General features: G+C 36.8%; 1 protein-coding gene across 2 annotated transcripts; it reads left to right on the plus strand.

Annotated features, from left to right (window-relative positions):
- The first annotated feature begins 38014 nt into the window (after positions 1-38014).
- Positions 38015-117593, plus strand: HTR4 (5-hydroxytryptamine receptor 4). 2 transcript variants are annotated; one of them, XM_051978952.1, is made up of 7 exons: positions 38015-38183; positions 55593-55674; positions 95934-96059; positions 97162-97362; positions 104835-104988; positions 109444-110015; positions 116711-117593. In XM_051978952.1, exons 2-7 carry the CDS (start codon positions 55649-55651, stop codon positions 116820-116822), a joined length of 1191 nt encoding a protein of 396 aa, XP_051834912.1. In that variant the 5' UTR covers positions 38015-38183; positions 55593-55648; the 3' UTR covers positions 116823-117593. The 2 variants fall into 2 exon arrangements, with proteins under 2 accessions (XP_051834912.1, XP_051834913.1); XM_051978953.1 differs by lacking the exon at positions 38015-38183 and having other exon boundaries at positions 55366-55674.
- Positions 117594-144179: the final 26586 nt, after the last annotated feature.

Here is a 144179-nt window from a genome sequence, read left to right on the forward strand (position 1 = left end):
TTCCGAGTTGTTTTTTACCTTCTGAATCCAATTCTCCCTGTGCAACAAGAGAACTGTTCGGTTCTGCAAACATATATTGTATCTAGGATATACTGCAACATATCTAACATATATAGGACTGCTTGCCATCTAGGGGAGGGGGTGGAGGGAGGGAGGGGAAAAATCGGAACAGAAGCGAGTGCAAGGGATAATGTTGTAAAAAAAAAATTACCCTGGCATGGATTCTGTCAATATAAAGTTATTATAAGATAAAATAAAATATTTAAAAAAAACATATGCATGGATAATTTGACAACATTGACCTTTGCATACCCTTCTGTTTCAGATTTTCTTCTCCTCCCCACCCCTTTCCCTAGATGGTAGGTAATTCAATATAGGCTAAACATGTTAAAATATATGTTAAATCCAATGTGTATAAACATATTTATACAATTCTCCTGTTGTATAAGAAAAATCAGATCAAAAAAAGAAATGAATAAGAAAACCAAATGCAAGCAACAACAAGAAAAAGAATAAAAATGCTATGTTGTAATCCACATTCAATTCCCACAGTCCTCTCTCTGGGTTGGAACTGGCATCAATCATTTCATTGTTGGAAAGAGTCGCATTCATCAGAATTGATCATCATATAATATTGATGTTGCTGTGTACAATGATCTGGTTGTGCTCACTTCCCTTAGCATCAGTTCACGTAAGTCTCTCCAGACCTCTCTGAAATCATCCTGTGGGTCATTTCTTACAGAACAATAATATTCCATAACAGTCATACACCATAACTTATTCAGCCATTCTCCAATTGATGAGCATCCACTCATTTTCCAGTTTCTTGCCACTACAAACAGGGCTGTCACAAACATTTTTGCACATGTGGGTCCCTTTCCCTCCCTTAAGATCTCTTTGGGATATAGGCCCAAGAGAAACCACTGCTGGATCAAAGGGTATGCACAGTTTGATAACTTTTTGAGTATAGTTTCAAATTGCTCTCCAGAATGGTTGGATCTGTTCACAGTTCTACCAACAATGTATTAGAGTCCCAGTAATAAAATAAATTTTTAAAAAATTTTAAGAAAGGAAAAAAAAAAGAAAAACACAGGATTGAAGTTTATTAGGGGAAAACTCACTATCCAGAATCTCTAGGTGACTAGTTGCTTATAAATGCTTTTAAATAGCTTATTAAATGGTTTTTCTTGCAATAATGCTATGAGGTAGAAAGGGCAAATGCTAGCTTCATTTTATAGATGAAGAAAACTGAGACTTAGAAAATAAAAAAACTTTGCCCATAATCAGATAGATAATGTCAAATTTTACAGTCTCTGAGTCTGGTTTATTGATCATTCCACTGCCTGCTCAATTTACTCAAGCTTTTCTTTCCATTCTGATTGTGTATTCACCCTTGACCTATATGTCAGCTTTATTGACTTGAATATTCAATTTCATATTATATATGAAATATATGAGATGTATGGAGTATTGAAGGAGGACTAGCTCCTCTGGCTTATGAAATTTTTTCAGGGCTGCTCATCCTTTGTCCACTTTTCAACCAGCTGTCACCTGTGTCACCTGTAGCAGAGGGCTACACCATGATAAAATCTTCTTGACAGATAGGTTAAATCAGGTTGAAGGTAACTATTTGTTGGAATCTTTACAAAGTGTTAACTCATTAGAATTGATAGAGACAATAATTATCTAATTTAGCATGGTACTTAGTAAATTCTCTAACTCACTAATGTATTTAAGTACTCATTGGAGTTAATAAGTACAAGTATGGGAGATTCACTTTGTGAAACATGGGGAAACATACATCATGATGGATCTTGTTATACCTTGTCTTTATAAATTGCTACACAGAATATTCACAGAAAACAAAAATAATTTCTGAGTTGGTGAAAATGTGGAACAGTTTTCAAGGATTGGAGGAAGAAGGGGTGGAGAACAGAGACAGAGAGACAAAAAGAAAATACTAAAGAGAAAAGACAAACCAGAGAAAAAGAAAAAGGGAAAGAGAGATAGGCAGAAAGAGTAAGAGAAGAAAGAGGAGAGAGAAAGGACAAAGAATCATGAGAGCAAGGGTCATAGACAAAGTCATAGAAAAAAAACAAAAAGGGTGTAGAGGAAAAAGGTGGAGGGAGAGAGAGAGGGGGAGGAAGAGGAGGAAGAACAGAAGGAAGAGAAGGAGAAGGAGAGAGAAAGAGATAGAGAGAGAGAAGAGAGGAAGAGAAAGAAGGAGGAAGAGTGTAAGAAAGGAAGAGAGAAAGGAGAGAGGGAGGGGAGAAAAGAGACAGAGAAAGAAGAGAGAGAGAGGGAAAGGGGGGAAGAGGGAAAGAGGGGAGAAAGAAAAAGAGGGGAGGGGAAGAAAAAAGAGAGAGAGAGAGAGAAAGAAAGATTATGACCCAAAGAAAGAAAATGTTTTCCTTAATTGGAAATAATGTCTTCTTTTTAAAGTGTTGCTCCTTAGTAAGTGACTCCAGACAGTATTCGTAAAGCCATCTGGAAGGAGGAGGATAAAAGTCACTCTTATAACCACCCCCACAAGCCCTGTTTACAAATTCCCTTTATGAGGAGGATTTATGTATCACTGGCTTTTGTGCAACATTACCCACTGAATGTGTACAAAAAGGCAGGAGCACTACTTTTTAAGTGTCATCACTATCATATGAGCAGACAGAAACTCAGAGTGAAAGGGATTCAGATTTTGGTCTAACCTTTCCTGAGTGGAAATCTCCTAAAAAAAAATAACACCCTTAACACTTGGTCCTCTCTTGAAAAGCCAATCAGGATACAGAAGTTAGAGGATCTGCATTTAAATTCCTGCTCTGCTCCTTATGATACCTGTGATATTGGGCACATTTTATCTGTGCATCCTATCTCTCATCTAATAAAATGAAAGGGTTAGGCTAGAGGAACTCTAAAGTTCCTTCCAGATCTAAATCTATGATTTCTGAGGCAGCTCCTTCCAGTCAAGGGCACTTCTCATTAATTGATTTTTCCCCCTTTAATTGAACTGAAATTTGCTTCTTTACAACTTGCATTCATTGCTTCTAGTTTTACTTTCTGAAGCCAAACAACACAAGTATAATTTCACTTTCCTGTAACTGTCCTTTTAGATACCTGCAGACAGTAATCATGTCCTGCTGTGTCTTCTCTTGTCTGGACAACATCACTACTTTCTAGTACAGCATTATTTAAGACCTCATGACAATAAGTTCTGTTTTCAAATAGATGGAAGATTGTGGGAAATTACAGAATCCAGAGTTTGAAAAGAATTTAGAGTTCATTTAGTCTAATCCCTTCATTTTACAGAAAAAATAAAACAAAACAAAACTGAGGCCAGAGAAGTCAAGTGACCTGAGCTGGTCATGCAGTTAATAAGTAACAGAATAATTATTTGAAACAAATTTTATGACTCCAAATTCATATTCTTTCCATCAGTCCACTCATCCTGTTTTCAGGTGAAGAAAATGAAGTAGAGATAGATTAAAACTTTGAATAATTTCACAAAATTTACAGTAAGTAACAGGCCTAGGAATTTTGGGATTCCAAATTCAGTAATCCTTGTTCTGTACAATGAGTGGGTACCTTTTGCTAACTAATTACATGATATCTTATGGGGAGATCCTCCTACTCATGAATAAGATGAGTTCCCATAATCACCTTTTCTGTAGGAAAAATTTTATGCTTAGATATAGAAATACCATCTAGAGGTATGCCTGAGGAAAAGTCTTCTCTTCTCTGGTGTGCCTTAGTCAACCACTCTCCCTCTCTCTTTCTTTGATTTCAAATGTCACTCCCATCTCACCTGGGCTAGTGACAAGGCAAGAACATAGACCACAAATAGAATCCTGGAGAAGTCATAAATCTCCAGCCACCATCACCACTGACTCCGTTTTAAGAAAACAAGATCCTTAAGCCAGTGGTTTTTTATTCCTAAGAGATCTATTAATGGAGGAATTTCCATAGACATGGCCTAGTTATAGAATCCTAGAGCTAGAAGAGGCCTGGCTATCCTGGAATCCCTTTCCTTAAAGTCCATTACAGTAATGTACAATACAATGACTAAGATATAACCCAAGGATTTTTAGGAAGTTATTAATTAAGTGACATTAAGTTTTCACTTAATTTCCTAAAGAGTCCTTGGGTTTTTCCTTTTACTGACCTGAAATCTCTCTTTCTATTTTCTGGCATCAACCAGAACAAATCTAATTCTTCTCCCATGTGGTAGAATTTCATATACTTAAAGGCAGTTATTATATCCCAGACAATCTTTCTTCTGTTCTCCAGGAAGAGCATTTCTTATTCCTTCAGATGCCCCTCACATGTATACCCAGCATCCTGGTCATGCCCTCTGAACACATCCCATTTTATCAATGACTTCCTTAAATGAGCAAACGTGATCTCCTAGGTTTAGTCTCATCAGAACATAATAAGTGGGACTATCACCTCCCTCATTTAGGACATTGCACTTCTCTCTCTCTCTCTCTCTCTCTCTCTCTCGTGCTCTATCCACTGTATCACTTAGCTCTTATATTTTTCTGTTAATGCAGGTGAAGACATTGTTGACACATCATGCTTGTTGTTGTTCATTCATTTCAATTGTGTTAACTCTTGTGACCCAAAGATTTGGGATTTTTTTGGCAAAGATACTGAAGTAGTTTGTCATTCCTTCTTCAGCTCATTTTATGGGAAATTGAGGCATAATAATAATTGCTTTCATATACTGTCATTTGGTTAGCCACTCCATCAAAATAATGGATATTAACTGTGTTTCCAGTTCTTTGCTACCATAAAAAATACTGTTATCAATATTGTATTATATATGAAGTTTTTTCTTTTTCTCAATAACCTGCTTGGGGTTCTTTACTTAATGTTAAGATCCATTGGACAAAAGGCATGGAAAATTTGGTTGCTAGATTCTCCTGGGATTCTCATGGTGTAGTGAATAGTATTGGGCTTGCAGTCAGCAAGACCCATCCTAAAGTCAAATCTGCCCTCAGACACTTACTATAGTTGTGTGACTCTGGGTAAGTTCCTTAACCCTGTTTGTCTCAGCTTCCTCATCTGTAAAATGAGCTGATGAATAGCAAACCATTCCAAGGAATGGAAGGAAACCCCAAATGGGGTCACAAAATGTCAGACATGACTGAAAAGTGACTGAAAAACAGAACAACTATTTACACAATCCAAATTGCTTTACATAATGATTGAACAAATTAATAAATCTACCAACAATGCATTAGAGTGCTTGTCTTTCCAAAACTCCATCAACACTGATTATTCCTATCTTTTGCCAATTTGTTGAGTGTGAGGAAAAATTTCAGAGTGGTTTTAATATGTATTTCTCTTATTATTTGTGCTTTGGAGCATTCTTTCTTGAAGCTATTAATCATTTTCAATTCTTCTTTTCAGGGCTATTTATTTACTCATATCCTTTGTCCACAAAGCGTTAGAGGATACAAAGCTAAAATTCTAACAGATTCACTGACCCAAAATCTAGCACTCTATTCAATATACACATTGCATTCTACAGTACAATATAAAGTCTCTAGCTTAGGAAATATTAACTTAGGAAAAGCCCATGCCTTTTTTCTTTGTAATTCCAGCATCTATTAAAAGTATCTTACATAAATTATAAGTTTAGGAATGTTTGAATTTAAATGAATATAAACTACAAATTTGATAGTCACCTATACCATCACCTGAATAACTAATAATAATATTGAACAAAACAAAGCCAAAGACACATTCCTGACAAATTCCTCTAAAGACCTCTTTTTAAGTTGGCCTTGATCATTAATAACTATTTTTTGGATATACTTATTATCTCCATGTTCTATCTTCTTCTAAATTATAATCATTCCAAAGAAAAGAATCTTCCTTCATTCATTTTTTTGTATCTCCCAAATAGCTCAGAAGGAGATCATTTACGTTGCATTCACTCAATAAATGTCTATTTGAATAAGTGAAGTGTGAGCCTCAAAACTGTAAGATTTAGAATTAGAAGGGATCTTAGATATCATGGAATCACTCTGATGTAAAGGTAAAAAGTTCATCAGAGGTTATCCAGTCCAAATTTTTCACTTTACAAAAGAGGAAGTAGAAGCTCTGAGGGATTAGATGGCTTGTCTCATGATCCTCAGGAGAAAGAGATTTGAATTCTTGATCTTTTGACTGAAGAGCCAATGGTCTTTTTGCTGTATCTTGCTACTATTCATCTAGTCCAATTCCTTTGGTATATAGAGAAGGAAAGAGACCAGAAATGGCTTGTCAAAGTCACCTGTATGAACAGAGTCTAAAATAGAACCCAGGTATCTCAAGTCTCAAAGCAAGGCACTTTATATTATAAACCTCTCTTCTCTTAACACTTCTTTGACTTTTGCTTTCTACCTTCCACTTCATGTCGAAAACATTAAAGGCTCATGCCATTGATCATGAGCAGACACATATTATAATGATTTCAAAGAAAGCTCTTCAGATAACAAAGAAATGTCTTTTTATGGATTTCTCCATTTATTTCCCTACTTGAGACAGAGGGCAGCAGATGCAACCTGACTTGTTTTCAGCTGTGACATTCATTGACTTTGTAAAATGATATTTTTAGTGTATTCATTTTTCCTCTAATTGCTATGGCATTTATTTCCGTTCCCATGGGAACCTGGAGAGGGACTTCCCTTCCCTCTTCTTGGGGATCAGCACATAAAAATGGGGAACAAGGCAGTCTCTAGGCATGCATTGAGACTTTTCTTTCAGATTCTGTTTCCATTTGCTGGAGCCAGCAAAAATTACAGGATATTAGAGCTGGAAGAAATTGTAAATAAAAAATCATAGGATTTTAAGGTTGAAAAGAACTTTGGGGCTCAGAACATAGAAAATCCAAGCTGGGAGCAATCTTTGAACATACAATGTTAGGAGATAGAATATAGAATGTTAGAACTGGAAGGAGCCTCAGGACATAAAATGTTGGAATAACAATAACAGCAATAGCAACAACAGCAAAAAAAACACGAGAATGTCAGAACCAGGGAGAAAATATACGGCACAAAATGTTGGAGTCAGCAAGGGTCTTGGAAAACAGAACATAGGATGTCAGAACTTGTAGAGACTTCAAGACATAGAATCCAAATCCAAATTCCAGTGCAGTGAGGAAAAAGATCCATGAATTATTATGGGAAGAGAAATTAATATTATGGGGAAAGAAAATAAGAAGGTAACAACAAAGGAGTTAAATTAGGGCGTTACAAAGACTAACAGGATTATTTTGTGAGATTTAGTCTGTTCAATTTAAAAGAAGGAACATGGATACAATATGTCAAATATTATACTGTATACAAAACTGAGAGAGAAAAGCTAGACAATAATAATGTTAGGTGGATTCAGAACGGTCAGAATGAAGAAATCTGGATACAAAGAATAATCACCCATGGATCAACACCAGTGTCAAGCAAGATCACTAGAATCAATCCTAGGCTGTGCTGTTTAATGTTTTCATCTATTATATTGCAAAAGATCTTAGTGATATACTTGACACATTTACATATGAAACAAAACTATTTGGGATAGTTAACATTTGGGGCATCAGAATCTTTAAAAAAAGAAAGAAAGAAAAGCTCAGTAGACTAGAGCATTGACTCTCTGTCACTCCCCAGAAACCACTTCATTTTAGATCATTCTAGTGATGTAATTCACACCTTGGAAGTAACGCCCACCCTCAGTCCTCTCAGATTGACTGGATCTGACTAGAATATCCTTTTAAGGAAGGTGCTTAAATCAACCTGTCTCTGTTTCTTACCAAGTTGCACTCCAGATTTCTCTACTAAGCCTCCATAAGTGAAGTACATTCCTTCTTTCCCCTACACTTTCCTCCATGCTTCCCTTCCCTCCTTCAGATTCCTTTCGTGTGTGTGTGTGTGTGTGTGTGTGTGTGTGTGTGTGTGTGTGTGTTTTATCAAACTGCCCTTTTCTGGTTTTTCTTTGTATTCCTAGCAGTTACCATTGTATAATAGTTTAATAAATGTTTTTTGACTTGTTGATACTGGGCTAAAAGTGAAAAATGTAAAATCTAACATAGGTCCAAAAATCCTCTCCCCAAGTTTAAGATCAAAAAAGCATGACTAAATGGAAATTTATCTGAAAAAGATTTGGGATTAGTTGGACTGCAAGCTCCATATTCACTCATCCAACAACTATTTATTAAGTATTTATTATGTGCCAGGATCTGAAAAACACACACAAGCTCATACCTACATATTCCCATCCCTTGAAGCTCATTTATATTTGTGTGTGTGTGTTTGTATGCATATATATGAATATGAAACTGTTAATACATAAATATTATATTATAATAAAACATATATTATATTATAATAAAATACATTAATGTAGCTAAATATATGTGTATATATGTATATGTGAGTTGGTATGTATATACATATGAATATGAAATAGTCCCTACCTTCAAGGTATGGGAATTATAGAATCTCAGTGTTGAAAGGGAGCTTCAAAATCCTGTGGTCCAACCGTAATCTTAGTAACAACCCTACTACAAATACCTAACAAGTCTTTACCAATCCTTACTTGAAGACCTGCAGTAGGAGAGGCTCATAATATCTCCTGAGGTATATCATTCCATTTTGAATAAGCTAGAATTACCAGGAGACCTTTTTCCTTAAATCAAGTCTAGTTTTATCTAATGTGATTTTTGCTACATTAACATACTTAATTTCTGAGAACTAGGAAGATAAGAGAAAATCTGGACCTGATCATATCATCCCAATATAATAAACTCCAATGGTTCCTGATTAACTCTAGAATCATATAAAGTCCTTCCACAACCAGACCCCTTCCTACTTTTCCAGTCTCTTTATACTTTACTCTTTTCCAAATACTCTTTTATTTAGTTATCGGCCTCACAAGTGTCATTCCATCTCCAGATTCTGTCCTTTTTTACTACTGACTGTCCTTCATACTTGGAATATTTTTCTCATTATTTTTAACTTTTGAATTCCCCGGCTTCCTTCAAAATGCAACTCTAATTCTATCTTCTGTAAGAGACTTTTAATGCTCTACTTCCTATTCCAATCCCTTCCCACCAAGATTTCCTTCAATGTTCATTATATGTACATAGTCATTTGTGTATTGTCTCCCTCATTAGAGCATACGCTCTTTGAAAAAAGAGACTTTTAAGTTTTTTATAATATACTTTCTTTTTATCTGTATTGTCCATCACCTAGTAAGCAATTAAAATATGCCTACTGATTTGTGCATACCCTAGCCAGATCATATCTGGAATATTATGTTCAGTTGTGGTTGCCATGTTTTAGGAAAGATAAAGACAATTTGAAGAACATATCATAGGACTATAAATCTGAAGCTGCAAGGAACTTAAGAAGACATTTAATCCAAATTCCTCTTTTTACAGAAAAGGAAGCTAAAGCCAAGGGAATCTTGCCCAAGATCCCATAAGTAGCAAGTCTCAGAATCAGAATCTGAACCCAAATCATTAGACCTAGTGGTAGAACAATGCATACAGTTTGTAATTCTATGTGTCTATTCATTTGCCAAAGAATAGCTGAAGATACATCTGTATTGATCTATGAAGAAGATCTCCATTCACTTAAAGATTACTGGGAATCCTTTGTCTTTTATGACCATCTTAACCATACCAGGCTGAAAGGAATAGCATTTCTAAGGGACATGAAACCACCTGGCCTTCTTTCTGAATTGAAAGATTGGAAACTAGCTCTCAGAACTATAGTATAGAACCTCCAGAGTTATAGAGTCTTCAAGGGAATGTTTATGTTTTCCATGTTATAATCCTTATTCCTGGAGAGACATTTCATGAAGTTTATGAGCTCAAAGGGTGATTTTACAGGGTTTCAGAGGATCATAGAATCATAAATCTAGAAAAGGGAGGAACCTTATCTTGTTCAAGTATCTCATTTTACAGATGAGTTAACTGAGAATGAGGAAAGTTAAGAGAGTTTTCTAAAATATACTTTAAGTATTAGAGGTGGAACCAGACATGAACCAACTGGTTTAAGATCAGAAAAGGAGTACAACAAGGCTGTATAGTACCATTTTATTTATTTAAGTTATATGCAGAGTACATCACATAAAATGCCAGGTTGGATAAATCAAAAGCTAAAATCAAGGTTGTGGTGAGAAATATCAACAATTTCAGATACATAAATGATAGTCCTCTAAAGACAGAAAGTAAAGAGGAATTAAGAAGCCTTTTAATAAGGATGAAAGAGGAGAGTATAAAAGCTAGCTTGAAACTTGATATAAAAACACAAACACACACATTTCTTGGCAAATGGTTCCTTCACTTCCTAGAAAAGAGAGGAAGAAGAAATGGAATCAATGTCAGGTTTTATATTCTTAAGCTCAAAGAACACTGCAGACAGAGACTACAGCCATGAAAACCAAAGATGCTCCTTGGAAGGAAAACTGTGGCAAATTTGGACAGCATACTAAAAAATAGAGACATTGTTTTGCCAACAGTAGTCTATATAGCCAAAACTATGGTGGTGGTGGTGGTGGTGGTGGTTGTTTTTTCCGGTAGCAATGTATGGTCATGAGAATTGGACTATGAGAGAAGCTGAATGCCACAGAACTGATGCCTTCAAATTGTGCTGCTGGAGAAGACTTTTAAGAATCCCTTAGACATGAAGTAGGTCAAATGAGTCAATATAGAAATTAATTGAGGTTATTCTTTTTTCTCAATTGTATTTTATTTTTTCCAAATACATGTAAAGATAGTCTTCAATGTCCAATTTTGTAATATTTTGTGTTCCAAATTTTTTCTCCCTCCTTTTCCCTCCTTCCTCCCCAAGATAGCAAGCAATCTGGTATAGGTTGTACATGTACAATCCTTTAAACATATTTTCATATTTTTCACATTATGCAAAAAAAGATCAAACCAAAAGGGGGAAAACCATATGAAAGAAAAAGCAAACAAACAAAACAAAACAAGCAAAAAAAAAAGGTGAAAATAGTATGCTTCAATCCACATTCAGTCTCCATAGTTCTCTCTGTATGAGGATGACATTTTTCATCCCAGGACTACTGGAATTGTCTTAAACCACCACAGTGCTGAAAAGAACTAATATTCATCATTACAAAGTCTTGATGCTACTGTGTATAATGTTCTTCTGATTCTTCTCATTTCATTCAGCATCAGTTCATGTATGTCTTTCCAGGCTTTTCTGAAATCCCCCACTCCTCTTAATTCAGGTCATTCACCAGAAGATAAATTACTAATGGTGAAGCTTAAATACTTTAGCCACATAATGAGAAGATGGGACTCAATTGAAAAGATTCTGGTGCTGGGAAAAATTTAAGACAGAAGGAAAGGGGATGGCAGAGAATGTGATAAATAGATAATATCATGGAAACAATAACCATGAACTTGTACAGACTTTGACAGATAGTAGAGGATAGATGGGTTTGCTATGCTATGGTCCGTGGAATCATGAGGAATTGAACTCAAGTGAGCAACAATGAATTAGGAGTAGAATTTGAACCCGTGTCTTCTGACTCCAGAGTCATGCTCTTATAAATATAACAATGTATTTAATAATAAATCATATAACCATGGTACTTTAAGCTTTACAAAGAGCTTCCCCCATAGTTTAAGAGGTAGGTGATGACAGAGGGTATTATCCCATTATAATAGTAGGAAATCAAAGTTTAGGAAAGTTAAACAAGTGGTACCATGTGACAAACCCAGATTTCCTTACGGCAAGTTCATCATCGTCTATATTTCACTCCACTGCCTCCTTTTTTGAGTGTCAGGCTCCCACTGCTGTCAGTGTCTCAGCTGAACTTTCTCCCATCCCCACCAATCGGTACAAGCAACCTGAATGGAATCACAGACATACTCAAATCAAAACTATTTTATTCCTGATTCATTAAAAATGTCTCATATGTCAGAATATTTGAATTATTTTCTTTCTCCTGAAAATTATTCAACCTAAACTAGATAGGTTAGTGTCAAGTACAGCAATAGTCATTCCACCAGTCTTAAGCCCTCTCCATCCTAAGTTTAATTCAATTAATATTTATAACAACCTACCAATTTCAAGTTCTTGCCCTCAAGGATTTCACAACCTAATTGGAGTTGATGAGGAAAGGATAGAGATATAAATAACTATGATACATTAGAGGGAAATAAAGACAAAAGTTAGTTTAGGCAAAACAATAAGAGAAATTAAAGAGGAGATGAGTTTCCTCAATGAGTGGGGAGAGATGGGAGGAAAGGTAAAGAAAAGCTTCATAGAGGAAACTAAAAAATTAGTTCTTGAAAGATGGAAGAAAATTCAAAGGACGCAGGTAGTGAGGAATGAGAAATCCATTTCAGGAAAGGAGATCATTTTAACAAAAGCACAACTTTGTTAACACAAGTTAGTAAAATTAACAAAATGAGAGAATGCAGAATAAGAACATAGGGCATATAATAATTAGCTTGCCCTAGTTTTTGGGATAAAAACTATTTGACAAAAACTGCTAGGAAATTGGAAATTAATAGGCATTGATCCATATCTAATACTGTATACCAAGATAAGGTAGAAATGGATTCATGATCGAGATATAAAGAGTGATATTATAAGCAAATTAGAAGAACAAAGGATAATTTACCTCTCAGATTTGTGGAGAAAGAAGGAATTCATGGTCAAAGAAGAATTGGAGTACATTATTGAACACAAGATAGATAATTTTAATTACATTAAGTTTAAAAGTTTATATACAAACAATTGGAACTCTTTGATCCAATAATGTTTCCATTGGGCTTATATCTCAAAGAGATCATAAAGGAGAGAAAGGGACCTATATGTGCAAAAATGTTTGTGGCAGCATTTTTTGTAGTGGCAAGGAACTGGAAACTGAGTGGATGCTCATCAGTTGGAAAATGGCTAAATAAGTTATGGTATGTGAATGTTATGAAATATTATTGTTTTATAACAAATGATCAGCAGGATGATGTCAGAGAGGCCTGAAGAGACTTACATGAATTGATGCTAAGTGAAATGAGCAGAACCAGGACATCACTGTACATGGCAACAAGAAGATTATACAATGATCAATTCTGATAGCCATGGCTCTTTTTAATAATGAGATGATTCAGGCCAGTTCCAATGATTTTATGATGAAGAGAGCCATCTACACCCAGAGGACTGTGGGAATTGAGTGTGGATCACAACATAGCATTTTCACTCTTTTTGTTGTTTGCTTGCATTTTATTTTCTTTCTCATCTTTTTTTTTTCTTTTTGATCTGATTCTTTTTGTGCAGCATGATAATTGTATAAATAGGTATACATATTTTGTATTTAATTGTATTTTAACATGTTCAACATATATTAGATAACTTACCACCTGGGGTGGGGGATAATGTTGAAAAATTATCCATTCATGTTTTGAAAATAAAAAAACTGCAATAAAAATAATAATAAGTTTGATGAGATCATATAATGATGAGGGGTGGAATATGAGATGAGCTTCCAGGATAGTTTGGAACCAGACTGAGGATAACATTGATGGATAGTTAATACATTCCCAGAAGTACATGATTTTAAAATTGGAAATTACCCAGTCCAAAATATATCCACACAAATTCTCACATACCCCCCAAAAAGAGTAATTACCTTCTGCTTAAAGACCTCCAGTGTTAGATAGCTCCTACCCTCCTATGGCTACTCATCTCACTTTTAAACGCTATAGTCTCTCTACTCTATTCTACTCTACTCTAGATTGGAAAGTCACTACTTTTTCATGATCTCACTGGTTTTTGCTGGACAATACTAAACCAATGAATAAGGGTTTTTGAATCAGAAAGGGATGTGGTCACAGAGTGCACTGGGATGATTAATTGGGTAACAGATATGGGATGAAATGAAGAAGAAATTGGAAGTAGAAAAATTAGGAGAAATTATAAGGTCTAGGTGAGAAGAGATGCGAGTCCAAAATGGGGGAAAGAAAGAGGGCATGGTTTGCAGTGGAAGTTTAAAAGAGGGGGTGGATTCAAGAAATATTGTAATAGCAGAATTAACAGAATGAGTTCTTTACATAATGCCTAGTTCTTTCACCAGTTTGATTATCCTTTCCCATCGGGATCAATTGAATTTCATTTACCCTTCATGATCATAAAAGAACTCATCCACTCTTGTGGCTATAAATATTGTCTTAAAGCTGATGATTGTCACTTTACACCATCAGAAAGTAAGAGAAAATAAGCTCCTTGAGGGGTGTATACAGTTTCATTTTTGGCTGTGTCCTCTCCCCAAACCTATTGTATCCAGTCATATTTTCATATATAAATACCCCAAGTCTTAGCCTTCTGCCTGTCACAAAGTAGACCAAAGATAACCTGTTGATTTATCAATTGATTGATAATACCTCCTTCTTGGGGAATACAACAGCACTTTTTTTTTTGTACCTCTTTCATGGTTTCAATTAAATTCTACTTTACGTCACACATTTGTAGATTTGTCTTATCATGCAAAAGTTCTTTAAGGCCAAACCTTTGCAGAGTCCAGCATAGGCATAGAGTATAGATCATAGAGCAGGTACTTCAAAAATATTTATCCAATGAATGAAAGTATAAAGAAAGCATGTTGCTGGAGCCACAAATACATTTTAAAGGTGGAAATGCAACTAGTTGAGGGGAAAACAAGGATTGTCTTTTGGGATTAGCTCCTGTGCTTGATCAGATTATTTGTAGGGCAAACTCAAAGCATTTGGGAGCCTCTTAAAAATTCTTAACAATAACAGACCCAAATGACTTCTTGACAGGGAGTTTATAAAGGATTTCTAATTCTAAAATACATTGAGGTTTTGTTGGAGACCTTATATCTGGTGAGCAGGAAATCATGATTGAAAAATAAACAAGCTTTTCAGTATCAGTTAACTCAAGATGAGCTGGGAGCAACCCTCAGCACAGAACACACCCTCCAGTCAGAGAATGAGGTACCAAATATGAAAGTATGAAAGTAAATAGCCATCCCAAAGAGACTAAACACTATATGGACTCAAACTCAGTAGAAATATTAAAATGACTTCACCAGAAGAAATAGGCAGCCCTATAACACTCAGTAGAAATATTAAAATGACTTCACCAGAAGAAATAGGCAGCCCTATAACATCAAAGGCATTGTGACCCTTTGTTAAATGCATGAGTTGATCTTTTATGTCTGTCCATAAATGTTCCCTATACATGTGTTCCTTCATGCTTGTTTCCTATGTTTGTCCACTCTTGCCACTGATGGTGTGTGCATTGTTGTATAGAATGTAGAGATTTGATGGGAAAATGTTTTATTTCTGTTTTTCTTATTTTTCTATTTTACTAAATGTCTGCTTTTAATTAACAGAATTCTCTGGTCCACATCCATGCTTTGTTTCTGAGCAGATGCAAATATCTAGATGCTACTATCTACTCACCAACTATCTGGAACCTAGAAAAGTCTAGTCTGGGGGCCAAATATGAGTTTTAAATGATGTGTCCGGGTGCTATAAATGAATGAATAAAAGAAGTCATGAATCTCTATCTCTAGCTCTGATCATTCTGAGCTTTAAGTATCACTGACTACTGCCTCAAAGTCATTACAACAATTGCCAAGCTTATCATTTTTCCTCCAAACTCTCTTTCCTCTTCACTTTGAGTCATAGAATCAAAAAATCCACATCTAAAAGAAACCTAAAAGACATATAGTCCAAACTCTTCATTATACAGATAAAAATAATTGCTATTCATGTAGCAATTACATTATAGGGTCACACATATTTATAAAGCATTTACTATTTGTAATGTCACTTGATCTTCACAATATGTTTAAGATTTATATATGACAAGTATTATTATTATTATCAAGTAATTGAGTCCTCTCAAGGTTGTGACTTGCCACAACCTTATCACACAAGCAAGGCATCTTAGTAGTGTGATTTAACTCCAGATGTTCTAATTCTGAATTTTTCACTCTTTCCAAAACAATTTCTACCATCTTCTTCTACTCTTTTCTTTCACCTTCTTTCTCTTCTTCCTTAATATTTCCTCCCACCTCCTTCTCTTTTATTCTCATTCTGTCTCACTCCTCTCCATATTATTATTCTTTGCGCCTCTTATATTGGCTGATCTAAAATTTGGTTGTCTTGATCCAATTGATGTCAAATCAGTTATTCAGTCACACAAAAATCAAAAGTAAAAATATGTTTCAGCTTGAATTATCCAATTTGATCCCAAAACATAGTTTCTATCAGTTTATTGTAAACATCTCTGCTTAATAATTATTTTTAGTTGCATACTATTTCTTCCATCATTGGGAAACAAGCTGTCAGATAAAATGTATCAGAAATATTTGGAATAAAATGTTCAGTTTTTTGTTAGATTTTTTTCTTTTAAAAATTCACATTTTAAAAATCACATATTTCTTCCATTCTTGCTATCATCTGGTATCTTTTCTGCCCTTTATAATTAAACTTAAAAAAAACCATCTACAATAGGGATCCCCACTTTATCTCCCCTCACTCCCTACTTAACCATTATAATCTGGCTTCTGACCCTATCATTTTCCCAAAACTACTAATGATTTCTTACTTGTCAAATCCAATCTCTTAGCTGCCTTTTCACACTCCTCATTCTCTTTGATCTCTCTGCAACCTTTGACACTATTGACCATTCTCCTCCCTGATACTCTCCTCTCTCTAGGTCCTACAGCACATCACTCTCTCCTAGGTTTCATCCTACCATCTGACTACTCCTCAGTGTCTGTCGCTGGATCTTTTTTCAGATCACCCCCACTATTCACAGATGTTCTTCAAAGTTCTTCCCTGGGCCCTCTTCTCTTTTCCCTCTGTACTACTTGGTGATCTCATTGGCTCCCATGAATTTAATTATCATCTCTGTCATAATGATTCTCAAAACTACATGTCCTACCCAAACTCTCTTCTTACCTTCAATCTTGCATCTCTATCTTTTAGACACCTTAAGTTGGATGTTCAGTAATGACTAAAGTCACCATATTCAAAAGAGAGCTCGTATCTTTCCCTTCAATTCCCTCCTCACACTTGCCCTATACAACCCCCCACACTCACACACATATTGCTTCTTTATTACTAAAGAGAGCAACAACATCCTCCCAGGTTTCAGGCTTGCAACCTGGAAGATATCCTGAAATCCTCCTTATCATTCTCACTCTAATGCACTATAATATAAGCTTCTGCCACCTCCCATCTAGGCTATTGTAACAGCTTGCTAATGGAGCTGCCTGCCTCGAGTCTCTCTTCTCTAATACATCCTCCATTCACCCACCAAAGTGCAAATCTGATCATGTCACACACACTCCCTACTCCTTCCAATAAACTCCAGTAAGTCCTAATGTCTCAAGGATCAAACACAAAATCCTTTTGACAAGGGGAACCCCCAAACTCTTTCTCTTTCTCTCTCTCTGACTTTGGGAATGAGCCATAAGATAAAGCACTTGAAGCTCCTTGAAGGAGAGATTCTCCTTGAGCCCTGCCTCTGGGAGAGATCGCCCCAGGGAATCAGATAAAGTGGTTTATCTAGGTGGGGCTATTTGAGTCTGGAGCTGGAGAATTCCAACCCTATTGAATTGAAGAAAGACTCATTCAATTCTATTCAATTCCAGCTCAAACTCCACCCACCAGCCCCATCATGAGCAAAAACCCCAGCTTGTAACTAAGGCTTCTATTACAAAAAGAGCCAATTTTAAACTCACCCCTTGCAGAGGACCTAATATGCCATCCCTGGCATAGCAGTAAACCTCTACCGGCTGGAATGACATTCTCTTTCAGCGTTGCCCTCTCTTTATCTTTCTCACCTATTTCCCTAAGGAGACTTTATACCTCTCTGTCGGGATTTCTCTACTAGAAACTTTACTTCTCTGTCAGGACCTTGCCACTAAGGAATTCAGCCTTTTTATTCATGCATAGCAAAGGCTGACTTCCCAATGTCAATAATAAACTTCTTTTTATCAATCTAGCTTTTCGGGTTCATAAATTCCTTTACAAAGGACCTCTGTGCCTTCAGAAGGGGGTTCTAACAACTCCCTATCCTATGACAAATTTCAGGGGATTTAGGGAAGCTGAACCTCTTTCTTTGGTACCCTAAACCCTAAACCTGCCACTAATCTCATCATTTAACTCCCCAACCACCAGGAACCCTAATCTCATCATTTTGGTTCCCTGAATCTAATCTCATCAATGAGATCTTATATCTAGAGCTGGAAGGAATTTCAGAGATCATCTAGTCCAACCTCCTCATTTTATAGATGAATGAAAAGATCCTTAGAAAAGTTAATTTGACTTGTCCAAAGTCACACAGGTAGTAACTGAGAGTTGGCATTTGATCTCAGGTTCTTCGGTAACTAAACATGACACTTGCCTCAGATTCCCAATTGTAAAATGGGGATTGGATTGGACACACCCTAAAGTCCTTTCCCTTTTTCCATCTCTAAATAAGATCATTCATCTAGGCATTCTTCCAACCTATTTGCTTCTATTTATATATTTATCAGCACTACTCATTCAACACCCAAAGGTTTCAAGTATCATTTCTTTTCTTTAAAAAAAAATTCTATTGATATTTTTATGTCCCCTATATTTTTCAATGTAACATTACACACTAATACATGTGCTGGCATGCAAAAAAAAAAAAAAAAAAAAAGACATACTTTCTCTGAGTTGCAAACCTTCTAACAAAGAACAAAAAAAAAAAAAAAGGAGAAAAAACAGTTCAGCAAAATTAGCCAACATATCAGAAACTTGTGACCTTATTTGTAGTGTTCCACACCCACAAATCCCTACTTCTGAAGAAAAGGTCTGAGAGGGGACAAGATTTCTTATAAATCTCTCTGTAGGGATCAAATATTGACATAGAATTTAGATTTTATTTAGTGTGTTGAAGTTGCTGTTATTGACATTGTATATATTGTTTTTCTGAGTATGCTTACTTTATTTTGTATCAGTTCATGTGCCTTCTTTTCCATGCTTCTCTAGATTCATCACAGTCATCATTTCTCAGAGCATTGTAAAATATTCCATTGTGCCAATTGCCATAATTTGCTTAGTCAGTTCCCCATCAGTGGTCATCTACTTTTTTTCTTCCTTGTTTTTTGCTAGTGGAAGAAGTACTACTATAAATATTTTAGTCTATCTGGGGCTTTATTTTTATCTTTAGCCACTATGGAATATATTCCTAACAGTTGTATCTCTCTGTGTGAAAGGACAAAGAGATTTTAGTCACTTTCTCAACATAATTACAAATTGCTTTTCAGAATGTTTAGTCTAATTCACAGCTGTATCACTAGTGTACTCATCTTTCCACAAGCATAGACTCTTTCCTACTTTTGTTATCTTTGCCAATTTACTGGGTGTGATGCAATCAAATATGATTTCTACACAGGTGATTCAATTCTATTTCTCCAGTCTTATTCTTTCTCCTGAGGTGCAAACCCAAATTTTCAACTGCCTATGAGAATCAGAGAGAATAAAAGTGGCCTGCTCCAAATTATATAATAGGTGGCAAGTATGTGACGATTAAAACCCAAGGATTCTGATTTCAAATCCCTTGCTATTTTTACTGCATCACATGGTCCAGGGTAGCCCTCAGTACAAACATCTGAGTCTCTCTACTTCATTTGTCCCATGAGCACCTCAAACTCAGCACACTCCAAACCAAAGTCATATAATTTTTCCTTACTCCAAACCAAAGTCATATAATTTTTCCTTAAACCTATTCTTCTATCTAACTTCCCTGTTTCTTTTAAGTCACTCAATTTTCTCCCCTTCCTGTGCTCAATATTTCAGTCATCTTTGACTCATTCTCTGCCTGGACAGAGTAGGCTGGTATAGATCTGGAAGAGACTGGCAGCTGTGTACAACTGGACATATTCCAACCATTATTGCCCAATCCACATCAGTTATCTTCATATAGTCTCAGAGGCAATATAAAGGAAATAAATTGCTCAGGACTATGAGGAATTGAAAAAAGCAAAGGAAGGATTTTGTAGCTCCTATATGCACCTCATGGATATAACAAAGGGAATATGTGTTATTTGATTCTTAGATTAGGCTTGTAGGATACCAGAGGAAGAAGAAATCCTAATCTTTAGAATTCAGAATGTCAGAGCTTCAAAGGACCCTTAGAATACAGACCATAGCATATCAGAGCTGAAAGGGACCCCATAATATGACCCCATAAAATGTCAGAGCTGGAAACGAAGGAAAATCCTTTCTTATTTAGCCTAACCCTCTCATTTATTCTGAAAATAATAGATACTCTGAGATTCAGTCATTTTTCAATCACATCTGACCTTTTGTGACCCCATTTGAGATTTTCTTGGAAGATATACTAAAGGGGTTTGCCATTTCTTTCTCCAACTCATTTTAACATGAGGAAACTGAGGCAAATAGAGTTAAGTGATGTAAGTGACAGGGTTACACAAATATTGAATGTCTGAGGCCAGATTCGAATCCATGAAGATGAGTTTTCCTGACCCAGGCCAGCATTCTATCTACTATGTCACCTAGTCATTCATAATAGGTGCTTACTGTAGTTTTACTGAGTTGAAACAGTGAAGTCAAATAAATTAACCACAGTCATACAGCAAATCAGTAGAAAGCAAAGGGAAAGACATTTTATGAATAAGGAAATTCAAGATCATAAAGTAGTAAGCAGTAGATCTAAGTTCTGCCCTTTGATTTTCTTACTCAAATTAGATCCCAGATCTGACACATCCTCCTTTTCTCCCCCTTGCTTCTGACCTCAGGCTTTGTGTTTTCCCCTTCACACCTTCTTCCTTCTCCCCTTGTCCTCCTGGACATTTTTATAGCCCTTTCTGCCTGCTGACAGGAGATCAAAGAGAGACCAGAGGTTGTAAAATTGCACACAGTTTATGGTTTTATTATTAGGGAGGCCAGAAGATCACAGGGCCTATATTCCCACCTTGATCTGTTCTACTTCCTCTTCCTTTCTGGGAATATGGCTAGGATGAAAAGGAAGAAGCAGAATGAGCAGCTGCAGCCTCAGCCTCCTGTTCAGAAAAGACCAAGAGGAACAGGTGATGGAGCCACAAGCAAGTAAGTTCTTCCTCTGATGAGACAGCCATCCAGAGCAAAGTGACAGTCAGTCCTATCCTTCCCAGCCTAAAGATATTCTCTATTTTCTCTTTTCTCCCTACCTCCTTCCCTGCCTCTATTGTGCAGGGCCAAAATTCAAGGTTTACAGATTCTTAGATCTTTCGGAACTAGGAGGGATTTTGGAAGAGAAACAAATGTCAGATCTGGAAGAATCCTCAGAGGTTATTTAGTCCAGAGGAATTCAAACATAACTATCAAGCAACTCCAAACCAGATGGAAATGTAATTGGGAAGGATTTAATAAAATAAAAACACAATAAAATATAATTTTAATATGTGGTTATCTAAGACAATATGTATTCAGAGGCATACTTATATAGTTTACTGGCTTTACCCTAACTTTTTACTGAGGAAGAACCTGATGTCCAGAGTGGGAAAGGAACTTATACAAACTCATATAACTCTTTTAAAAGACAAAGCTGGAATTTAAAATCAAGCCTTCTTCTGATTCCTAGCCCAGCGTTCCATCACACCATTCTTATTTAGCCAACTTTGTATTTGGTGCCCTCAACTTCCCTTTTGTAGCCCTGAATTGACCTTCTTTCCACTGACCCCACCCCTCTCCTCTAAAGGGAAAGGGAGTGACCCAATCAAGGCTTTTCCCAGGGTGGGTGCATTTTGAGAGGATTAGAATGCTATGTGAGAGTTAGAAGGAACAATCTGAGGTTCTTAGATAGTTCCTCCTTGCCCCCTCCCTTTCTCATTTGAGTAACTGGATGCTTTCCTCCTTCAGGCAGGGTTGGTGATTGGGGAAACCTTTGATTGAGGAGGGAAAAGTCTGAGAGAGGCTGATGATAATACCTTGAGAGAAGATTTCAAAGGTGTGCTTGTCTTGCTCAGAGGGAGATGGCACTGAAGGACTAGAGAAGCCTAGGGTCTCATTCCCCAGTCTGAGAAACTGGAATGAGGGGGCAGAGAGAGGAACTACAATATGGAACTGCACAACACTAGGGAAAGAGGAAAGAGAAAGCTCCCCCACTTTCATCCACCAGAATAGAGGCACCATAGAAAAGGACAGGTATTATTAGTATTGTGGTTGCCTCTGCCTGGTAGGACTGTAAGTTATTTGTGGGGATTTGTATTCGGGGATATTTGTGACTAAGCTTGCTTATTTATGGGTTTCTATTTTGTGTTCTTCCTCCTTTTAAAACAACTTTCCTCCTCCAGTGAATGTATGATTGTGTAAGAGGCGTGTGAGCCCATATAAGATGTGTATATCCACATGGGTCATCTAAATGGAGCTTGCAGACAGTTGGATGGATAGCAACAGATTGTGGACTACTCTCCTCCAGTGAAGACTGCTATCACTTGCAAGTAGGGAGTTTGTGTCAGTATGCTGATGGGTGGCAGGTGCATAAGCTTCTAGTATTCCTTGGAGAGAAAGAGAGAGAGAGAGAGAGAGAGAGACAGAGACAGAGACAGAGAGACAGAGAGAGAGAGAGACAGAGACAGAGACAGAGAGAGAGAGAGAGAGAGAGAGAGAGAGAGAGAGAGAGAGAGAGAGAGAGAGACAGAGAGAGAGAGAGAGAGAGAGAGAGAGAGAGATGAACTGGGATAAATAAGGAAATTCCTTGAATTAGACCCCCTATGTCATGAAAGTTACTGACAACAAGAGTTGTAAGATCTCAGCATACAGAATGTTAGCACTAAAAAGATTTTTTTGATATAGCATGTCAGAGCTGGAAGGGACTTTAAAACACGTGCTAGACAGAGGATTCTGGGAAGATGGTGGAGTAGGTAAAAAAATTCCAAACTCTCCAAATTTTCCCTACAAACAAGACACAATAATACCTCAGGTTGAATGTAGAGTAGTTAAGAATAAATAAAAGTTGGACAAAACAGTGGTGCTCCTGCAACCACAGGACATCTGAAGAAAGACACCAGGAAGTTTTTTCCCATGTGAAGTTTAAACACCTCCAGTCTATCTGTGCTGAAACAGCAAGGAGAATTTTCACCTCCCAGACAATATAGAGTTGGGTGTAGGAGCTGATGAAGATTGAGGTAATCTCTGCTAAAAAGGGACACAAGGCCCACCTGTGCTACTGAGACAAGCTTGAACTAAAAGGAACCAGCACATACCTGGTGAGTGCAGATGCTATAGGGCAGGGACACTGATGGCTAGGGGGAATTTGGGGGGAAAATAATTGAAGGAGGACCTGAAGCCAGAGGGATGTGCAGAGCACACAAGAATGGGCGCGCGCACACACACACACACACACACACACACACAGGACTAGAAGTCATTATAATAATAATTTGCTATGCTATAAATTAAAGGGGAAAAAATGAGCAGGCAAAAGAGAAAGAACACAACCATAGAAAGCTATAATGAGAATAGAGAAGATTGGAATTCATTTTCAGAGGAGGATACCGAAACAAAAAAAAAGCTTTCCTACTCCAAACATCAACTGTCACCTGTCCAAAAAAATTCATAAAAGAACTCAAAAAAGACTTTAGAAATAAAATGAGTAAGATTGAGAAAATATTTTTAATAAGAACAATCAAAGAAAAACAAAAAAATGATGAAAAGAAAATCAGCCAACTGGAAAAGGAGATCCAGAATCTTAAGGAAGAAAATGACTCCTTTGTGTGTGTGTGTGTGTTTCAAGGGATCTATTTTTTAATAAAAATATTTTTTCAATTCTGAACATAGCAACCACAAACATAAAACAAAAAGTGATTAAAATGATCTTATGTGAAAAAAAAATTTTATAGCTTTTTATTTACAAGATATATGCATGGGTAATTTTTCAGCATTGACAGTTATAAAACCTCTTGTTCCAACTTTTCCCCTCCTTCCCCCCACTCCCTCCCCAAGATGGCAGGTTGACCAATACATGTTTAATATGTTAAAGCATAAGTTAAGTACAATATATGTATACATGTCCATACAGTTATTTTGCTGTATAAAAAGAATCGGACTTTGAAATAGTGTACAATTAGCCTGTGAAGGAAATCAAAAATGCAGGCGGACACAAATAGAGGGATTGGGAATTCTGTGTAGTGGCTCATAATCATCTCCCAGAGTTCTTTTACTGGGTGTAGCTGGTTCAATTCATAACTGCTCTAGGAATTGGAACTGATTTGGTTCATGTCATTGTTGAATCGGGCCACGTCCATCAGAATTGATCAATCATAGTATTGTTGTTGAAATATATAATGATCTCCTGGTCCTGCTCTTTCACTCAGCATCAGTTCATGTAAGTCACTCCAAGCCTACGAAAATGACTCTTTGAAAATCAGAACTGAGCAAGAAGAAGCCAACAAAATTATGAGACCAAGTAATAATAAAACAAAATGACAATAATACAAGCAATAATTAAAGAAAATTGTCATGAAGTGTTAAAACAAGAGGAGAAAATAGAAATGGGGGGAAAAAATCTACCAATTACCACCTGAAAGAGATATTACAAGGAAAACCTACTGGAATATAAGAGAAAAGTCTGAAACCCCCAGGTCAAGGAGAATATATTGTGAGCAGCAAGGAAAAAAATTTTAAATATGGCAGAATCACAACTAGAATGACACAAAGACCTAGCAGCAAAAATATTTAAAGACTGCAGATTTTGGAACAGTACATATCAAAGAGCAAAAGAACTGGTGTTGAGGCTAAAAATATAATATCCAGAAAAATTAAGCATTATCCTGAACAACAACAAAAAAAAGGTACATTCAATTAATCACCAATCTTTCAGGATTTTGTTGCAAAAAGGCCTGAACTTAAGAGAAATATAAGGCAAACATCAAAGATTAATTATAAAGGGCTCAAACTTTGTTTTTTATGTGTGGAAATGCAATTCTAGAAGGTCTAAAACTGTAATTAGTAATTGGGTAATTCAAAAGAAAGACTGGGGTAGAACTGAGTATAATGTGATTCTAAAAAATAAAATTATTTAGGAAAAGGTTAAAAAAAGTAATTATATTATGCAAATGACATGTAAGAGTAAAAACTGACGTGGAAGAATTAGATAGGGAATGAGGCATGGTAGTTCTGGAACCCTATTCTCATCGGGAATGGGTTTAAGATGGAACAGCATATAAAATGGTATAAAAATCTTCTATATTCAAAAAAACCAAGAAGGTATTTGAAAAAACAAAGTAGAAGCATCAGGACAGATAGGAAATAAGAGAAACATATAAACATAAAGACCAGGAATAAAATTTATTATGAAAAAAAAATAGAAGTAGTACTCATGATTTCAGACAAAGTTAAAGCTAAAGTAGATCTAATGAAAAGAGAAAAATAGGAAAACTAGACTATGTCAGCCATATTGATCAATATTGTTTTAGACTGTTTAAAGTAACTTGACAATATAAAGTTATAGTTGTGGTATAGGAAATGATGAATTGGTGGAATTAGAAAACTATGGAAAGACTTAGGACTTATGAAGGAAGATATCTATCCACCGTCAGAGAAACAATGAATAAGCAATCATAATATGGTCTTACATATGATATGATTATAGCTATCTATGTATGTGATTATATGTATTTATATGTATATGTGTGTATGTACATATGTACATAGGCATGTGAGTGTGTAGACAGACAGATGGACAGATAGATAGATAGATATTCACACTTAATTGTGTCCTGGCCGGGGGAGTGAGTAGAAAAAAATAAAGAGAAAAGTGCACAGCAGAGAACAAAAGAAAACTTACAAGGAAGCAAAGAAAAGCTCAGAACACAATGTGTAGTATTTATTATAAAGGCTTTTTTGAAATAGAAATGTATTGCTTTACATTTTGAATCCTCTCTTATGCATTGCTGTGCACAAGGCAATTTTTTTCATTTGCTATTTTGTATTTAAATTTTAAATAAATTACGAAAAAAATACACAATGTTGGAAATAGGGATTGGTTGCAAGTTTTTATCTATCCATGAAACTTTATTACCAAGGGTCTCACTTCTTTATTTCTTTTTTATTTTGAACTCACACATCCAATGAAATGGCCATTTTCATATAGAAAATAGAAGAAAAAAGAGAATTGTATGTGAACCCACAGATCTCAATTATGTACAGCTTGTTTTTCTTTTTTAGCTATATAATAAGTTCAAAGCTCTACTGCTTGTTGATGCTTTTTTTCTGGAAAAGTCCTTCTTAAATTTTACAAACTTTTTTTTTTAATTTACAAACAAATTTTAGAAGACTGGCATATATCGTTCCAATTACTAGCTTGTGGTACCTGCCTCTTAAACTTCCAAAAATTCAATTGATGCTGTAAAGCCTAGAGTACTCATAGGTAAAGAATGTAGATAGATATTGTATCAGTCCACAGTATAATTAAGCTTAGAAAGCACTGCATCAATACTAACTAAACTCACATTCACATAGTGCTTTAAGGTTTGTAAAATGTTTTACATGCAATATCTCATTCAGTGCTTAACAATGAGGAAATTAAGAAGTTGTGACTTGTCCGGGTTCACACAACTAGTATCTGGGGAATGGAAGGATGTGGATTAGAATCCCGATCTTCACTCCATCTCTAAGTCTATCCACTACAGTACAGTCTTTACATGCATTAATTAGCTTTAAATGTTAGCTCAAGCTTCATTTCTCTCAAGCATCCTGAGCCATTCATCAATTTATACAAATCCTTCATGAGTCTGTTGGTAGTTTATTTCAGCCTCTTCTATCTCTTTCTGACTTATAAGCAGAACGAGAGGGTGACAGAAGAGGGCTTGTCATAAGATTGAAAATTTTTCAGAAAGCCCATGTTCCTCTATATGCCAAGTTTAGCTTTTCAAGATTTCAATGTTGGTCACTCTTGAGATAACAGACAAAGTGCTTCTGAGATGCACTGGTGCTCCATGTATATTAAAAAAGAGAGAGAAAGAGAAGGTCTCTGATGTATTGGGCCTATCCTAGGAGAGGAAGTGAAGTGTGGTGTATAACAGCTCAGATCTGAATCAAAGACCCTGGAGTCAAATATAAGTTTTGCTGTTTATTACCATGTAATGACCTGTACAACTCACTTGCCCTCTGTATGTGTATAGTCCATGGAGGTTTTCTTGGCAGAGAAACTTCAAGTATTTTTTTTTCATTTCCTTCTTCAGTTCACTTTACAGATGAGGAAACTGAGGCAAACAGGATTTGCCCAGAGTCACACAATTAGTAAGTGAATAAGGCCGCATTTGAATTCAGATTCTCCTGATTCCAAGATGGAAACTCTATCCACTGTGCTACCTGCCTCCTTGATGCCTTATCTAAGGCCCCTTGTTGCTCTAGATTCTATAATAGTAGAATATTCAACAAAAGAATAATTAAAAAAAACTATATTGGGTAAAAGAGAGGCTCAAAAAAGGAATAGAACTAAGAATGTATAATTTGGTAGAAAAGATATTAGAGTTTCAGCTGAAAGATCTGGATTCAAAATCTAGCTCTACCGCTCACAACCTATGTGATCTTGGATAATAATTTAACCTCCCTGTGCCTGTTTCCTCGTCTATAAAGTGAGGGGACTAAAATAGACAAAGTATGAAGTCTCTTTTAGCACTAACAATTTATGAATCTATGACTTAGATTACATGGGATGATAATAACTGAAGACAGAGGGATCAAAATCATTCATAGGATAATAATTTCAGAACTGGAAGGGAACTCAAAAGTCACTTCAACCTTCTCAATTTACAGATGATGAAAATGAGGTCCAGGGAGGTTTCATGATTAGCCGAAGGTCATGCAGGTAGTAAATATGAGAAGTAGGATTTGGACTGAGGCTCTCTGACTCTGGGCCAATGCTCTTTCCAAGTCTTCATATGTTTGTGTTTTCTCTTCCACCTGCGAAATGGATAAGAATAAAAATGGCTAATAGGGAATTGAAACCCAGGATAAATTAAAAGACAGTAACAACAGAAAACAAAAAATACGTTGCTAATCATTCAGGTTATTGGAGGCAGGGACTATCTTTTGACTCTTTTTGTATCCCTAGTGCTTAGCACACCACCTGAAACATAGCAGATACTTAATAAATGTTTGTTCATTGAATGATTGATGAATTCCAGTCACCAGCCTCAGAGGAACTGCATTTCAGGGCATTGGAAAAGCTGGCAATTGTGATTACTGAGGAAGGCAATGATCTTTGGAAGAGAGGAAGAAGAAAGGAGCAGCAGCATCAGAGATGGGCAAATACCCTACTTTTTTGAAATAGAAAAAGAATGGTTTCTGCAAAATATAGTTTTGTGAGTTTGACTATGATTCCTTGAAAATTCATTAAAGGGATGGTTAGTGAATTAGTAAAAGAAAGCATTTATAAATGACCAGCATGGGAATTAAAATGGAAAATCTTGGGAATGCAGTATATAAAGTTTATCTATAGAAAAGCAGAACATCACACAAGTTCCCAATTCCGTCCTCATGGACAAGATGGTAAGATAATTATACAGAGATATCTGCCTGGCAGAATCCAACCAATAGTTACTAAGAAATGTTGATTTAGAATGAGATAAGTTTTTAATGAAGTGCCTTGGAGATCTGTTCAAGGCCCTGTTTTGTTCAACATTTTTATCAATGACCTGGATAAAGGCATAGATGTTATGTATATCAGATCTGCAGATGATACCAAGTTGGGAAGAATAGCTCATCTTATATTGTCAGAATATAAAAAGATCTTGACAGATTTAAATGTTGGGCTGAATCTAAAGTCTTATTCTTGGGTTAAAAATCAAGTTCACAAGAGAGATATGTCTTGACAGGAAATATATGGGGAGTTTTACACTCAGTTTTACAATATGACTGTCCAAAAAGTAGACATTATCATAGGCAAAGCATTCATAGAAAAAGGCGTGATGGTCACAGTTTATTCTGCTTGGTCAAATCTCATTTGCAATGTATTTATTTCTGAACACCATATTTAGGAAAGATACTGATAATCTGGAAAGCATTCAGAGAACTAACAAGATAATGACAGGCTTTGATCACCCCACACAAAGATCAGTTAAAGAAAGTGGGGGTGTATAACTTGGAAAAGTGAAGACTTAAGGGTGACAGCAGTGCTCTTTTTAAGTCTTTGAAGGGTTGTAATCACAGAAAAAGAATCAGACTTATTCCATCAGGCCCTTGAATACTGAACTAGGACCAACTGGTGGAAGTTGTGGAAGTAGATTTCCTTTTGGTGAAAGAAAAAATTTCCTGAAAAAATTAGATTCATCACAAAGTAGAGTGTTTAGATAATTGAAATAATTGAAATAGGTTTCCCCTTATTTAAGATAAAGGAATTATAGAGATCATAGTTGTAGAGCTGGTAGGAACCTCAGATATAATCTATCCCACCCCCACCCCACCTCCATCCGCAAATGAATGAGATACAAGTCCTGATTCTATCATTTGGTTGTTAAGCATTTTATCTTTCTGAACCTCAGTTTCCTCATCTACAAAATCACAAAGGTGTTGCAAAGGAAGCATTTCATAAACTATAAAATATAGAAAAGGAAGGAAAGAAAAGAAAGAAGAATGATAAAGAAGGAAGGAAGGAAGAAAGGAAAGAAGGAAGGAAGGAAGGAAAGAAGGGAAGAAGGGAGAGAGAGAGGTGAAAAGAGAAAAGAGAGGGAAGAAAAGAGGGAGGGAGGAAAAGGAGAGAGAACAGAAAGGAGGATGGAAGAAGTAAGGAAAGAAGATATTTTATATATACATATACATGTATATATATATGTATATGTATATTTATATTCACACTTAAAATTTATTTTGTTTACTTATATGTATATGCATTGTCTCCCTCCAACAGAATGTAAAAGAATGTTCATCAAGAATAAATATTTTTTCATTCTTTGTATTAGTATTTTAATGACTAGCACAGTGCCTAGAACATGACAAATGCTTGTTGGTTGATTGGTTGATTGACAGAGTAAACATGACCAGGTTCTTCTGTCACTCCTCATCTTCTGTCAAAAGACAAGACTAGACATGGGGATATCTAAAGTCCATTCTCTACCCTGTGTTTTAGGAGTCTATATCTAAACATCCTCTTTATTCCTTGCAAATAACATGCATTTTCCCAAAAGCTGATCAGATCTGTTAATAACAGATGTTAATAACAGAGTCAATGTAGCTTTGTCAATTATTCAGATTCCCCAGAACAGTCTGTTCAAGTATAGGTTAGTTTGAATGTTGTGATGACCGCGTTAGCACCCTGGATACCTTAGAATCAGCCGGAGTCAGGATAAGCAAAAGTCCTTAGTCTTTATTTTTGGTCTTTAGAGACCAAGTGAATTAATTGGGTGGAAGCAGAATCTCAGAGACATTCCTTCTCCCTCATCTACCGCCAAAGTGACTCTGGCTACAATTTTCTGTATATACCAATTATCAAGCAAGCATAGGATAGTGGGAAGGGCCATTTTCCAAGCATATGCTTATACAGTATTGTCCAATCGGTAATTAGCCTTAAGTGCTCCAACTGAATCAGTGCATTGACTCAAGAGTTTCAGCCCCTTAAGGAATGTTCCTTAAGGAATGTTCCTTCAGGTCTGTTCCAGTCGTAAAATTTAAAGATTCAAATGAGAACCCCTTGTAGATCAGCAAGTTTTACTATTATGTAGTCACAATGACTACATTTAATCTCTAAGAGTTTTTAAGCCCTGAATTTCCTTTAGGGAAAAGTATTCAGTCTGGTTTCTTTAGTTTTTTAATGACATTAAAATTGTGCTTTTAAAAAATTTACTTTAGAGTCATAATTTTAGATTTGGAAAATGCATTAATCAAAATCTACCCCAATTCCCATTTTACAGCTGAGGAAACTGAGACCCAGGTAGGGAAATGACTTCCTGATGTCATATGGAGAGTAAGGAGCAGAGCTAGGCTTCGCAGCCAGACCTTGTGACTCTAGACACAATGTTCTTTCCACTACAGCACATTGCAGGCCTTGTTTATTCCCTTTCTGGAGGGTATTCTGTTGGAAACATGTGAATTCAGGAAAACTGTGAATTTTCTTTAGCAATTTGGATCTCAAAGTCAATTTCTATCTCAATGTCTCCCTCTTATTCTGTCTCCTGTCCTCTCTCACTCTCTTGCCTGCACTGTCTCACACATGCACCAATTTAAAGCAAAGGCACCAAAAATTTAATGTGCTTAGGAAAAATCTTGATGGCTTTTTGAGTTAAAGTGGCCTGGTCCCATATTGGGCACAGTTAGTTTTTATTACTTCACTTGGCAACTTCATGTTAATTAGTAAGAGTGTGACAGAAGACTTAGCTTATTCAGCAAAGTATCCTAAATTGTGGATAGAAAAGTTCAAGGGAAGTATCTGAACAGAATTATTAATCCATAGGATCTTGGATCTAATCTTACAATAATGATTATAGAGTGCTGCATGGGATCTTAAAGCATAGACTTTTAGATTTGGAAAGGATCAAAGAAGCATCTAGTTCAAATGACTTATTTTATACATAAGACCTGGAGAGACTGGTTGGTTTGGTTTCCAATGGGATGGCACAATGTCAATTTGTCTTTCAAAGATCAACCAGCTTCAGCAATAACCATCTCTGACCAAATAGTGAACAAGATCCTTTTGCTAGAAGATTGAAAACTAGATGGATTTTCCAAAGAAGTACACATAGGATTTAACATGTATTGGTCAACCTGCCATCTGGGAGGAGGGGAGGCAATTGGCAATTGTCAATGCTGTAAAATTATCCATGCATATAACTTGTAAATAAAAAACTATTAAAACAAAACAAAAGAAGAAGAAGAAGAAGAAGAAGAAGAAGAAGAAGAAGAAGAAGAAGAAGAAGAAGAAGAAGAAGACATAGGCTCATAAGGGAAGAATCCTCAAAGGATTCTTTACCTAGTGTCTGCCTCCTGTCACTGGCCAGACTTCTCTCAAAGACTTCTGCAGAAGGTCAGAGATAATCTCTTCCACACAGATAGCAAAACAGGCATTAGATTATTTAAAATTACTTTGCTTCTGCTCTGTACTACCATCATACTTCAATACCCACACCATGGTTTCTATCTACTCATAGGATTTAGAGCTAGAAGGGATCCTAGTGGTCATTTGATTGAATCCCTCATTTTACAGACAGTAAGGTCTGTCATCTGCTGAAATCCAGTGTTCTTCCTTCTTCACCACCTTACCTTGCAACTTCTTTCCCCAAGTCCTCAGTCTGACCTCATACTTCAGCAATAGGAATCCCCATGAAATTTCTATGTCAGTTACTATCTTCCCTGTTCCATCATAAACTTCCTCTCCTAAATAATAGCAGCTTGCATTTACTAAGCACTTCAAGATTTGCAAAGTGCTTTACATATATTCAGTCATTGGATTCTGTCATCATTTCCCAAGGAATTCAGTAGTTTTACATTACCAATGCCCTTCTTCCTATTACTCTGCTCCCCACAGGCCCTAATGGATGCAAAGGTCTGATCATTCAAGAAGATAACTCAGGTATCTGAATAGGTCTCTGCAGTTGCATCTCAGGTTTAATCTTTTGTTAGATTCCTGATCTCCCTCAAAGCCTGAAGAAAGGCTAAGCAAATCAAAGCAAACTGGGCAAAGCACTGTGCTAAACTCTAGAGGAAAGAGAAAATTTAAGTAAATTACCGTCTTTATACTGTGACATACTTTACAATCCTTTCTTCCCTATGCCCTTCATACCATATTTTAGAGATGCAAGATGATAGGACTGTTCCCAAGGGGAAAATCATCTAAGGTAAAATCCCAGTTGCATTTGTTAATAAGAATAATGATATTCACAATAATTCCCATTTGTATGGGGCTTTACAATTCTATAATCTCATTTGATAATTAAGAAAAAGGCAGAGCAGAGATAGATAGACATAGTTTCAAAGATTCTCAGAGTTGGAAGGGACTCCTTTGGCTGTAGTCCAACCCACACCTGAACAGGCATCCTCTCCTTAGTTTCCTTGACAACTGGTTTCCACTCAAAAGCTATCAACCATTAGAAATTCACCCCTTCTAAGATATCCCACTGTACTTTGAAAGAGCTCTGTTAGACTTTTCCCCTTTAATTAAGTTGAAATTTACTTCTCTGGAACTTCAACTCATTGCTCCCTCTGAGTATCATAAAATAATGGGACCAAAGAGTTTAAAGTTCAAAGGCTACTTAAAAATAAGGAATTAGGGGTCCACAGTAGCTGTGATACTCAGCTAGTAGAGAGAAAAGCCACACTTAAAACCCAGGTCTTATCTCTCCCAACTCAGTGCTCTTTGTATAGTATCTCTTATTTTGCCTAAGTCCCAGCTGTGGTCAGATAGATAGGTCAAAGGGTAGGTGAGATTAAATGAAATAAAGGCATATTGAGCCAAATCAGCTGTTTTCGTTTTTTTTTAGGTAGGGTCAAATTGACCAAAGGTACTAGAGACGATGAGGGAGTCCTAACTAAAGATACTATAGCTGTTGCCATGGCACATACACAAATGCCCCAATATTGTGCTAAACAAGATAATTAGTCAGGAACTTTTGGGAAAAGACTGACTAGGCTGAAGTCCCATCCCTCTTCATCTCTGGTGTCTGGGCTGTCATTAGTGCCTGGAATCCATTGAATCTAGGATCTATCTGGTCCCTCCTCTAGATCCTGGCTATGAAACAGTCTTCAAATAGAAAATACTGCTCAATGTAATCAGGGGACCTGCTTCCAACTTCTGAATTCATTACATACAAACTGTGTGACTCTTGCAAATCAATTTTTATCACTGGATCTTAGTTTTTTTACCTGTAAAATTGTGATAACTCTCTTAATTTGTCTGTCACAGGCAGGTTTTTTGTGGGGAAAGCAATTGTTTAAAAACAATTAAGTACCGAATGCTACTCACCTTCTGACAGAGAAATGATAAACAAAATATGAATAATGAGACACATTTTGGGGGTGTGGCAAATGTAGGAATTTATTTTGCTTGATTATGCATATTTGTCCAAAAAGTTTTGTTTACACTTCAAAAAGAAATAAATGCTTAGGAATTGAAAAAAATCTAATTAAAAGTCTACTAAGTGCTTATAGAATTATACAGTGTCTTGCCCTTTAGTTCAGTGCCTGGCACATAGTAGGTACTTACTAAATGTTAATTGCATTGGAAAAAAATGCTAGAGAAATGGAAGCAATTGTCTGTAAATTGAAGCTAATAACACTAGAATTACCTACATCACAGGGCCATTTTCAAAAAAGCATTTTTAAAACTATTAAATGCTTATATAAATATAAGGTTGTTTACTACCCAAAACGAGCTGGTATCAGGAGGAGAAGCAGGAGTCCCAGAGACATTCCATCTGGCTGGGCCAAGCCCAACCAATCTCTTTTGGCTCCTGGGCAGCTTCAACATCACAATGTAAAAATTCACTAGTTCCCATTTGGCAGGAGCTTTCTAGGCAGATATTTGCTTCTCTAAACTAAAAGGAATAAGGAAAACATCTCCCTTTTCTATAACTCCTTTCTTTGCCTTCATTTGCCCCTCAATGAAAATAGGTAGTTGAAACGGCCATACCTTTTGACTCAGAGATCCCATAGCAAAGCATGTACACCAAGAAGGTCAAAGATAGGAAAAACGTTCCTACATACACCCAAATATTTATAGCAATAATTTTTATGGCAGCAAAGTTATAAGAAAAAAGATACCCAATTCCTCCCCCTCATTCTAATGCTCATTCAGACCTCGGATCTGAAACTTGATACCAGTATGATCTTGAGCAAAATCATGACCTCTCTTGACCTCAGTTTCCTCATCTGTAAAATTAGGTATTTGAATTAGATGGTCTTTGATGTTCTTTAAAGTTCCAAATCTATAATTCTATGACTCTATAGTTAGGAAAGAGTTAAAGATGAATGCAACAAAATGTCACTGAACCATAAGAAATATTATATATGAAGAATTCAAAGAAGCAATTTATTTACATAAATTGATGCCATGTGAATTTAACAGAATTAGGAAAATACATATGTTTATAATAATGATGGAACAAAAAAATAGAGAAAATTAATTCCATGCAATAGTAATAAACAGTTACATAGGTCTTTAAGATTTATATAGCACTTTATAAACATTATTTTTTTTATTCTCAGAGTTCTATGAGCTTGGTGCTACGATTATCCTCATTTTACTGACTAAGAAAACTGAAATTAGAGAAATTAAATGATTTGCTCATAGTCCTATAGCTAGTAAGTGTCTGAAACAATATTCAAACTCAGGTCTTCTTGGCTGCAAATTCAAGTGCTCTGTTACTTTATAATTTGTCATAGAAAAGATGAGAAAACAACTTCCTCCTGTCTTTGCAGACTTCGGTAAGGTGAGTAGAACTATGAGTGTGGAATAATGCATATTCTGTCTAATTTGGTTGATGTGTTGATTAGTTTTGATGAACAATTTTTTTCTTTTCTTTTTTGTTTTTTATTTCAAGAGCTGACTTTTGTGAAGTAGAAGAGAGGGACTTATTTAGAAAAGGTTATATAAAAATTAAATGTAAATATTAAAACAAAGTAGATTATACCAGGATTATTATTATTCTAAATAAAGACCCTGAGAGTCATTGTGGGGAAGGGACATAACCAAGGTCACCCAAATGACAAATAACGGTACTTGAACCCAGAAACAGGAGTAATGATTCTGTTAAATTCACATGGCATCAATTTATGTAAATTAGGAAAGAGGGAACAATAGGGAAAAGAAGGAGGAGAGGAATAAGTTCAGTGGGTACTGAAATGATAGCATTCAATATATCAAACTGCTCCCATGACATCTCACTATTCATTTGGGCTGTGCCAAAAAAACCATTGCTACCTGTTATCCTTACTCTTTGAAATACTCATTAGCTCTTCAAAAGTAACCATTATTCACAGCTCTTCAAGCTGCTCTTATCAAACCTTCACCCAGCTATAGCAACCTCTGAATAAAGAGAATTTTTTTTAGACTGCATTGCTATACCCAAAACAATGTCTTTCTGAATTTGAAGAGACTTTAGAGATCCTCTTGTGCAACTTCATTTTATAGAGGACGAAGTGAGATGCAGGACAAATGACTTGCTCAAAGGTCACACAGCTATTTAATTTAAGAACCAGAACAAAAAGAGATCTCAAAGAGAAGGGACCTTCAAGATTTAATACAATGCCTTCATTTTCAAAAAGCAAATTATTGTCAAAGTCAATCCCAGATTCAATTGCTCTGCTTCTTAATCTTACTTAAGACCAGAAGGAGCTCCCTCCATTATAAATAGATAAATAGATAAAGCTGTCTCCTTGCCTCTAGGGGGTATTCTTAACCCACTCCCAAGAGGGGAAGAAAGAAGGAAGGAAAGAAGCCCATTACCCCCAATTAAAAACTTACTTTTATTTAGAAAAGACCATTCTAAAAACTTTTTTTTTTTTTTTGAGTGGGAGGAAGCAGATTTGTTTTCCAATTCCTCTATCCTGGGATTAGTAGAGTGATTGCAGAATGGGGAAAAAGGATAGGGTAGGAGAGGAAAGCAGATGTGGCTGAGGACAGCAGGCAAGGCTCAAAGAAAATCTTTTGCAAGCAGATGAAAAATCTGTGAGCATTTGTGACACCTCCCCCCCCCCCCAACTCCGAGATTTCCCCTCCTGTTTTTACACTTTCATGGAATTCTTAAAACGTCAGGAAAAGGAGAGCAATCTGCGGGCTGCCCCAGCTGCACTCTGCATTAGGGAAGACTACAAGGGCACCTTTTTAGTAAAAGAATTCTGCCGGGACTGCAGTCATCAGTTATTTATTCCCGGCCTTCAAAACATCTCTTATCTTTCTGAATTCTCTGAGACTCTGAGAATTTCAGAAGGGTGGAGTTCTTTAGAGTCCTTAGCGATCACTGTTAAACCTCTTAATTTTGTGTCCAGAAAAATCAAAGGACTTGTGAGAGATCACACAATTAATAAATATCACAACCAGGACTGGCGTCCATGCCTCTGATCTCTATGGTTTATTCCATTTTGAAATTCTGAGGTCCAATAATCAGCCAGCAGTAGGAGAAAACACACTGAACCCAAAGTCACAAGACCTTGGTTTAAATCTCAGCTCTGTCTTTTACAACCTGTGAGCCGTTGGGCAAATCATTTGTCCTTTCTAGATTTCAGCTTTCCCATCTGGGGGAAAAAAAAAAAAAACCGGGTGTGGAGATGGAGGAACAGGAGACGAGAAACCCTAAAATCTAGTGTTACTAAGATTTCTAGCATAGTCTACTTCAACTACCCTGTCCTGACTCTAACCCAGATCTTGTCGCTTCAGATTGAAGCCTCTTTCCCTTACAGCTTGAAAAACCCAAGAATTCCTATCTCTTGAGAGTGGGGAGGGGGGATCCCAGCTCTGGCAAAGGACCATGCTCGGTGAGAATCCGAGGTGAGCGCAGAAAGAGGGGACCGCGGCGTAAGGGTGAGATGGAGGGGGGCGGAGGAGAGCGACGAGGAGGCATCAGCTCACTGGGAACTGTGGGAAGGCATCTAACCAGACCGACCCGCTGTGAGCTTTGGGTCCAGGGACTGGGCAGGGGAGAGAGGAGAGAGGGAATGGGGGTGGGGGAGAGGAGAGGGGAAAGGTAAAGGGAAGGAAAGAGAGGGGTGGGCACGGAAGAGGGAGAAAAGAGTGAGTGTGGAAGAGAAAGATGCCTTAGGAAAAGGGAGCCCTCAGCGACTGGTTTGACCCGGCCAGAGGGGAAGGGAGAGGGAGAAGAGCGGACTGGGGTTAAAGGCAAAGTAGTATCGTTGGAAGAACCCAAGACGTGGAGTTAAGAACTTGGGTTCGATTATAGGCTCAGCCACTTACCAGCTGTATGACCTTGGGCAAGTCCCTGTACCTCTCCGGGCCTCAGTTTCCCCATGTGTGAAATAAGGAGGTTGAACTAACGGATGTCTAAGGCCCCTTCCAGGTCTGACTTGTAAATTCTGCGCCTGGCACCCGAGGGGGCGGCGGGGGGCGGGGTGGGGGCGCGCAGGCAGCTGCTGGCAGCACGGCGGCGGTAGCTGTAGCGGCAGCATCGGCTGCAGACTCTCGGGCTCCGCTCTGGGGGGGCCGTTAGCACAGCCTTCCTTGGGCCCTGGCAGCGCTTGGGGGACTGGAGGCTGTGGGGGGCGGACCCTCCAGCAGCCGGTAGGTGCTAGTCCTGTCCCCGCGGGGCCGCGACTGGGCTGGACCCGGGACTGGACTTGGGCTGGGGTAGCTCCTGAGAGTGGGGGGTGGGAGGGATGGACACGTGGGCGTCGAGGGGGAGTACACATCCTCTCCTCTAGTTGTTCCCGACTGGGGCGAAGGACTGGGGGCGGTGGCCAGTGCGGGAGCTGCTGCAGTCTCAGGACGCGGGGGTGAAGGGGAACTGGGAGGTGGAGGACAGAGAACTCACTGCGGGAGATATGTGTGTGTGTGTGTGTGTGTGTGTGTGTGTGTGTGTGTGAGAGAGAGAGAGAGAGAGAGAGAGAGAGAAAGAGAGAGAGAGAGAGAGAGAGAGAGAGAGAGAGAGAGAGAGAGAGAGAGAGAGAGAGAAAGAGAGAGAGAGAGAGAGGAGGGGGGTGTTGGGAGTTCGATCTCCCTCTGAATCAGGTAATGAGATCTCAGTTTCCCCATCTATTAAATGAGGGACTTGGGCTAGATGATATCTAAGGTCTTTCTGGATCTTATATTTTGTGTTGTGGTCTAAGATCTGTGCTGGCTCTGATATTTTGTGTTCTGGGGTCTCTCCAGCTCTAAAATTGTGTTCTAAGATCTCTCGTATCTTTGATATTCTGGGTTATTTGTATGTGAAGTGGAGGATTGAGGTGGGGGTGGGGGTGGGAGATGGGATCATTCCCTTCTTAGCCAGGTAGGGTATTTACTATGGGGTGGAGCAAAGAAGGGGCGGCTGGATGCTGGCATAGAATAGGGGCAATTTGGACCCCCGTTGTTAAGAGAGAATTATCCCTGGAAGAGACTTGAAGGATCTGGACATATAAGCGTTGGATGAAATCTGAACCCAAGTCCAATGCTCTTTTCACTTCTCAGTTATATATACTACTGTACACATCTCTGTTCATTGCCTCAAATTGTATATATGTAATATTGGGTTGGAGGAGAGATGAGTTTGATCCTTCTGGTTGTGTATGATTATGTTAGTGAGGTTCAGTTCTCTGTTCCCTCTTCTCCCCATATACCTTACCCCAAGGTAACAGGCTAAATGTTTTTGAGTCTCAGTTCCCTTGTTTTTTTAAATGGATAAAATAATCTCTAAGATCGTTTCTTCTAACAGATTATGAATTTATGTGAATGGTGTGGGGGCTGGAGTTGGAGCGTGAGTGGTGGTAGCCGGATGATAGGTTGTATGGTGAAAACAGGGGTATATTCATCATTGCAGAGTGTCTCTTTACAGATTCTTGCACCCCATTGTTAATAGAGCTTCCCTCAGTTTGATATTATGTGTAGGGTATGATGCTGTCATCTTCTGACACTGTCTCTATTAGTCCCCATAGGGTTAGGGCCAGAAGTTGGTGAGGGGTAAGGTGGAGGAGATTAGCCTTGTCTTCCTGGATGTCATGAAATGTTAGGAAAATCTGAACAATTTTTTGTTCTTTGTCCCTTAAAATAAGAAACATAACCAGAGAAATGAGCTGCAGGTGGTATGGCTCTCTTTGCATTCATAATAGACTCTAGAGGCATTGGCTGTTGGAAGACCAGAATATCAGGAACAGAAAAGACCATACAACCCTTTTATTTGATTGATTGGGAAACTGAGGATCGAAGAGGGGAGATGCCTTACAAAAGTTCAAATAGCACCAAAGTGGTGGACCAGCCCAGACTAGAACCCCCTGTCCCTCACCCTTTGCCATTTTGATATAACGAAAATGATTTTTAAAGTTTCTCCTCACTGAAACAGTATCCTGTAGTGCGGAGCACATTATGATAGCTGGCCTATCTATGCTCCAGACTCTCTCCCCAGTGTCCACATTAGGAAACTAGGCAATTTCAGAAAGCTTTTTCACTCATACAGTGAGGAACCAAGCAGAGGAAACTCCTGCCTATGGGAAAGCCCCAGGCAGAGTTAGGAAGGAGAAATCACCCTGGGAAAGCAGGAACTACTACCCAGGCTTAAAAAGCAGCCTGAGAAGAGGGGAAGTGAAGGGAATCAGCTCTTGGATAAAGCAGTGTGTGAACAGAGAATTGACTGGTGGGAGGAGAGCAATGAGAGGTTTTATGAGATCCCTCTAAAACCTAATTTGTACAGTTTTATTTTTTTCTTACGAAGATTGACTTGCAGATCTTGCTTATGTCTCCTAATATCCATATTGGTTTGTATTCCTGCTCTAATAAAGCACTTTTATTTATTCTCAATGGTCCCTTTTAGCTCAAAATCCCACAATTCTGCTATTATCATTATACATTAGGCAAATGGATTTTGAATCTTTGACTCTACCACTTAACAAGTTGTGTAATGATGAGTAGATCATTTCTTCTTTCTGAACTTCAGTTTCCTCTTCCAAAAAAAACAAAAGGGGGAGGGGGTGGAATAATATGGTTTACTACCTACCTCATGACATATTAGGAAAGTGCATTCAAAAAAAGTCATGTGACATTATTTTTATTATTTATCTGCTCAACTCATTCTGTTAAAGGAACTCGTCCATTTCCTTGATATCATTGGGTGTTCTGTTCTTAATTCATTAAAGTAAATGCTAATAAGATAATGAATAACAGCTCACATTGATAGATATATGGCAATTGGGGTTAAGTGAATTGCCCAGGGTCACACAGCTAGTAAGTATTAAGTGTCTGAGGCCAGATTTGAACTCAGGTCCTCCTGACTTCAGGGCTGGGGCTCTATCCACTGCACTACCTATCCGCACTATTGCTATATATTTTTTTAAATTATTGAGGTTTGTTGTTGTTGTTGCATAGTAATTGCATTTATATGGGGAACTTTGTGAGAAACCTTCATTGCAAATTCAAACTTGCATCTCATTGTCTTAATTCCAGGACTGGTACTTTCTGCATTATACACCTTATTTTAGAGCTTTCCAGATTGAATGTGTGTGTGTGTACATATGTACAGATTGTACTTATGTAGTATTGAGTTGGAAGAGTGGGTTAGTCCCCTCTTATGCAGGAAACTAGATGTTCCTTGATGGATGTGTGAGGTGAGAAGGCTGAATATCCTTCCATTCTCCTAGAAAATGACTACATTTATGTGTGCTTTGCTTTCCTTGTTTTCTTGCTTTTAAGAGAGACTGGGGGGGAGGGAGGGGACAGCTAGATGGTGCAGTGGATAGAGCACTGTCCATGAAGACAAGGAGGACCTGAGTTCAAATCCAGTTTACTAGCTGTGAGACCCTAGGCAAGTCACTTAACTCCAATTGTCTCACCAAAAACAAAACAGATTAAAAGAGGGGTTTGGACTGAATGATCTCTTTAAGATCACCTCTACCTTTAATAAAACAGGAATCTATGTAAATAGTACAAAATGTGAGAGTGAGATGTCTGTGGTGCTCTTGTACCATCCCACCTCCTCAGTTTAAAAAAAAACAAATTCTTTTAATAAATATTTATAGCACAGTCAAAGAAAACAAATTCTCCATTGACCATGTCCAATAAGGATACCCAAATTGTCACACCAAAATGACCCTTGTATGCTTTAATATTTTGATGTATCTATGATGCCATTAATATCAGCAAGTATTTATTAAATGTTAACTATCTCTTGAGAGCAGGGGTTGCTTTTTCTTTTTCTTTGTAATTGAATTTTTTAGCACTATGGTAAAAATGCTTAACAAATGTTCTTTGATCAATGAGGTTTTTCCCTCTACCATATAGATCATAACTTATCCATGCTTTGTTATCTTTTGTTTATGTCCTTTCATAAATCTTCAAAGGTCTATCCAATGAGCTGGAAGACTTCCACTAATCTGATCTTTTTTGCCATTTTATATAGATTTGAGTAGCACTCAGGATTTGCAATACTTTTTTAGCCTTACTCTCATTGTGTTACCAATCTACCTCCTTTTTTCAGTCGTGTATTGTTTTGTTATCATCTAGATCACTTTTTATGGGAAAGACATTCTTGGAGCAGCCTACTTCTACCTTCCACTCTCTACTTCTCTGCTTTTAAAGAGTTTCTCAAAGCTGTGATTTTTAGGAACTTGTGATTGTGAATGATTCTCTCAATCTTATAACATCAATCAGAAGATACTGATGTCAAAAAGATGAGCTTTTGTGGCACAGACCATTTTGAGATCACCTTAAATACTATCCAGCTTCCCCCAAATTTGATACAGTCTACTCTCATTGTACTTTTTAATTCTGAACTCAACTTACTATCTACCTGCAATATCTAACCAAGATATACATGCTCTCATTTGGAAGGGCACCTAATAAAATGAGTTACCTCTTATGTTTCTTGCTATTTCTAAAACTTTAAACCGACAGAGAACAGCATAAAGTAGGGTTGGATTTGGAAGAGTTAGAAGATTTGGATTCAAATACTGCCTGGGCATACTACTTAAACTCTGACTCATTTGTAAAATCTGTAAAATCGAGGGAGATGGACTAAATGATTGTTCAGATTCAAAACTCACATTCCTGTGAATTTCCATAAGTTAGAAATGAAATGGGGATTTCCAAAAAGAAGTCTGATTAGGAATGAATTCTTTTCACTAAAGTCTTCCTGTGTTGCTGCTCTGAGTGACATAGAGGTGATCCTGAGTTTCTGAAGGCTAGGGCCAGTGGAGCCCAAGTCTCATCAAGCCTTACCAAGCCAAAAAAAGTTTTTGAGTACAGATGTAGAGATGAGCTACATCCCACCAAACCTTCTAAAGTTAGAAGAAAAGTCCGAGGTCATCTAGGCTAATCTCATTTTGTCAATGAGGAAATTGAAACCTAGGGAGTCAACTGACCAGATTCATACAGGTTCTGATCAGTCAACAAGTATTTATTAAATACTATTTAGGTATCAGGCACTGTACTAGTTTCTGTGGCTACAAAAACAAAAGCTGTTTTAGTCTCTATTCACGAGGAATATGCAGTCCAGCTGGAAAAGACAACATGTATGTGTCCATTTCACTCAAAAATTTTTCCTTGTATATATACACGCATGAAAAATCTCTAAGAGATCGGAAGCCAAGATCTTTGAATTCAGAGCCAGTGATTTTTCCAGTGAGGACCAGATTGGCTAAGTGGAAAGAGGTTCATCACCAGGAAATTGGCCAGCAGAAGTTGAAGATTTTGGTCACAATAATTCATGAAAGTATTTAATAAGATATGGAAGGGCTGAAATCATGTCACTCCAAAGAGTGGTAGCATCCAAACCAATAAAACACAAGATCTTTGCAATAGTGAAATTCTGCAGTGGGAAGTAGCTCAAGTGGTTCTGAAACACACTGAGATACTGAGAAAATATTTCTAAAAGTTAAAAGGAGATGATAATAAAACAACTCAATTTGCTTGTACATTTCTTAGATGAGGAGGCAGCTCTACTGTGGTGTCTTAGGATTCAGGAAATCTGGGGTTTTAAACTCCTGTTTCTTCCACTAACTCAGTATGTGACTTCAGATAAGTTTGAGAGACAACATGGTATACTGGATTTGGGATCAGGAAAGACTTAGGTTTAAGTTGTACCCCAAACTATTATTAACTGTGTAATCCTGGTTAGTAACTTAACCTCTCTGTGCCTTGGTTTCCTTTTGTGTAAAATAGGAAAAGTGGTATTGAACGTGATAGTTTCTATGTCTCTTTCCAATTCTAAATTTGTGATCCCATGATATGCCAATCTTTTTTCTCATCTTGGGGAAATAAGAAGTCAAAACTGGATAATCTTCAAAGTCTTAGAATCCTAACATTCTATAAATCACTTTTTCCTTTCTTGGTTCAAATCGCAGTTTCTAAAATTTGAAACTACCTAGGTTTAAATTTCCTTGTTAATAAATGAAAAGATTTGCTTCACCTCAAATTCTGTGATCCTATGATCCTATGAATGTGTATAAGGACTTAAAGCACTTTCTAAGTAAAACCTATTAATAGCAGCATCAGACTGGATAATTTTTCGATATAACCATTTCACACTGTTATTCCCATTAAGCTTATTTGACATCAACTATCAGTTGTTATGTAAAAGAAGATATACATCTCTAAGAAAGAGTAGTTTTTTAATTAGTTAAAGTAACATTTCAGTTTGGATAAAGCATCGTTATAGTTTCAGTTTGGAAACTTAAAGCATCTACTGAGAATTAATCTGTTTTCCAAGGAATGGCACTTGTTTTTCAGTTATTTAAAGACTGTTGAAAACTTTTCAATATTCTGGGTTCAAATCTTGATACTATAATCTCTCTGAATATTGGGTGATTCATCTATAAAATAGGGGAAATATCACTTAACATAGTTGTTATAAGGAAAAATTGTCATTTATTAAGAAAATGTGAGCAATTAGTAAGAATAATAATTCCATAGTTACCACATTGACATAAAGGGCTTTATGGACATCTTTGAGAAATTTTCATTGAAAAGATAATCAAACTATTTGTAGAAATATTCTCCCTCTAAAGCTCCAGAAATAATTTAAGTAAGTAACTAGGGAAAGGTGGGAAGGACTCCATCTGGGGCTAAATTCCTCTTGTATCCCATTACCCATCTGACCAATGCCTGGGAAAAACAATATTAATGAACTTTAATAACACCCATCCCCTGGGCTCACTTTCCCAGCTCTCATTGGTCTGACAACTAATACCAATTATTTTTATAAAAGGGATATTTGCTAAGAAGATATAGGAAAGATAGATATTTGAAAATATCTCCCATACTGAAAGTACGTACTGTCTCTGCACACATTTAAACCTCTACCACAGAGGTTATGAGGGCATGTATTAGGTGTTAGGGAATGTATGGGACCAAAGGGTACCTTGCGACATCTGGTTCTGGAAATTCTTTTCTTCTCTTCCAGAATCTTGGCTTCACAGTGAGAGGGTATTAATGGACAAGTCTTTCCCTTGCTGGCTCTTTGCAGGATACGGTATCCCAACTGATGGATAGTCCCCTTCTGGGTTGGATCAAGCAGAATGACTTTACTAGCCCCACTGCTGTGCTATTATTGCTGCTGCTGCTGCTGCTGTTGCTACCGCTTTTAGTTGAATCACTTAAAATCCAAAAAGAATACACACAAAAGAAAGGGACCACATTGGCATGAGTTAGGAAGGGGATAGGAAGCAATCCATTCTTCCCATCTTTCCCTTCCCCTCTCCCCAAACTCAAAACATTTCTTTCTTGAAAGCTTACAGAGGAAATAAGTGAGAGAAAGTCAGATTGAATCTGTTGTATTCAGTCAGTTCTTGCTAAGCTTCTCCTGGGTCTTCAATCCTTCTGATTCCAAAGAGGGTCACCCAGAAGATTCCTTATTACCACATAGCATTAGCCCTCCAGTCTCTCAAGGCCAGGAGTAGGATCACCAAGGCTTCACAGATGGATGGATTGGAAATTGGCCAGGAAATATTGCCACATGCTCTGTATAACCCACCAGGAAGGGAAAATATGAGCTTTCTCTACAGCAGGTATTCTTAGTCTGTGGTCTATGAACTTTTTCCCCATAATATTTAAATAACTGTATTTCAGAATAATTGCTTTCCTTTGTGATGTTGTTTTTTATTCTATGAATTTTAAAACATTATTATGAGATGAGATTCATAGGTTTCACCAAACTGCCAAAGGGATCCAAGATCTAGAAAAAGAGTTCCCTCTCTAAGGACTTGGCTCTGTTGATTAGTCATCCTCCCTATCTCCTGTCCTACTCCACCACCCATTTTCCCTCCCCAATTATACTTCTAACTAGAAGGAAAGAATTGAGGGGGAAAAAAACCTTTTGGCTCAACATATCAATTGTCCTGAGTTTGAAAACTGCTATCTTAATGCTGTAAGGTTATTTGGAAATATAGCATCAATCAGCAAATATTTATTTAGTACCTGCTATATGACCAGCACTGTTAAATGCTAGAGATACCCAAAAACGCAAAAGACAGTTCTTTTCCTCAATTAGTGATGACATGCAAAGAAATTTTTGCGAACAAGCTAAATACATGATAAATTAGAATTAATTAAAAGAGGAAAAGCACTAAAATTAAGAGGATTGAAGGGATTTTAGTTGAGATTTAAAGGAAGACAAGGAAATAAGTAGGTTAAGAAGGGAGAGCGGTATGGGAGACAACCAGAGAAAATGATGATAGGCAATATTTATGCAACATTTGTTAGTAATAAAGTGTTTTTCACTTCTGTTATTTCTTTGGAGTTATACAATTGACCCTGGGATTTAAGGAGTAAAAGCATTGTTAGTCCCATTTTACAGCTAGGAAAGCTGAAGCTCAGGGGAAGTGATGTACCCTGGATCACCTAGATACATCATTAGTAATTGACTAAGACTTCACCCCCAGATCTGCTGCTCCCAAGTCTAGCATTTTTTCCAATATTCATATTGCTGGCAAGATCTAGTTCTTTAGAGGTAACATTAAGTATCTCTGGTAGAATTTAAAGAGCTCTTTAATCCATCTGCCTAAATCAACAAATATGGAGCCTTTTCTCAGAGCTAAGTGTGTAAAGCAGCTCCTAGAGAGGAAAAGCAGAAAAAAATCTTAGATTTTCAGAATTCCAATTATAAAATATCAGAGCTAGAAGGGGACTTTGAAACCATCAAGGCCAATCCCTCATTCTGCAGATAAGGAAACTGCTAATTAGAGAGTCACACAGTAAATGAACAGAACAAGGACCTGGGACCTTTTATTCCCTTGCTCTGTATCCCTGGCTTTGCCACTTACTACCTGGGTAGCCTGAAGCAAATCCCTTCATGGGACCTCAATTTTCTCATCTGTAAAATGGGGGAATGTTAAGATTAGATTACTTCTGAAGACTAGTCTGGCTCTAAATTTGAAATCCTGTTAAATAACTTTTCTAGGTTAATGCAAATAATAAATATCTAAGATGGGATTTGTCTATGATGAAGTCAAGGGGTCTTTCCAATTATATCCACTAAATGTCCTTACTGATTATTTATTTTGTTTTTTCCCAAGCTTTTTTTGAGGGTCAGTGTCTTATTTCCCTGTCCTATTCTCCTACCTACCCAAAGATGGTTTCCCACCATCAGAGCCCCTAATGACTTCCTAAAGAGTCTTTGTATCAAAAACCTGTCATAGTGGATGCAATACTATACTTGAAGTCAAAAAAAGAAAGATTCAGATCCCCCTATTGTGAAACAATGAGCAAATCACTTAACTTCTTTAAGTTGAGGTTTCTAAATCATAAAATTGGGATAATAATACCCATGGTACTTATTTCACAGGGTTATTGAGGAGACTCAAATAAGATAACATGGGATATTCCAAAAGTCTTAAGTATGGTTTTAAGTTATTTAAGTTTTAATAGCTTAAAACTTCCCTAAGACTTTTGGAATACCATATATTTAGTAAGTCAGTTATTATTGATGTAATCTGCCTTTGATTATATTCACAGAGAGTAGAGAAATTTGCTACAAGTTATCAGGGAATAGAGACACCTGGGGATGAGGATCAATCTGGTCTACAGGCAGCTAACCAGATTCTAAGATTTAATAATTTGTTTCTTCTGTATGTGGCCAAAGTCATTACATCATTTTTATTATTGTCTTTGTCTATTTTTAAAAAGTATTTATTTAGTATTTTATTTTCTGCAACAACACAGATAAATAATTTTAACATTATTTTAAATTTGCATTTCAAATTTTCTCTCTTCAATTACTTAAGTGTTGAAAAGAGCCAAGCCCATCACAGTTGATCATCACATAATCTTGTCATCACTGTGCATAATATTCTTTTATTTCTCCTCACTTCATTTAATATCAATTCATTTAAATCTTTCCAGGCTTTTCTAAAATCAGCCTGCTCATCATTTTTTATAGAACAAAAATATTTCATTCATATACCATAACTTATTTAGCCATTCCTCAACTGATGGCCATACACTCAGTTTCCAGTTCCTTGCCACTACGAAAAGGGTTGTTCAAACATTTTTTTTCTTTGCACATGTGAGTTCTTTCCCCTTTTTCTATTTTTCTAGTCAATTGTTCTTCCAATAAGATTTTTTCACATTTTCTTCTTTTTCATTTTTTAAATTTTGTTTTATTGTTTCTTGATGTTTCATGGAGTCGTTAACTTTTACTTGCCCAATTCTAATTTTTAAGGAATGGTTTTCTTCAGTGAGCTTTTATACCTCCTTTTCCATTTTGGCCAATTCTGCTTTTTAAGATCTCTTCCATGAACTTTCCTACATCTTTTCCCATTTAGCCAATTCTACTTTTTCATTAGATGTTTGTGCTTCTTTTATCATTGAGTCGGTTTTGTATCTCCTTTACCTAGCTGTCAATTTTTTTTCATGATTTTCTTGCATCACTCTCATTTTTCTTTCTCCCCTCATTTTTCCTATACCTTTCTTATTAATGTTTAAAATCTTTTTTGAGTTTTCCCATGGCATGAGACCAATTTACATTTTTCTTTGAGTCTTTAAATGCAGCCTTTTTGATTTGATTTTGTTGTCTTCTTTTGAGTTTGTTTTGATCTTCTCTGTCACCATAGTAACTTTCTAGGGTCAGAAATTTTTTGTTTGCTCATTTTTTTTCAGATTATTCCTTGACTTTTAAGTTTATATTAACTCTGGGCTCTGCTCCCAATATAGAGTGAACATTATCAAGCTTTGGGTTTTTTATTCAGTTGTTTTTACAGTGAATTCTGGGGACCTATCAGCTTTTAGTTCTTCCAAGGTGTTATGATCTAAAGGAGAAATGTTTACTATTCTTCTGGCCTGTGCTCTAGTCTGTAAGTGACCATAAACATTTTTTCTGCTCTAGAACTGTGACTAGGGCTTTCGCTCTTCTGGGGCCAGAAGCTCAGATGTGCTTGTGTTTCTCTGGAACTGTAACCCAGATAGGAGTATGGATAATTCAACAGAATCCTGCACCTTCTACTAGCAAAGAGATCCTTGAATTCTCCTTCTGACTGGTTGTCTGACCCCCTAACTGTCTGTGGGTTAAGTGCTCTGGAAGCAGTCATAGCCACTACTTATTCAGTTATCCTGGTTTGCTGGGGCTTAACCTGCATTGATATAGCCTGCACTTCACTGTGATAGACCTTTCCTGCCAACCTTCTAAATTGTTTTGGATTAGGAAATTGTTTCATACCATATTTTTGTGGGTCTTGCTGCTCTAGAATTTATTTTGAGGCGTTATTTAAAGTTATTTAGAGATGAATTTGGGAGAGCTCAGGTAAGTCCCTTGCCTTTTTTCCAACATCTTGGCTCCACTCTCTATTGTATCTTTCTTTGTATTTATCTCACACTAAGCACAGCACACTGCCAATAGTAAATTCTTAATAAATGCAGACTCAACTTATATTAAATGCTTCAAAAGGTTTGTAAACTTTATTGGAATGTCTAACTCTTTTTTCCCCTTTTTTATTTATTTCATATTTCTCCCAGTTATATTCAAAACATTTTTTTACACTGGTTTATAAAATTTTTGAGTTCCAGGTTCTCTTTCTTATCCCCACTCACAATTAAGAAATCACATGTGAAGTTATATAAAACATTTCCATAAAAATCACATTATGAAAGAAAACATAGATTCCCACCCTAAATAAAACCCTTAAGAAAAATTAAGTTAAAAAGAAAGAGAGAGAGAGAGAGAGAGAGAGAGAGAGAGAGAGAAAGAGAGAATGAGAGAGAGAATGAGAATACTTCAGTTTGTATTCAAATACTATTAGTTCCTTCTATAGGCATGGATAGGACTTTTCATCGTAAGTCCTTCTCTGAAGATTGAAGGTTCTCATGGTTGATTGTACTACTGAGAATAGCAAAATCATTTACAGTGGGTCATCTCCCAACATTGCTATTACTTTATATACAAAGAACAATAATAGTCCATTACAAACACATACCACAGTTTATTGAGCTACTCCTCAGCTGATAAACACTCCCTTAATTTTCTTTTTTTTTTTTTTTTTTTTTTTTCCAATATAATAAATTTTATTTTATTTAATAATAACTTCGCATTGACAGAATCCATGCCAGGATAATTTCTACACGACATTATCCCTTGCAATCACTTATGTTTCGTTTTTTCCCCTCCCTCCCTCCTCCCCCCCCCCCCAGGATGGCAAGCAGTCCTATATATGCTAAACATGTTGCAGTATATCCTAGATACAATACATATTTGCAGAACCAAACAGTTCTCTTGTTGCACAGGAGAATTGGATTCAGAAGGTAAAAATAACTCGGGAAGAAAATCAAAATTGCAAATAGTTCACATTCATTTCCCAGTATTCCTTCTTTGGGTGTAGCTGTTTCTGTCCATCATTTCTCCAATGAAACTCAGTTAAGTCTCTTTGTCAGAGAAATCCACTTCCATCAGAATACATCCTCATACAATATCGTTGTCGAAGTGTAAATGATCTCCTGGTTCTGCTCATCTCACTTAGCATCAGTCCATGTAGGTCTCTCCAAGCCTCTCTGTATTCATCCTGCTGGTCATTCCTTACAGAGCAATAATATTCCATAACGTTCATATACCACAATTTACCCAGCCATTCTCCAATTGATGGGCATCCATTCATTTTCCAGTTTCTAGCCACTACAAACAGGGCTGCTACAAACATTTTGGCACATACAGGTCCCCTTCCCTTTTTAGTATCTCTTTGGGGTATAAGCCCAATAGAAACACTGTTGGATCAAAGGGTATGCACAGTTTGATAACTTTTTGGGCATAATTCCAGATCGCTCTCCAGAATGGCTGGATTCGTTCACAACTCCACCAACAATGCATCAATGTCCCCGTTTTCCCGCATCCCCTCCAACATTCATCATTGTTTTTTCCTGTCATCTTAGCCAATCTGACAGGAGTGTAGTGATATCTCAGAGTTGTCTTAATTTGCATTTCTCTGATCAATAGTGATTTGGAACACTCTTTCATGTGAGTGGTAATAGTTTCAATTTCTTCATCTGAAAATTGTCTGTTCATATCCTTTGACCATTTATCAATTGGAGAATGGCTTGATTTTTTATAAATTTGAGTCAGTTCTCTATATATTTTGGAAATGAGGCCTTTATCAGAACCTTTAATTGTAAAGATGTTTTCCCAGTTAGTTACTTCCCTACTAATCTTGTTTGCATTCGTTCTGTTTGTACAAAGGCTTTTTAATTTGATATAATCAAAATTTTCTATTTTGTGATTGGTAATGGTCTCTAGTTCATCTTTGGTCACAAATTTCTTTCTCCTCCACAAGTCTGAGAGATAAACTATCCTATGTTCTTCTAATTTATTTATAATCTCGTTCTTTATGCCTAGGTCATGGACCCATTTTGATCTTATCTTGGTATGTGGTGTTAAGTGTGGGTCCTTGCCTAATTTCTGCCATACTAATTTCCAGTTATCCCAGCAGTTTTTATCAAATAATGAAATCTTATCCCAAAATTTAGAATCTTTGGGTTTGTCAAACACTAGATTGCTATAGTTGACTATTCTGTTTGTGAACCTAACCTTTTCCACTGATCAACTAATCTATTTCTAAGCCAATACCAGATGGTTTTGGTGACTGCTGCTTTATAATATAATTTTAGATCAGGTACAGCTAGACCACCTTCATTTGATTTTTTTTTCATTAATTCCCTTGAGATTCTCGACTTTTTATTGTTCCATATGAATTTTGTTGTTATTTTTTCTAAATCATTAAAATATTTTCTTGGAAGTCTGATTGGTATAGCACTAAATAAATAGATTAGTTTAGGGAGTATTGTCATCTTTATTATATTTGCTCGGCCTATCCAAGAGCACTTAATATTTTTCCAATTATTTAAGTCTGACTTTATTTGTGTGAAAACTTTTTTGTAATTTTGCTCATATAATTCCTGACTTTCCTTTGGTAGGTAGATTCCCAAATATTTTATGCTATCAACAGTTATTTTGAATGGAATTTCTCTTTGTATCTCTTGCTCTTGGATTTTGTTGGTGGTGTATAAGAATGCTGAGGATTTATGGGGATTTATTTTGTATCCTGCTACTTTGCTAAAATTATGAATTATTTCTAATAGCTTTTTAGTAGAATCTCTGGGGTTTTCTAGGTATACCATCATATCATCTGCAAAGAGTGATAGTTTGGTTTCCTCATTGCCTACTCTAATTCCTTTAATCTCTTTCTCGACTCTTATTGCAGAGGCCAGTGTTTCTAATACAATATTGAATAATAATGGTGATAGTGGGCAACCTTGCTTCACTCCAGATCTTACCGGAAAGGTTCCAGTTTTCCCATTGCATATGATGCTTACTGAAGGTTTAAAATATATGCTCCTAACTATTTTAAGGAAAAGTCCTTTTATTCCTATGCTCTCAAGTGTTTTTATTAGGAATGGCTGTTGGATTTTATCAAATGCTTTTTCTGCATCTATTGAAATGATCATATGGTTTTTGTTTGGTTGGTTGTTGATATAGTCAATTATGTTAATAGTTTTCCTAATATTGAACCAGCCCTGCATTCCTGGTATAAATCCTACTTGGTCATAGTGTATTATCCTGGGGATGATTTTCTGTAATCTTTTTGCTAATATTTTATTTAAGATTTTAGCATCAATATTCATTAGGGAGATTGGTCTATAATTTTCTTTCTCTGTTTTCAGCCTACCTGGTTTAGGTATCAGTACCATATCTGTGTCATAAAAGGAGTTTGGTAGGACTCCTTCAATCCCTACTTCTTCAAATAGTTTATTTAGCATTGGAGTTAATTGATCTTTAAATGTTTGATAGAATTCAGATGTAAATCCATCTGGTCCTGGGGTTTTTTTCTTAGGGAGTTGATTGATAGTTTGTTCTATTTCTTTTTCTGAGATAGGAACACTCCCTTAATTTTCAAATTTTTAACATGATAAGAGAGCTGCTATGAATATTATTTGTAGATATAGGCCATTTTCCTTTTTTTTCCCCTGAATTTATTTTGTTATTCATACCTAGTAGTGGTGTTGTTAGTTCAAAGAATATGCATGAATTTATAACTCTTTTGGGACAGATCATATAGTTGGATCATTTATCAATTGGGAGATGCCTGCTATTTTTTATAAATTTGATTCAGTTCCTACTATGTTTGAGAAATGAGGCCTTATCAGAGAAATTTGCTTCATTTTTTTTTTTTATAGTTAGTATTGCTAACTGTATTTTCTCCCATTTATTCTTTCTCTTCTTTTTTCCTGTCCATCTCAAAATGGTTTTGGTATTGACCACTCCTTCCCCCAATATTCCCTCTCTTTATCTCCCTCCCCCATTTCCCATATCCCATTCTTATTCTATTTTCCTGTAGGATAAGATAGATTTCTATACCCTTATTGAGTACGTATGTTATTTCCTTTTGAGGCCAATTCTGATAAGAGTAAGATTCATTCACTCTCCCTCTTCTTCTCCTCTTCCTCTTCATTGTAAAAGCTTTTTCCTGCCTCTTTTTTTTTTTATGGTAAAGAATTTTCACCATTCCACTTGTCCCTTTGCCTTTCTCTCAGAACATTTCTTTCTCACCCCTTAATTTCAGAATGTCTAACTCTTAAACTAATTGGGGTCCTGCAGGTAAGCAATTTTCAGAGACAGAGTTTTCAGATCATAATTCTTTTGGTTTAAGTTGGAGCCAAAATTCTAGGTTCTGGATTCTGATTCTGTCACTTAGTACTTACACAACTTTGGATAAGTGACTTAAATCTTCAGAGTCCCCAAATTCTCTGCTATAAAATGAGTATCACTACATAATCACTAAAGATCCAACCAGTTCTAAATCTGAATCTGTGATCTTATTTTCTGCCCCTTCCTCCCTAGTCCTGGGAATATTTTGACTTCATTTTAGTAATCAAGTGTTTGGTCCATTACCTATCCCAACATGAATACTTAAAAAAAAGGTTGATTGATTGTAGGTCTCTTTTTACATCAATGACTAAGTTTATCCTCCTCTTGCCATTTCTAATGAAAATTACACATAACACTTTGTACTTTTCAAATTGTTTTATTTTTAACTTTTTAACCATCTTGGCAAGTTGTATTTGATCATTTTGTTTCTCATTTCTAATGATCCCTCATTTGCATAAAAACTGAAATATTTTGCCATTTCCTTTTCCAGCTCCTTTTACAGATGAGGAAAGTAAGGCAAACAAGGGTAAATGACTTTTCCAGGGACAGCTAGGAAGTGTACTAGGTTGGATTTGAATTCAGAAAAATGGTCCCAGTGCTTTCTCTACTTTGACACCAGATTATTAGGTCCCTTTTAGAGATAAAGTTAGGATAATAATACCAGCAGTCATACTACTAGTAATAATAAGTCATATCCTGTTCCTGAAACTATGGTACAGTAAAAAGTAAAGGAAATGTTAAGATGGAATCAAATCTGACCTATAAGATTCTCTATTTTAAAGATGAAAAAACAGGTACAGAAAATATGAGTGACTTGGCCAAACTCACAGTTAAGTACTGGACCAAGAACTTGATCTCAAGTCTTCTGACTCCCAACCTATTATTCTTTTAAATTACAAATATTATCTCATTTTATCCTCATAATAATCCTATTATTTTTCTATTTTACAGAGGGGGAACTAGGGAAACAGGGAAGTTAAGGGACTTGCACAGAATAATACAGCTAGTACCTGTCTGACCTTGGATTTGAATTCAAGTCTTCTTGTCTTTAGGTCCAGCCCTTATCTACTGCACTATGGAGGGGCAGCAAGCACAAATAAAGCACTTCCTTTTCTATAGGAGGACTTTCTCCCTCCACATGTTAATGTCTTCTTCCTCTAATTCTATCTTCTGTCTATTATGTGTCTTTTTTGTGCATATATATATGTTGTCTCCCCCATATAAGGTCTTTGAAGAGAATAAGTGTTTTTACTTTTTCCTTGTATCCCCTAGCACTTAGCACATAGCATCAAATAGCTTTAATAGCAATAAAAATTGCTTTTTAAAATTATTTTTAAAAGCTGTTAATAAATGTTTGTTGATTTTTCATTGATTTATTATATAGCAACTACTATATAGTAGAATAAACTTGAGTTTCAGTCCCTTCCTTGATGCCTGCAGATTATCTGACTGTGACCAAGTCACTTTTCCTCATTAGTAAACTGGGAATAAAAGGCCTTAGCATCTTTTCCATAGGATTGTTGTGAGGATCAAGTGAAATAATATATGGAAAGGGTTTTCAAACATTTAATTGCTCTCTGAATGTTAGGAGGAAGAGAGCATACTACATGTAAACTGTAAATGTAAATTGGAAAGGGATATTAGAAACCATTTAGTTAGTCAGTCTCAAATCCTATTTTTCTGATTATATATTCAAGACTCTTTTCCCTGCTGTAAGGCAAAGTGTTATATAGAGGAAAGCAGACTTGGTCATGGAATCTGAGAATCTCCTACCTTGACTAGGTAGCAAAGTCAAGATTTGAATCCAAGTCCAGAAGAGCTTATTCCAATTTGACCCACTGCCTAAGGAGCTTTTTAGTCTTCAAGCATCATGTTTGTTTCCATTACAGGATCAGACACCTTCTGTGGACATTGAAAACCAGTTTACCCATGCCTATTTCCTGTGATGGACGAATCTGACATTAATGTGAGGTAAGATGAATTGCTGCTGTATCCTAAATCTACATTTCCCAACCAAGACCTTACTGCAGCATTGTAAAACACCTAAATTTGCTATTGGGGAGCATGCTGTTCTCTGCAGTCTAAGTGTCGCAGCTCTTAATTACTCAAGAGTGTGAGAGGTGGGGAGGAGGAGTCAGGAAAAGGAGGTAGGGAAAGTGTAGGGGGAGGTGATGATTGGAGGAGGAAGGAAGAGTAGGGGGGAAAAGAAAGAGGAAAAAGAAGCAGGAGGCTTCAGTTATTTGTCTTTGTGAATTTTAAGGTGTTAGTTCTTTTGGTGGTAAAATTTTTGCTGAAGAAAAACCAGGAAAATGATATATACAATGACAACTATGTAAATGGAACAAACGAAACAGGAAACTGGATTCTCTGTAATCATAATAACTAATCTTGACGTTAAGAAGAGTTCACAAAATATATCTCTCTCATTCCTTTTCGGGGTGGAGTAGCTATGATATAGAATATTAAAGATAATATCAGATATCTGTTGACAATTTGCTTGTCTTTGCCAGGCGTGTCTTATTTTTTTTTTTTTCATTTGAAGAATGGATTGATGGATGTGGAGGGTCGAGGGAGATATTCAGAAATGAATCCAGTATATTAAAAGTATCAATTTTGTTTAATAAGTTACTGATTAATGAATCATTTCCCCTGCAAAGCCCGTCAGAATCAATTGAAGTGGTTATAAACTTTTCTCTTAATTTTTGATATACCCATCCAGGAGTTGGTTGACCCTCTAATATTTCTTAAATGTTTGTTGTTTCCAAAGGCAATACATCCTTAAAAATCTTGGGCATCAGTGCCCTAAGGACTTTGTAGACTGTCTCCAAACTTTAGGTGGAAACACCCTTCATAACAAATTCCAGACATACTCACTCACTTCTTAAAGAGGGTTATATTGTTTCATAGAAGAGGAATTATCAATAAATGAGTTACAATTTGCCTGGATGGGTTTTGGGAAATAATTGAAGTTTCAATTTTGTAACTGTAGACACACATGACCTAAAACTAAAGGGATTAAAGCTTCTCTGTTTTGTTTTCCTTTACTTTCTCAATTAGAGGAAGTTGGTAACACAGCAACCACTATAGGAAAACCCGAGTTAAAATGTAGTCTTGGACATTTACTAGCTGTCTGACTGGACAGGTTTTTTAATCTCTATATGCCTCAGTTTCCTCAAATGTAAAGTAGGAATAATAATAAAAAGGATTATTATGAGGATAAATGACATTCATTTTTGTAAAAAAAAAAAATTAGCATAGTGCCTAGAACATAGTAAACACTACATAAATGCTTATTTCTTTATTCCCTCACTTCAAGATGAAATGTGACCAAAAAAATGGGGGGAGGAAGAGGGATGATATGGTTTTCTATAGTTTGGTTTTATACTTTTCTATTATAGCGGCATTTGCCTTCATTGGTGCTGAATTACCTTGAATAGATGAGGTATTCCAGGCAGGTGACTATTCATAAATGAATTTAACTGTGATTTATAAGTTTCAGAACTTTTCTAGTGTGATCTCTTAAGGTCTCTTCTAAGTTGTAATGTTTCAAAATTTTATGACCATCCTCTCTCATGGTCTTCTAATCGACTCCACCTACATATATTCATGTCTATCCTCATTCCTCATTACAAGAGTAAGTTATTATCATGCAACAACATTCTCTTAAAATCTTCTAAAGTATAACAAAGTCTGCTTTCAGACATTGCTCACAACTTATTGGAAGACATTAAAAAAATTCCAAAGCACCTTCTCATAAATGCATTTTCTATCATTTAAAAAACTCACCTTTTTCATCCTGAATTTTAATATAAAAAGAGGTCATTTCTATACACATAATAGAATGTAAGAAGCAGATTCTAATTAAACCATTTCTCCATTCCATACTGCTTGATTTTTTAAAAAAAAAAAGCATATAATAAATTCTGCTTTTTATTTTCACAACTGTTCTGCTTGTATGTGCTTTCTTCTGAGCTTTCTTTTTTTCTGGGCATTAAAAAAGTTTTTCAATGATCTTATTTTAGTTGGTATCAGTCTTGCTAATCCCTTTCCCAACTTTCCTCTATGAAATTAAAAACCAAGATAAAGAAAATAATAGTCTTCTAATAAATAAGTATAGTTAAGCAAAACAAATCTATACACTGATCATGTCTAAAAATATGTTTCTGTACCTTGTTTGAAAGTAATGTGCTTCATTACAAAACTTCTGGAAACTTGATTGGTCACATCATGATAATCAGTATTTTAAGTCTTTCAGAACAGTTTTTCTTTGTAATATAACTGTCCATCTATAAACGTTTTCTTAGATCTTCTTTTACTCTGCTTTACACTACCTAGGATTCTCTAAAATTGTCATTTTTGTCATTTCTTAAAGAATAACTATTCCTTACAGAATAATTCTTACTCTTAACCAATAATAATATTCCATTATATTCCTCTACCACAAGATGTTCTTCCATTTCCCAATTGTCTAAAAGACAAAACATGTTAGTTCTTTTCTTTTTTCTTCTTGTTTTCCTCATTCCCCATTGGAATGAGGACATTTGTTTTACTTATGGCTATTCCTGGGTATTATTCTCCTTCTAATGTACCCTTCTATTCCCATTTGAGTTTGTTCTATTATTATGCCAAATTGTGTATTTATTTTCAACCTTCCTTTGTCAATTTAATGTGAGCAATGCTCATCTAACATCCATTCCTCCCATCCCATCCTCCATATTTGTATATCTTTTCAGATCCCAACAATGAGAAATAGCAAATACCATCCACTGCTTGCATCTTTCTATACTACTATGTTCCTTTTTTCTCCTTCGTCTTTTCCTTCTCAAATTCTCAAATAGAATTTAATCCAGGCTAAAGATTTTTTCCATTGTATCACTGCCTTCTAAAGTATTATGTTATGTGTTAATAATCACAATACATATAAATAAATAATATTTTAAATTTTATAAAACACTCTCCTCACCTTACCTTGTGATGAAGGGAAGAAATGAATTATAAGCCTCATTTTACATGTGAGGAAACAGATATAAAGACTGAGGAGCGTGTTTCCTGTTATACAGCAAGCTTCAGAGAGAGGATTCAAATTCAAATATCTGGACTCCCATATCCTCTATATGTATGATGCTACCTCTTACAAGACAGTGGCCAGGCTCAGACTGGAACCAGATTCCCAGAAACTAAAACAGGAATGAGAAGCTGAAAGCTGGAGCAGATATTTCAAATTAGTGTTTCGTATGGTAATTAGAAGGTTTATTACCAGGGATGCCATATCTGTGGAAATAACTATCTGAAGCAGTCTGCTTCCCTGAGGCTTTGCCCTTTTGTGTTGGTGGTGTTTGTTTTGTGATTCCATGTTACATTGAAATGTTAATGTGATCACAGAATAAATTGTACCATTTCCTGACTCCATTTCACTTTCAAGGCTATGGAATAATATATAAATATAATCAATTTTTTAAAATTCACTATCACATAGAAATTTGTTCAACAAGATGAATATCAGTGGAGAAGGAAATCATTATCTAGTCTGCTTGTTCCCCAAATTTCTTTGGGACTGGAAGTTTTGATATCTAGACAATGGATATGTGCATGTCTGGGAAAACTAAACCCTAGAAAATTAATGCACAATTTTGCTCAGGAAAAAGAAAAAATTTAATGGGAACTATTGTCACAGTCAGGGAAAATGATTAACACTCTAATGAAGATATTACCAGGGCCATGGACTTTAAGGGGAAACTCGATAACAAATATATATCTCTATGAACAATGACTCCCATGAAACAAAAGTTGAATTCTTAACTATAATCCTAAAAATATGGCACATTATTCCTGGAAAGAGGATTGCAGAGTAATAATATATGTTATTTAATCAATAGTATTTACCTGGACATAAGATCACATGAAATTTCCAACTCCTAATTGAGAGAGAAAGGAGAGGGAGAGATAGACACAGACACAGACACAAACACAGAGAGGCAGCGATAGGGACAAAGACAGAGAGACACAGAGAGACAGAGCAGGAAACCAAAGATTTCTGATTATACTTCCATGTTCCCAAACTGCTGCCTTCTATCAACTTGTGCCACAGCAATCGTGAGAAACACTCTAAATTTCCCAATGATCCATCTTTCTGAAAAAGCCAGGGCTACTTCAGAGCAGCTCCCAAAGTTTGCTACACATCTTTTTCATGTCTGAATAGAAAGGAATATGTAGAGAAATATTTTTAAAGGAATACAGAGAAAATATTTAAAACATGGTCATAGGTAGAAATTCTAGCTGACCTGCATAAAGTTCTACATATATTTTTTTTTCAATAAAATAAGGTCAAATATTACTTGCCATATGCCTTCTTGTTAGAACTAGAGGATGTTTCTCAATTCCTCCTCTAACCATTCTAAGGTTTTACAGCACAGAAATCAATTAACAATTTCAAAGATCTTGTCCTATTAATAAAAAGAAATTTGTCCACTCTTGATTCAGTTCTTATGATTTGTTATAGACCATATTTTTGAATCAGAAGAGACCTATAATATTATATTACTTTTATCATCATATTATATTGTCATGTTATATTTTATTTTATCATATTATGTTATATATTGTATTTTTATAGATTTTTATAAAAGAGACATGTAATGTTGTCTATTTTTCCATAATAGAAAATGGGACTTCAATATGTGACCTGCTTGAGGACTATTACTATAATAGAGAGAGAGCTAGGTAATACAGAGTTTTGAGTGCTAGGCCCAGGAGATTGTGTGTTTTCTGGTTGGCTATAGTGAGCCACTGAAGACTTGTGAGTAGAGGAATTTCTTGATCACTGCTAAGTTCCATCTCTATACATAAAAAATATTATTTTAATAGTAGTGGGAAGGATGGATTGCAGGGGGAAGAGAGTGGAGGTGGGAAGACTTAGGAGGCTTAATTGCAAAGGTCCAGGTGGGCGGTAATGAGAGTCTATTAGGGTGGGAGCAGGAGGAATAGCAAAAGGAGGATCATAGAATCCTGATTTAGAGCATAAAGGGACTTTTGAAATCATCTGGTTTTCTTCCTTCATTTTGAAAGGGAAGAAAGTGAGGTCCAGGATTTTCTTATGTCACACAGGTAAAGGAGTAGAACAGGAATTCAAACCTGGGATTTTGATTCCAAATCCAATCCTTTTTCTGCTACATCTTCTCTAATTTATGCTGAAGTGTCAGGGTTTATCAATTCAGCTTCCACAACATTTGTTCATTTCCTCCTTTCTCTGCATTTCCACAACTTCTATCTTTATTCAGACTTTTGTCACTCTTTACCTGGACTATTGAAGTAGCATCCAAATAGTTTCCTTTCCTCTAGTCTCTTCCCTCTTCAACCTGTCCTTCACATAGCTACCAACATTAACATTCAGATATCATCGATCTGATCAAGCCTCTTCCCTACTCAAAAATCATTAGGGGCTCCTTACTACCTCCATGATGAAATACAAATTTCTCAACCCTCTATAATCTAGTCCCCACTTATCTTTACAGTCTTATTTAATAATAATAATAATAATAACATTATATTGTGTTTTAAGATTTGCAAAGTACTTTACAAATATTTTGTGTTCTTTATGACAACCCTGGAAGGTAGGGGCTATTATTGTCTCCATTTAAAAATAAGTCTACTGAGGCACTCAGAGGATAAATGACTTGTCTAGTTTCATATAAATACAGAGTGTCTAAGGTTGGATTTGAACTCAGGTTTTCTTGACTCCCAGGTCCAGTACCCCACCTACTATACTACCTAACTGTTTCTGTAACTCTCCTCATTCTCGGTTAACTCAACTATTTGTATATTGTGTTGGGTCATTTTTCAGTCCTGTCTGACTTTCCATGATCCCATTTGGAGTTTTCTCAGCAAAGATACTGAAGTACTTTGCCATTTCTTTCTATGGTTCATTTTACACGTAAGGAAACTAAAGCAAATAGGGTTATGTGACTTGCCCAGGTTCATACAGCTAGTAAGTGTTTGAGGACAGATTTGAACTCTATCCATTGGGTTACCTAGCTGGCCCAAGGTGGACAAGAGAGAGTTAACATGAAAAGAGGGGAGACTGTTCCAGGGTTATGAGGACAAGTAGAGGGAGTGAAAGTGATGGTGGAGAATAAAGAGTGTGCCCACTCCTCCGTCTGTCCCTATGAGGAAGGGGGTATAAAAAATGGTAAAACTACCTTGAAGAGGATATCCAGGAAGATATTACTTCAAAGAAAATTGAGGTTTCAGACAACCCTAGAAGATGAAAGAAATCTGAGAGAAATTGATCTAGGATTATAGATTTAGAGCTAAAAGGAAAATTGGGACTTATCTAGATCTACCTCCTCTTTTTGTAGATTAGGAAACTGAGGTCCATAGGATAGGGGAGAGATTATTTGCTTACCATGACATATGGAATAAGTGACCAAAGTTGGGATTTCTATACAAGGGTAGCCAGTTTGGTCCAGCCCAGAATCCCTCTCTTCCTGAAAATTAATCTCACAAATCTGAAAACACTGGGGTTCATGGAGGGAAAATTGTTGGAATGTTTATAGAGGCAAAATTTGAACTCAGGTCCTCCTGACTCCAAAGCCACTGCTCTATCCACTGTGCCACCAAAATTCCCACTGACCTGTTTGCTATTCTCTATATGTGATTTCCCATGTTTTGCTCCTATTGCATATTTACTCATGATCTTTTTTGTTTGAAATATAAACCCTTCTCACCGCCATGTCATAGAATCCCTGACTTCACTTTGTTCAGATGGCTTTTCCCACAAGAGCATTTCCCTAATTTCGGTAAGAGTTACTGTTCTGTACCTCTTATTATTATTTTATTTTTCTGTATATAGTATTCACTTATTTGTGTATGTGATATATCTCCTAGAAAAAATGCATGCTTCTGGAGGCAGGAGCTGTTTTATATTTTGACTTTATATCCTCAATGACTAGTATATAGGTGTTTCCTTTAATAAATGTTTGTTGAATTAAAATAAAAGTCAGCCTAGGAGTGTCTTCATTCTTTTAAAAGGGTGCTAACTAATCCATTTGAATTTCTAATTAATGGGATGTCAGGAAATATGTCAAATAAAGAATATGTGAGTAATTTTTTAAGGATGTGAAAGAACTCTCTAGTGCCCTTTAATTCATACTTAAAAGGGACTATCTTCTCTTATTAATACTTAAAGTCATCTATCCCTGGTCCTTCCTCAGTCCCTTCTATCCCAAGAAATCTAAGTGATTCATTTAGTGAAAGTCTGCTTTTATGTCAAAAAAAAAATAAAGCTCAGCATCTTAGTGCAACCTATAGCTTTGGAAAAGTTGCTGACACTTCATCTAGATGTTGTCTGCAAGTATCCTTCTCTGATGTCTAAGATTATAATGTGCACGACTTTTAAAATTTGGATTACATATTTATAAGACTTATAAGAAAAGATTTTCTTGGAATCATCCATTTTAAAATGGGATAGATGTCATGGAATCAAGAGGATTTGTTTAGGTAATTGGATAAGAGAGGTAAGGGACAGGGAAGATTCAAAGATTATAGAATCATAAATCTAAAGTTAGAAGTACCATGAGAAGAGAGGAAAAGAAAATCAAGGAGAGTAGAGTGGAGAGGAGATGAGAGGACAAGAAGGAGAGGGGAGGATATTTCTAGTTTATGGTCACTGTCATCCACAAATCTGCACATCCATAAATCCTACAGGATTATAAGATTTAGGGCTGGAAAGGAGCTCAGAAATTATATGATACTAACATCATAGATTAGGAACTGAAAAGGACCTCAGAAGTCATCTTGCCTAATGCTTTCTTTTACAATTAACAAATCTAAGGCCCAGTGAGGTTAAGAAACTCACTCAAAATTGTGTAAGAAAGGTTAAGTAAACTTTGAAGGCAAAATTTGAATCTGGGTCTTCTGATTAAGTTTAGTGCTAATTTGGGTGAGCTGATGGATGGTGATAATAAAAAAAATAATGAAACTAGAAGGAAGGTTAAGAAAATATAGAAGGAAAGATAATAATCTCCTCACTCAGACATAGTAAACTTGAGGTACTAATGGGACAATCAAGGGCAGGTGCTCTAATAGCTATTAAAAAGCAGATATGGAACTTAGAGGAGAGGTCAGGACAACACTTTTAGATTTGGAACACAACTGTGTAGTGATATAGACATAGAAATGGCAAAGGAAAGTCAAGAAGCATATGTTAAGGACCTACTACTTACTATTTGCCAGACACTGGGTTAAATCCTTGGAATATAAAGAAAGGCAAAAACCAGTTCCTGTTCTCAAGGATCCTATAATCTGAGTTTGGGGGACACAACATGCCAACAATTGTATAAAAGATATAAACAAGAAAAATTGGATATCATTAATAGATGGAAGGCATTTGCATTAAAGGAGTTTGAGAAAGTCTTCTTGCAAAAGGTAGGATTTTAGCTGGAAATTAAAGGGAACTAAGGGGCAGATTAGTGGTTCAGTAGTTAAAGCACCAATCATGGAGTCAAGAAAATTCCTCTTGCTGAATTCAAATCCAGTCTCTGACACTCATTACCTGTGTGACTCTGAGCAAGTCACTTACCCCTGTTTGCCTAAATTTTCTCATCTGTAAAATGAGCTGGAGAAGGAAATGACAAACTATTTTAGTATCTCTGCCAAGAAAACTCCAAATCATGAAGAGTCAGACAAAACTGGAAAAAAATGATTCAAGGAAGCCAAGAGGTAAAAATGAGAGTGTATTCTTGGTGTGGGAGACAGCCAATGAAATTAGCTTGAGTTGGGAAATGGAGCATGTTGTTCCAGAAGTAAGAGGCTGATGCTGTTGGATCACAGAGTATGTCAAAAAAGGGGGGAGGTAAGGCATAAAATTGAAAATGTAGGAGGAGAATAAGTTATGAAGAGCTTTGAATGCCAAAAAAAAATTTTATATTTGATCCTAGAGGTTCTAGAGAACTACTGAAGTTTGTTGACTGGAGAGGTGATATGGAAAATCAAACTGACAATTTTGGGAAAGATAAATTGGAGTGAGGCTAGCCTTGAGAAAGAGAAAACAATCATAAGCCTAAAGGAAAGAATACTAGAAAAAACAAGTGTAGATTCAAAGGAGAAGCAAACTAGAAATAGATCCTCCAAGAGTACACATTGAAAGACTAGGAAGAAAGTAAAGAATCAGGGAAAGAAAATAATTAGAGTGATAAAATGAGATGATGGCTCTGAAGTTCAAGAAAGAGAAAAGATATCTGGTTGGAGGGAATATCAAAAATGCCAAAAGATGCAAAAAGACTATTAAGTTGAATGAATTTAATTAGAATGCAAGCTCCTTGAGGATAGAAACTTTTATTTACAGTATTTTATTTATATCCTTAGTACCCATAATAGTGTGGTATAGATACTGAATAAATGCTTGTCGATTATATTATTATAGATCTTGGAGAAGGAAGTTCTAGTTGAAATGGGAGCAATAGAAAGAACCAGAGTACAAGGAATTAAAAGAGGAGAAGACATTGAGGAATTGAAGACATCGATTATTAGTAACTCTTTCAAGAAGTTTAGTAATGAAGAGGAAAAAAGAAATAATTCTCTCTCTGAATAAACTAGAAGAATCAAGGGAAAGCAATTTGAAGGACTAAGTTGACCTAAGCATTTTGTAGATAGATGGGAAGGAATCAGTGGAGAGGAAGAAACTAAACATGTATGAAAGTGAGAAATGATAAAATAAAAGATTTTGAGCTGAAAGGGATCTCAAAGACCATCTCATCCAAGACCAACTCCATTATTTTACAAATAGGGAAACTAACAAATGACTTATCCAAAGTAACACCTTAGGAATCACCTACAATGGAATTTGCAACTCATGGATAATTGCTGGAAAATACTGGAGGAGACAGGAGGGGAAAGGATCAATGGAACAGAAAAGAGACACAGAAGGAAGAAGAAAGCAACTTTGTTTTGTGACAAGATTAAATGCTTATTAATCATTTCAGTGCACAAAAGTGTTTCTGGAAGAGCACTGTTTGATTTTAGAGGATGCCCAGAACCAGCTTCAATTCTCCAAGGTGGCTGTCTCTTTTTTCCTTCTATTTCTCTGTGTGTATCTTCTCTGTCCTTCTTTTGACTTGGATCTTCTAATTCTGGTCCTCAGCCAGCACTCATCCCACATTTGATGTTTCCCTTCTCCAGCCCCTCTTTTAGAAACTCACAGATGACATTGTTCCTTACTCAGACCAGAACATAATTGGAAGTGATTGCCAAGTGCCTTCAATTTTATTGCCACAATTGCTTTTATACTCATGCCTTTTTCTCTACTCTTACAGATACCAGTCTTATCTAGGATGTCATCACATTTTACTTTGATTGTTACAATATCCTGTTATCCAGTCTCTTAGATAAATGTCCTTTCCATCCCCTCACATCCAATCCATCTTATACAGACTGGTAGATTTCTTTTCTTTCATGGTTTCTTATTGCCTGTAGCAAGGATGGACAATGTCCAGTCTGCAAGGGATATAAGGCCCATAAAATCATTTAGTCTAGCTTTGCTAAAGCAACCACAGGTGATAATGAGCTGAAAGCTAGGTACAACAATCCTCCATTGCTTGAGTTTTTAAGTTAATCATTTTGTATGAGCCACAAATGTTATAAATATCCAAATTGCCCTTCAGTAGAAAAAGATTCTTCACCCCTGGTCTATAGGAAAAAGTTCAGACTCTAGTCTGGTTTTTAAGGCTTTCATTCAGCCTTCAATCTACCTTTTTTAGCCTGGAAATATAACACTATTCTTCATGTACTCTATTCTCCAGTCAAATTGGATTCCTTACCAGATATCCAACACAGGGGAAAAGTATTGAATTTGGAGTCAGAAAAATGTACTTCAACTACTAATTCAGTTACATACTACCTGTGTGATCTTGGACAAGTCACTCATATTCTTAGCCCTTAGTTTGCTTACATTTATGTAGTGTTGCATTAGAGCATCTTTCAGTTGCCTTGCAACTTTCAATCTATGGATCCTATGATCTCTATATATATCTTATGATTTCTTGACTCTTTACCTTGGTTTCCATTATTTTTCTTGCTTAGAATGTCTCCTTCCTCCTCCCCTCAGCACACACATACTTGATACCTCATATTAGAAGTGATTTTCCTTCCTTAGGACTTAGAATAGTCCATTCTACCAAAACCCAATATTTGTACCTATCTTTGGCATTTTTACCTCTCATCACCTACTGTGATGAGAGAATACTAGATTTGTAATCCATTTAGTTACTTTCTAGTTTTATAACTACTTTCTAGTTTTATAACTGAGCAAATCACTTGACCTCAATTTTTCAGACCTTTTCTATGAAATTGTCTTCTATAAGATTCCTTCCAGCTCTAAATCTGTGATCAACTTATTAAATTTTGTTGTTTTTTGGTGGGTCTTGTTTTTTTGCTTGTTTTCCCCCTATGTTCTATATCAAACTGTGAGCTCCATAAAGGCAGATACCGTGATATTGTGAATAGAATGTTAGTCCTGAAATTAGAAAGACAAATTTGGACCCAGACACTGATTACCTGTATAACTCTGGGCAAGTCATTTGGTCTTTGCCTCTAATGCCCTTCCTTAAAATTAAGCATCCCCTATTATGATACCCCCTGCCAGTGGTTGCTGGAGATCTAACTCAGACCTGTAGAATGGATCCTTTCATGTGAGAGGATGATGATACAAGGAGACTGAGAGACAGTTGCATCATCTGAGGTCTTCACTGAAAAGCAGTTGTCTTACCTCTTTCCTTTTCCCTCTGCTTTCAGTTTATCTCATTCCCAGTCCACAGCCCCTGTGTCAGTAAATGCTGCTTTATAACTCCTTCAGATGTTATGATCCATAACTGTGGAGGCTCTCAGAGAATTGACCTGTCCCTTCTCTTAGGCACGGTCCCTAACAATCTCCAAATGAGTACAATATTTTATATAATACTACAATCCTAAAAGCTACCAAACTTTGACTTCTCAATATTCTAATTCCAGTACTTCTGAATTTCTGGCTATCTTATCAAAAACCATTCCCTTTCCTGCCACCACTTAGCATCATTCTTTCATCCCCACCCACCTCAGCCTTCTTCTCCCATGTCCTAATCCATCTTTGCCTAACTCTTCTATTGTGCTCTATTTTATTCTTAACAAATATTCTACTCTTAACAAAATTTTCTTCATATTATATCTCTTTTTTTCTCTGAGTTTTCCATTTTCTGGCATTCAGAGTCCTGATTCTACTCAGAAGATACTGAGCTTTTTTTTTTTTTTTTTTACAAGTTGTGTCTTCTCTCATCCTTTTCTGACCTGCTAGTTTTAGAAAGTTTACACATTTCTGGCTCTACAATACTCAACTTTCTGGTTGCTACCATCACTCAGCAACTTCTTTTGCTTGGAGATCAAATTTAATCAGACATAGCATCCTCTTCAGAGCACTAGTACCCAGGTCATTATATCTCCTTTCTCAAGGTTAACATATGATTCACCCCAGCCTTCATAATAGGGAACTTTGTCATTTATGTTACTGCTCCATCAGACACTAACCTCTTTCAACTCATTTCTCCTTCCCTAATACCCACACCTTATCTGGAATTCCCTACTTCCTTTAAGAGTATCACCATTCTCCCTAGTTCCCTAGTTTCACAATTACAGAATTATCTTCCACTTTTCATCCTATCTGACATAAATTTCTACTACAATATAGTCTTGTGTAGGGACATCTAACTCTTAATCTTACCATCTTCCACAAGTATTCCATTTTCATTATCAATAACTCTGAGTTCATTTGTCAGACTGTCACTTTCTATCATTCTATCTCTCTTTATGCCTCAATCCTCCTAACTCTTTATTCTTCATCCTCATTGTAATGTCCAATCCCTTTACCTCTCAGTACTTCCCCCAGACTTACTTTGCTACTCTTTCCTCCCTTCACAATCTTGACCCAGCACAATATTATACTCTTTTCTTCTCTCAAATCATCCCCCTTCACTTTCTCTGTTCATGCCTATGATACTCCCACCATCTGCCTCCTCCCCTCCTACACACAAGCTGCTGAGTATGGTTGGAGGAAATCATGAAACCATCTGATAGAGATGTTACAGATATATATTGTATAATTTATCTGGGTTCTCATTGTGCTGTCAATTCTTTTCCTCTTTTCTTAATGATTATTTATAATCTGCCTATATCCTATTGTAAATCTTCTCTCTTCATATCTTGTATATCATCCCTCCCTAATCTATATATGGCCTTATACTTTGCTAAGATGATAGAGGTTATCTGTTGTGAGCCCCATTCTTCTCCCATACACTACATCTTAAAATCCCTTGACATCATCTCTTGTTCTAGTTGCTGATAAAGGAGTATACCTTTCCTTTTGTAAACCTAACCCCTTTTTCTATACCCTTCATTCAGTTCCTTTCCTTTCTCCCGAAAGATTACCCCCATGAGCAAACATCCCTTCCCTCATATTATTAATTAATTAAGCCATACAAATTTTTTTTTAATTTTCTACTGCCTACAACCACATCTACATCTCACCCATCCTCAAAAAAAAAAAAAAAACCCTCATTGGCTCTACTATCCTCTCAAACTATTTATTTCTTTTATCTCTTCTTCCTTTCACAGCTACACTCCTAGAAAAAGCTGTCTACATTCTTTTCCTTCATGTTCCCTCCTCTTAATCTCTTTCCAAACTATTGCAGCCTAACTTCAGATTTCATCATTTAACAAAAACTATTCTATTGAAAGGGACAATCATTTATATACTTGCTAAACTGATGGCTCTTTTCAATACTCATTCTTCTTAATCTCTTTGCAATATCTGACACCATAAATAGACTTTCCTCTGGAATGATTTTTTCCTACTCTGAGAATTTGCAACACTGTCCACCCTTGGCTCTCTTTCTATCAATCTAACTGGTCATTTTCAATCTTTTCCCAGATTATCTTTCATATCCTGAAACTCAAGGTTCTATACCAAGCCCTCTTTTCTTCTCTCTCTACATCCTGCTCTCTTAGTGAACTCATCAGTTCCCAAAGGTTCTGTTACCTCCTTACAGATAAATCTATGATCTATATATTTAGCCAGAGTATCCTGAAACTCAGTCATACATCACCAACTGCTTAGTAGACATTTCAAATATTGTCATCTTTTCCCTAAAGCAAATATCTCTTCTGGAATTCCCTACTTCCTTTAAGAGTATCACCATTCTCTATAGCTTCCCAAGTTCACAACTACAGAATCATTTTCCACTTTTTACTGCCTCTCACCCCACATATCAGTCACCTGATCTTATTGATGACTAGCATTCTTGCTTCTTGCTCTTCATGCATACAATTCTGTCTCCAGCTACCATTCCATCTTTGAACAAATGGTCCCTCATTTTGAATGCACTTCTTCCATCCTCATTTTGAAATTCCTAGATCCCTAATCAATTGTAAAAATATCAAGTGCTCATGGGTAGGCTGAGCAAATATAATAAAAATGATAATACTACCTAAATTAATCTATTTTATGCTATATAATGCTATATAAGCATAGCTTAATGCTATACCAATCAAACTCTCAAGAAATTATTTTATAGACCTAGAAAAAATAATAAAAAAATTAATCTGGAAGAACAAAAGGTCAAGAATTTCAAGGGAATTAATGGAAAAAATGAAAATAAAAGTGACCTAGCTGTACCAGATCTAAAACTATATTATAAAGCAGCAGTCATCAAAACCATTTGGTACTAGATAAGAAGTAGAGTAGTTGATCTGTGGAATAGGCTAGGTTCACAGGACAAAATAGTCAATGACTATTGCAATCTAGTGTTTGACAAACCTCAAAATCCCATCTTTGGGGATAAGAACTCATTATTTAACAAAAGCTGCTGGGAAAATTGGAAATTAGTAGGGCAGAAACTAGGCATTGACCCACACCCAATACCATATACCAAGATAAGGTTGAAATGGGTTCATGATTTAGCTATAAAGAGTGATATTATAAGCAAATTAGAAGAACAAAGGATAATTTGCCTCTCAGATCTGTGGAGAAGGAAGGAATTTGTGGCCAAAGAAGAACTGAAGTCCATTGTTGAATACAAAAATAGATAATTTTGATTATATAAAGTCAAAAAGTTTTTGTACAAACAAAATTATGCAGACAAGATTAGAAGGAAAGTAATAAACTGGAAAACATTTTTACATTCAAGAGTTCTGATAAAGGCTTCATTTCTAAACTATATAGAGCATTGGCTCAAATTTATAGGAATTCAAGTCATTGTCCAATGATAAATGGTCAAAGGATATGAACAATTTCAGATGAAGAAATTAAAACCATTTTAAGTCATATGAAAAGGTGTTTAAATCACTATTGATCAGAGAATTGCAAATTAAGACAACTCTGAAATACCACTACACAACTCTCAAATTGTTTAAGATGACAGGGAAAAGATAATAATGTTGGAAGGGATATGGGAAAACTGAGACACTAATACATTGTTGGTGGAGTTGTGAATTGATCCAACCATTCTGGAGAGCAATTTGGAACTATGCCTTTGATCCAGCAGTGTTCCTACAAGGCCTATATCCTAAAGAGGTCATAAAAGAGGGAAAGGGACCCACAAGTGCAAAAATGTTTGTGGCAATCCTTTTTATAGTGGCAAGAAAATGGAAGCTGAGTGGATGCTATAGTGGAGAATGACTGAATAAGTTGTAGTATATTAGTGGTATGGAATATTATTGTTCTGTAAAAAATGAACAACAGGATGATTTCAGAGAGGCCTGGATGAGCAGAACTAGGAGATCATTATACATGGCAACAAGATTATGCAATGATCAATTCTGATAGTTGTGGCTCTTTTCAACAATGAATTGATTTAGGCTAGTTCCAATGATCTTGTGATGAAGAGAGCCATCTACACTCAAAGAGAGTACTGTGGAAATTGAGTATGGATCACAACATAGCATTTTCACGCTTTTTGTTGTTTATTTGCATTTAATTTTTTTCTCATGTTTTCCTTTTTGATTTGATTTTTCTTGTGCAACAAGATAAATTGTATAAATTTGTGTGCATATATTGGATTTAACATTTTTTTTAACCATGTTTAACATATAGTGGATTACTTGCCCTCTAGGGGAGGGGATAGGGAGAAGGGGGAGAAAATTGGAACACAAGATTTTGCAAGGGTTAATGTTGAAAAATTATCCATGCATATGTTCTGAAAATAAAAAGCTTTAATTAAAAAAAGAAATTCCTAGTCCTTTAAAGCTTAGCTCAAATACCACCACTTTTCTGATTGTCTCAGCTCTTAGTGTCTTTTTCCCAAAATTATATTTTATTTTGTATATATTGTGTACATTCTCGTGGATATAGTTTCTCTCCCAATATAATACAAGTTCTTTGAGGATAAGGATTGTTTCATTTTTGTCTTTGTTTTTCCATTGTCTAGCATGGTGTCTGGAAAATAGCTGATGCTTAAATGTTTGTTTAATTAGTTTGATTGATTAATTAATTGACTAAGTCTTCTTTCTACTCCATATGGAAAGTGTAATTTTTGATGGTTTGTTTCTATATTTGTGAAAAAAAAAAAAGTCCCGGACTAGATTGTTCTTAAGTTCCCTGTCAGCTCTAATAATCTAGGAATCTGGATTTTGTCAACGTGCTGGTCAGCTGGTTAGGCCTGCTTGAACACAGCATTTTATATATCTTTCCTGCATTTAACACATTATAGATGATAGTATTAAGTTGTATACAAATTTACTGTCCCCTAAGCAAATGATAAACCACTCCAATATCTTTGCCAAGAAAACTCCAAATGGGGTCTCAAAGTTAGACACAGTTGAAACAATTGATCAGTCACAACAAATGAGAGCTCCATAAGGGTAGTCTATAACTTATTTATCTTTCTATCACCCTCCAGGATTAACATAGTGCATTCTCCAATTAAGTGCTTCATAATAAACATTTTGTGTTCTAGGGTCTTTTTCAACACCAAAATCATTTTATGTTTTAAGTTCCAACTCTGATATTCTGTGTTCAAAGTGTTCTTCCGATTCTCAGTCTATGCTACTTTCTAAACCTTTGTCATTCCTGTCTTTGATATCTCAATCCTTCCTCTTTTTTTCTCTTTCTGAAATTAAAGACATCTTTCTTCTTTCTTTCCTTCTCTTACTTTCTCCCCCAAAGAAGACTATAGTATGAATTTATACTTTTATAGTATAGATTTTATAGTACAGATTTAGATTTTTTTTTTTTTAAAGCTGGCCCCTCTAACCCTGCTTTAGTATGTCTTGGGAGCCTTGTAACATTGGGATAGAGAAGTATTTTATGAGAAACCTTTTTCTAGAGCTGTTTTAAGTTTAGGAGAAAGTTGGTGGGCACAGAAACAAAAGGTTATTTTTATGTTGCTTTAGAAATGTAAATGAGAGTAAGGCTTAGATCCTACTACCTGACTGATAAAATGATGATTATTCAGTTAGTGAACAATAAATTTAATCAAGAGCTAATGAAGCTCTAGTTTTGTGGATAAGGAAATTAAGTCCAAAGTGAATAATTAATTTATTCATGTCATACAGCTGGGCAGAAGAATCCTTGCATCCGACTTCAGTTCTTTTATCCACAATAAGTGTCACAAAATAGATACCTAACAAATAAACAGGGATTCACATTCACAAAGACACTTTGAAAAAGCATTTAACATCCTTGATCATTGATCATAACTTGATTATCATAATAGCACATACTAGATTTTTGTAAGTGTTTTCCTGCCCATTTTACAAATGGAAAAACTGAGACCCAGAGAGGTTTATGATTTGCCTAAAATCATATGACTACTAATGACAAAACTGACAAAAAACCCAGATCTACCTCATGATTTCCTCTATATCATATTGCATCCGAGCACAATTGAAAGAACAAAGAATCTCCGTTCAAATCTTGTCTTTAATTGTTATTACCTGTGATACTTGGACAAATTGCTAGTTTCCTGGGCCTCAGTTTGCTTATTCATAAAATGAGGGAATTGGATTAGCTAGCCTCTTTCTCTTCTAGCTCTAGTTCTATGATCTTTTCAGATACAAATTGTCTTTATAGAAATATACATTTATATAGTATTTTTAAGTTTTCAAAGTTCTAGGCTTTTATTATACCAATAAGATAGGTATTATTATCCCCCATTTTTAAAATGCCTTGCCTTTGGTCATCAAACTAATAAATTTATGAAAAAGGATACAAACTAAAGTCCTTCCTGTTGATATGTCCAGGATTTTCCATTAAGGTCAACCTGACAGAAGCAAACCAAATCAATGGATTTGGAAATTGGGAAAATATTGATGAACTACAGGATGAAAGGCATTTGTATTTCCTAATTAGATCAAAACAGTAGAATGTGAGAAGGAATGGTTTCATTTTTTTTATGTGGCCCTAGTATTAACACATTACAGGCACCCAAATGGAATTGAATCAAATAGTGCTATACATGTGCCAGTATTGATGAAAGATGGTTTGTTATAAAGCAGGATGAGAAAGAACTACAGTACAGAAATTGGAAGTTCACCTGTACAGAGACAGAGGTGGGAAACATAATGTAGTATGTCAAGAACAGATAGCAGAGTCATTTGACTGGAATGGATAGTGCAAGAAAGGGAATGATATGAAATAAGTACTTTGGCCAGGATACAGATTTCACATGAAATGGTCTTTTCTAGTTCCAGAATTCATTTCTACTCAACCTGAGGTACCAGATGGATCCAAAAGAATTGAAGTGCACGTTTACTATTTATCATTTCCCTTCTGATTAGTACTTAGCTTAAGTCTCCCCTCAAGACTCTTTTGTAGAACCAACTGTTCAGTTCACCAAGTAAATAGAAGCTACCATAGTGATCTGTAGCTTTAGCCCAAGTAATCTTAAGATTGTTAAAATATACTGAAAGAAAATAAATAGCAAATGCTTTTCCATCTTCCTCACCCTCTCCAAGAAAAAAAAAAATTGCCTGAAACACTATCTAGTCTGCAATAAAATCATAGATTCTTAGAATTGAGGGATGCCTTAAAGGTCATTTTGTCTAATTCTCTATGGAGTGAAAGAATTTTCTCTAACAGATATTTCTGATAAGTCTCTTACAGTCTCTACTTGGTTAAGGAAGTCACTACATCAAAAGGTAGTCCCTTCCAGTCAGAGAGGATTCATTTCAGGAAGTTACTGCTTCTACTGAACTGAAAACATACTTCCTTGTGGCTTTCAATCATTGCTCCTCACTCTAATTTCTGGCACTAAGCAAAATATTTCTCATAGCTCTTCCAAATGATAGTTATTTAAATACTTGAGGACATGTTCCCCCTTAAGCCTCTTTTGCTCTTAGCTTCGTATCCTCCTTTGTTTAGATGATCCTTAGCTTTTTTGAATTTCTGGTCCTCCTAGTCACCCTTCTGGATGGATTTCAGCTGCATTTCTTTTTGGAACTAAACATAACACTCCAGACTGATCTGACCAGGACAAAAGAAGAAAGAAAACAAGCATTTATTAAGTATGTGCAATGTGCCAGACACTGCACTAAGAACTTTTTCCAAATATCACTTCAATTGAATCTCAAGAGAATCCTGATAATTAAGTGCGATTCACATCACCATTTTACAGATGAGGAAACTGAGGCAAATAGATCCTGGATCACATAGCTAATAAGTATCTGAGGTTGCATTTGAATTCAGGTCTTCCTGACTTTAGATCCAGTATTTTATTCAACCCATCACTTTGCTTCCTTATTTTTGTGACTCATCCCAAAGATGGATGCCTAAATCATACAAGAGAAATGAGATACTCTGTGGTTAAAGGCTTCCCTAGAAGGATATTCTTCAGTTCCTTTTGGTTATCTGTTATAGTTTTTAACATATTCATACCCACCCAGCATTTTATTAAATAGTTTTTGTGAAGGCATCCTTTGTACTTAGTGAAGCTACAGAGACAAATAAACTGACCCCTGCTGTTGAAGAACTGATAGCCTAAAATAATGATGAGGATGATAATAGTAACTTGTATTTACAGAGAACCTTCAGGTTTGCTAAGTGTATTACATTCATGGCTTTATCGAAATCTCGCAATAATCCTGTGAGATGATTGCCACAGCTCTTACTGTTCTCGTTTTATAGAAGAAGAATATGATATTCAGAAAAGGAAAGAGACTTACTCATAAGTGCTCATTTAGTGCTAGGGGGAATGTGAACTTACTCAAATCTTCCTGATTCTAAGACTAATACTCTATCTAGGACTCCACAACACAACACTATAAGTATAAATAACTTGTAATACAGTATAATTCATAAAAATCAGAGAGACACAAAATGCATACTATATGAACTCTGAGGAAGCAAAGGTTATTATTTACTGGAGCAGTCAAAGAGACTTCTGGCAGAGGTGATGCTTGAGTTAGGTTTTAAAAGATGAAGAGGGAATAGATGGGAGAGAGAATGTAAGAGATAAAGAATACATAAAGATCAGGGGAGCAAAGATATAGAGGTAAGAAAGGTGAGGACATTTATGGATGACACTGGATTGTGTGCTTTGGCTGGAACACCGAGAAGGTCTAAGAGAAGAGTGTGTGATAAAGTTGGACATTTTTGGTGGTGGGGGAAGGCGTAGTTTAATGTAAGGTAAACATTGATAGGAACAAACTTGCTAGGCAATAGGAAGCCTTTGAAGTGTTCTGAGCAGAAGACTCGATCTATGCTTAACAAAGTATGTAATGTGTTCAGAAGAGATTGGAAGACTAGATAATTTAAGCAATGAGGACCAATAAGTTGCAGTTACAGAGAATTGGATTGTGGAAAAATGTAAGGATGAACTTCCTAAATAATTAAAACTATACCAAAGTAGAATGAGCTGTCTTGGAAAATAGTAACTTTCCTGTCACTTGGTAGGGGTTGGGGTGTATAGAAGAAGAAACTAGATGGCCATTTGTCATGGTATTATTAAAAGAATTCCTGTTCAAGTATAAATTGTGTTTGCAACTCTGGGATTACTTTATTGATTATCTAAAAGGATTTCCTTTGTCTCTAATTTCTTTCTTCCTCTTTATATAATGTAATATTTCATTTTCTTTATTCTTTTTTTTATTTCTGTCATTTTTGTCTTTCTCCTCTTTCCTTTCTTCTTTCCTTCTTTATTGCCTCCCTCTTTCCCTCTTTTCCTACTTCACCTTTTTTTTCTCTTTCCCCCAAATGGCCACCTTTTACCAATGATCCTGCCTTTGTAATTAAAGAAAACTATTTAAGCAAAACCAGCACTGTGACTGACTGAAATTGTAATGCTTCAATTAAATCTGATGGGTCCTTTTCCCATCAATAAAGATCACAACCCTCTCCAAGCTGTTTTAAATGGTGTCACAAACTGCTGTGGCCAAAAGCATCCATTCTCTATAGGAAAACCCTCTGGTGGTAAGCCTCTCTGCTCTTAATTAAGCTGGTTCTCAAATGACAGGTACATATTCCATTGCCTGCTCTGTGCTCATAGCCTTTCCAACTAAATGAGACTTGTCAGAGTTTTTCCTCCACTGATAAATCCTTTGAGAACTCAGGGTCACCTCTATGCCAAAAGGACACACCAGAAGAAGATATCAGTGGAGAAATAACAATTATAGCAATAGGAACTCACCTAGATATTCTAGGTTGCATTTGAAGCCCTTCACAGTCTGGCTTCAACCTATATTCTCAGTTATTTATTATTCATTATTTCTCCTTTTATTCCAACTGACTTGATATTCCCCAAAGTCCACATTACATCTTCCACTTCTGGAACCTTGCATAAGTTGTCTACCATTCTTCATCCCCCTTACCACTGATTCTCAGAATCTTTTCAGGGCTGTTCATATAACATTTTTTATCAGAAGCCTTTCCTCTCTCATTCTGTATGTCTGTGTCTGTCTTTCTGTCTTTTTTGATTTTGCTGTCTCTGTCTCTCTGTTTTCTTCCCCATCTTTTCTCTCCTTCCCTCTTTCCCTCCCTCCTTCTCTCTCTCTCCATCTCTCCCTCTCTCTATCTCTCTCTTTTTCCATCTCTCTCTCTCTCTCTTTCTCTCTCTCTCTCTCTCTCTCTCTCTCTCTCTCTCTCTCTCTCCCTTGCTTTCTCTCTCTCTCTCACTCTCTCTCCCCACCATCTGTTTCTCCCTCTAAAATTATTGTATATAGAACTAATTGTTACATATTGGAATCCTTAATAGAATGTGATTTTCTTGAGGGTAGATATTTTCTCTCCTTTTGTCTTTTTTCCCCTAGTACCTAACACTTTCTCTGGTACAAGGTGGTGTTTAATAAATGTCTGTTAGAAAAGTGGAAGGCAAACTATGGGAATTTCCATTGACCTCTGCTGAGCTCCTCTGGAAATTCCTGGGGGCCTTTGTCAGGGCCTATAACAATTCTCCATATATGACTTTGGCAATGGCAAGGTTCCAACAAAGACGATTTCCTTTTTCATGATGGCCAATTACTCAGGCTTCTGCTTTGTTGTGAATGCAGATGAAGGCCTTGCTCAGCCCAAATGAGCTTGCTGGGTCAGGAGAGACATTTTCATCCAAATTGCTGTGCACAGTTTCCATCCTGGGAACATTTGTGCCTGTAGTTTTTCTAAGCCTCATTAATTTGGTGCATTTGCACATTATTATTATTTATAAGGTTGCAGATAAAATTTAAACAATAGCATCATAATTAATGTGTGAAATATAAGTACACTATGATAATAAATAATGGAATGTTTAATACTAATAGCAATAATAGTTCATGTGCCTGAGATGATTTATGGTTTCCAAAGACTCTCAGAGCTGTGCAACAGTATAATAAGTAGCCTCAGGAAATAGAGAACTCCCAGTTATTGGAGGTCTTCCAAACTGGATGGCCACATGTCAGGGACAATGTAGAGGAGACTCTTCTCTAGGTATATTTTTTATTGGGTGTCATGGAGTCAGGTAACAGTCCTTTTCCATACACTTGGTAATTGTATAACTTATTTTGTGTTCCATTCTCCCCATCCATGACATAAAGAGGTTGATTGAACTTGATAACTTGTAAGATCCTTTCAGACTTGAAATCTGTCCTTCTATGTTTCTATCACTTCCCTTCCATCTCTGATAAAATGTGATTCTCTTATTTTTTGATTCCTCTCACCTTCCTTGAGCTTCTTAATTGTAATGTAGAGTACCTGAGGGGGAGTAGTAGAAGATACGAGCAGAAGGGGAGAATAATGCCAGATTGTGGAAGAGTTCCATTGCCAGGCTAAGGATGATGACTCAAAATATGGCTGTCTGTATTCTAGGCACAGAGGCAGGAACACAATGAGTCATCCACATTGGCTAGAGCATTGAGTGCATGTGGGGGAGAAAAAACTGGAAAGGTAAACTGAATATAGATTGTTAAGGGACTTGAATGAGAAGCTGAGGAATTTGTATTTACTTCTGCAGAAAATAGGGAGTTACTGACAGTCTTTGAATAGGAGAGTGATGAGGTCAGACCTGAGCATTAGAAAGATTACTCTCACATCAGTGTGGAAGATGGATTGCAATGAGGAGAGATAGGACACAGAGATATTTATTAGGGGATTATTACAATACTCCAGGCAAGAGCTGATTGGCTTGTTAATAGGATAGTAACCACAAGAGTGGAAGAAAGAAAATATATGTGAGAGATATTCATGTCCTGCCTTGGAAAAGAAAACTATTTGATCCCAGTTGCTATTTTTGAGTCAATGGCCCATTGAACACTCAGAATTCTCAAAGAAGAGAATTTTAAGTGTTTTAGAGAAAATCCACCACATAGATCAATCCACAAAATAGATCAAATGACTGTATCTTTTTATTATAATCCAAGCAGGAATCAGTGACTCAAAACCCCTAACCTCCATAGAAAGTATCCTCTCAAATTCCTGCAACACCATCACTCACCTGCTCCCTAGATTTCTTCCTGCAATTCATTCATTCATTGAGCCACTGGTTGCCCAGCAACAGCAATAGAATTTCTATGTTTGCTTCGAGATCCTGGGAAAATCTTGTTCTTTGATTTTATATCAGTAAAAATAGAAAAGGAAGCAGTGTGTGTGTGTGTGTGTGTGTGTGTGTGTGTGTGTGTGTGTGTGTGCTATGATAGAAAGAATGGAAGACCTGAGTAGGAAAGTTCTTAGTCCATGTTTGGGGCCTTTAATTTCCTAAGACCTGGAGCAGATCAATTAGAGCCTTTGCTTCTTAATGTGTAATATGAAGAAGTTCCACTCTGTGACTTTGAAGATCCCTTTTGACTCTTAAGTGTTCTGGGTCATGAGATTCCTTCTAGCTCTAATTGTTCTTCAATGCCTAAAGGGAAGGAAAAAAAAGAGGCTAGAAAAAGGAATCAAGATCATGCTTTGAGGCAAGATAAAGGAGCTTATTCTGTCTTGGGAGGTGATAAAAGAAAGAACTGATTTGGTATTTCTCCTTGACTGTAGGGAAGGAAGTCCCCAAATGGAAAGTTACCAAGTATTCCAGACTATTACTTATACCTTATGTCTTAATAGTTCACATTTATTACGTTTTTAGTTTATGAAAAATATTCATCACTACAACCCAATGAGTTGGATCTTCTAAGTTTTCCTAATCTCCATTTTCTTGATGAGAAAAATAAGGCCCAGGATCATATAACCAGGAAGTATTGATGCTTAGCATTTTGCTCTTGTCAGAGAAAAGTGTAGTGGGGCTCAGGGATAGAGGAGAACATGAAGGTACATGGCAAAATTTTCACTGCAATAACTGTTTTGTCAGAATTTAAGTAACAACTGAGGTAACTGGGAGATTGTTGCATTTCCCTTAAGGCTAGAGTCAGTCAAATATATTGCAGGGGAACCTGATGATTCCTGTATACAGATGTTAGATTGTCTGACCTTTGGTTCTCTTACAGCACTTCTGAGAGAATGGGAATGAGATTGGGGTTCCATCTAGGGTTTTTGCACTTTCCTGGCCCTAGCTGTCAAACCTATGGAAGAACTAGAACAGTCTGGTATAATCCTTATCCCCATACCATGTGATTCTTCAGTTGGGGGTCTTCAAATCCAGAACACCAGCTTCCTCTTAGGAAGAGCTGAATGATAGGACTGAGTGTGCTATACCTGAGGTTGTGGCACTCAGAGACAGAAAAGAGTCTAAAATTGGAATCTGAGATCCTGAATCTGAGCCTTAGTTCTGGTAATTACTATGTAACATTGGACAATCCCTGAAACTATTTCATCTGTAAAATGGGAATAATAGTATTTGTCCTCCTCACTTCATAGTGTGATTAAGAGTAAAATCTTTGTAAATTATAAAACAATATCAAATTAGTGCTGTTGTTACTTTCCTTTGCAGAAATACTCTTTGGAAAAGAAATTATATAATGTATGCTAGTACTTTCACTAGAATAATTATGGAGATATTGAATAATAGATGAGAGCTTGTTATACCTCAATCAAATAAAATTAGAGTGATAGAAATTAAATGCATAGGTTCCAGTCTTGTCTGATATTAGTTGTAAGTAATGGGGGTTACAGGACTGGACACTGCCAAGTCCCAAGGTGCCTGATTGCTGGTTGTCTCAAAAAAAATCCCCCAAACTGAGTTTGCCAGGAAGGAAGGAAGGAAGGAAGGAAGGAAGGAAAGAAGGAAGAAAGGAAGGAAGGAAGGAAGAAAGGAAGGAAGGAAGAAAGGAAGGAAGAAAAGAAGGAAGGAAGAAGGAAGAAAAGAAGGAAGGAAGGAAGAAGGAAGAAGAAAAGAAGGAAGGAAGGAAGAAAAGAAGGAAGGAAGGAAGGAAGAAAAGAAGGAAGGAAGGAAGGAAAAAGGAAGAAAAGAAGAAGGAAGAAGGAAGAAGGAAGGAAGAAAGGAAGAAAAGAAGAAGGAAGGAAGAAGAAAAGAAGAAAGGAAGAAGGAAGAAAAGAAGAAGGAAGAAAGGAAGAAAAGAAGAAGGAAGGAAGGAAGAAAAGAAGGAAGGAAGAAAAGAAGGAAGGAAGGAAGAAGAAGGAAGAAAAGAAGGAAGGAAGGAAGGAAAGAAGGAACAAAGAGAGGGAGGGAGGAAAGGAGAAAGGAAAGGAAGGAAGAAAGGAAGAAGGGAGGGAGAGAAGGAGAGAGGAAAGGAAAAAGGGAGGAAGGAAGGAGGGAGGAAGGAAGGAGGAAAGAAGGAAGGGAGAGAGGGATGGAGGAAGAGAAGAAGGAATTTTATTTGAGATGAGTAAGGAGGAAAAATACTATTATTCCTATTAAGGGGCAAGAAAAATATGGAAAGAGAAAGGGGAAAGAGCAAAGGGCAACATCAGTCATGCTAACTGCCTTTCCCCCATCCCTTGCAAACTGTACAGTTGGAGCATCTAGTGAAGATCTTGACAGAGAGGAAGGTAGTGGCAACACTACTCCCTTGATAATGTTCCAGGTAAATAAGAAAGGTTTCAAGCTCTCAGAAAGTCTTCCATTCCCGATTTCAGAGTCTGAAATTGTGGGTTAGCAGTCTTCCCAAGGCCTTGGAGCAGAAGAGCCTCCTCCTCCAAAAGGCTGGAAGGGCAGCCTTAAGATATGCTCAGTTCTTTTTAGCTGTATGGATTCAAAGGCTTCATTAAGAGACTATTATCCCTCTCTCAGGGATAGATCTCTACACAATCTGCTTAGGGAGCATAAACAATAATTAGTTACATAAAGTAGTGACAAAGAAGTTACAGACACAAATTAGCGAAGAAGGCTGAAGGCACAAAAGGACCATTACTTAGGAGGAGCAAGTAGCTTACCTGACAAGCTTGAACTTTGGGAGAGATTCCAAAAGGCCAGTCACTCTAGGAGAGAGGTTGTGCTACAAGCTGACACAGCATTAGCAACAGGACATAATACTGGAGCAGGCTTGAAGTCAGCGTGCATCTTTTTTATCTGGGAAAGGATAATCAGATTGCTGAAATCCAGGCATTTTATGTTTTGGGTATTCCCCTGGACCTCATCCTCTCCCCAACTACCAGTCCACTAACTGTGACTGAGAAGGAAATAAAGCAGGTCTGATATGACTTGTTCTTGGTGAACCCATCTTGGTTCCTAATGATCACTGCTTTTCTTTCTATTCTGACCACAAAAATACAGACGTCCCAGAACTGTAACCCTAAAAAGGGCCTCATATTGTATCTGATGCAATGCCTTCATTTTCCCTTGACAAAATTCCGACTCAAGAAGACAAATGGTTTGGACAGGATGATACAATAAGCTAATAGCGGAGTCAATATAATGAGTTCAAGGCCAGTGCTTTTCCTATAATACCAGGAACAAGGGAAACTATATTGAAATGCAAAGTAGGAGAATAAGATTCCCCATTACATAGGTGTTTTAACAGAAACTATATGATTACATGTGAAGGATACTGGAGAGGAGAATCCTGTCAAGGTATAGGCTTAACTATTTAGCCTCCCAGGCTTCATTTTTTCTTCCAGGTACTATGATTCTAAGAAGGGCGAGAATCTCAAGATTCTGAACTAAGTTGTGTTTCTGAGAATAGTAGCTTACAGAGAAGCCACCACCTTCTCCCCCTACCAGCTGCTGCTTTGAATTTTTAGAAAGCTGGAAACTTTTCTGTTTCCTAGACTGTTCCTCACTCACAGAGGCAGGAGGATAAAGATGCCATCAGCGGGGTGATCATTAAACAAACTCTAATTTAAAAAAAAATGATTATAGAACCAGGCTCAGGCTCTACATAAATGGAGGGTAGGGCAGGATCTTGACCTCAAGCATTGAGTAGGCTCAGCTGTGCCAGTAGAGGAAGGGAACCATGCTGGGTTTCACCACGGAATACAAATGATGGTAATAATGATAACAATAATATGATATGTTATATATAACTCCTTTGTCTTGTATCCAATGCTCTCTATAATATGCTGCCACTCTTTTTCCTCTCCAATCCATCCTTTATATTATAGTCAGGCTCAACTCCTTCATGAATGGATCTGGTCATATCAGTCCTCTGCTCCAAGCTCTTACATAGCTCCCTAGTCTTACAAGAAAAGTTCAAATGCGTTTATCTGCAATTCTAAGGGCTACAGCACTGGTGCCGTCCTGACTCCCCAGTCTAGCATCGCTTATCTTCACAGATTCTACACTGCAGAAAAAAAGAGAGATACAGTTTCATCTTTGCCAGTGATCATTCCCTGAAATTTCCTACCTCTGTATCTCTAGTCCCTTTGTTCCCTGTACCTGGAATACCTTCTCTCATGGCTCTGGAGTTCTCTCTACCCTTTAACTTTCTACTCAAAGTCTATGTCCGTTGGAGTTTAATCTCTGACAACACATCTCATGGAATTTCCTAGGGCTCTTTACATTTCTCTAACATGTTATGTTGCATATTATGTCCTATTGACTCAATGAGCATGGGCACTAAGTCTTGTTCAAACCTTGCACTTCTATCAGTCCCTAGCATAGAGTTTTGTTTATAGTAGTTGATTAATGAATGTGGACTGAACAACTAAATGAATATAATGCTTCATGTGAATTCTATTATATAGTTTTAGGACCAAAGAACCATAGATTTAGAGCTTAGAGAATCTTAGAGGTCATCAAGGATACCCCCCTTCATTTTGCAGATGAGGGGTTGAGTGACTGGATCAATATCTCTCACATAGCAATTTTTTCCAAGGAGTGTTCTATCCTTTCTCAGCTCTCACATATACTGTACTCTGGACTGAATAATACTTTGCATCGTTACCCCAAGGACCCAATTTTTTTAGCCTTTCCTAGCTTGATTTGAGCATTTTAAAAATTTCATTTCTAAGTCTCTGAGTCTTTGATCACCACATCCCTACTCACTCCAGCTGCTTTTAAGGCTATTATGTGGCAAGCAGGCAGACCCATTGTTTGCCTTTGAAGTCTTATTTTGAGTTTCCTTTCTCTAGTTCATGTCTTTGCCTCCATTCCTTTTCCTTCTGTTGCTGTGTCATATTTCTAACAAACAAAATTGGCGTATATTAGAGTTACCGTGCATTTTTTTCTCTTCCAAAAACTCCTGTCTATCTATACTACTGTGGGGCAATGGAACCACACAGTTCTCTATGGTATCTGATTTGGGGGGATCCCTTTCTCTTTATGGTTCTCAACTTTCTTTCCAGTAATATATAGAGTTTGAACTCTAAGGTCCCTTCCATATTCCATTCACTTGAGATCCCTCCAATTCTGGAGTTCTATCATTCAATGCCTACAATTCCCCTACTCAGAAACTTTCATGGCTCCCTATTCCTTAATGTATTTTATTTCCTCTGCCATCTGGCCTCACTCCACTATTCCAACTTTGTCATACTCCACTGAAGTACACTATACAAACTTCTGTCTGCCAAATACATCTCCCACTCTTATTCCCTCATCATTTTCATTCTCATGTCTTTGACTTCTGTCTTCATCTATCATCAAAGTCCTGTTCAAATGCTCCCTTCTATAAAGTCTTTTCCAGTTCCATATAATAGATTAGAAATTCCAAACTCTCTGAAGGAATTATGCCATTTTTCATTTAATCTCTTGCTTGTGGGTAACTGATTTGCCAGTATTTATTATAATACATCTCTGATTTCTCAACCTATAAGGATCTTATGCATATCATTGCATGACCCTTCCATAAAGCATCAACCCAATGTACTCAAAGCCTTCCTTAAGGGCTTTAAATATTTCATGGATGCCAAGGTAACATTTGATCTGATTTTTATCCTTTGTTCTGAATATAAGACCAGCCCACATCTTTCCTTAATCATCTGTGTTCTCAAATAATGGCAAAGCAAAGTGGGTAATTGTTGCAGACTACCTACACCTACTACGAAATTTTCCATTGTTCTCTAAGGTCATTTGCAATTTTGATTCTTCAGAGGCTATGGTGTCCCATGATTTGTAGCCATATAGATAGCATAATCAGGAGTTTGGAATATTTAAAAAGATAGTTTTTTTCCAGCATGAAGAAGCTTAAGACTATTGAAAACATCATTTATTCCTTGAGTAAAATAGAATCCTCTCTTCTTCCCCAGTCTGTTTCTGAGCCTTGCTTATTGTGTGTGAGCAGTGTTCAAACAAGTTGTAGTTACTGATAGAATAACCCATCTAACTTCTTGTCATATTCTGGACAATACTAATTCTTTATTATACTTGGATTTTTCCATTGTAAATTTTAGGCTGCTTTTTTTTCATTAGCTGTGGAACTTATCAAGGATACTCATGAAAATTCCATTATGGACATAATTGGAGCAATGACATCTGCAAATAGGAATAGCTGGAGAATTTTCCCAAAGTACATTCTCAATGACAGGAGTGATTTCAATGTAGGCAAGCATAAGCCTCTTTTGATTGATAATGACAGAGTATTGTTGAACAAAAATCTGCTTTCATTTGAGTGTAATGGGAAGCTGGGGGCTTCCCAAGAAAGTCATTTGAAGAGAACCCCAAAACTTAAACCTCTCACTTGGTAATTCCAGACCCATTTTCAAGAGTCTGTTAATCATTAAGGCTCTGGAAAAGAGAGCAAAAGACTTGCTCCTCTAGTAGAAATATCTGATCTCCAGGACCTTTACTTAACTTCTTAGAAGAAGTTAACTAATTAATGTGCTGGAAACATTCTAAGGGATTTGTAAACTGAGTAATCTCTCCTTGGTTATCCTCATTTAATGGATTACTTACCCCTAAACAAATATCTTTGTGAGGGGATTATATGGTTTCTTATAAAATCATTAACGAAAGTAGATTGAGATTTAATTTATCTGGGAAATAAAATAGGGTAAACAATTGTAAGCAGTTGTAAAACTGACCATCATAAAATTCAGGTCAAAATTTATCAAGTTCATGTTACTTCCAAGCATTATTCTTATGGTCACGACTATATAACTCATTTCAATCTCTGTGGAAATTAACCTCTTTAGACTGGTTTGGAGTTCAGTCTGGAGATGTTCGCTTCTTGCAAGTTGCTAAGAATAAATATTTCTATTCTTCATTTGAGATATCTCTGAGTATTTGTAAATTGAATTTGCTGTACCATACACATCCATCAAGAAACATTATATGAGAATACCTGTTTGAAAAAAACTTTTAGTATTATGTTTTGCTGTATCACATAAAATAGTTTTGGGGGGAGATATGGTAATCCATAACAATAAAAACAGTGAGATTTCTCAGTCTCTACACTTCTTTGTCTATTTTATGCCATAAACAAAAATTGAAGAAACAAAAAGTCTGGCCATTCTCTTTTCATATTTTCATTAAGGATGCCCTTGGATATGTGTGTAGACCCTTCTTATTTTATAGAATTGCATTTTATAGAAATGCAAATGAAGTATGTGGATTAGTAGTTGTTAACATCATCTTGGTTGTCCTTTTAATTTTTATTTTTGGTAATAATGCCATCTGTGATTTTTTTTTATCCTTTTGATGTCTCCCCCTTTTGAAGAAATTCCATATGTACAAAAATATTCATAGCAACTCTTTTTATTATAGCAAAAATCTGCAAACAAAGCAAATGCCTATCATTTTGGGAATGCTGAAGAAATCATTGTATATTAATGTAATATTGATTATGTAATATTATTTTCCCATAAGAAATAATAAAAGGGATGATTCCATAGAAATCTGGGAAGATTTGAATGAGCTGATGCAGAATGAAGGTAGCAGAATGGTGAGAAAATTTATGGAATAATAACATTACAGAGAAAAACAACTTTGGAAAACTTAAGAACTCTGATCAATGCAATGAACCAAATTTGATTCCAGAAGACTAAAAACAAAACATACAATCCACCTACTAATAGAGAGATGGTCAAATTTAAGTGACAAAGCTAACTAGCTAGAATGTATACAAGAAAAGATATAGAATATATAAGTATATATATGAAATGTAAAATATGTGGATTTGTTTTATTTTATTATACTTAATAGTTACAAGGATTGTATTTTTCTTTTTTTACATGCATGAGATGGGGGGAGGAGAACTTAAGAAGAAAGGGAAGCTAGTGATAGTTTTGAATCCCCAAAAAGAAAAGATAGAAAAAGAGTATCATCGAAGCATTTAAAAAAATAAACAGAAGGAAATATAGACAAGCAAGGTAGTTTTGAAAATAGTATATTGAATTCCTTTTTTAAAAATTGTGATAATAATCACAATTTCACATATAATCTTTTTTGTTCTTCTTTGTGTATGGAAATGCTTGTGTTTGGGGCATTTGTGAATTACAGAATTTAAAACATGAAATAAATGAAATCTGCCCTTCTTTTAGATATTTTGAAAATTGATCTCTCACTGTCCCTATAATTGGGTTGCCTCCAATATGGATTTCTTCCATGTGTATTTGATCAAATAGAACCAGATGCTCTTCCCAACTTCATCTTCTTAAATGCCAATTCCATTTACTCATATAGCACTTGGATACTAAGTTATTTAGAATCCAAATGTGGTAGATCTACTGTTTCTCTTATAATAAGAATACATCATTATCTAAACACAGGTCAATCTGTTCCATTTCATATCTATACACTGTCCTCATCCTAGATTCATCCATAAATGATTTGAATTATGTAGTTTAGCTGTGTCTCATCAAAATTTTCTGTAGACTCATTTTTTCCTCTACTGCATTTCACTATCTTGTGACAAAAAAAAAAAATGCATAATCTGGTATCCTCCATGGTAATGTTTTGCAAAAGAGCTTCTATAGTCTTGGCATTAATTGTAATGTCTCTCCATTTTGCAACAAGTGTCCACTGGCTTTAGGTCTTTTGGTCTCCTTATTATAACAATTGCTTATTCCAATGGAGTATGATCTCACTGAGGGAAAGGATTATTTCAATTTCTTCTTTGTATTTTTAATAGCTAGCATAGTGCTTTGCATATAATTTTTTTAAAAAGTGAATTAAATGAAGATAGGTCAAGCTGAAACTTCAGGAATTGCATGTAATGTCTCATTTTTATCATCTTTTTTCTCCTCTAATTTTTTATTTTACTCTTAAAAAGTGATAATCTGACTTCCCATATATTCAGAACTGATTCTCATGTTGGTAACCATTCATTTCTTATCATTGAAATATAATGATTTCTTCTTTTTTTTCCTTAGTATATGATGTTTTGTGTTTATCTTATCTATCATTTTTTACTTCTCCTATTGAAAAAACTATTTATGACTCTGAGTAGTCTACATTCAATTTGCCTTTTTTGTTTCATACTAAGCCATATTTTCCAGCCTGCCCTATAGCTACTTTCATATTGAGGTCATTGAAATCATTGCTATGATTTCAAAAGTCTTTTTGGAATTTAATTTTCTATAACAGATGTAAGCACATAAGCTGCATTTTTTTTTCTTCATAGCAATTGGGCTTATCATGAGCACTGCAGGGAAAGATGGCCAAGGAATGCATAAACGATGTTTCTAGTTGCCATTGGACACCTGATGAAGCTGTTTCCATTTCCTTTATTTTTCTCTTTAAGGAAAACCTGTGAGCCATCCTTTTATTTAGTTGCAAATCTTTTTTTTTTCGTTCTAGTTTTATTTATAGTCAGAATGTCCATATGGATGTGGTTCAATTCTACCAGTAGCATATCAACTCATTGTTTGTTGGGCAAACATAGCATATCTATAGTACTGAAATTTTAAATAATGTTTGAAGATTGTATAAAAATTTATTCTTAAAACCTTATGTTTCCTTTTATTCTACTCTACCACCATTGCTATGGAAGCTAAAGTGGACTGCACAGGACCATGGTCTATTTTGTATTTTACCCAGTATTTCAGTACTAGTGACAGTGTTGAGTCTCTTAAAAAAGGACAGGAAAAAGTATCAATGAAGCATTTTTTAAATGAACAGAAGAAAAATCAAAAGGAAAAACAAACAAGTAGTTCAATTTTGAAAGTAGAATATTGAATTCCTTTTATACTTTTAAAAAAGGGTCATCATTTAAAGACTAAATTGATTGATGATGAGCTTCTATGAATTTAACTAGGCTGATTCTTGGACAGTAGACCGATACTGTCTGTCACTGGGACCATAATTGAAGCCTTTTTCAGTGTTCTTCTTATAGGTGGCACAGTGGCTATAGTTCTGTGTCTGGACTAAGGAAGGCCTAAATTCAAATTCAGCCTCAGATCCTAGCAGTGTTACCCTGTTTGCCATAGTTTCCTTATCTATAAAATGGGAGAAATAATAGCACTTATTTCCCAGGGTTGTTGTGAAGATCAAATGAAATTATAGCGCAGTTACTGATACACAGAAGGCACTATGTAAGCACTATTGTGATTATCATAAAGAGAATTCTTCTGGTCTTTGAAAACCTGGAATTGCCTCCATGTTGTAATAAGGCAATAAAAGAAATTTGTTGAATTGAATTGAATTTACTTGTTAGTCTTAGAAAACAAGTGTTTTCTTTTATTGTTGTTGTTGTTGTGGCAATTGGGGTTAAATGACTTGCCCAGGATCACACAGTTAGGGAGTTTTAAATGTCTAAGGTCAGATTTGAACTCAGGTCCTCCTGATTTCAGGGCTAGTGCTCTACCCATTGTGCCACCTAGCTGCCCCCAAAACAAGTGTTTTCTTTTGAAAATTGTTGCCCCATCTCCCCACATGAGATTTTTTGGCATTAAGAAATACTGAATAAATATGAGAATATAATTGGACTTTGGCCCTTAGAAGTTGTTAGTGCTAAGAGAAGTCTCAAAAGAAATCCAAAAAAAACAAAAGCAATTTGAGGAGGGTATCAACATGTGAAATGACAAAACATAAATCTTGAAACATTCATCAGGAAAGAAAAAGTGTCTACAGAGATTTTTTTAAAGTTTAGTAGAGAGTATGGGTAAGTCTTACAATTGGGTTAAAAAAAATCAACTGCACAAGTCCAAGATGGGAGAAATGTGTCTAAATATCAGTTTGTGTGAAAAAAAGATGTATGCAGTTTAATTCATGAAAGCTTTAATATATGTCAGTGGGTGATGCACTTCAGTATCATCCTGTTATTTCTTGATTTGTGATCCTGTAGGTGTGATTAGTTCTATCATCAAACAGAAATGGATGAATAATACATTTATTAAGCACTTACTGTGTGCAAAGCACTGTACTTAGCTGAGAACACAAATAGAAAAGCAAGTCCTTGCTTCCAGGAAGCCCACATTCTATTAGGAGCTGCTGTTCAGTCATTTCAGACTCCCTGGTTTGCTTGTCAAAGACACTGCAGTGATTTGCCAGTTCCTTCTCCAGCTCCTTTTACAAATAAGGAAACTGAAGCAAACAGGGCTAAGTGACTTGCCCAGGGTCACCCAGCTAGTGTCTGAGATCACATTTGAACTCATGCCTTCCAGACTCCAGCCCCAGTGTTCTGTCTACCATGTTAAATACCTGCCCACCAATGGGGAAATAACATATATGTAAAAGTAATGACTGCCAGTCTGATGGAAAGGCCCTATGATCCTTTGGGTGCAATGGCAAAGCAGATGTTAAGAATGGTATTTTCACTGATAAAAGCCATGCCAGTTTCTGATGTTGAATGATTTGACAGTGACACGAACTTTTCTGGCTCTTGAGGAGCTATGGTTGTAGCTCCCAGAAGAGCAGCTGCCAGACTGCATTTCCACAAGGGCTACTTCACAGAATAATGGATCAGGGCACCGGACTGGAAGCATCGTTCCTCCCGGGGCTCAGAATCCTGAACTCAATCGCTCAGGCTCTGGAAGAAGACAGCCTTCAAGGTGGTGGTAGTTTGACTTGCCCGGCACATGCTCCTCCCTGTTACTAAAGCTGTGTTGCAACCCCTCTATATATTCCAATCTTGCTTTCTGAAAATTCTTCGGGGACATGCTCTAGCTGTGTGACCCCGGACAAGTCACTTAACCCTGTTTGCCTCAGTTTCCTCATGTGTAAAATGAGCTGGAGAGGGAAATGTTTGCCAAGAAAACCATAGAGCCTGAGATGACCGAATGATATACCCATTGTGCTTGGAGGCCTTCCTCTCACAGTAGCATTAAAAGACAGATGCCCTCTTAGCTGAATTAATAGAAGCAGAGTGTCTAAACTGAGGGTTACTACTGAAGGTGATTGTTTTGCTTGCCTCTAAAGGTAGCTCAGTGACACAGGGATAAAAGACAAGTCCTGAAGTCAGGAAGACTTGAATTCAAATCTAGCCTCAGACATTTATTAGCTGTGTAATCCTATGCTAGTCACTTAACCTGTTTGAGGAAACTTCATTTGTAAAATGAGTTAGAGAAGGAAATGACAAACTACTCCGGTATTTTTGCCAAGAAAATTCCTGTTTGACTGTTTCCTCGTGTGTTAAATAGGAATAATAATAATAGCATCTTTCCCTCCAGGATTGTTGTGAAGATCAAATAACTTGTAAAGTCCTTGGCATACAGAAAGTGCTTAATAAATGCTTGTTTTCCTACTTTCTCATTTACCCTAATTAGACCATATCTGATATCTTGAGTATCACGTTCTGTTCTAGATATTGCATTTTTAAAAGGATAAAACTGTAGTTGCAAAAGAAAGAGATTTGTATGAAAAGAAGACTAGAAACCATGACCTATGAGATTCATCTGAGCTGGAGCTACTTTGCTTGAAAAAAATATCAAAGTCAGGCTTGGTCTTTGTCAGAAGGCTGTCATGTTTATTCTATTATTCTCTGGGAGGACAGAATGTGCAAGAATGGCAGAAGCTGCCAAAAGTCATATTTCAACTTGCTATTTTAAAAAGTTCTAAAACCCAACATACAGTTGTCCCCAAGTGGAATCAGCCACCTTCATAGGTAGAGAACTCTTTGTCATTGTATTTCAAGGACATTCCGGATAGGTATTTTGTTATGATTCCTGCTCAGGAATAGACTAGGTCCTTAGCAGTCCCTTCCAACTCAGATGTCCTGTGAATCTCTTTATCTGGGATATTTTGGAAAGGGCCCTGGATTGTGAATCAGACAGTAGGACTCCTGCCCTGGCTCCATTACTTACCATCTATGAGGAAGTCACCTCTTCTCTTGGACTCTCATTTTCTTCTCTGTGAAATAGAGTCCTTCCCACCTTTAAAACCTATTGCAATTGGTATTCTGAACTTGGAATCAGGAAGATCTGAGTTTAAATCCCAGCTTAGACATTTGCCTGGCATATGGCATTATACAAATCGTTTAACTTCTCTAGATCTCAGATTCTCCATCTATAAAATGAGGGGGTGGATACAGTGACCTCCAGGGTCCCTTCCAGGTCTAAATATATTATTCTATGATTTCTAAATAAATTAATCCAAAACAGTTTAAGAAAAAGAAATTGCTTGATCCTGAAGCTAAGGAAGAAAATCCAAGGAAAGCAGAGCTTTTTAACTTAAGGAAAAGCCTAAGACAGCTGTTAACAATATTCCCCAAGGGGCCAGGGTGGGGGAGGTTGCCACAGGACCTTGCTCTGTTTCTGCATGTGCAGTTGCTCTTCTGCCTTAATTATCTCCGTTGCACTTGTGTTCAGTTCGATAGACAGATCTGCTTAATTAATGAGTTCTTCCTATGAGGAGATTTTACCAGTCGCTCAGCGTTCCAATTTTTGCTATTTCTAGCTCCTAATTGACATCTCCCAAATGAACCTTGAAATTGAACTCTGACCCCCTGTATTTGAAATAAGCACACTCTGGTACTGAAGACAGAGTCTAAGGCAGTTCTTTCCTTATTTTAAAAGCAGCAGGGCAATGATGAGCCTGTTCATGCCGAAGGTGTTGTTGAAGATAACTGAGATTCCCACTGAGAATTATAGGAGCCTCCTCCTTTGGGCCTACTTTTAGCATGTCAGTGTGTATCTTGAAAGTCTTACTGAAATCAGGAAAGAAAATGTAGGTGTGGGGAAGCAGCAGCTGTTGCCAGTAGCCCTGGCAGGGTCACTAGCCTCTCTCCCACATTAGGGATATTTAAGGCCATTAAATAAAATTAAAGAGAAACAGAGCTTCTTGGTTGGTGTTCTAGACTGGTCCCACCAATGGTGATTGCAGATTTAATTGCCTTAAAAGGAGGAAGTGTTAGAAAGCCAGGTGAGACTTTCACTGCTGGGCAAATGTGCCCCCAGAGGTCTGCTGTTCCTGGGTCGCTTCTCCTGTGTGTCTTTTCCATTTGATTGTTATCGGTAATAAAAGAACATTCATGTAGTGGTTTATGGTAACACATCCCTTTCTTCTCAATTATCCCATTTGATTCTTACACCAATCCTGTCAGGGATAAAGGTAAGAAATTATTGTATCCAAAAGGTGCTAAAGATAGAACTGTTACCTCAGAAAGGTTGTGACTTAACTAACAATACACAGCTCGTTAATATTTCAGCTGGCACTTCAAAACAGGAATTTAAGTCCATTGCTCTTATTATTACATCTATCAGCAAAGGAACTTGAGTCAGCTTGCTTCCTGGAGACCAAACCAGGACATAGCAATGTCTTTTTCCAACCCAGAACAAAAGACAAAAGAAAGTTCTAACTCCATCTGTGCCTTCCTTTCAATTCCTGGGAATGTTTACAATGATAGAGCATAGAATTTCAGAACAAGAAGATACCACATAATATAGGATATCCAATCTAGGTAGCAGATTGGAATAAAAATTGCAAAATGCCAGATCTGGGAAAAAAAAAAAACAGAAAATGTTAGCAGTGTAAAGACCTTTAGAAGATAAGAAGGCTCTTAGGGTTGAGAAGAATTTAGGGCATATAACTTGTGAGTGAGAAGGGGTCTGAGAATATGCAGCATAAAATGAGAAAGCTAGAAGGGCTCTTAGAACTTAGAATTTAGGTTGTTGGAGTTGTAAGGAACCATAAAGACCATTTAGTCTAAAGCTTTCATTTTTAAGAGGGAAAACCTGAAAATCAAAGAGAGTGAGTGGCTTGTCTTCCAAGTCACACAACAGTAAAAACCAGAGGAAGGAGAAGAAAATAAGCATTTATATAGTAACTATACTATGTGGATAGAGCATCAGAGCTGGAGTAGGGAGATCTGAGTTAAATTTGGCCTTAGACACTACTTTGTGATACTAGGCAAAATCAATTAACCCTCTTTGCCTCAGTTTCCTCCAGGTCAAGTCATCTAATTCACCTCATAGCTAAAGCAGACTATTCCCTGGCATGAGCAATGTGGAGGCCAAAGAAACTCATTATCTCCTAAATCAGTCTATTACAATCTAGGATAGATTGAATTGTTACATTTTCTCCCTCATACTGATTATCTACCTACCTTTACCTTTCATCCAAAACTCCTACTTCTGTATTTTAAAGCTAATTAGAACAAATTTAATCCTTCTTCCACCTGACAGGTCTTTAAATACCTGACCTCATTGGCCTTCTTTTTCCCAGACTATATCCTCAATTCCTTTAGCCAGTCCTACAGTGAAATTTTCCATATCTAATGGTTCTGAATTTTCTACAAGAACATTATCCTTTTAAGAAAATTTGAATGATAATATGGACTGTTCTCTATAAATAATGTCTACTGAATGTTTTTGGTAACTAACATGATATGACTCAGAGCTCAATGAGTAATCAGGAAGGCTAGCTTTGACCTTCAAAATGGTACATAACTTGAATTTCACAAGACTTATACTTTATAAATGACCAGACCTGAAACTAGAAATTAAAAATTTTTATATAGTTGGACTTTTTAAAAAACAGTGGTATACATAAACTTTGATTCCCCAGTTTTAAAACCAATGATTTATAAATATACTCACATCAACAAGAAAAAAAAAAGAGAGAATACTACAGTAGAATAGACATGAAGGATTTTTAAGGAGATAAAAGTGTGATACTTTAAAGTCATAGGAAATTCTAGGAGATTTCAAAATGCCATCACTTAAAAAAAATTAACCCAAAAACATATAAAATTTTATTTATAAATATTTTTGAAAGATTGTTACCACCACAATTTTAAATATGTGATTATAAAGAAGAAAATGGAGGCAATAGTAGTAATGGTAATGGTGGTAGTAATGTCAGTGGTATTGGTTCTGGTCATGGTAATGATTTCAATGGTAAGAGTCTTGATGACCAGTGATGGCAATAATTATATTAATGTTAGTGGCGGTGGTACAATGAGCTTGATGATAATGTGTGGTGGTGATGGTGATGGCAATCATGGTGAGAGTAGTGTTGAGAGTAGTGATGATGGTAGTGGTTAAGTACCAGTGGAGATAAGGATGATGAAGCTGACTTCATACAAGTTGAAAGTGAAGATATCTCTTCTTCCTTTTGGATTATTTGTGTGCTCAATAGCCCTTTTCTCCTTTCTGTGGTTTGCAGTTCCGGGGAGGGTTTCAGGTATGCAGAGAAGATTGGACTGCTCATCTTTCTTTCTGCAGTCATCCTAATGGCCATACTGGGGAACCTATTGGTGATGGTGGCTGTATGCAGGGACAGACAACTCAGGTGAGCCTTCTTATATATTTTGTTTCACATAATCTTCTGTTGACTTTGGTTTGGGGTCCAGAGACCATATTTTTATAAATTTTTAAATTTTTTTTTTATAAAATCACTGATTCAAAAATGATTGAGATAGAAGATACATTGGAACGTAGACTATTAAAGCAAAGTGCATGAAATATCAGATCTGGAAGGGACTTTACAATATAGAACATAGAATTTCAGAACTAGGAAAGAATTTAGAATGTAGAATGTCAGAATACACTTTAGATTTTATTTTTCCCCACTTGAAATCGAAACTGGATGGTCTAGATAGAAAACAGGAAAGACAGGAAGTTTTCAAAAATTTTAGGGAAATGTCTAACATAACGAGTTAAAAGATTTAGCATATGTTAACTCCCCTCTCCTATCTCTTTGGCAATGGTATCCTTCACCCCAGTCTCTCATGTCAAGTTCAGTAAATGGAGGACATAGACTGTTAGAGCTAAAAGGACCATAAAGACATTGAACACAGAAATTCAAAAGTAAAAGAGACCTTTAACATCACTTAGTCCAACTGCCTCATTTCACAGATGAGAAAACTAAGGTTTGTAGTAATTTAATGGCAGAATTGGGTCCTCTGGACTCCAGGGATATTCCAACTACTATTTTCTTCTGTATCTCTAACAGAAAGTAGCTATGGAGAGGGATCTTGGGGTTCCTCGATATCCCCAATTTTGTCTTATCTTCCTGTCAGATTGTAACCTCTATGTAGAGGAGAAATATACATGAAAGGTACTTAAATACCTTCCTTCGATTCATTCAAATTGTTGAATTGAATAGAATTAACAGTTTAGTGGAAAAGGTGCTGGATTTTCAGTCTAAAAATCTGGTTCCATATCTAAACTCTGCTATTAATTGTCTGTGTAAACAAGAAAAAATCCTTCCTGGAAGTTGGACTAAGTAGTCTCTGTAAAGTCTCTTTCAACTTTGACTTACTATGAATTTATGAGTTATCCTGAATAAAACTGGTTTCCTTGAACCTGTAACAACTTAATTGGTGTCTTTGTTTCTAAACTCAGCTGTAAAACAGAAAAACAGAGTATTCTTCCTTTGTTCCCCATCACAGGAAAATCAAGACAAATTATTTCATCGTCTCCCTGGCCTTTGCGGATTTGCTTGTGTCTGTACTGGTCATGCCCTTTGGTGCCCTTGAACTGGTCCAAGATGTCTGGATTTATGGTGAAATGTTTTGCTTGGTCCGAACATCTCTAGATGTTCTGCTCACCACAGCCTCAATTTTCCACCTGTGCTGCATTTCACTGGACAGGTAAGAATAGGACTAAGTACAGAGTCATCTTGTGAGCTTGTTCTTACTCTTTGGAGCCTTTGAATTGGGATTCCTTCATTCCTCCTATACAGCTATCTTGATACTTAAGACATAATGTGCACAACTCTGGCAATGTTTCATCGTGGTGTGAAAGTAGCCCTGGGATCTCAGAAATTATGTCATTGTACCTACCACAAATTCTGACAAACTTTTTTCGGCTCAGAAAGCTTGGAGTTGGTACCCAGTGACCCACTGTGATATTGTTCACCACATACCAAGCTTTAGTTCAAAGACTCATTACCACAAGACTCATTGGCAGGTAATGATGTTTTTTGATCATAAAGACTCATAAAGAGCTCTCTACTCATACTTAGTAGTACTATCATTTGTATTGCAAAAGACTTATAAAATCAATATAATAGTATAAATAAAAAAGAAATTCTTAAATCTTGTCTCTTTAGTTCTCCACTGATATTCCCCACTCCACCTCCACATAAGGATGATATATACAGGAGAGTGGAAAGAGCACTGAAATGAAATCAGAGGAACTGTTCTAATTCTGAATCTGTCATTTACTTATTGAACAAATTTGAGAAAATTATTTGTCCTCTCTGAACCTCAGTTTCCTTATCTGTAAATTTAATAGACTAGAGTAGATCTCTAAAATCTAGACAAATAAGGAATGTCTAAGATTCTGGTAAGTAATACCTCTAAAGCTTTCTTAATAAAATCATTAAGAAATACTCATCATGCATTTTAAGGTTAGGAGAGGAATGACATTATTAATTGGGACACTGTATTTTAGGGAAAGCTGCACTAGGATAGGAAAGGAAAAAGATAATGAAGAAACTCAAAGCCATGAAGGAAATGGAAATATTTAATTTGGAGAAAAGTAGACATAATAATGACATTTTTGATATGCTGAAAGAAAAATACCAATATAGTCTTAGATTATATTAAGGGAAAGCACAATGTCTAGTTCTAAGAAAGTAATAATGGCAAAGTTGTAAAGAATCTAGGCAGTGGTCCTCAAACTTTTGTTCTCAATATCTTTATCCTATTAAAAATGATTGAGGATCTGTCCAAAAAGTTTTGGTTTATGTGGTTTATAGTTATAGATATTGATCACATTAAAAATAAAAACTAATTATGAATTTGTAGACTCTCTGAAAGAATTTCAGAGATTCCCAGGATGCTCTGGACCAGACTTTGAGAACACCTGATCTAGGGTAATTCACTTGGAATTAGGAAGTCATAGGCTCAAACCCTGTTTTAGACACTTAGTAACTGTGTGATTTTGGATAAATTATTTAACCAATCTGTGTCTCACTTTCCTTATCTGTAAAATGAGGAGGTTGGACTAATTGACCCTGAAGGTCTCTTTTAGCCTTAAATCCTTTCCTATTTCAGATACTTATTAGCTGTGTGACTCTAGATAAATCAGTTAACATCTCTGAACCTCATCTTCTTCATATGTAAAATGGGATATAATACAATTATATATTTAAAGCTCTATAAAATATGAATTATTATTATAATCTTGTTGTCCTCTGTCCTTTCACAGGGAGGAAATTGAAGCACAGAAGGGGAAGACAGTTGTTTCTAGATATGCAAGAATTTTGTTTTGCTTTGAATTTTTTTCCCCCAATATGATTTTGAACAGGAGGCAGCTGGTGTTAAAGTGGATAGAATATAGGGGTTGGAGACAGAAGTTCTGAGTTCAAATCCATCATCAGACATTTACTAACTATATAACCCTGGAAAAATCATTTAATTCTGGTTGCCTCAATTTTTTCGATTGTAAAATGAGGGTAATAATTGGACCTACCTTGTGGGGTTGTTGTAAAATCAAAGGAGATAATATCTATTTTAAAAGCATTTAACACAGTGCCTGGAACATAGCAGGTATTATTTAAATGCTTGTTTCCTTCCATTTTAAGCTTCACCCCCAAAGTGGAGCCTGTATACAGTTCTGTATACACATTTCTTTCTTTTTTATTTTAATAACCTTTTATTTACAAGTTATATGCATGGGTAACTTTACAGCATTGACAATTGCCAAACCTCTTGTTCCAATTTTTCCCCTCCTTCCCCCACCCCCTCCCCCAGATGGCAGGATGACCAGTAGATGTTAAATATATTAAAGTATAAATTAGATATGCAATAAGTATACATGACCAAACCATTATTTTGCTTCTGTACACACATTTCAAGAGACATGTTGACAAGCTGAACAGTATCCAGAAGATATGACCATGATGGAACAGGATTCAGTACCAGGCCATATAAAGATTAGCTGAAGGAACAGGGCAATTCTTATGACCAGAAAATTAGTACGCCATATATCACATTAGCTTTTTAAAAAACCTATCACAACAATACATATTAACCTTGTGGTCAACCAAGAACCTATGTGTGTTGTCTAGCCATGTCTCCCTTTATGTACATAAAAGGCTGATTTTTAAGATCCATCCTTTATCACTTCCCACATTAGAAGGGAGTGTATGGAAAATAGATACTAATAATAGTTTGCACTTAAAATACTTTGGAATTATCTAATCTTCTCCCCACAAAACCCATATGAAAGAGAAATAGAGCAAGTGATGTTACCCTGGGATTGCCGATGAGACTGAAATTCTGAGAGCCTAAAAGACTTCCCCAACTTAGCACATTTACTAAGAAGCAGAACTAGGACTTTAGATCATCAGACTTAGAGACAGAAGGGACCTTCAAGATGAGCAGACTCCTCTACCTTGTTCAAGTCAGGTTTTAAACCAGACTTCTCACTAGAAATAATGTTTTGTCCACTGTGCCATATTGTCTGCTCAGTACATCTGCAACCAGAGCATCTTGATTATATTATTCAGTTTGTGGTTAGAACAAAGTGCACCTGAGTACCTTATACCAAGCAACAGATGCTTTATTTTTCTATGCAGCACTTAGCACAGTGTCTGACAAAGAATAGACATTAAATGCTTGTTGACTGACTAAAGGACTCACTATCCTGATGATTCACTTCTCTTTGAAAATGTAATGGCTAAGAAGTCAAATTGAATGGAGTTAGGACCAGATGTCCTAGACAAGCTGAATAGTAGCTGACATTTCTCTAGAACTACTATTATAGCATTTCTGAGTTGGAAGGGATCTCAGTTCTTGTGTCTAAAAAGAACACTGAATTTAGAGTCAGAATGCTATGTCTGATAAAGTGCTTTCCTCCCAATGTCCCTGTGAAAAAAGTATAGCCATTATTACCCACATTTTACAGATGGGGAGACTGAGGGCTCCCTGAAGCAAAGAGCAATGAGTGGTAGGATCAATTACTTGTAGAATTACAGCATTTCTGAGCTGGAAGAGATCTCCAGGGCTACCTAGTTCAAGTTACACATAAGCATGAATTCTCTCTAAAATATTCTGGACAGTTGATTATCAATTGAAATATCTCTCATCATGGAAAATTAAAAATAGGACTTTAATATGACAGCAAGCAGTCTTCTTTCTATCTGAATGCTAAATGGGATCAACCTTAATCCACCATCTATCTCTCACTGTCTATGCCATTATCTGCCCCTCTACACATATATTCAGACTAAGATCAGAATCTGAACTCCTTGAAACCCATTTGAGGTTATTCTGATCAAACTCACACATAAAGAATCCCCCTTTTTTAAACTCATTACACATTGAGGGACAAGTCTCTTCCCATTTCTGGTACTCGATTTCCTTCCCTGTGAGATTAAAGAATTGCATTAGATGATCTCTAAGGTCTCTTTCAACTCAGACATTTTATTCTGTATGTGCATTTAGCACCGATGGAATGGATATCTAAGATTCTATGCATCATAATAAGAGAGCAAATCTTCTGCCTTCATCATCTGATGCTAGAAATGAAGTCTCATGGAGGCTGAATGAGCTCTCCAGGGGTACACATAGAAAAGATTCCTATTCAGGCAAGTTTGGGCTATTCATCAGTGGTCAAATTAGATAATACATGTAAAACACTGCACAAACCTTAAAATATTAAATGAATGTGAGTCATTCTTGTTATTATCTCATTATTCTCATTGTTAATGCTATCCTTTTAGATCCTTTCCAATTCTGAACGTTTTATGGTTCTATGATTCTAAGTGCATTGAAATATTATACAATGGCATTAACTTAAAATGGATACTTGAAAAAAAAGTAATATAGTTTAGTAGAAAGAACAAATTTAGAGTCACAATACTGGAAGTCTTCTTACAGTCTGCTACTTTTTTTGCAAAGCAATAATCACCTCTGCTCTCAAGGAAAGTTCAATCTGAAACCCAGCTTCTTAAGCTTGGGTCATATCTCCATATGGGATCCTATAACTGAATGTGGAGGTCATGAAAGTATGATTTATTATCAGTAAATGTTTGATTTGTATACCTTTTTATATATCTGTATACCTAGGTTAATAATTTCTTGGGTAAAAATGGTTTGGGAAAAGAAAAAGTTTAAGATTACCTGACAACAACAGGATCTTACACTCTTTCTTCAAAATCTGCTTTTTCATTTAACATGTATTGGTCTACCTGCCATCTGGGGGAGGGGGTGGGGGGAAGGAGGGGAAAAATTGGAACAAAAGATTTTGCAATTGTCAATGCTGAAAAATTACCCATGCGTATATCTTGTAAATAAAAAGATGTATAAATATATGTATATATATACATACATATATATAAAAAAAAATCTGCCTTTTCAAGTCTCTTGCAAATTGCTTTTAGATCTATCAGAAGTGAAACATGGCATTCAAAAAATGGAGGCAAGCAAATCAAGTCCAATATCTCTGCCATCAGTTGTCCGTTCAAATACTTAAAACCAAAGATCATCAATGCTTGTCTTTTCTTCTTCCTCCCCCCCCCACCAACTAAAAATCTCCAGACTCATTAACTAGTCTTTGCATGGCATGATTAAAAATCACCTAGATGCTTTCCTCTCAACCCATGCTAGCTTGTCAAGGTCTTTCTTAAAAGGGGCAAACCTAAAAGGTCAACCAACCTTCATATATAGCCTGATGAGGGCAGAGGTGGAGAGAATTATAACTTATCTTGTTCTGCCTATTGCACTCAGTAATACAATTGAAGTTTTTATTGAATCCCATGTTTCACTTCTGACTTAATTGAACTTGCAGCGTTCTCCTCCCTTAGTTTTATAGACAGGGAGGATGGATCTTGTTCACTCAGCTGAAAGAGTATTTATTGCCAAAGCCTCACAGACATAACAGAACCAATTTCACCCATATATTTATTGAGCTCTGACATTCTGTATCCTGTGGTCCAATGCTTCTTCCAACTCTAATTTTCTTTGTCCCATGTCCTATGATACTTCCAAGCACTTTTATATTTCAATATCTCTTTCCTGTTCTGTAAGTGTTTCTTAACTCAGTTCTGACATTTAATGGTCTATATTCCAATGTTCTTTCTGTCCTTGATGGTCTATATTCTATGTACCAAGGTCCAAGGCCACAAGATTTTGTAATGTATCAACTCAGATGCCAAATGGGATTAGTTGTTCAAGGGCTTCTGTTCAGGCATGCCCATCACTGTGGCCATGATGGAAAGGATGTAGGAGACTGAACTAAGCAGAGGCCAGAGGGAAATCTATAAATACAGTTTTTAATCTACCTCGTTTTCCCTGGGCCTGAACATATGTCCCAGCTAGTTGCCTAAGGGACTTAACCATTACTTAATCAGGCTAATTGCATCCCTGCTCCCCTGTAACCTGATCCCCAAGTCTTTTTTCTTTATTAAAAGCAGATATTAACACTGTGGCTCTGTGAGATGCCAGCTCTGTTTTTCTTTATATTACATGGTTGAAAAACCTTTATTGTACCTTAGCCAATGAAGAATGGATAGCATTCTCTGTTCTTTCTTCTCCTAAATCATACTTATCCTTGAGTTATGCAATCTCCAAAGATTAATTTAAGCCATTAGAAATTTCCCATCAAAAGTTGACCCTTTTTTTTTCACATGGCCTTTCCCTCCCACTCCTCAATCTCCCCACTCCCCAAAAGAACGTTGGTTTTGTTATGCTAGTTATGCTTTGAAAAAAGGAAAAAGGAGGAGGTGGCAAAAAGAATGAGATGACTCACCTAAAGCGGGAAATTTTTATGTGACATGAGATGATCAAGAATAGGTCCATTTAAAATCTCCTTGCATTTGTTTTTAAAATTTCCATAGAAAATTAACTTGAAGCTCTAACAGGGTCTTTCTTGTTAGAGAAAACAAGTCTTGGTAGCTAGTTGCAATGAACTATAAGGTCAAATTCATTGTCTATTCCAGAGTGAGAAAGATGATTTCTCTCAGTATCCTCATTTGCAGTCCAACCCCATCTGAAGGACTGAGTTCACCTCAAATCAATCCCTGCATTTTAGAAAGGACTAGGCTTAGTGACTATGGATTTGGAGTCAGGTGATCTGAATTTCAGTCCTGGCTCCGTCACTGCTAATTATGTGCTCTTGGTAATCATCTAGGCTGTGTTTTTTTCATATCTATATGTATATAATCAGGGGGTTGGACTAGATCAGGGGCTCTTAGTCTTTTTTGTATCTGAACTCTTGATGAAATCTAAAGATTTCTCAGAATAATGTTTTTAAATGCATAAATCAAAATATATAGAATTATAAACAAAACCAATTATATTACAATATGATTTACAAAATATTTTTATTAGCCACCCAGGTTAAGAACCTTGAACTAAATTGATCTCTAAGGGCTTTAAATTTTCTCAGATTCCAAGCTGAAACTCATTCTAGGAAGCAAGATCAGAATACTGAGAAGACGAAATCACAACCTCTGAGGATCAGTTGGAGGAAATGGGGATGTTTATTGGAGAATAGAAGTCACAGTGACAGACGATGATTGTCCAGTACTTGTGGGGCTACTAAATGAAGAAGGATTAAATAAACTTGCTTCTACTTGGTCTCAGAGGACTGAATTAAGGGCAGTGGGAGTGGAAAAATGTATAGGGGAAGAGCTCAACTCAAGATAAAGAGGAACTTCCTAATATCCAGAGATGTCCAGAAATGGAATGGGGTACGCCATTGGGAGTTTCCTCATCATTTGGAGCCTTCATGTAGAGACTGGATGCCCAGTTTCTAAAGAAGTTGCACAAGGAATTCCCACTAGATGTTAATTGAACCAGATGTCCTTTGAGTTCCCTTCCATTTCTAAGATTCCATGAATCTTTAGATAAAAGTCCCATGTGCCTTGGTTGTTACTTTTAATAAAATAATGAAATTAGACTCAATAGTCTCTTTGGTCCTTCCTAGTTCTCATGTTCTATGCTCCAAAATACCTTCCTTCTCTAAAATCTTACAATTTTTCTAAGATAAATCTCTCTGTTTCTTCTCTCCCCTTTCCATCTCTCCCTCTCTTCCATTTATATTTCCCTGTCTTTTCTTTTCCTTACCTCCCATTATGTCCTTCCATCCCCCCTCCATTCCATCCCTCCAGGTACTATGCCATCTGCTGCCAGCCTTTGGTGTATAGGAACAAGATGACCCCACTGCGTATCACCCTAATGCTTGGAGGCTGTTGGGTAATCCCCATGTTTATTTCTTTCCTCCCCATAATGCAACGCTGGAATAACATTGGCATAATAGACTTGGTGAGTACCATGCAGTCTCTAGCAGCTTGATGTGCAATGAACTTTCTGCCAGATTGTGATTGTGAGCCAATTAATTGAAATGATCCGTAAGACTTTCTCAGGTTTATGCTAATATGAACCAGAGAGTCTGACACGCATTTCTAAGTAGCATTGCTGAGTCAGGCCTGATCATTAGCCACACACATTCTATTCCCTTGTACTTTGAAGCCGGTGTGTCCAGGAATCAGTGTTATTTGCCCCAGGAGGACCCTGTTCTAATTTACCTTGTCTATCCACATTCCCTGACATGAATAATAATAGAATCATGAGTTCAGAACTAGAAGGGAATATAGAAGCCATCTGGTTGAAACTCTTCATTTAACAAATGAGGAACCAGAGGTCCAGGAGGGTTAGGTTAGAGGTCCATGAATAGTTGGTAGATAAGTGAGAATCCATAAGAATCAGGAGTTAGGTTCTAATCCTATTGTGGTCACTAACTTGATGTGGCTCCAAGCAACTCACTTTCTCAATTCCCATGTTTGTTGTTATTTAGTTGTGTCTGATTTTTTGTGACTCCATGAACATTAGGCCCATCTGTCCTCCACTGTATCTCAAAGTCTGGCCAAATTCATATTCATTGTTTCCATGCTACTATCTATCTATGTCATCCTCTGCTATCCTATTTTCCTTTTGTCTTCAATCTTTCTCAACATCAGGATCTTTTCTGATGAATCTCTGTGGTGATTTTCTTCTTTTAAAATAATAATAATAGTTCTCTCTGGGAGAACGCAGGTTTCTCAGGGAGGTTTCCTGGAGGCAGCCTTAGTTGCAGTTGAAAGTAATAATCACCCAAAATGCAGCCAGCTGGTAAAAATGCAAACGTTTATTTTCTCCTTCCATAATAGCCCGTTTAGTTGAGGCCTATCTGTCTGCTTGGTTCTAAGAGCTCTTGCAGCTTTGTCCTTTGCTTCTGCCTCTGCTTTCTTCAGCCTCCAGAGCCAGCACCAAGTTGAATCTTTCTTGCCTCTGAGAGAGGGCTTCTGGCTCTCAATCTCCCAGAGTCCTCCTCTCCGACCCCAGTCAATGTTCCTAAGTAAAACTCCTCACTCAGAGAGGACTTCTGGCTGAACCCACTTGACACTCCCCTCTCAATCTAAATTCAGCTGAACTTGGACTTGTAGCTTCTTCACTCTGAAAAACTTTCTTGACTGGCCCATCGAAGTTCTATTTATGCTCCTTCAAGAGAGAGGGATTGTGGGATGCGAGAGAGAGAGGGATTATGGGTTTCTTCCCAGAGTGCTCTCTGTCCCTAAGAGCTTCAAAGCAGGTGTGAATTCACAAAGTTACACAGTTAACTTTGTGAGTCTCCCATACTTGTGAACTCCAATGAGTAAAGGTGTGAACACACGCATTGTATCAATTAGTTCTACTTAGTACTTTGATTAAGGTTCTGGCCCAAAACATCTCAACTCTAATGACTTAACAGTTTGTAAAGATTCCAACAAATCTCATTTTCTTATTATGTGACATGATCAGGGTCACATAATTAGTGTCTGAAGCCAAATGTGAATCCAGGTTTTCCTGATTTTCCTGTTTGCCAAGCCACTTAGCTGCCCTCTCAATCCTCATCCTTGCATGTAAAATAAGGGGATCGGGCTCTATGACCTGAAAGATCTTCTTCTCTAATCTTCTGTGTTAAATTTTTAAAAATCCTTTCCATTTCTGATATTTCTGAAGGTTTTCTCAAGCTCTGACATTCTGTAGGCTATATTCTAAGACCCTGCAGCTCTCATATTTTAGGGATTTTTTGATATACTTATTGTGACATTCAGATTCCATGGAAAAAATCTTTGTTAGTGAGAAAAGCAATCACACATTAACTGTGGTTTAGTAGCTTTCAAGTCAAATGCAAAACTCCTAGAGTCTTTTCCAAGAAAGGCTTTTCAAGTCAAGTCAAAAAGCATTTATTTATTGTCTATTATGTTCCAGGCAGTAAGCAAAGTGCTGGAGATATGAAGAAAGACAAACAAACAAAAAACAGAAAAACAAGCAAACACCACCTAGATTCCACACAATAATGCTTGGACTCTAATCCTAACATCTCTTAACTCTCACCTCCTGAGATATCTAAGAGTGAAATCATCTCCAAAAAGTCCTAAAATAGATTACAGATCCTAATTAAAAGGGAACTCAGAGGACATTGTGACTAACCTATTATCTAACAAGAAACCTTGTCGACATCCTTGATAAAAGGTCTTGCATTTCTACTTGAAATCTTCCAGAGATATTGAATTTACTAAATTTGGAAGCAGCCCATTCCAATACTAGAGGACAGTTTTAATGCTAAGATTTACTTTATATAAGTCAAAATCTGTTTCTGGCCAACTTCTACCCTTTTTTCTTACCCTGTGAGACCAAATAATTTCTCTTCTATATACTTTATATACTGAAAAACAGAGATCAAAAACACCCTTTTGTGTACTGAAAGACAGATCAAATGCAACCAAAATGTTCCCTTCTCTAGGCTAAATATCCTTGATTTTGTTAACTGATGCATATATGAACGAGGCATCTAATATTTACTTTCCCTGGAGGAACTCTAATTTATTAGTGTCCTCCATAAAATTTGGTATCTGGAAATGAAATCCAGGATTCCAGCTGTGATCTAACTACACCATACCATTGACTATCACCTATCTCATTCTGGACATCAACTCAATAAAACCTGAAATCACATTAACATTCACAGTTGCCATACTATTCCAGTGACTTTTTTTTTTTTTTTTAGCTTGAAGTGTACAAAAATTTTCAGGTCTTTTTCACAGGAAATGACATCTAGCCATATTATTTTCAATTCTGTCCTATGTCCCAGTGGTGATTTTTTTAAAACTGGAGATATGGTTTCACACTCATCAATATTAAATTTTGTCTTAATATATTTGACTTATTATAACCTGTCACAATCTATTTGCATCCTGATTCTTTCCTACCTGGAGAATAAATTGAAAAAAAAAAAGAAAATGACTTCCCAAGTCCTACATTTAACCTACCATATAGATGCTTAATGATCATTGGGAACCAGTTTCCCATGAAATGATCTCAATGCACAATTTTGAAAGAAATATCAAAGCTTTGGAGCTGTGATTTCATTAATATGAGCAATCCTTTTTCAAACTTGCATTCAAATCCCTCCTATTTAGATAATTTTCATGAATTATTATGGTCAAAAGTATTTGTCAATGGTAGCCAACTTTCTATTAGTAAGTCTTTCTATTCTCTGATTGGTCTTCAAATGCCCATCACCCAACTCTTTACCGGCAAAGTTTGTCTATAGCAGGGCATTCCAAGATTGTATTCTATTAACTTGGTCTTCGAGAACCCTAGCAGGGTTCCTCAAATTTTTTAAATAGGGGGCCAGTTCACTGTCCCTCAGACTGTTGGAGGGCCACACTATAGTAAAAACAAAAACTTTGTTTTGTGGCCTTTAAATAAAGAAACTTCATAGCCCTGGGTGAGGGGGAGAAACATCCTCAGTTGCTGGATCTGGCCCGTGGGCTGTAGTTTGAGGAGCCCTGATAAATGAGGGCTCAGAGGTAAATCTGTGAACAGATAACAATAATACCAATAATAACAGTTCATATTTATAAAGTAGTTTATGATTAGCTAATAATTTACATCCATTTTCTCATTTGATCTTTGTGGTCCTCAGAGGGAAGGATACAAGCATTTATATGATATCTATTATGTTCTAGAAATTATTCTATGTGCTTTTGAAAAAAATTATCTCATTTGATCCCCACAATTTTGTGAGAAACTATTATTATCCCCATTTTATAGTTGAGAAAACATAGGCAAACAGAGATGAAGTGACTTGAGGAGGATCGCTCATTAAATAAGTGTCAAAGGAACTTAGGTCTTCCTAATACCAGGTGCAGCAATCTAGCCACTGTACACCAGCTGTGGTTTTGTTATTCCCATTTTATGCATTGGAAAAAGGAGATTTGGAGAAGGTCATCACTTGCTTAAGGTCACAAGCTTTAAAAAAAAAAAAAAAAAAGAGCTTAGGTCTCTTGGCTCTTAGTGCAGGCCTCTTTCCAGGACACCAGTGTCTGACTTAGGTGACTTAGAATATGAGCCTGAGCCTCCATGAATTCTCCTGAGGCCTTGGCTGCCTCTCCCACCCTTACATACCAAGGAATAACAATCACAAGATCACAGCATTTAGAGGACCTTAGATATCCTCTAGTCCAACCTGCTCATTGTAGAGATGAGGAAACTGAGGGCCAGGGCGATGGAATTGCTTAGCCCTGATCAAATAGCTGTTAAGTGTCAGATTTGGGAGTGAAATCAAGTCTTCTGACTCCCCAGTGTTACTCCTCCCTGCACTAAATCTACAATCAAATGCCGAGGCTCCATGTGGTATTTTCTTCCCAAAGCTGTAATCACAAGCCTTTCTTTTCTGATCCCTTCTTCCAGATAGAGAAGAGACAGTTTGACCAGGACTCAAACTCCACCTACTGTATTTTCATGGTCAACAAGCCCTACGCTATCACATGCTCTGTGGTGGCCTTCTACATCCCTTTTATCCTGATGGTCTTGGCGTACTACCGCATTTACATCACGGCCAAGGAGCACGCCCACCAGATCCGGCTCCTTCAGAGGGCCGGAGCCCCGGCAGAGGGCCGCCGAGAGCCCCCCGATCAGCACAGCACCCATCATCGCATGAAGACCGAGACCAAGGCCGCCAAGACCCTGTGCATCATCATGGGCTGCTTCTGCCTCTGCTGGGCCCCGTTCTTTGTCACCAACATCATCGACCCATTTGTGGGTTACAGCGTCCCTGCCCAGCTCTGGACCACCTTCCTCTGGCTCGGTTACATTAACTCGGGCCTCAACCCTTTTCTCTATGCTTTCCTGAATAAAGCCTTTCGTCGAGCTTTCCTTATCATTCTGTGCTGTGATGAGGAACGTTATCGGAGACCTTCTATCCTGGGTCAGACAGTCCCTTGTTCTACCACTACTGTCAATGGGTCCACACACGTGCTAAGGTGAGTGATGTGGGGAACAGCACGGTGCAGTAGCAAAACCATAGAATTTGGAGTCAAAATACATTGAAACTGTCTGGTTTTGGGTAAAGTCTTAGATTTTGGCTTTCTCATGTACATAGTGAGGAAGTTGAACATATGACCTCCAATGTCTCTTTCAGATTGCAAATTTCCATAGGATCATGGATTTGTATCTTGAAGAGACCTAAAGGCCATTAAGTCCAGCCTCCCCTTATTTTACAGATAACTAAATGGAGAGTTAGAGAGGTTAAATGTCTTATTGAGACCACACAGTTATTGACTATATAAAAAGGACTTGAACAGGCCTTCCTGACTCCAAGTCTAGCACCTTGCTTACTACGCCACAGCATCCTATGAAAGGAGGGATATCCTATGATTTTTTTCCACAAAGGAATATTTCTGAAAACAAGTATAGAGTTGTTAGATGGAATTGTGGTAAGAAATTGAATGTATCATCTTTTCCTTTTCAGAGACAAAAGGGGCACAGTTTCTTTCCAGGGCAAATCCATCAGTCACAGCATATGGAATTGCAATGAACAGCTAGCTATCTTCCTTGGTACCATTTTGACTAAGTGACCTGTTCCCAACTAAAACTGTCTGAGTCAGGTTTTCCTGATGTCTATTTCTTATCACCTTCATTGAGCAACTTGATCCTCAACCACAGGGTTGAGAAGAAAAAGAGGAAAAAGAGGAAGAAGAGAATAGATACTGTCCCTAGAACAAGGTGGGGAATGTCCAGCCCATAGACCATCTAAGGCCTGCAAAATCATTTGCTAAGGCAACTACGGACAATGATGAACTGAGAGCTAGGTACTGCATCTTCTACTGCTTGAGTTCTATAAACTGATAATTTTGTAGAGCCTTTAAATGCTGTTATAAATATACAAATGGCATTTGACAAAAAAAAAAGTTCCCCAGACTTGCCCTAGAAGATGTCAGGGGAGCTGAGCTTCAGTCTCAGTTCTATCATTAATTTGCATTTAATTTTAAATAAGTTACTTTCCATCTGGACCTTGATTTTCCCATGTGTATGATACTGAGGATTGGACTTGCTGGTTCTTAAGAGTTCCTTCAAGACCAATTATTTGTGATTCTACAAATGACTATTGTTCTCTAAGAATGAGCTTAGTGGTGTTTCACAGTGTTTTGTGTGATATCTATTTCTAGTCCTGGCCTTCATCTGGCAGATTTCAGGAATGATTTTATGAATTGCATCTTTCTCCCTTTATTGGACTGGAAATCAAAAGACTTGAATTGTTGTTCTAGCCCTATGACAAATTGTAAACAGAAGTAGCTTTCTTAGAGACTTGACTTCCCTATCTATAAGATGCAAGAGCTGGAATAGATGATCTTGAAGTCCTTTCCTAGCTCTAACATTACATGTTCTTTATTTTAAGAAAGACCCTTTCTGAACTAATGATTTCCCTCTCTCTGAATCTAATTGAGATTGGCTCTAGGAAAACCTAATCAAGTAAGAACCAAACAAGACAAAAGACAATCAGCATAGAATAGTGTAAGCACCTTAAATCTGGGATTGCTAGACTTGGAGTCAAATCCTGACTCTCCCTGTGAGATTTCAGACCAATCATGTAGCCCCTTTCAACTTTAGCTTCTTCCTCTGTAAAATAGAGAGTGTTGGACTAGATGGCCTCTCGGGTCCCTTTTTGCTCTAAAATTTAACCTCCTATTATGTAATTACTTAGCACCTACTATATGCCTAAATCTAAGGTGGCCACTGAAGGGTAAGGCAGGGAAGTTTGGGGGGTGAAGAGGAAGAAAGCAGATGGACACAGGTGAATTACAAGGCTTAGCCCTTCTTCTCGAGAAGCAAAGAGTGTCATTAGGAACCTACACATATGAAAAAAATTACATGAGTCTAAGATATATATTCTAGATAACAAAGGAATTCAGAAGGGGAAGAGATCATAGCACAATGTTGGCTCCTTAGAGAAGATGGGATAAGTTAGACTAAGAACTACAGAATTACCAATTAGAGCTGTTGGGACCTCAGAGGGCATCTGATCCAGCCGTTACCTGAATGGGACTCCTCTCAACAGCATTCTAGCCTTGTGATGAATAGTACTTTGACAGGTAGGAGGAGAGACTGCATCACAGGCAGCCAAAAGCAGCATGAACTGAGGTCATGAAAAAGTAATTACAAGGGGAAGCCCAAGATAAGTATATTAAGAAAATCACACAGACTGGAGCAAAGAATTAACTTTGGAGAGGCCTGAGCAGTAAGTTCCTATAACTTAGGCAGGAGTAGATTATGAAGAGCCTTGAGTGACAGATAGAGGAATGAATGCATGACATAGGAACTGATATAAGGGACAATTATGTGTTCTTGAGCAAAAGCATGATGGAAAGATATGGAAGAAAGATTGGTCCAGAGAAGCCATATGCAGGATGGATTTGAGCGAGGAAGATGATGAGAGCAGGAGTTTTCAATCTAGATATTTGTTTAAAAAGTAATAATAATAATTGCATTTTAACAGAAATTATTTCTTTTGTAATCTTATATATTTTGCTTTATGCAATTAAATATTATCCTGAGAAAACATTCAGAGGCTTCACCAGACATCCTAAGGGACCCATGCTATCTGAAAAGTTAAGACCTAGATCAGATACTTGGGCAGTTTTCTAAGTAGGGGGTGGTGAGGACCTGGACTAGGGTGCTGGTTGTTTGGAAGATTAAAAGGAGTGAATCCTCAATGAATTTCAAAGGAAATGTTGAAGTTGATTTGAGAGAGAAAATGTTGAGTTAATTTTGGGGACATATTGAATTAGAGGGCAGATGAAAGTGAGGGATTAGAGTTTGGCTAGATTTTTTGTATGGTTGTTTTCAGTCATATCTAACGCTTCATAGCCCCTTTAGGAGTTTTCTTGGCAAAGATACTAGAGTGAATTGCCATTTCCTACTACAGTTTATTTTATAGATAAGGTAAAGGTCACACAGGTAATGTCTGGGGTCAAATTTGTCCTCAGTCTTCCTGAATCCAGGCCCAGGACTCTATCCACTGTGCTGCCTAGCTGCCCTTGCATCACTTTGACTAAATGCCAGGGAAGTTTGGCATATTGGTTGGAATGAGAGAGTTGGATCAAATCAGGCCTCCAAAATTTATTCCCTAAATGTCCCTGGACAAGTCATTTAAATTTTCTTAAGTTCAATTTCCTCCTTTGTAAAATGAAGATAGTAATAGTACCTGCTGCACAGACATGTTGTGAGGATCAAACGAGAATTCGCATACATATAATTTACATTTACATTTAATGCATACATAGATAACTTTACACACCTTAATGCACTATATAAATGTGAATTGTTGTCACCATTATGGAAGTATGGAACAGTGAGTTATAAGCAGGTGAAACCTTAAGAGTAGATGACATTCTGCCATCTAGGGGAGGAAGTGGAGGGAAGGAGGGGAAAAATTGGAACAAAAGGCTTGGCAATTGTCAATGCTGTAAAATTACCCATGCATATAACTTGTAAATAAAAAGTTATTAACACAATAAAAAAAGATTATTAAAAAAAAGAGTAGATGACAGTGACAAAGGTATAAAGGAGGAAACTATAAAGTTAATCTAGGTGTGGAATTTACATTCAACAAGCATAGACTTAAAGAGGGTGAGTACAAATTTATTACTGCTTAGAACCTTGATTCAAACAAGACATAGAGGAAACTTATAAGAGTAATGCACAATCAACAAACGCAGTGATCATCATAACAATAAAGATAATAGAAGAAACAAACGACATACAACATACATCATCACCACTCCGAGGGAGTACCAACACCTGAGTTTCTTGGCTGGGAGAATCCCTAGCCGCAGCCATTCAGGGTCTCAGGAAGGTCTCAGGCAAGGTATACATTCCCTTTGGGGGAGATTCTCAAAGTCCCTTTCCCATTAAGGGTTTTTGATAGGCTGAGAACAAAGAAAGCACTATGCTAAGTATTCTCATTTGTTACATGACTCTTGAGATAAAGTTGCCGTCTAGGTGCAATGTTCTCCATCTCCAGGGACCTACCAAGGAGAATATTTGTTCATTCCTTTAGGATGACTGTGTTTATTCATGGAACTGGCCAAGTTTCCAAGGCAAACACAAGTCAGCAATAAAGGAAACTTATTAATCAATGTACAGGGAGGATGGCCCTCCCTTCCTATGCTCCCATTAGATAACTATAAGCACATTTTCATGTTCTCAGCAAAAAGTTGCACACGGGATATGGCTGAGACTCACTAGGATTCCTCACAGAGCCACAATCACAGGAGGTGATTATATATAGAGTATTATCCCAATTCTGGGCAGCACATTTCAGGTTCCACCTTGACAAATTGGATAGTCAATCCTTCTTCCTCAACTTTCCTTTTTCATTATTCCTGATCTGCTATACTCCCTCATGACAGATATGCTACAATCTCTGAGACTGAAGCTAATTTTACATTAATTATCCAATCCAATGCAACAAGCATTTATTGGATTATTCATTTATTTTTACATTCAACAAGTATTTATAAAGCATTTTCTATGTGCCAGGAACTGTGCCAAGCACTGAGGATACAAAGACAACAATGACCTAGTCATTCTTTGTTCTTTGAAATTATTTGTTCATAATTGTTTCTTCCTTTTTAGGGGAAGCCATATAGTTGCTAAAGTTTAGAAGGCCCCCACGTCCTACCAAGGATCCTGTATCTCATGATCTCTTTAGCAAATAGCCAATTCCCAGTATTACCTGGTAGTTTTTGCTCGTTTTCATTTTCAGACCGAGCATTTGTTTGAATTTACTCCCAGGTGGACGTTAGAATAAGGAAAAGCTGAGGTTCAAATCCTGACTTTGATACATATTGGCCAAGCAATTGTCAAGTCAATTTGTTAATCCTCTAGGCCAGTGGGGTCAAACTCAAATTAAAATAGCTCCCTGCTGACTGCATGTTGACTTATAAAAATCACAAATTTATGTTAACTATGTTTTATTGTATTTTTATTTATTTTATCTATTAGTTATCAATTACATTTTAAACTGGTTCAAACTGTATTCTGCCCACCACATATTTGACATTTCTGTCTCGCAGCAACTTGCAGCCTATAAATTGCATAAAAATTGGTAACCTGCATTGACAGAAAGATTTCCCTCATCTGGGAGTTCCCTATATCAATAAAGTCGTAGGTCAAAAAAAAAAAAGCCAGTGACTTTCTAACTTTGTATCTCAATTTCCTCACTTGAAAGATTACTTTGTAACTATAAATGCCATGTCCTGAAGAACTGTCCAAAAATGGAATGGATTGTCCCAAGAGATGGCAAGGTCCTCACCATTAAAGATTTTCCTGTAGAGTGCTACTGTTGGAAATGTTTTAAAGAGGTTTCCTGTTCAAGTGTGGATTGTCAAAGGTCATTCCTTCATGTTGTCTAATCAGATTAAAATGTCATTGAGAAGTTTTTGGCAAAATAAATAAAAATACAATAAAATAATAACATTAGATTTTAAAATTAAATCAACACATACACCTTGTAGGAATCCTTATGTATTGATTAGTAACACATATTTCTATTTGAATTTGATCCCACTGGTCAAGCTATACTTTGAAGAATAAGGTTATGTGACTCTCATTCAGCTTGAAGATGGTAAGATGCTAAGTAAGCTATTTTATAATAGCCACTAGGATATGGGCATCCTACCATGTGAGATAAAGATCTGCTATCAAATTAGAAATCCGAGGAGAAACAGAGTAGACAGAATAGCTTTGGGAAGAATCCTTAATTCACTCTACAACTGGCCTTCCTCTTTCCCACTCTCTTTATTAATTATGAGCAGGTAGCCCCAGGGATGGCAAGGAATGCTAGATGATGCCTTTAGATCTCTGGCATTTTTTGTCCTCATTCAGGCCTGAGGGTAAGGGACTCATGGGAAAGAGGAGAAAGACTTCACCAGCCCTGGGTGTGATGGAGTTAATGTCCAGCAACAAGAATGAGCTAGTAAGAGGTCCCATCAGTGGAAGAGAGCTAGGAATAGTCCACTTTAGAAAGTTGGAACAAATGACCTTTAAGGTCCCTTCCAGCTCTAATATCTATGTTCTATGTTCTAAGGTCTTTTCCAACTCTAAGAGTCTATGATTCTAGGAAGTGGACACCATTCTCTGTCCTGTATAGAAAAGTCACACAACTTTTCAAAAAGTTGGGTGTCTTCATTCTTAATCAGTGGCTATATCAGTGCCATAAGACCTGGCTTCAGTCATGACCCACTGCTTTGGCAGTGGTATTGTGTGACCTTCAACTAGTCATCTCTCCCCCTGGAGTGTCCTCATTTGGCAAAGTAAAAATAATGATCCCCATCCCCATCCTACCTCCTATATAGCACTGCCAGGTTTCCAATGAGCTATAAAAACCCTTGATTAAGTAAACTGTAAAGTGTCATGTGACCTAGCTCAAGACTCTCTGAACCTTAGTTTACTCTTCTAAAAAAAATGGAAATAATGTTTGTACTAGCTCTCTTAAAGGGCTATGAAAATGGAGTTATTAGGACTGGGAATGCTTGCATAATCATCATGAGGCTTTCATTATCATACAAATGGGATGGGATTGTTATTATGCTTGTAATAGCTTTTCTTTTTCTGGGAGAGAGAGAGAAAAAGAGCCCTTTACTTTCCTTAAAAATTGTTTTTGACGTTTTTTAAGGGAAGAGAGAGAGAGAGAACATCACCGCTCTAATGAAACAATGCATCTGGCGGCGAGCCATCCCCCAGAATCAATCAAGGTGCCCCACTGTTCTGAGAGTCACAGCCGATGACCAAGAAGCAGGAGCCCCCAGAACTGTTGGGGGAATCCTGGGGTTTGGACACTTGCCAAAAGTGAAGAGGCGATGTGACACGAATGCACAGGCAGCCCAGGACATCGGAAAGGAGTCTAAACTCCCTGTGGTCTGGTAGATAGCAGAAAAGGGCTCTGCTCCTTCTTTACTTCCTATGGCAAAAAACACCTGCTGACTAAACATCCCTTGAGACCTCAGTTGTTTGTGTTGTGAACCAAAGCTGAACCGAAGGAGACTTTGGGTTGCTGGTTCCTTCTTCAGAGGAAGATATTATCAGATTCCATTTCCTGAGAATGTTATGCACTGGTTCCTCCTTCAGAGGAAGATTTGGGATGGGCCCATCTTCAGAAACTGCTTGCTTCTTCCATGAATGATATAGGCTGACTCCATCTTCCTGAAAACTTCTGAGCAGCGATTCTGGCTAGAACTCTGAATAGACAACTTGAGCTCAATTTTCAGGAGCAGCCACTGTCTAAATTTTGGTCCAAAGGCAATGCCCAAGAGAACATGAGAGATCATCCGAATGTTATGCATGATTTTCAGTTGTGTGCTGTTCTGTGATGTCTATGAAAACAGACCTATTGTCTCTCTTCTCTCAGGTCTCTACATTAGTGTTTTCTGGCTTTTAAAATTTGTAGCTTTGGGGGGGGTTGTTGTTGTTGTTGTTTGCTTCTCTAGTTGTTGTGATTATTTTTTAATATATCTCTCTCTTGTAGCCACACAAAGGCAAAATAAAGAAACTAGGAGAGAGTTTCTCTCTTCTTCCTTCTTCTTGCTATGGGTAGGGAACTGATATACCTTGGCTCTCCTAAACCTGAATCTTTGAGGAAATGTGATTTCTGGACTTTGATCTTAAAATGTCTGTATTATGGACATGATTTCTCTTTCTGACCAGTGATGGAAAGAGAATGTCCAATGCATTGATTCATATGATGGCTGCCTTTCACAGGATCATAGAACTTGAGCTGGAAGCATCCTCAGAGGCCATCTGATCCAACCTCCTCATCTTACAGAGGAGAAAACTAAAGCCCAGGTACCTCACCTGAGGTCACACAGGTAGGAAGTGTTACAGGTACTCTCCTGACTCTTGAACAAGGCTCTTCCCACTGTATTATGATACTTCCTTCTTCTGTTACAATTATTATGTTTGGTTGTGGAGATAGAAATGGAATTGAGGAGATTGGGGGAGAAGAAGGGAGGAAAGGCAGAAGTAAAAAGGCACTGACATGCATAGTGAAGACAACCAGGATGGTGAGAAGACCTAACCAGGACAGGTAAAGGAACTGAGGACCTTTCTTCTGGAAAAGAAAAGACATAAGGAGGAAATGTCTTCAAATATTCCCCTCATTTAATGAACTGATGAAGCTGGGAGGGATTGCATAGAACTTTTAGTTTAAACTTTCTTTGTCTCTGTGTCTCTCAGTCTCTCTCTTTCCAACTCCCCTCCACCCCTTTAGCTAAGTAAAATGAGGCTTTGAAGGTCAAGGGCTTTGCTGAAAAGTCACTCAATTACTAAGGATCAGAGAAACGTTCTGAATCCAGGTCATCAGCATCCAAGTCCACAGCCCTTTCTTCTGTACCACTATCTCTATTTGAAGGATGATTATGTGAAAGGTTTATTAGACTTGTTTTGTTTAGCCCTAAAGGGCAGAAGCAAGAGGCAAATGTTAAAGTCGCTAAAAAAGCAAATTTTAGCTTAATGTAAGGAAAAACTTCCTGAGAACAGGAGTTCTCCAGGAGAGGGATGAGCTTTTTTCCAGAAATGTTAAACTTTCTATCAGAAAATTTATTTAAATTCAAAAAATATTTATTATTCTCCTACTATATGATAGGTCCTGAGAAGAATAAAATATTTCTTAACTTTAACAAGCTCACATTCAACAAGGGAGAAAAAGAGTTTTCAAAGAAATCTAAATACATACATACATATACACATACATATGTTCACTTATATATGTGTATGTGTATAAATATAAACACACACACATACTATATATATATCCATACACATATGTACATATACATGTGTGTATATGTCTATATAGGCATGTGTGTGTGTGTGTGAGAGAGGGAGGGTGTAAGGAGAGAGGGAAAGAGTGGGGGAGAAATAGTTACAAGTCCTGGCAGATGGAAGGCTGGCCTCAGAGTAAGGAAGACCTATATTCAAGTCTTTTCTTTGCTGAATACTAATCGTGACTCCAGGTAAGTCCCTTTTTACATTTTGGTCCTGTAGACAAATCTGCAAGATTCTAAGTTGTAAAGAAGGTCCTAATCTTCATCAGTAGCATGGGGGGGGGGGGAAGGAGAGGGGAGAGGAAAAGAGGGAAAGTAAGAGGGGAAGGAGGGGCAAAGAGGGAGGAAAGGAGGGAAAGCCAGAAAGACGGAGACAGAGAAATTTCTAGGTGAATAATAATGACTAACATTTATATAGTGCTGTTAAGGTTTGCAGAACACTTTACAAATGTTATCTCATTTGATTATCAAAACATTCCAGAAGGATAGATGCTATTATGATCCTTGTTTATAGATGAGAAAATGGAAGTATAAAGGGGTTAAGGGAGTTGCCTCAAACCACACAACTAGTAAATATTTGAATTCAGGTTTTCCTGACTCTAAGCTCAACTGTCTATCTCCTGAGCCATCTCTTCGTGGTAAGGTTTTGGGCATTTATAGGAAATGATACATAAGCTGGGCTTTGAAGAAACTTATGGATTTTATGAGGTAGATGTAAGAAAAGGACCCAATCCAGGCATGGTGGTTAGCCTGTGAAATGATATAGATACAGAAGATGGAACATCATGTAAGAGGAACAGCAAACAGTCTAGGGTGATGTCCATGAAAAAAAGATAACATGTAGCCTTGTTAGGAACTCAGCCTGGTGCTATATGACAAAGATTTTAAAAGCCAGGGGAGACTAGATATTTTATCCTAGAACCAAAAGAGTGACATGGTCAGAGTAATGTTTTAAAATTATCAATTTGGCAGTTGTTGAGAGTAGATTGGAGAAAGAAAGGAAAAATTAGGAAGCCAACTAGAAAGCTTAGGGAGAGGTAATAAGGGCCTGAATTGGAGTACTGACAAAAGATAACAAACTTTGTAGAAGTATGATAGCATCCTCATTGGAAAAAGAGAAGTTGGTAAGAGGATGAGTTATGTTTTATAAACACTGATGTTAAGATTCCCCGGCAAATCCAGTTGAAGAGATCCAGTAAACAATTAGTTATGTAGGGCTGAAATTTAAGAGAAAAAATAGATCTGGATATATATCCATCTGTAAGTCATTTGTATAGAAAGGAGTATGTATGCAAGCTAAGGGACTACCAAGGAAGAGTTATATGTATGCATGTGTGTATGTGTGTGTGTGTGTGTATACATGTATACATACACAGAAAATGTCATGTAAAGGAGGTGGGACAAGGATGAAGAACTTAAAAAAGAAACTGAAAAGAATTATCCAGATGGTCAAGAAGGAAACGAAAGGTCATGAAAACCTAGGAGTCTAGGAGGAAAGAATGAGCAACACTATTAAATGCTGCAGTAGTCAGGATGCATGGGACTGAGAAAAAGGTAACTAAGAATTTGGCAATTAAGAGATAATTGGTAACCTTGGAGAGAGCAATTTTCAACTGAGTGATGAGGTCATAAACCAAGTTGCAATGGTTTAAGAAGAGACTGAGATGAGAAAATAGAGGTGGCTAGTATTGAAAAATGTGGAAGGAAGAAGAGATACAGGATGCCAACTTCAGGAACTGATAGGATCAAATGAAGATATTTTTAAAGATAGAGAAAATTCAGGCATGTGTCACTAGGAGGTGAGGAGTTAGTAGATAAGGAAAGGTTGAATATTAGGGAGAAAGAGGAAATAATCCCAGGGGTAAGCTATCAGAGAAGATGAGAGGGAAGATTCTCAAGAACACAGGCAGGAGGACTGGTAGTTACAAAGTGAAAGACCATCTTTTTATCAGATTGAAATAGAAAAGGTGTTGATAAAGTGGTTTGGAATATGAAATTGGGGAGAACAAGAACCTCACAACAAATGGGCTAAGGGTTTCTTTTTTCAGTGAAGTAGGATCTTCTGCTGAGACAAATGGGGGAAGTGTCTTAAAAGAGAAAAATCTATGGAAGAGACATTGAAGAGAAGACCCAGTTTGATGCTTCCCCAAAGAGATTTCTGGCCTAAGTCAGGGTCTCTGGGATACCAATAAGGGAAGTAGAAGGAGCAACCAATGTTATAATATTCAAATGCCTCTCCCTTTACAGGTAATTGTCAAGAAAACCTCATCCTGAAAAGATAATTGGCATCTCTCTAGAGAGCTGCATTAAGAATTTTAGTAGACTTTTAAATAGTTTCAGCCCCATAGGAGCCCTTACCTGCCAAGTGACTCAAGTAGGATGAATAAAAGAAAAAGCATTAATTAAGCACTTCCTATGGGTCAAGAACTGTGCTAAGTACTGAGGATATGAATGAAAAATCAACAGTTTTTCTGCTCAAGGATATAACACACTGATTAAAGAAGAGAGAACAAGTTGCAAGAATCCAGGGCTATAAGCTTTGGTTTTCCCTGTCCTGTGATTTGTGCACCAAGCAATGATATTTCAGGAAGCTGACATGAGAGGAGGCCTTGGGAGCCACTGTGATGTGACTCTAACAGGTAGCAGAAGATCATAGGCAGTTCTCTAGTCAAGCACTTTGACAAAGGACTAATTAGAATTGGGGGAAGAGCTGAGAAGTGTGTATTTATTTTCTATCTGCATGGGTATGTTTTTTTTTTATTTGGGAGAGGGAGGGTATCTAGGTACTGGTCTCTAGGCTTCTGATTTCATCATAGTGGATGAACTCTCCTGTGTGGAAATTTTCCACACTAATGCAAAGGAATAACTCTTGTATAACTTTTAGTCTCAGAAAGTTAAATTGTCCTCCATGGTCACATAGCTGGCAAATTGCAGAGGCAGACTTGAGCCCTGCCTCTCTGATTTCAAGATTGGACCTCTTTGAAGGACAACATAAAGTTAAGTAGGTTCCCAACAAGACTAAGCATGGGCTAAGTATGGCGCTTATCAGAAGACCAGATAGCCCCACATCTTCTCAAAAAAGAACTGTCTCAGGTGAATAATGGAATCTTGATATTAGGAAGGATCTTAGAACAAAGACCATTAGACTACCAGAACTTTAGACTATGGAGCTTTAGACGCTAGAGCTGGACAGGATCCTAGAGTTAGAAGAGACCCCAGAACACAGACTATGTTTTATCATAGATCTTTTCATGACCTTAGAATTTAGGGAGTCAGAGCAGGAAGGGAATCTAGAACATAAAGGGAAAGTTTTTGATAATCAAGCCTAGTGTCTTCATTTTGCAGAGAGAAAGTTCAAGGAACTTACCTAAAATGAAGTGCTTTCTGAGAAAATTCATGAAACTTTCCTAAGAAATTAACCAACAGCCATCTCCTATTCATCTCTCTGATTCCTGTTGTCCCTGTTTCTCTAGCAGGAATGAAGAACCCCCTCTGTTAAGAGGTACTGCTGAGATTAAATGAACTGTTCTAAATTAATTACACTGTTTATAAATAATTCTTTAATTAATTTGAGGCCATTTATGTTTCCTGAGCATGCCGTGTTAGATAATTAAGATGAATGTTTTGAATAGGTCTTCTAGTTTTTAAAAGTGCCCATGGGCAGTTTTCACAAAAGAAACTTCAGTTTCTGTCAATTCCAATATATTAAGAAATTTTTTTAAAAATTGTAAATCTCTTTCTAGACTTTTGGGCCATTTGACTCCAGAGAGGCATCTATTTATTTATTTGTTTGTTTGTTTATTAGTGGCCCCCTTGTCTCTTTCTGTCAGCCTGCAGATCTATTTTTCCTGGTATCTATCTAAGAAATGTTTCATCAAATTCACCCAGAATTTTGAAAACTATGAGTGAAAGAAAAACTATAGAACACTGAAAAGAATCCATGTTTGGGAGTCAGGAGACTCAAGTTCTAATCTAATCTCTGTCACTGATTCTTTGGGTAAATCACTGAACCTTTCTGTGCCTCAGTTTTCCACAACAATAAAGTATGTTAGAGTATGAATTTAGTCATTAATAAAAAGACCTGAAAGGAAACTGACTATTGTCTTCTAATATCTGAAGGATTACTCAATGAGAATGGTATCAGAGTGGTATCAGAGAAACGCAAAATTCCAGAAATACAGATTTTGGTTCAATGTACATAATACGTAGTTACAACATAATTAGCACTTAGAAGGTTTGGGGTTGAGCCCCAACTCTGATGCTTCTTATATGAATTGCTAAGTTGCTTCCTCTTGTTGAGCTTCAAGTTCCCTCACTCTAAATTTGAGAAAATATTACTTATTTTCTTTCTCCCCACCCTCCTTATCAGGAAAATACTTTGTAAAGATTAAAATACTATAGAAATATGATTTACTAATTCAGAGATTTATTGGTTGAATATTTAACAACTTCTCTGAAAACAAAAAATTGTCTTCAGGACACATTTTTAAGCTTAATCTTCATTTTTGTAACATTTTCTATGTCATTTTCTTAATTCTAGACAATCAACAAAGTAATAAATCAAGCCCTGATGAATGCTCAAACTGAAATTTTAACAACTAAATCTCTGAACTCTGCTCAAACTGGCATACACCTGGCCATAATCCACATCCTCAGAATAATTGTTAGTACGTATGTCTTTCTGTTTGTGTGAGAGTGAGTTGTGTGTGTGTGTGTGTGTGTGTGTGTGTGTGTGTGTGTGTATGTTCACCTGGGTCAATGAGTGCTTCTGGCACTGATTCTAAAGGGATAGTTCCTATTTGGGGATCTGTAAGACAGTAAGGGTTTTCACTGGGGCCCCATTAGTCTGCATTGACTTGCTAGTAGTAGTAGTAGAAAATGTAATGGGCTAAAGCTCGAGTTGATGCACTGAGGTCCCAAGCACATGAGGCTAAATAGTAATTGGACCATATACTCTATTATGCTTGGAGAAAGAATGGCCCTGCCCACTCTTTGTGCAAGTCCTGATGTGTTGTATAGGAAATGAGGTGGGGAAGATTTGGGTGGGTGGAGAGAGAGGCAGAGAGAGACTGCTGGCCAGGTTCATGTGGCGGCTGCTCACAATTCTATCGTGATCCCCCTTCACCTCCACAAAGAATAAAGATTGAAGATTTTCCCTTAATCTGAATTCTTGACTCCAGCTGATTTTAAAATACACAGTCATCACAGAAAACATGGCAGACATGGGGTATCTGAAATGCTCAGTATACCGGGAGTAGTTCCTAATAACAATTGTCTCTATATGACCCCCTTAAGACTCATATCTAAGAGTGCTCAGTCTCTGATCACAACTAGAAGGGAATCATATTCCCTTGGAAGAATGTTCTTCCTTAATCAAGGATAAATGGAGTCCTATCTTCTGATAGAACTAGTCTAGAGGAAAGAACATTGGATTTGTAATCAGAATACAGGTTCATTTCATGACTCTATTATGTGGGTAACTTTGGGCAAGTCATTTTTTCTTTTGGGACCATAGCTTCTTCATGTATCCAATATATGAGGTTTAGATTGGGAAATCTCTAGAATCCTTCCTATCTTAAAATTCTATGAATTCTGGGGTCCATTTGTGAAATCACCTCCTACTTCCAGGTATTTCTAGTGATACTGACAAGCCTCCACTGACCACCACCTAGGATATCTAATGACAACCTGGAGATAACAACATTAGGTATTAGAAGGCTATATTTGTGGAGGCACATTTGAGCTCTTCTGAGCTGGGAAGGCTTCAACATGAATGATAAGATGTTTATACATTGCCCAAGTACTAGTCTAACTAATTGTGGAGATGGTCTATCCAAAAGTCTGGCTTCTCTTTGATGATCTTATTGATCAAAAAAACCTCATAGAGTCTATTCCCTGAGACATTGGAGAAGTTGCAATATATATCAGTGCAAGGAGATGCTACCACTGATGTGCCTTCAAGAAACTGTAGGATGTGCATCAGTCACACCCTGATAAAACTATCTCGGCAGACAGGCTAAACAGGCTAATGGAGACTGACTGGCCTCCAAGCTGTGGGTGAGCTGGGGGGTGTCTTTCCCCAGTAGAATGGGCAGATGAGAACAATTTGCTCCAATGGCTATGAAGGGTACTTAAAACTTGGTCAGACATTAAAGATACCAAGATTATCCACTGCATCTTGAGCCATCACCAGTCATCTTGACTTTTGTCTTGCCACTGGACTTCAGGGATTGAAGAAGAAAGAATTAGGCTGATGATTTTGTCTAACTCTGCCTCATTTAAATCCAATTTATGCACAAGTCAACACATCACCAGTGATGTCATTGGTCCTCCTGAAAAATGAAGGACAACAATTCCACTGATGAAATCACAAATCTGTGAAATTTGGAAGTAAAACTCATCCCAGCAATGAAGACAAAGTCAGTAAGTAGAATATGTGGAATAGAGGATTTCTAATGAAAGATTTCACTCAACACTATGTCTAGAGTCAAAGAAAAACATAGTTCAAATCTAGTCTCAGACACTTAACTACTGTGTGACTCTGGGCAAGTCACTTAATTACTGTTTACCTCAGTTTCTTCTTCTGTAAAATGAGGATAATGATATTATCTATTTCCTGGAGTTGTGACAACAAATGAAATAATAATTGTTAACTGCTTAGCACAATACCTGGCACCTAGTAAACTCTATATAAATGTTAGCTATTTTTGTTATTTATTATTATTATTAATTCTAAAACTCATTTCTCATTCTCTTTTGGGCATCTCTATAAATTCTTTTTAAGGAATCCCAAAGAAATTCTTCACTGATACATTTGTTCTAGGGAAGGTTTTTATTCTTTAAGATGATTCCACATTGGAACAAATAGTACAACAAAGAACAATATAGGCTACCTTAACTTCCAGTCAAAAGTTCAAGTCTTTTCTGGCATCTTCTATGTTTATCTTTGAACATGTTAGTTCCAAACTCTGCATCTTGGTCTTTTCCACTTTAAATGAAGTTAGATGATTTTTAAGGTTCCTTACAATTCTTATATATTTTACTTTCTAAAATCCCTTCTGGATCTCTCATCCTATATATTAAGGATGCTTCCAGGTCAGGAATTCACTATTCCAAAGTTAACATTCTTTTTTCTATTCCTGCTTTCAATTGCTCTCCATTTTAAATCACTTTTCTATCTCTTTTATTTAAATCTCTCTTCTCTATTAGAAGTAAGACATTTTTATTTGAATAACTAACTTCTTGATCCTACCTTTCCTTCACTAAGAAGAATCTCTCTTTAAATAATAGCATGGGTCACATGCTCCTAATTTTTATAAGATGCCATGTTCTAACATCATTTATCTTCATGCCCAGTGCATGGAAGAAATAATGTTTCTTATCTGATTTTTTCCACATAATTATGAATTTTCATTTTTATAATTTATTGCCAAGATTTCTCATCATTCCCTGTGGATACATATGAACCAACCAATTGCTTAAGGAATGACTTTCAGAACTCATTGGAATAAGAAAAGCAACAGGCTAGAGTAAAAATAGCATTGAACTAGAAACCAAAAGACCCTCCTTTTAGCCTCATTTCTGTTATTCATTTTCTGTGTGATCTTAAGCAAGTCACTTCCCTTCATGTCTCAGCAGCCTCCTTTCTACAAACGGATGATATATTCAATCAGTCAATATTTATTAAATGCCTACAATGCCCACTGTGCTATCATTTATATATCCAAGATCTGTTCTAAAGAACAAATGACATAATGAGTTCCCACTATCAGATTAAAAAGCATTATTATTCATACTCCCCCTAAAGAGGTCACAATTAATAAAAAAAAAGAAGAAAGAAATAAAAACAAAAAACTTAGTTTAAGAAATAGAGAATTCCCCCATCTGTCCCCATTGCTTTCACAGTCTGAAGGAATTATAGAGATCACCATGCAACCTCTTCATTTTGTAGATGGAAAAACTCTGGCCTAGAATCATCACTCTGAGTAAGAAGAAAAGTCTAATTTTGAACCCACATCTTCTAAACTCCAAACCCATTGCTCTTTCACTAACAGCCCACTGCTTTCTAAATGATTCTGCCTGTCAGTTTCTTGGAGTGGCTGTGCCAATATTTGGGATCAAGCATATGTTCTCGCAAAGACAGTTGTGATCTCACTGCATTTTAAGTTTTCACATCTCCACCCCCTAGATTCCCTACCCCCACCCCTACCCAAGTATAATTAACAGCTTTGTGATGTGATTTCACAGATATGGAAATCCTTAAAGTTTTTTAATATGAATCTACAATGCAAAAGTGTTTTCAGCTAAAAAACAAACAAACAAAAAAAAAGCTATAACATTTTAGAATGAGAAGAGAATTAGGTAGAATTTCAATCGTTAGACACCCTAGTCTAAGTTCTATGTTCTTGAATTTCTGCTCTGGCATTCTGTAATATAAGGTCTCTTCCAGCCCTGACGTTCTTCTTTTAGCAGTAACATTCAAGATTCTCTATCCTAAGGTTCCTCCTTCTAAATCCTCTATTCTAAATTCCAAGGTCCTCTATAGCTCTAGCATTCTATAATTCTATAATCTCCATGAAATGTAACTTCAAAACTCCTTTATGTTGTTGGGAAACCTTTCCTAACTGTTTCTGTGCTGTTTGTGTAGGTTGAGTCCCAGCTGATGAGAGAAATAGGTCTGATGTGGGACTCTGCATCTATTCTTGTGGAACGCTATGGCAGCGCATCCGCCTCCACACTGGCTGGAGCAGGTGCTATCTCTTTGGCTATTGAAAATTGCTGCCTTTGTATTATCATGAAGCAGCAGGTCCATCTGCCTTTAGTTTTGGCCTGTATTGCATGGGCAGCTTCTTTTGGTTATGAGGGAGGGAGGAAAAGCAATGGTTGGAGGAGGAAGATTTCTACCCAATTGCTAAACAGTCCTAGGATCACTGGGACTGAAAGTTGAACTAGGTTATGTTAGTAACATTTGTTTTGGAGGTAATAGGATCAGAAAATGTCAGAGCTGGGTGGCACTTAGAATACAGAATGTTAAGAACTGGAAAGCTCTGTGTGTGTGACAATCTATTTTTTTAAAAAAAAGTTTTGCTGATGCTTTTTGTTTTTATATTTTTACAATTCTTTCCAATGCTTTGCATATAAATGAATGCTTACTGATATAGTGCCTGACATTCCTGTCACATGATAAGGTAGCTTTATTCTTTACTAAGACAAATCTTTTAACTGTTCAAGTGATTCCATTCTATCCCATCTTCTCCAACAAATTGCCCCCTATGTCATCCCTAGTCTATCACTTATTTTCAGTTTCTTTCCATCTGCTAGGTCATTCCCTACTGCCTACAGACTTGCCCAAGTTTGTAATGCATGGATGTTCCTTTTGGCTAGGAGAGACGAAGTAGCAATGGAGGAACTGTATTTTCCATTCATTACTGAGCAATCCCACAGTCACTAGGAATGAATGCTGAATCAATTAATATTGGTAGCATGTGTTTTATAGTTAATAGGACCAGAGAATGTCAGAGCTGGACAGGACCTTAGAACACAGAATGGAAAACTATGTTTTTCCCATTCTGAAAAAAAAACTCTCAAATGATTCTTCTTTCCTCAATAACCATTGTCCTATATTCCTTCTGCTTTGTATAATCTTGAAAAGGTTACCACAGTAGTGCCTCTATTTTTTTTTCTCCTCTCATTCTCTTTTTAACTGCTTATTGTCTACCTTCTGACCTTAGCATTCTACCAAAACTGCTCTCTCCAAAGATAACCACTGATCTTAGTTGCCAAATCCAATGGCCCTTTCTCAGTCCTCATTCTCTTTGATGTCTCTGCAGCCTTTAACATTGGTGATCACTCTCTCTTTGCTACTCTCTTCTCTGTAAACTTTTGGGACAATATTCTCTTCTACTTCTTTGGGCTCTTTTGCTGGATCCCTATCCAGATCACACCCTGTAACCACCTCCATAGGAGGATTTACTTGATGATCTCATCAGCTCCCATTGATTAATTGATTTAATGACTCTCTCTATTCTAATGATTTTCAAATCTATCTAGACTGCTGAGCTCCTGTCTCATATCTCCAATTGCTTTCTGACATCTCAAAATGAATGTCCAATAAACATCTTAAACTAATATCCAAAGCAGAACTCATTATCTTTGCCCTTCCCTCCATCCTCCCAGGGATGGGGTACCATCCCTGCCCTCCCAGGGCAACACCATCCTCCCAGGTCCTGGACTCTTTCACTAGCTGTCACCTTCCAAGTCCAATCCATTGCCATTACTTGCTGATGTCCCCTATACAACATCTCTCCAATATACTCCCTTCTCTCCTCTGACAGAGTGCCTAGATTATTGCAATACCCTGCTGGTGGGTCTGGCTACCTCATTTCTTTCCCTAATTTATTCCATCCTCCAATCAGCCACAAATGTGATTTTTTTCAAGTGATCAAATCACACACACACACACACACACACACACACACACACACACACACATACCACCACCACCACCTCCTTTCAGTACTTGTCCAAGCCTGGTCCTCAGTCCATATGTATGGACTGTATAGCTGCGCCTATAGTCATTCTTTCTAATTTAGTAGAACAAACCAACTTGTGTTTGTCTGAATTAGCTTTTAGGAATCCAGGGACATCTAATGTTAGTATTATGAAAAGCAATGCTAGCTGATGTTTATATAGTTTTTTAAATTGCTTATATTTTTATTACATCTTTTATAGCAATAGGTCTATGAAATAGGTAGTATAAATATTATTATCACCATTTCATTGTTGAGAAAAGTCTCAAAGAAGTGATTTGCTCATCATTCCACAGTGGTAAAATTAGGACTTAAACTTCACTCTCCTGCTTCTAAAGTCCACTGCTTTTGTTGATCTATCCCATTGGCTCTCCATAAAGAACTCAAAAGAATTTCAGAACACTGTTGTTGTTTGTCTTCCATTCTGGAAGAGGACCATAATATGAGGGAAGTGATGCTGTGATAAGCAAATGAACTAGATTTGAGTGAGTGAGGACTCTGCAAAGTCACTTATCTCACTTTTCCCTCCAAAGCTATCTGGGTTCAGCTGCAAGATGTAGATCACTAGCCTACAGACACAACTTTGCTGGAAAGAAATAGATACTTTCCAACACACATGTATATTCTTGAGAGACAGACTAAAAGAACAAAGTGAATGGTCTTTTTTTTTTTTTTTGGTCTGGAGTCTCGATTTAAAAGGAAGATACAATCAGGACAGCTTTGGTTGGGATTTTATAATCTGATTTTGGGTAAGCTTTTTTCCTGGTGAATGTTTTAGTGGGACTGACTAATTGCGTTCTAAATTTTGGCCCCTGGATTAGTCTAGGAATCATTAAAACATATTGTCTCCTGTCAGTAATGTCCATCAAATACTTGCCAAAGAGGAGGCTCCCAGCCAATGTTCACATACTCACTCAGCCTGCTTCTTGCCTTCATTTCTGCACGGAGCGGAAATTCATGGCTGTCCTTCCCTCGCATGCTGTAGGGAGAATGTGAATCATTCCCTCCTAATGCTATGAAAGAGCTTCCCAGAAAAAGAACCACTGGCTACAGGAAGACCAAAAATACTACTTCCTACAGCAGCCTGGCAAAATGGAAAAAGGAGTAGGTATGGGGTCTGAAATTTTATGAAGTGCCTCCATCATGTACTTTGTTTTGCCATCTTGGGAAATCACTTCATCTCTCTGAGACCTATTTTTCCCCCATTCAGTGAGGAATGTAATTACCTACTATTTCATCAAAGAGCTGTGGTAAGTATCAGATGAGGTCATATAGGCAAAGTATTCCTCTGTATAAAAGTATTTATCTCCTCACTGAGTCTCAGTTTCATTTTTGTTAAATTAAGTAAAAATGGAAAGAACCAATAAAAACCCTGAAACTAAACTGTGTAATTATAATGACTAATGATTATATTGATGAAGAAAGGAGAAAACATACTTTTCTACTTTCTTTAAAGATGTGGAGGAGCATAAGGGTGGAACATTTCATATCAGATTGAATTGTGTTAGTATTATGAAAAAAAATTTCTCTTTCTTTTTTTTTCTTTCTTACAAAGATGGATCACTGAAGAGGGGAAGGGGTAGAGATAGATTTGGAAATAAAGATGCTGTAAAAAAAAAGATGTCAATAAAAATTAAAAATGAATAAATAAATGATAAAGTTATAGTAAATGATCTTAAAGGTCCCTTCTGGCCCTAATAGTGTCTGCTTCTAATAAGCACTTGCTAAATATTTGTTGAATGAATTATATGGCCACAGTATATAAAAGTTATAATTTACCTTAGAGATCACTGATCTTAAGGATGAAGAAACTAGGGCATTGAAGAAGAGAGGTTATTGCCCAAGGACACACAGCAAGTTGCGTAAGTCACTTCCCTTTTCTGGGCTTTTGTACATTTTCTAGAATGACAACATTGGACCAGATGTTTTCTAACCTCCCCTTTAGAGCTAACATTTTATCTTTTACATTTTGAAGACATTCTGGTATCCTCGATATTCTATGTCCTAAGGTCCCTTCCAGTGCTATATTCTACCTTCCATGTTCTAAGAGCTCTTCTAACTTCAACATTCTGGTACTTTATTTCTCAATTAAAGAACAGGAAGAATACTTCTTTGGAGGATTCTGCCATCACTTGGGCCCTGGCAGATGGTGAAGAAGACAACTTGATTGACCAGAGATGGATGAGTCCCCCAGCTGAGGACACAGCCAGAATCATGAATGGTTTATTGTGCCATTGTGGTAGGATGCCAAGGGTATAGGGACACTGGATCGACAGCCACATCTGTAAAATTTGAAACACATACAGGAGCCTAGAAATTTTCATCTTAGGCCTATTCCCTTATTCTGGCTGTGACATGAATATCAAAACTTTTAACACTTCAGGGTGGGACAGTATCTTGGGACAAAATCAATATTTATCTGGGATGAAATCATAAAACCTCTTTGGCTACTTTGGTCAGTGGTTCATCATTGTGGAAATCTTAAATGAAGGCCCCAGGACATTTGCTAAATAGGCTGACTCATGAAAAAGATAACAAAAGGCTTAAATTTCAGTGACAAAGATCTTTCCATGCATTACTTCATTTGAACCTTATTCAACCATGTGAGATAGGTAGTACAGGTATGATTTTTCAGAGGAAAAAATTGAGGACCTGAGAGACAAAAGGACTTGTCCACAATCATATAGGCAGCAGGTATCAGAGCTAAGAAATGCATACCTTCTGATCCCCAAGTCCAGGGTTTTTCGGTACCAACTTTTATGATCCTTCCTTCCTTCTAAATAGTTGTAATAGAAATTAATTCAACATGAGACCATAGCATTGGATCTTTAGGAGTAAAAATGATCTCAGAGACCATCTAGTCCAATCCTTTCTTATTTTACAGGGAATGAAAGTGAGACCCAGGAGAGTAAGTAACCTAGAATCAAATATTCATTTAGAGCTAGAAGATTTGAACATACAGGCCAAATAATATCACCTCCCTCATTTTAACAGATAAGGAATTTGATACTCAAGCAAATTAGTAACTTGCTCAAAGGAACAAGTTTGATAGAGACATAATTTAAACACATTCATGAATGAATGAATGAGTATTTTATCAAATGCCTTCTGTGTGCTAGGTGACAGGGATACAAACACATACATTCATTTTATTCATATCAACTCATATTTCTTTAGCTTTTTACAATAGACAAAGCAATCTCTTCATAACAGGTAGGTAATAAACAAGTATTAGGAACATTTCTGTTTTACATGTGAAAAGCACACTGAAGCTCAAGAAGGTAATGGAGTGGATTAGTAAGATCTCTGGATTGGGAGTCAGAGGGTCTGAGTTTAAATTCTGGCTCAATTTTTCACTGCCCTTATCTCTCTCTCTGACTCAATTTCCTCTCCTATAAAATAGGAATTTTAATAATGCAATTTACAGGGTTGTTCTGACGACCAAAGAAATATATGTGTATACATATATATAAATATATGTGTATGTGTATGTATTATATGTATATGTATAAATATATATGTATGTGTATGTAAATGTATGTGTATATAGTAATCCTAAGGTCCTCACACCTTAGAGTACTATTGTTCTAATAATCTGTTTGTCAATGATTCTAAAGTCTTTTGGCTTTAGAATAGTCCTACAAAAATTACTGATTGTCAGATAGCTGTTGGTCGGTAATAACCAAGTTCCTGAGACAACAGTGAATAGACCACCCCTCAAAACTACCTGTAAGCCATAAAATTAGCAAATAAGTAACATGAAGCTCTGGTCTCTCTACTTTTCCTATGAATTTGTCTTCTTGCCCCTGGTTCTTTGCTAACTCCTTTTGTAACTTAGCTCACTTCAATTGGCATTACAATTACAATAAACTTTGCCCCTTGACTTGGAGATGGGTTCAAGCCTGCAAATTCTTTTGAGATACCTTGCAACACTGGTTAGTGATCCCAATCTTTTGGGGTCTCCTTTCTGAACCTCAACAGTATTACTATTAATGTCATAAAAGAACATCAGTTAAGTATGTCATTGTTCAGTTATTTCAGTGATTTCTTACTCTTTGGGACCCCATTGGCTTATTTTCTTTTTTGCAAAGATACTAGAGTAGTCTATAATTTCCTTCTCCAGCTTATTTTACAGATAAGGAAATTGAAGTAAACAAGGTTAAATTTCACACACAGTCACACATGCATAAGTGTCTGAGACCAAATCCAAACTCAGGTCTTTTTGATTCTAAGTCTGTCACTCTGCCCACTGTGCCACCCCTCTGCTTTGTTATTTATGATGTTTTATTACTTAGGAAAAATTAATTCCTTTCTCTAGACCTAAATTTCTTTGTCAGCAAAATTAGGGCATTGAACTTACTGATTTCTCTTCCTATTTTTAATTCTATGGAACAGTAACTTATCCAGGGTTATGTAGTAGATTTGATGAGATTCAAACCCAATTCCTTGGCCCCAAATCCATTAATCATTCCATTATACCTTTGTTTATCTCTCCCTGTGGGATCCTAAATCCCTTTTCACTCTGAAAGATTTGTGTAACATCATTTCGAAAATAATGCCCCAGATGTTCTAAAGTCTAGGTTTGTGGGGTTCCCCCCCCTTTCTCCCTCCCATCCCTCTGGGACTGTTCCTGCTCCTTCTTGGCCGCTTCTGTCCTCCCTGCTGACCTCTCAGTGGTCGCCCCTCTGTCTCGACATTCTTCTTGTTCCTCTGCAGCAGACCCACTCCTGTTTAATTCAAAGCCTGCTCAGTAAGTCTATCTTCAATTGCTTGTTGTTTCCTATGTCTGTCCATGTGCCAACTGTCTTTCTGTGTACCTTTGGCTTCTGAGTTCTGGGCTGCTTCTCTCCCATGTGCTTTGTGAGCTTAAGGTACAGGGGGAAATGTCAGAAATGTTGGGGGAAGAACCTCTTACTCTTTTGAGTAAGGGTAGAGATCTTAGAAATCATTTAGTCCCACCTCTTTTATTTTACAGATGAGAGATGCAAAGTCCAGAGAAAATAAATGACATCAGGGCAGTTATCAGGTGCATAGGACTTGAGTATCAAGTGGAAAATAACTTCTTGCAACAATAAACTGATATTAGGCTATAGTTTCCTGACCTCTCCGTCAGAGGGATTGCCACAAAGGAGTTTATTAGAGACATAATGGTACGATGGAAAAGATCATTAATTTAAGTATCAAATAACTATAGGTTGAAATCTTGCTCTTACACTTGCCTTTAAGTAAATCCACCTTTCTGCTTAGTGAGGCTTCTAAGTCAAAAAGAGCTAGGGTCAAGGTCCATCTGTGAGCATCATGGGATATATGACCATGGAGAAGTCATTTAGCTCCTCTGCTTCCAGGCAACTTTCCAAGACTAAGTTGCCTAATAGATACAGATTTGTCTTGGCAGAAGGAGTTTCTTGATAGGGACTGCTTTTCTATCCTTAAGACACCAACGGTCCTTTACCTCTTAGTTTTACTAAATGTAAAATAGAGATAAAAATCATTCCACTACCTCCTTCTCCATATTAGGAAGAAAGCATTTTGCTCTAGTGTTCTAGAAATGGGAGCTGTGGCTAGTGAAAGAACAGTCTGCTGTTTGTCTCTGTGGAGGGAACCTATGCATTGATGAAATGGTAGGTATTTTTTCAAATTACCAGAGCAATGACAGATAGAAAACAACATCCTAATGCTTTAGCCAGAGACACATTCCTGCCCCTCCCACGTGTGAAATTCTGACTTTATTCAAATAATTTTCATGTGATTTAGAGACTGAAAGGGATTTAGAAGCGATAAAGTTAAAAATCTTCTATTTTATAGAGGGGGAAATTAAGGGAGAGGTACTTGCTCACAGTCATACAGGCAATGAGTTACAGGCTTGAAATTTGAACTCATCTTTTTTCCCAAAACAAAATTATCTCAGTTCTTTATAGTTTATATAAGGAGTATTAAAGTGGGAAAGGAAAAGGAGGGAGAAGAGTGGGACTATAGTGCCCTCCTCACCCTACTTGCCACCTCATTGATGGGATAAATTAACCAATAAACAATTAGTAAGTACCTATTATATTCCAGGTATTGTACTAAGTACTGATAATTGAAAGTAAAGGGTAGATAGCAGATAGAGTTATTGACTTTTTTTTTTCAGTTGTGTCTGACTAGGTGTGACTTCTTCGTGATTTTCTCCACAAAGATATTGGATTGATTTGTCCTTGCCTTTCTCAGCTCATTTTACAGATGAAGCTGAGAGAGGTTGAGACTTGCCTCTGAGCTTTTATAAAGTAATCCTGCTGAGACCTAGAGACAAACAAAATAGTTCAAGGAATTCTAGAGGGGGAGCAGAGCTGGAGATGTGACTGACTCATGCACTTCTACCAGAGGGCAGGAGAGATGGGGAGATTTCCTCTCCCCTCTTATTAGTCATGGCACAGTGGAATAGACCTAAGTGCCTGGCTATATTACATCCAGCAGTAGTATAGTTCAGAGCATTGAACAGTTCAAGATAGGGAGCAGAGACACACCCTCCAGATGGACATAGAGAAGCAGTGTACTTCAAGGCAGGAAGGAGCTTTAAGAAGCAAGGCAGCAGAGAAAAAAAGATACATTTTTATTTAAAAGAGAACTTGTCCTGGAGCTTGAGTTGAGCTGCGGAGAGGAACAGACTCAGGGAACACAGCTGAGTGACAGGCCTAGAGTGTCATTGTCCCGAAGGGCACAGGATGAGGACTCCAAGAGATAAGAAAGGACTTGGGGATCTTGCAGGATTAGAGGTATGAGTTGTCTTAGTTCCAAGTGCTAGACAGCTAGGTAGCTTTGTTAATAAAGCACGGAACCAAGACTGCCGAAGACCTGAGTTGACATCCAGCTTCAGATACTTGGTGACTTGAGCAAGTAACTTAACCTCTCTCAGCCTCTGTTTCTTCATCTGCAAAATGGGACTAATAATAGTGTTTTCTTCCCAGAGTTGTTTTAGGTTAATAAAAATATAATATTTGTATAATAGAGATGACACAACAAGACAGATGAGATATTTGTAAAGTATTTTGTGAATTTTTTTTTTTTTTTTTTTTTTTTTTTTTTTTTTTTTTTTTGCTGAAGCAATTGGGGTTAAGTGACTTGCCCAAGGAAGTGTTAAGTGTCTGAGGTCAAATTTGAACTCAGGTCCTCCTTATTGCAGGGCTGGTGCTCTATCCACTGTGCCACCTAGCTGTTCTTATTTTGTAAATCTTAAAGCACTATGTAAATATATGTTTTATTATTATTATTATTACTATAATCTGTAGGAGTACGCCTCACTACTAGTGTACTATATGTAACCAATCTCTTCAGAAATGTTAGGAATATTTATATGCTCTGTTCTATGAAAAAATAATGTTTTGCAGCTACTGTCCTTATATTGTCATCTTAATAAATGTCTTGGGCTTTGAGCCAATTGTTGCTACTCAGTAATTATTAAAATTATGCTCACTTGGGAGAGGGTCTGAGGGTGAAGAAAGAAAGGTTAATAGCTTAGTTTTAGGAGTGCAAATTCACAAAAAATCCAAAGACTTTTGGACCTTTGAGTGCTAAATTGGAAAGGTAATCCAAAGAGGGCGCTACAATAGTAATTAATTAGACTAAAAAAATGCAATTTATGCTACTGCTACTGCTGCCACTACCAGCTTACATTTGCATAAGTATACAAAATCAATAAACAGTCCTGCCAAGTAGATAAGGAAAAAAAAATTTCAATTTCAACACCCCAAAGAAATGTAATTCTACTGAAAAAGTTAATTCTTCCACCAACACAGACCCTCCACTCTTCAATAAATGTTTCCATGAGGCACTATGGCTTGAGAAGTCCATCCTTAATGGTTGATCTTCAGGTGGATAACATAGAGACATCTGGGCTAATATATGCCTTTACAGCATGGTAGGATTTAACCATGGTTTCATTCCATTGGCACAGTCTTTGAGAGTCCAGGGTCATCCCCACAACATAAGGAAGAATTAGAGGAAGACTTCAATGGAAATGTGCAGGGACCTAAAATAAAAGAAGACATACAAGTGTTCATTTCTTTGTTCACCTCACTTTTGGAATATGTGAGTGACAAACATCCCTATCTAGGAAGATCTGGCTTTAGATTTGGCTTGGAACTAGATGACCTTGGAAGTGTCTTCCTGTTCTGAGCACCTACATTTCATATTTCGCAGGATATGACAATAGTACAGGGATAGGGGATCCCAGAGGAATGTACTGTCCACTTTTCTTCATTTTGACCTCCTTGGGTATGTGGATTTCTACTCTATGTAGAAATCAAAGAAAAATGTGCACAGAGAGTCTTTCATTCCAAGTACAAATAAATACATCAAACAAACACATCAAATGTGAATTCTCTCTCAAGCATCATGGGGAGAATTTCCATATGATGTTCTCCCCAGAAAGCTTCCATACTGTTTAACTAATGAACAAATCAATGTAAAGAGAAAGCTTATGCTTAAAAAAAAATTGAGTAGAGGAAAAATGGAAATAGAGACATAGCAACAAAGCTGAAAGATCAGGGAAGAAAAACTGGCATTCATTCATGCAATCATTCTACTAATTCATGCAGTCACTTAACCATTTTCATTTATTTGTTCAGTCAGTAAACATGTTTTAAGCACCTATTAAGTACCAACCATTATTCTAAGCACTGGGAACACAGAGACAATAAACTATCCTTGCCCTCAGAAATTTACAACCTAATGAAGAAAACAACATGTAGACAAATATATATAAACATGCTAATGTCCTTTGATAAATTCAATAACTTTTTTTCAAACCTCCTCCCTAGCCTTCCCTGTACACGCTCATCCTATTGGCTATCCTATTCTTTTTTCATTCTCTTTCCCTTTCTTGCTTTTCTGACATTTGTTTCTTCTGCTTCTCTCTTTGCTTCTGATTGTTCTTTCTTTTTTGTTGTTCATTTCTTATTCTCCTTTCTTGATATATGTCTCCAAAATGTATTTCCAAGGTTCTTTTCTCAACCCTTGACTTTTCTGTACTTAGACTAATTTCTTAGAGATCTCAACAAATCTCACAACTTTATCTATACTTCAACTAAGACAAGTCTTCAATCTAGATCAATAACAACATTTTTTCCTGGGTTACATTTTCAACTGCCTGCTGTTCAAACCCAACTAATTCTTTGAAGGATTGAGAACAAACCATTTTTCTCTCTTGATTTCATTTTCTTTTATTATTTTAAAAATATAAATATTTTTATTTCTATCACTTTTCAACAATCTCATCTTCCTTAACCCTACATAAGCTCCCTTATAATAAGAATCATTACTAAGTAAAACAACCAATACATTGACTGTATCTGACAATATAAACTTTCCTCTGCCTCTGTAGTCCAGTACTTCTCTGTTAGGAGGAGTGGGGGTAAGTCTCATCATTGGAAGTCCTCTGAAATCAAAATTGATTGTGGCATTGATCAAAATTCTGATATCTTTTGATGTTGTTTTTATTTATATTATTTTGTTATTATGCAACCTTATTTTGTTGGTGCTATTTATTTCATTCTGCATTAATTTATATCCATGTCTTTCTAATACACTGAATTTTTCATATTCCTTATTTCCTATAATGATTTCTTTTTTCTCATCTGAAAATTACAAAATTGAAATAGATGCCTGCTAAGATTCTAAGGTCCTCTCCAGGTTTAATCTGTATTGTGTGAGCCCAGAGGTGATATGTATATATGCATATATGTATGTATATACTGTCATGAGAAGAATTCTGAGAAATAAAATTCTGAGCATGATCTATTTATTAGAACATTAGCAATGGCCAATGAAAAGGATCAATGGCCTCTCAATGCTCAAGAATCCCATGTGAGGGCAGATAGTGTAATGCCGGAGAAACTGAAGCAAGATAGAGATTAGAGAGTATTTAATAATTTATTTAAAAGGGAGAGATTTACTGGGACCAAATGGATCCATGGTTTGGTCCCAGGGCTGAATGAGACTATCCCCCAAGAATCCAGCAAACAATGTGAGTTCTCAATGACATATATACATGTGGCTCAGACTCAGGGGCTAGACTGAGGCAGGGACGGAGTCAGGGGGCTGAGGGGACTCTGACAGGGTGAGGTAAGCTGGGATGACATGGGGGATGGGATGACCTAATGGGGGGAGGAACTCCGGAGAGGGGGAAAGGCATTTTGATAAGATGGTGTCTGACATTCTGATAGCTTGGTATGGGAAGAGGCATTCTGATATTCTAAAACATAAGATCTTTTATCCTTATCAAATATTCTGATAAAGAGGGAGGGGAGGTTTTGCAAGACTGAGCTTTGAGCTGATAATTATAAATTGAAGCAGAACAATTAGAGAAACTGAGTCAGGACTGGGTCAGGATAATTGGGGAAACTGAGTCAGGACAATAAAAGAGAACTGTGACATAACAATAGGGCCTTTCATAATGATCACCAAGATTACAGAGCAAAATCTTGAACAGCATAGATATGTCTTTTGATTGGCTAGAAAGTAAAAATCTCACAGCTTGATATTACATCATTTAGATCTCTTTATCTGAAACCCCTTTAACCATAAACAAAACTTAGGATTGGGGAAATTTGGGAATTGTTACAATAGTTTATATCGAATTGGCTTGATCTTTAGGTTAAGTAAATTTCTCTGGAATGTGGGTAAGGGATGAAGTTACTAGGGTAGAGGTACTAACTAGTCCCAAGAATAAAACCATCACCCAAGTGACCTGAGGTTACCTGAGTAAACATATAAGGCTAAGGAATGATGAGGGGGAATATCAAATCTAACTTGTCTAAGTCTTAACCAAAACAGAATGAAAAATCAGTGTTCAATTTCATAGTACATATATAAGAACACTTGTGTATAGTGTTCACATATGAGCATATGTGTACATACAAATAAACAGTGCAATACACAAATTTCTGCGTGTATGTATGTGGATGTATATAGACAGATAAAAGCACATATAAACATTATCATATACATGTATGTATAACACGTGTATGTGCCTGTGTTTATGCACATGTATCTATGTCTACTTCTACATCTGTGTGTCTATATGTATACACACAGAGATTGTTCATTGATCATTAACTCTATGCTTATCTGGGGTGGTGGATGGGTATGAGTGAAGGAAAAGTTAAAAGCTATAGTTTTGGAAATATGACTCCACAGAGAATCTTTGTATGAATGTATACATAGGCACTACAAGCACATCCCTTCTAGATTCACTCTTCCAATTCGCACTAATATTGGGTCCCCAAAGGGCAACTAAAATATTTTTCCTCTCAGTGTCTTAGGGACTCTGAGAGATTAGCATTGGTTTTGCAGTACTGTTGTGTATAAGCATCCATCCTGTGTACTCTCCAAAACCGACAAAACACTTGATATCAGTTAGCTTTTATAAAGTGATATTTACTAAGATAGTATAGTAGGAACAATTGTTATAAAACCTTTCCTCAAAGAAAAAGTCTGGAATACACTTGACCTATTCATATAAAAGTTACCAGGGAAGGCTGACTTCAAGCACATGTACGTAGAATTCAAGGAGAAATAGGCCCAAGTTGAGTGTGAGTATGTAGCCAAAAATAAATAAATAAAACAAAAATTCAATTTCTTGTTAGATGAGAGTCCTTTGTTCCCTTCATTAAGTACCCTTTAGAGGTAACTCTCTTCCAAACATGCAGATTCAATGCACTTACAAAGTGCTATCTTTTTTTTTTTAAATTTTTATTTAATAATTACTTTATATTGACACTCGTTTCTGTTCCGATTTTTTTCCCTCCCTCCCTCCACCCCCTCCCCTAGATGGCAAGCAGTCCTTTATATGTTGGATATGTTGCAGTATATCCTAGATACAATATATGTTTGCAGAACCGAACAGTTCTCTTGTTGCACAGGGAGAATTGGATTCAGAAGGTATAAATAACCTGGGAAGAAAAACAAAAATGCAGATAGTTCACATTCGTTTCCCAGTGTTCTTTCTTTGGGTGTAGCTGCTTTTGTCCGTCATTTATCAATTGAAACTCAGTTAGGTCTCTTTGTCAAAGAAATCCACTTCCATCAAAATATGTCCTCATACAATATCGTTGTCGAAGTGTATAATGATCTCCTGGTTCTGCTCATTTCACTTAGCATCAGTTCATGTAAGTCTCGCCAGTCCTCTCTGTATTCATCCTGCTGGTCAATAAAGTGCTATCTTAAAGTTTTCTTTCCTCAGTGGATCTAGTTTGTACTTCATGTGACCTTAATATTTCTATTCAGACACTGACCTGAGTCACTGACTGATCTTCAGGGGACATTGCTATCAACATACAAGGAAATCCAAATTTTCTGACCTTTAAAAGTTCACAAAGGTATCTTCTGGTCTTTGGGAGGAAAGGAGAGGAAAATGAATGTAACAGTCCCTCTAGGCTCATTTCTTATCCCCTCTCCAAGCCCTCTAATATAAGTGCAAAGGATCTGCCTCCTCAAGGTACTCCTGAAACTTGGCTTTTTTAATATACATAGATTCTGAGATGTGTCTAATTCTTTCAACCAAACCCAATAATTTTTTTTATTTCATCCAATAGCTTAAAGCACTACACTCCTCCCAAATTGTTCGAGGATTCACTCACATCTAGATTACATTTTTGATTAATTGATTCTGTAACTAAATCAAGAGGTATTCTCATCTGACAGAGGTATTAAGGCATAGAGCATTTTGTTAATTTAATTAGGGTTGGGAAGTATGAGATAGTTCCCATTTTCACTCTACATTTTGCAGCTCAGTTTACCATTTTCTGTCCTCAGCAAATCAACTGGAATGCTATTGGAGAAGACCACAGTGCTAAATCTTGACCAACAGATCCTTGAGAAAACTGTGCTACAATCCATAATTAAATACAAAATTAACATTCTTCCCTACTCCCAAAAGTATAGTGATACAACTTAACAAGTATCACTTTACAAAGTTCTCAAAGGTGGCAAAAAACTTTTGTGAACTAACATAATGTGCTGTAGGCAATCACTAACATTTTAGGTATGCAAAAATTATTTCTGTTCTTAGTAGCTTGATGTGGGACTAAGTAGTTGGATGATCTTGATATAAATATTAGAACTTGAGTTTTAAAACAAGCAAAACTTATCACAAAGAAACTCATTTGAGTCATAAGAAACCATGCCTGGAAAATGACCATGCAACTACAGCCTTAAACAAAAAAAGAAGAAAAAGTCTCGTTAGTGGATTCCACATTCTTGGCTATCCAATAATAATAGTCTTGGGGAGAAACTCTCTCCAGTGAGTTCTCTCAAATAAAAGGAGCCTAAAATGTATTCTTAGATAAAGTCCCCGGAGTGAGTCTAACTTAACCCCTATTGTCACTGGCAGGTTGAGTCTCCAAAAAAATAGTAACTACTCTCTATCTTTTAAGGGTTACTTTATATCGCTCCAATTGTATGCTAATGTCACTAATAAACCTTCAATCAATCCCAACTGATTGTTAATTTTTATTGTCGTTGTTCAGTCATGTTCAATTCTACATGACTTCAGGGGCTTTGACCTGGAGTGATTTGCCATTTCCTTCTCCATTGTGTTCCCACTTTTGCTGATGAGGAACTGAGGCATGTAGGGATTAAATGACTTATCCAGTGTCATAAAGCTAGGAAGTATCTAAAGTCAAATTTGCACTCAGATCTTTCAGGCCCAGTGCTCAAACCACTGCACGACATAGCTGCCCTTGAGCATTAGCTTTAATTAGCTTTAAAATGAATATTTATTAAGATAGTATAGTATAGTAAGATCAAGTAGTTAATAAAAATAACACTCAATTACCCATACTAAGACATGGATCCTCCTATGTCTTCCCACATATATATATATATATATATATATTTATATATATATATATATATTTTTATATATATATATATATGATCCAGGAAGAAGTGGACTCAAGCTTAGGGAGCTAAATTCAAAAACACCGAATTATTGAACAGAAGTCTTTTATTCCCTTTATAGAATTATTGTGAAGTTCCCATCAGATATAGTTCTCTACCGAACTTTTAGGATAGGTGCCTTTTTAGAGTCCTGAAGTACCTTTCCCTCTGTATCTACTTTATCCTTTAGCTCGCAATAAAAACACCGACATGAGTTATAGCCATCAGGGACCAGTTCTGTGAACCAGATGAAAGTCCAAATCTTTTGATCTTTAGAAGTTCATAAGGGAATGCTGTGGTCCAAGGGAAAAAGAGCTGAGTGTGACAGTCCCTCTAGGTTAAATGCCTCCACTGTCCAACACATTTGATGTAAGGGGTCTGCCTCCTTAAAGTGCTTCTAAAGCTTAATTACTTGTAAATCCCTCCTCTGATATATATGTGTGTAAATGTGCATGCATGTATACACACATATTACACACAAGCATACATACATACACACACCCTAAGACATGTCTAACTCAGCCAACCCCAACACATTTCTTTGCAATATCACTTGATTTCATTCCAATGATTTGAAACACTTCAATCTTCTCCATTTAAAAACTTATTAACACCTACTTTACACCTTTAATTAATTGATGTAATTAAATCAAAGCAGTATTCTCACTCAAATCAGGGCATAAAGTATCTTATTAGTTACACTAGTTGGATTGTAGTGTGAAGAACAACATATATATGTAAAATAAATGTCATTTACAACTTTTTTGTTCTATGCTTCAGCATTCACTGTTCTGTTTTAAGGTGCTTTCCCATTCTAAAATTCCATGTTCTATGTTTGTTTCAAATCTGACATTTTATTACTTACTGTGGGTTCTTTTAG

Source organism: Antechinus flavipes, chromosome 2 (assembly GCF_016432865.1).
Source record: "Antechinus flavipes isolate AdamAnt ecotype Samford, QLD, Australia chromosome 2, AdamAnt_v2, whole genome shotgun sequence".
NCBI classification, from domain to species: domain Eukaryota; kingdom Metazoa; phylum Chordata; class Mammalia; order Dasyuromorphia; family Dasyuridae; genus Antechinus; species Antechinus flavipes.

What these genes read in the sequence shown, in the direction of transcription:
- HTR4 (XM_051978952.1), top strand. Translation starts at nt 55,649, where the DNA reads ATGGACGAATCTGACATTAATGTGAG. An exon ending in TGCTGCATTTCACTGGACAG is followed by an intron (nt 97,363 to 104,834) that starts GTAAGAATAGGA and finishes CCATCCCTCCAG; the next exon opens with GTACTATGCCATCTGCTGCC. An exon ending in ACATTGGCATAATAGACTTG is followed by an intron (nt 104,989 to 109,443) that starts GTGAGTACCATG and finishes CCCTTCTTCCAG; the next exon opens with ATAGAGAAGAGACAGTTTGA.